Raw genomic sequence first — 122,175 nt, forward strand, 5'->3', positions numbered from 1 at the left:
ACTTTATCTTCTCAGCTGACCTTCTCTGACAATGTGCTGACCTAAGCTGGCCCTAACTGACTCTTAGCTGACCACTACCTAACTGTAATCTGATTCAGCTAACTGCTATTGACCTAAGCTAGCCCTAACTGACTCTTAGCTGACCACTACCGAACTGTAATCTGATTCAGCTAACTGCTATTGACCTCTATCTGATTCTTTTCCTCCAATACATCAGATTTTCCTCTAGAACCAGCAATCCTTAATCCTCAAATCTCTAGTTCTAGAACCCTACTGAACATGTCAGTCGTCCTCTATTGTCTCTTATTTGACTCAGGTCTGAATAAACTGATTCTATTGACTCAGCTGATTCAGATCTCCTTACCTCTATGTCCTTTGAAACTCATAGACCTTCAAACAATTCAGATCCTACAAAGATTGAACACTACAGTCTCTTACCTCACTTTCGCTGACCTTCAGCTGCTGCGTGAGTCCTATCTGGTTCAACTGATTGATCTAACTCAGATCTTTCCACTTATGTATCTTCTCTAAGGCTTAAAATCCTTTCAAAACCTTAAATCTCACAAAGATTCAGCCTTATAACTCCTAAACTGACTTTGTTAGATAGCCTTTAGCCCACAAATTGTTTGATTGACTTTGCCTTAGCACACACATGATACTCTGCTTAGGACTTATGTCATCATATGTGTGTTTCACACACACCCAACATATATATATAATATGCACACACACACACACACACACACACACACATATACATATACATATACATATACATATACATATACATATGTATCTGTATATGTACAAATGTATATACCATTATTATATGAGTGGGTGAATTCTAGGTAGCCTTCGCCGTCGTAAGGGAGAGAATCCTAAGAACATTGGTGTGTGGAAGCAACCTAAGGATTGTTACTTGATATGTGCGGGGAGTATTCGAGGTTAGGTTGTGTACTTCTCTCCTCTTTGAGCTATGAGGGAGACGGTATGTGGATTGTATGAGCTCATGGTCTACGGAATATTGTGTATGCTGGTATCTTATCTGTTTCTCTCTACATGGTGTTAGAATGGTGTGGTGCTAGTGTGTGTGAGGCTAATGGTGAGAGGTTATACAACACAAGCTAGTCAAATGCCATGGTAGATAGTGTCAAGTAGAGGTCTTGAAGGTCTAGCTAGTGAGAACGACTAGTCCTAGGTATATATCCCAAAGAGAACCATAATTCCTTCCTCTCCTTTCCTTTCTCCGCATGGATGGCCCAAGATAAAGAGGTGATGAGGAGGACCAAAGAGTTGTTTATAGATATAATACAAAAATTTGGTGATCACAATGGGACGCTCATATAGGCCAAGTATAGTTTTCTTCTTAAATTTTGTGAGTGGGTGTAGTGTATCCCCAAGGCTAGAGCTTTTGGCGCCACCTCACCTCTATTGTCTCCTCTCAGAAGAATGAGTTATAGGCATGCACATCCAAGGGTCTTCCCCCCCATCTACTTGTCCTACCCTTTTGCCAGCTCCTTGGCTACTATCCTCAGGCGTGTGCACGTGTGAAACTTTCAACCTTCAAAGGTGCTATTATAAAAGATGCTCAAGACCATGTGCATCAGTTTCTCATTATGTGCAACTCCCATAAAATGAGATGATGTATGACTGGTCTTGTTCCTGACTACTTTGGAAGAGAGTAGTGGTTTAGCTAGTTCCACTTTCCAGATTGGCTAAGGTAGCATTTATTGGCTACCATTTGGCGAAGGCAGCAATTATTGGCTACTTAGATACCTTCTGGCCAAGGAACTACTATGATGTCATCGTCTAAGCATTAGAAGAATTCGGAGCTCATTTTGGGGCCCTATAAGAAATTCACTATTTTCTTATTTATCTTGCTCTTAAACTACGTAAAATAGTCACAGCAGTCTAAAACCGTCAGTTTGAGGTAATAAATATACTGTTGCTCACAAACAACGAGGTCTTATCATTAAAAGCTTTGAGAAGATACCTTTTTCATAGGTTTGGCTCACACGTATGAACGATTCTTCTGTCAATATTACATAACTAATCTCTCTCATTTCAAATTTAAAAATGTGTAGCGCCTTCTTCAACTCTCAAACAAAATAATATATAGTAAGAAAGAATACATCGCATTGTTGCGAAACATGGCAGAAGGAGAAACCAGTAGGAAACGACTTCATCATTTCCATGTCGACTTGGAACAACAGTATGCACCGATATTGAATCGCCAAAAGAGTTTGCATCTATGCACTGAGCAAAGAGACATGCTGCAGAAAGGAGGTTTGCAGCATATAGACTTGTGGTGTGACGGAGGCATCTATTCAACATGCATCATTAGAAATTCAACACCTCCATTCTCTAATTCAACAACTCTATTGAAGTTTGTAGGCAATGGAGTAAATGGATTGTATGGATACGTCTCAGCTCAATGTGCTAATGCAAATATGTACAAGAATTTATATCTACGAGAGGAGGCAAACAGAAGGCAAGATAAGATAGACTATGTGGCATTGAAGCAACTTCTAGAAAATGAGAAGGAAGAACATAAAAAGACAAAGGCAATGCTACTGAAAGCAAGGAGAAAAGGCATTGTATTAGGAGAGAGACTACGTAATAGAAAAATACGGAACATTGCAGAGTTGAAGGCTGGCTCTGGAGGATGTAAGCGCAGATTTCAAAAAGCAAGGTGTGACGATATCTCATTGTTAACTTCCATTAATGAGCATCCAAATTGTTTAAACGAATGAAGAAGTTCCAAAAAATTTCAATGTAAATCAATGAACTTTTAAAGGTGAGTTATAATTGTCTCATTGTATAATTGTAGATGTGTTTCTTTCTTGTTGTAGGGAAATTTTAAGGCTTGGTGAAGTAAATGAAAATTCCAATCTTGTTCCAGTGAAGCAAATAAAAGGTTTAGTCTCTAAAGTTGTCGTGCAGAGCTTGATAGATGAAAAAAAGTTCAAAAGGGTGAAACGTGATGCTGTTGAAAAGTTTATATCAGAAAGTAGAGTTGATGTCAAAAAAATTCAAGAAGCCCTAGATATAAGTGGGGTGAGTAGAAAAGGATATGCTTCAATCTTTAACATCGTTTCTTCTACTCTCAAAGATCATCGGATAAAACGTGTATTGTTACCCACCCCAGCAGCAGTGTGGTGCCAAAGAGGTCTTCTAAATCAGGAAATAGATGACTTCATTGGACAATATTTACATATCAAAAATGTATATGAAGGGGCCAAAGGAAGGACTGTATATGATCCTTTGAATAATATTTTTGTGGAGTTGCAACAATTACAGAGAAGAATGGTGGAGTTTTATTACATCACATTTGAGGAATGTAAAGGAGTTTTAAAGTTTGTTATTAAGCTTGATGAATGTGAAATTGTAAAGGAAAAGAAGATAGAAAGATTGACTATTACCTTGATGAATCGGGCACTTGATCAATCAATCACAAAGACCAGTTCAAAGTACTTTAGCATTCAATCAAAAAAACATGTATGGTGGTTGGGATCATTTGGGGTATGGATTTTCTTATTTTGGTGTTAGTACATGCTCCAGATAAGCCAGAAGAAGAGAATCAATCAGGGAGCAAATGTTCTCAGGGAGATCAGGAAGGCACAAAAGGTTGTAGGCTTCGCAATGCCCATGGCTCCTTTCCAGAGACTTGTGAGGCAAGTATGTGACTATTGGGGTGTTGGATTCGCGTGGTGTAGGATAGGCCTTCTCACCCTACAGGAGGCGGCAAAGGATTTTCTCATAGAGTTCTTCAAGGATACCATGCTAGTTGCTGCCCATGCACATAGGGTGACAATAATGAAAAAGGATATTAACACGTTAGTGAGAGTAAGGTACATATATGATAAAATTCTGAATGCAGAAGACTGGGATGATATTAAGATGAGAGACATCTTATTAATACCACCAAGCAGGAAGCAATCTAAGGATGAGGTGAAGATAAAAGAGGTCACACACAACTATGAGACTAGAGGGAAGTCAGTGTATGAGGATTTAATGAAACAACAAGTGAAGGATTCATCTTCAGAAACACTTGTTAAGGAGTTGAAGATACAGGAGAGGCTTCTGGAATTGGGCCCCAAAATTAAAATAAAATTAGAGACCACTGATTTTGATATGGCTGATTTGGAGTTCAGGCTCACTAGATAAAAGCTCTTTCCCAGAGGAAGTCGTACCTGGTAGATACTCTCATCCTGGCTACTCTCTAGTATGTGTTTTCCAAGATTAATTTTTCTACAAAAGTATCAAACCTTTTCAATCTCAAACTGAGTCTTTGAGTCTTTCCTTGTGCAGCATGTTCAAGAGCAAATTGCATCCTGGGGTTATGCATAGGATCTTCATCACTGATCCAGGAATCTCTTTCAAGCTCAGAGATCACATAGAGAGCAGTGCAGACATTGCAAAATGGTTCAATTATTGCAATTTTGAAGTAGTTGATGTCATCCTCCTACCATACCACTCCAAGTAAGTACACATAGATTTTAGATTTCACAGTACTTTGCTTTTTTGGTTCCTTTATCTTTCTGGTCCTTATATTATTCTTCTTTTTGTAGCTCTCATTGGAGTTTTGTTTCCATTGACCTTGAACAAAAGAGATGTTATACATTTAACTCTCTTTAGGGTACCCACCAGGAGCTAGGCCTGTAAGTCTTATCCTTAATGTATTCTCATGAAACTTTGGAGTATGGAGGATGCTAATATCAAAGAAATTTGATAGTTCTCACATTTCCTTTGGTATTGTAGTGGCTTGAAAAGACTTTTTGATGCCCTAGACTTATGTCCTCCAAATACAAATTTACTTAACCTGATTGAACCAGTTGCACTGCAGGTTTGTGGAAGAACACCAATCTTATTTTATCTTATGTATAGAGAACTGTTTATCTTTATTGATATTCTCATAATTTATTTACAGACACCACAACAAAAAGACCCATATTCTTGTGGATGGAGATTACTTATAGCAGCTAAATACATGTTGGACTCCTACTTTGGAGAGAAGCAACCTGAGTTTGTAAGTCAAAAGATTTACAATCATCAATTTTTTTAACATAAATGCAGTCAGCTTCTGAAAATAATATTTTCTTTATTGCAGATGCAAGAAGATAGTTTTGGCTCTGACTATGTCTATAGTTTTAGAGCCAATACAATTTTGAGGTTGCTAGGACTTGCTTCTCCTATTCCTGCATCTCCTCCAATTCTAAACCAGCCAATATCCCCTTCTAATATTGATGTAGAAGTGATTACTGAGCAGAAAGATGATTTGAAATCTTTCAATCTAAATGATAACATTCTTGATGGGTTCCAGAAAGTTCAGGAGCAGCCTTCCAAAGTGCCTGAGGAGATGAAAATGGAAGATGAGCCTCTTCCACGAAATATGAAGTCTTCGGATGTAACTGAGGAGCAAAAGGAGAAGCCGAGGGAGAGCCATATCGACAAGGAGCCTTTATCTGAGTCTTTGGACCAAAGCCAGGCTCAGCCTGAGCTAGAAACCCAAATATAGGATTATTTATACATCTGTAGATATACCCTCCTCTGTACATGTGAGAACAACAACAGTAAATGCAAAGATAAATGCAATTACTTTTTCTCAATGGATCACTTCTTGGTTTGAAAATGTTAAGAATTCTATAATGCTTTTACTGTCTGCTAAAAGTATATATGAATTGTCTATTGTACCTGAGTTCAAGATGATTGAACTATCTGAATTGTTCTGCTTGCAATATCTTTGCATTGTATCTTGCTTTCTCTTCTTTGCAGTATCTGAAACAAAATCACAGTTTGAAAATGAGATGTCTACATTTTTTGAATTAAAATTTTGATAAAACAAATTTGCCAATCTTGAATGAGTACTTTAGGAAACTCAGTTTAGACACTCCCTTCAGTCTTGTTTATAATGTCATTCCGTAATCGAGAGAGTATGCAGTATCTTCCAAGTGTGATGGATTCTATTAAAATGCCATTCTCGACAACATCTATATCAATAATATCATTTTCTAGATATGAAGAGCTCTCATCTTGTTCCATTGGTACTAGTTGTGTACCTATCATCCTGCTTCATTTATAGTAAAATGAGAAAATAAAATTCTGGGAGGCAAACATGTACTTGAGATTGATTGTGTCATGGACAACCTCACAATACATAGTGTTGGCCATAATTTTATCCCAACCATCATCCAAAAAATTTTGGAATGTCATCACAGCCTTTTGCTTTAAAAGAAAACATAGTCTTACAAACTCTGATTGAATATTCTTGAAAAATATCTATGAAAACATTGACATGCATAAAAACTATGATTTTGACTATTCTTGTTGCAATATTGGGTTTCAATGAATGCTGCACTTTTGCATATAGTTTGGCTCTATATGCCTCTATTATACTTCCATCGGGAACAGGCCAGTCTATTATATTCCATTCCAAAAAATCTTGCCTTTGCAATATGCCATAAGAATGAGCATGGTCCAATAGTTGGTAGAAGTGATCATAGAAAAAAATACCCGCTTTAGCCAAGTCTCTTACAGATCTACCTTTGTACTGTAGCTCTCCTATCGCGCCATGTACGACATTGAAGAATCCTAAAATGCATTCCACTGGTTGCCACTCCTTGTATGATGAAGGATATAGATCTGAAACATTCAGAAAAATCATCTTAGTTATAAAGAGAGAAACAATTGTGCCTTGAAAATAATTTAAGTTATATTATGTGTTTACAATTTGGTCTATGATGTGGAAGATAAGCTGGATACTCTCGCAATTGAAGTTCTCGATGCATATAAACATGCTGCACCAGAATCTCTTTTACACATCTTCTGCCTTCTTTCACTCTAAAACCTTTTACTCTGCCTTTCCAGGATGTCAGGAAAGTACTCGTTGATTGTTGCTTTTTGCTTTTCTTCCTGATCCTCTTGGGTTGCATTAGTACCCAAGCTCCTTTTCTCACTTCAAACATTTTCCAACTAGCATTTGCTGTTACAATATTGGAAACCTCTATGCTTGAAATCTGTGTGATAGGCCTTCGTGGCAAAGATATGTTTCGTACATCAATAGAGTCTTCACCATCTAAACCCACCGAATGTTTTCTAATGCTGCGTCCATTGTTTCTGGGTGCCATCTCAGGCTACGAATCTAACACACCCCTAATAGAAACCAACACAAAAGAAAGATAGTATGATGTTAGATTTCAATTAATCTAACATTCTAAGTAATGCAGATCGACTTAAAAGAAAGAACAAAAAGATATCCACAACAGGTGAAATGTTGAAGAAAGCAAATTACAACAAGGCTATGGCAAGGAGAGATGCTTGTCGAAGATGGAAGAGTCCCTCGAAAGTCTGAGAAGAAAGGAAATTGGATTGTCGCGAGCGGGAAGTTTCAAACAGACTCTTACGCTCAAAGATGGACTAAAATCTCGTGATAGAGACATGCTGGAGAAGAGAATCAAAAACAAATCTCCCTATTCATCTCGCACGCTTTTGCCACCATAAAGTACTGTTCGATTTTCTATTTTTCACTCTTTTTTTTTGTGGATTTTCTACGTTACGTTGGCCTTCTCCTGATTGGTTGCGAGACATTTTCTCCAAACCCTAAAAGGCCCCAAAATGAGCTCCAAATTCTTCTAATGTGTAAATTGATGGTACAACCAACTCTCTGCTAACCACTTCTCGAATTGGCTAAATCCCCTGCCTTTCAGCTAGGGAACTCAGTGATCCCAAGAGCATAATCATCATTCATGAAGGTGAGTGAATAAGTGGCTCAAAGCTTATCACATGAGTAAAGGTGCTTATAGCTTGGCTACCTTGAGACCCCACCAACTACCTGCTTCAGTAAACAACACAACATGTTATTTACAAGGTTTTTTCCAGTTAAGTCGCTTGTGTTGGAGAGACAAACATAATTGTCAAGTCAAATCACCTATGCGGAAAGTGATGGGCATAATGGTTAAGTCCAAGTTAGAGTTGATGGAGTGAAGAAGGAAGTCCCACTCATGCACTGATCACATACTACAACTAAGTAAAATCATGACTCCAAGAGCCTCATAGATACATTCTTGGATTGGAATGAACTAGCATGCGGATGAAAGGGAAGCCTTTCTCTGCTTGGCCTAGTGTATGACCCATTGCTTGAGAATTCTGTGATAAACTCCTTTCTTCCACTATGATGAAATCTCCAAGGTAAAAACATCATCGTCTCGAAAAGCCCATAGAATCCCTCTGACTCTTTTTGCACTCATTCAATTGCATCCTAGGTGTGCCTATAATACATAGACACATGCATAAGGCACCTTTGATTTTGTTGAGACTGTTGCACTAACACATAACCAAAGCTGAAGAAAGCCCAAAGCAAGAAAAGTAAACTGCCAAATTTCGGGTCGCTGTTCCAAATCGATCCATAGTGCTCAATCCTGATTTTTGGATCGCCGCCAGAAGACTCTTCGATCCCAATTCCCTGATCCCATCGATCTTAAATTTAGCCAATCCTAACTTCATATTGTACCTTTTTCAGATAGCAATCCAGATGGATCGTCAATCCCAAAATTTTCCATTCAAATCGCTAATCCCAAAATCTCAGGTCGCCTTAACTTTTGATCCCCAATCCTAATTTTTGGATTGTCCCACGACGACGAATGGTCACTTTCAGATCGTCAAGACTTTTAGATCAGACTACTGTTGCATTTTTTTCAAATTGCCTCAATTTAGGATTACTCAATTTCAAATCATCTGACATCTAGATCATTTATAAAGTGGGATCGTCCAAGTTTGGATCGCTAACTTAACCAGATTTTTAAAAAAAACTAAGAAATCTATATAAAACATGATCTCATTTTGTTAACGATCTCGATTCAATTGCTATAGAGACTTTGTCAAATTATCTCCAATAATCTAGATCGCTCACATAGATCAATGTTGCAATCTCTAGCATTAGTAAAAAATTACAATCAATAGTTTGCAACAATTCAAGTTGTCGATTTGCATCACCAGGGGACGTAATGGTTCTAATTAAAAAGGTTGTTCTTTTCATTGCGACATTAAAATGATGCAAGGCCCCATAGAGAGAACTCTATTAAAATAAGGGCAAAAGGGCTACAGGCTAAGCGTTACCTTTTTTGTAGAGATTACAAGGATTAAAGACCCGATAGCTGGGTGGTTTACAAGGTAAGTGGCACCACTCTTAACAGTTGGGCACGCTAAAGGTAGCTTGAAAACAAGCATCTCCACAAATTAAAGGTCATATCTCTCATGGTTACGTTTGGAATTTTGTGGCATGGTATTTGGGGCACATAATACATATAGTGAATATTGAAATGGCACCCCCTAATCGGAAATCCAACTTTTTTTAGCGCATATTTCATTGCACAGAAGTTTTGATGTTTACACTGTTCAACTTGCTTTACTATAGTATATGTCATACATAAAATGCTTACTACTTTTTCCATCCAAAGTTCAATGATTATCCCAATTTGTACATGAAATGAACACATTGCATAGAGATTAACTTGATTTATTGGGAATTACTTTAGGTGTTTATCCTAACAGTGAGAAGTTGGACAAATATGTTTAGAATGTGGCCATATGGTCAATTTACAATTTTAAGGTTAATTTTTTTTGATCTTTTGTAGAAAATTCACTTAGCCAACAGTGTGATTTTCGATTCCACATCTTGGCAAATGTGAAGCTCATCATTAAAGATCCAATAGTGAGAAGTTGGACAAATATGTTTAGAATGTGGCCATATGGTCAATTTACAATTTTAATGGTTAAATTTCTTTTGATATCTTGTAGAAAATTCACTTAGCCTATTAGAGGGCTTGCAGAAGTATAGTAATTTAATTATATAAACTTAATATACGACTCTCACTGTACTCCAATCTCTTGTGGTGGATCAAAGAAATTATCGTGATGAATTTAAGGAAAAAAAAATTGAGTGAATTTAAGTAAGGGAAGCCCATTTTCCAGTTATCTTAATCGAAATTTTCCTCTCTGTCTGGCCAAAGTCAAAGTCTAAAACAAAGACTGTCTATTAGGCTTGGTGTGAAATGTGAAGAGTATGCCATTTGTCAAGCAATTCAGCTATGGCAACATAGTCTTAGTCCTACATGTACATGCCACACCATATAGAGGAGAGGCCACATAAGCATCTTGCCATCTCGTCATGCTTTGTTATCATGCCACCTCAACAAGGGCAATAAGGTTAACTCCCTAAAACCTACATGGCATGCCACATCACATGCATACATGTCATTGCCAGGTAATGAAGAATGTCCATGTCATCTGGCCATCTCAGCTCAGTCAACTTAGTTACCTACGCTACATCATATACATGTATGGCATTGCCACCTCACCTTTGAGCATGAGGAATGCCCATATGGAGGTTCCATGATGTCAGCAAATATTTACCATGTGGCACAACCTCACCTCATTTTCTTAGTTTTTTTATTTCTAAAAAATAAATATTCATCATTAATGTTTTTTAAATAAAAGACTTAAAATAAATGTATCTAAAATGTATTTATTAAATAAATATTATTTACTAAATAAATAAATATTATAAAAAATAAAATAATTATTAATTAATTTTTTACTTTTTAATTATTAAATAAAAAAATTTTATTTTTTTAAATTTTACTATTATTTATTAAATAAATAAGTATTATTTCTTTAAAATAATTAAATTATTAATTAGTTATAAAAATTATCATTATCATTTAATATATTTTAAGTATTTTATTTAAAAAATTATAATTATCTTTAAAAAGATTAGATAAATTAGCAAAAACCCAGATTTTATCCATAATCTAATTCCAACGAATGAAATATATACAAGCTTAGTATATATAGCCTATATTTTTGAGTCATCCCCATTCTTGTAGCTTCATCAATTTTGGACTTGGCTCCATTATTCCAAGCATATGTTAATCTTGTTCTAGTATTACTTTAATCTTAATTATCTTCAAATTTAAGCTTAATCTCTTTATGCATACCTCTTAGCATGGGTTCACAAAGTCATAGGAGTAGAAAAAGTAATGGGTAACGGGATAACCCGATCCACCTTATTCATCATGAGAGGCGCAAGCAAGGGTTCACATGGAGGATCGAAGGAGAAGAGATTATGAGCGCAAAGATGCTACCTCTCTCTCAAACTTTTTGTAAAGCTTGCTAAAATCTTTAATTAGCCCAACCTTTTATAATAAGATCTATATTAAAATAGAGCCTTAGAGAGGGTTCACATGGGCGTCCTTCTTCACAACTATCAAAGTGGCTACATGTCTAGATTTTCAGATGAGAGCAAGTGATGGACGCCCATTTGTTTCATGTAAGCGCATGTATTTCGTCTGCCTACATGTACTTGGGCTCGATGCAACAATAACATATTCGTACACCAGCAACATCTGAAGAAGGAAGACTTTGCTAGGATTTTGAGTGCCAACAAAAGGTCAATGCCAATGTAAGCATATGGTGCCGAGGGATCATTTCTTTCTCTCTCCTTGAAAATGGCTTGATCACATGCCTTTGGATAGTTTTTTTGTAATCCTATTTATGAATAGTGTCAAAATTTCTTCATTTCATGAAATCCATATCTTGCAGCATCTTTTTCAAGAAGGAAAATAGAAGTTTTTTATGATGTTAATGAAGATTATGATTGGTGATTGTGTTTATTTCAAACAACTTGTGAACTATTTAGAGTGATAGTTAACTTCAATTATCCAATAGAATGGAATTCAATTTTACTTCGTCAAATAACAAGTGAACAGAGTGGCAATAAAGAACTTCTAATAAAAAAATTTTAGAAGTGAATTCCCTTACTCTTTTTCGAACAACAAGTGAAAAGTGTGGCAGTAATGACCATGCTATTATTGAAAAGGAAAATCACTTTCTCTTTTGCGATAATAATGAGAGACATTTTATGCGCACCCAAGAAAGGAGTGGTGTTCATTTTTGCATGCACCTAAAAGATGAGAGGTAATCCTTGCATGGCCAAACCATTTAAAGGAATGGTGCTCTTTTCTGCATGCACCCAATCAATGAGAGGTAATCCTTGCATGGCCAAACAAAAAAAAGGAGTAGTAAAACTATATGAAGGTCCCCCCTCTCTCTCATTAGATGTACCATGCACCCAATCAATGATGAGAGGTAATCCTTGCATGGCCAAACAGAAAAAAGGAGTAGTAAAACTATATGAAGGTCCCCCCTCTCTCTCATTAGATGTACCATAATTCCTCTAGTTAAATACATAGTGCCTTGAGAAGCTCTTCCTCATTCCTTCTTTGTCTCTCTCAACCCTAAACCTTGAAACCTCTTTCTCTCACCCTCTCATCACTCCAACATGTCTAGCAACATTGTGACGAACATGAAATAATCCTTCACCAAGCTCTTGTCTAAGCTATCAGTGCAAGTCAAAGAGAGAGAAGAGCCTGAACATGAAATATTTAAGCGTATGCAACAGGGTCTAGAAGCGCAAAAGCTATAGAACAGACTTAATGAAGATGGTCCATTTGAAGATAGAGATGTATATCAAAGGAATATGAAATTGAGTAATGCAATAGGGATTTTGTGGGCATTTGGATACATTATTAACAACAAAGAAACCATTCTTCGAGAGAGGAGTTTAGGAAGTTAGTGAAAGAGAAGGACACCTAGTTTAGTAGTGGTGCAAGCATACCATGTAGTGTTGCCCATTAATTGAATAAGGAGAATAATCAAGGCAACTAGAATATCTATATGTGTGGATTTTCTCTTTTGGTTAATCAGATAACTCTCGTTCGTATGGACTTTTTCTTATGAATGGAATGTATTTTCCTTAGTGAACTTCATTGTGTACATGAATTTCTTTCAGCAAGTATGCTATCGTTGTTTTTTCCTTCAATTTTCAGTTCTCTCCTTAAAATTATAAATTTTCTCTTTTTGGTTAGAGAACTCTCATTTCATTGTGTACATGAATTTTTTTGAGAAAGTATAGTATCATTCATCTTTTTCCTTCAATATCTCTCCTCTCCTTATAGTTGTGAATTTGAATATGCATATAGAGAGGGAGATAGATAAATAGAGAAGCTTGGGGAAGGCAGTCAAAGAGAAGGACACCTAGTTCAGTAGTGCTGGAGAAGTAGACCATGTATTATTGCTCGTTAAATTAAATAAAGGAGAGTAATCATGGTAAATAGAATATGTAAATGTGTGGATTTGCTCTTTTTGGTTAGTTAAAGATTGTTTGTATGGAGATTTTCTTAACTAAGGAATGTATTTTCCTTGGAAAACATTATTCATTGTGTACATGAATTTATTTGAGCAAGTATGGTATCTTTTGTTTTTGTTCCTTCAATATCTCTCCTCTCCTTAGTAATAAATTAGGGAATTTACATATAGAGAGGTCAAAAAAGATAGAACGAGATGTAGAGAGAAATCAAGAGATCGAAAGAATAACCATAAGAGAGAGAGAGAGAGAGAGAGAGAGAGAGAGAGATAGATAGAGAGAGAGGGGGGGGATAAGAAAGAGGGGGAGAGTGGGGCTAGCTATACAAGGAAGCGGGAGAGAGATTGGCGGGATAGATCCTTTTTCTGCCAAGCTTCTTCCACCTCTTGCCCGCCAGCTCCTGGTGCACATACCCCTCTGCCCGCTACACCCCCCCTCTTTGCTGCACCTCCTACCCTCTCTGCCGGCCAGCCCCTGCGCCCCCCCTCCTCCTGCCGGCCAGCCCCTTGCCTCCTCTCCTCTCTCTCTCCCGCTTGTCCTCTCAGCCCCCGCCTCTCTCCCTCTTCTCTACCTTTCGCCTGTCCTGTGAGCCCCCACCTCCCCCCTCTGCCTGTTACACCCCCCTCTCCTCGCTACCCCTCTGCCTGTTACACCCCCCCTTTTTGCTGCACCTCCTGCCCCCACCTGCACACTTGACACCACCTGTGCATTCTCTTGCCCCCGCGTGCACACGCAGCCCCACCATTACCCTACTGATGAATCTTTTCTCTACATGGCTTGACCCCCCTCCTGCTATGCTGCTATTTTGCGCTGTGCGTAGGTGTCATGGATTAAATTCCAATCCATTGGCTATGGGAAGTACTGCAAAAAGTCATGGCCAAGACCGGAGTTAAAGAGGAGCTCGTGAAGGTGGAGGACAAGCTCAGCACAATTATCAAAGAAAACAAGAAGATGGTCGACTCTTCTGTTACCGCAATCATAAACCACCTCTCCAAACTCGAGAAGAGATTTGACAAAATCCAAGAGCTCGAAGAGAGAACATCCAGGCAAGAGGCTGAGATTTCAGCCCTAAAGGAGGAACTAGTGGAGGCCAAATTGCATGCTAAAAGTCAAGCGGCTGAAATCTCAGCCCTTAAAACGGAGTTTGAAGCCACTTCACAAGGCAAGCTTGAGGATGGAAAATTTCAGCCCTCCTTGATTGAAGAGCTGAATACCATCAAGGAACAAATGAGGATCATTCGAGAGAGGAGGAGGAGCAACATAAAGAGAAGACATCTTCATGGGTGGAGGTGATCACACAGAGACACAAAAGAAGATGGACAAGTAGGAGAAATGGATTGAGGTCGCCACAAGAAAGGAAAAGGTAAAGAATCGCCACCCATCCCCACTCCCACCATGATCAACAACATGACCCTTGAAGAGGAGCAAAGGAGGAAGACCCGAGCCTTACATGTACGAGTGTCCGGTCTAAAAGACTGTGAGGATGATGCGGAAGGGGAAACCAAGGAGCTCTTCTCTATGATGGGCATTGAAGCCACACACACAAAGGCATGGAGAGTGGGAAAGAAGAGAGAAGGTAGTGGTGAATCTTCTAAGGAGAGAGCACTTATCATTCGTTTCCCCTCCATGGAAGCAAAGAAGGACTTCTTGAAGAGACGTCCTACACTCAAGAAGATGGGAATATTTCTTGGAGATGACCTCACACTCTCACAGCTTGCCCACCACATGAAAGAAGTTATGCCCGAGATAAGGGCAGCCCGAGAGAAAGGGAAAGTGGCCTTCTATAGAGATAGTAGAGTGGTGATTATGGAGAGGTGCTCTTCATGATGGCGTGAGACCTATGGGACTACACTCAAAGTTGCTACTTGGAATTGTAATGGATCTCTACACCTTGATGTAGGGGCTTTTGAGGATAGTTTCATTGGGAGGGACATCATCTTCTACTCTGAGATGCATCAAGCTCCTAGACAGTCCATGCCACATGTTAGTGGATACCAATGGGAGACAGCTTGTAGACAGGAGACTCGTTCAAAGCATAGAGGACGGGGCTTAGGAGGAGTGGCAATATTGTTTAGAGAGGAGCTGCAGCCACTGATACATATAGTCCGCACAGCAGAGATGAGCATGCTAGGTACATGTGGGTTAGATTGAGGGGGGCAGAGACGCGCAGATATCTCTACATTGCTATATGCTATTTTCTCCTAGTACATCAGTGTATGCATCACCTAGAGGGCAGTCTCCCTTTTCTATTTTGGATGATGACATTTGGGAGTTCTCCAGGGATGGTGACATCATTCTCTTGGGGGACTTCAATGCTAGGACCGCCCATAACCAGATAGTATTTTATGATACCTCAGAGGAGATGTTGAGGGCGCTTGATGTTAGGGATATGGGCCTATCTAGACTCTCACAAGATGAGGAACACACTGAGTATGGGTGGTATTTGATAGACATGGGGACTGCACATGGATTGGCCATCTTGAATGGCCTATAGAGATTCCTGATAGGCAGCGGGCGGTTTCACTAGCTTTCCACATCGGCATGGTGCTAGTACAGTGGACTATGTTATGGCTCAGCCCAGTCTCATTCCCTCTTTTTAGGATTTTATGGTAGGCACTAGGCCAGTTGGAGTAGCAAATGGATCATGCTATCTTGTCCTTCACTCTCACATTTCAGTTCAGCACAGCTCCATTTTGGGACAGGTCTCCACACACACTTGTTATACCTTTACGAGGGAGACTGACCTCCCCTCAAGTGAATAACTCTAGCACACCTGGACCCTATACCAAGTTTCCCTCTTACTTGGTAGCCCGCAACCAGTGCCTTAAGTCCTTGACTCATGGTCCTTGACACTCTCTCTCTCTATGTGTCCAAGGCTATTACAAGTGCCCGTGACCTTGACTAAAGTGCTCACACATACATCTACCACATGGCCTACATCATCGGTGGCTCAAAGATAGTTTTACTCTATTGGGGCAGGTTACATTGGGTTGTGGGGTTTCTCTCTCTTTCTCTCTCAGAAAATATGTCCTGACTCCTCTACCTTAGGAGTCTCCATGAAGTTTGCTGATGTTGATTATTCTTCATTTGGTTTGCTATAGGTAGCAGTCTCTAGCCATGTGTCATGGCTTCCCACAGTTGTGGCAAGTGAAGGTTCTTCCTCCTCCCCTGCCTCTTCCTCATCCTCGTCCTCGTTCTCGTGAGAGTCCTCCTCGGGTGTAGAATACTCTCTCCTCTCCAGTTTTTGGATCCAACCCTTTCTTCTCTTTGGACTTGTTCTCTTGCTCTAGTAGAGCTCCTTCTATCTCATGCAGCTTTAATTCTGGTACATTATTTAAGGTTGCCACAATGTTCTCATGCTCTCCCTTGTCCTCACTCTTCAGAAGCATTCCTAGTGCATCGTCATCTTCTACCTTCTTCCCAATGGCTGCCAGTTGTTGCTTAATGCTTTTGTATTTGTTCAAGTGTGTGGTTAGAGGTTCACTTTCCTTCATGTCAAGTTTGTAGAATTGCATTAGCAGATTTATCTTTGAATTCTTTGCTTGAGTGCCAAATAATTTATTAAGTTCATCCCATGCATCTTTAGCTCGTTGTATTTTTGCAATGTGGTGAATGATTTCATCATTTAAGCTAAGTGCAATGAGCCCTAATGCTTTCTCATTTCTTCTCTTCCACTCATCCTTCCCATGCTCCTCTTTGGATATTCATCTCTTCCCTCAACTAGCCCCCCATAGATTCTTCCTCACCATGAGCAAATACATGGTCTTTGTTTGCCATTAAATTTAGCTATTTCTTGTGTACTGCTCATGATGATGTGAAAGGGGTCTTACCTCTTGTTTGCCATGTATAGAACTACTCCCATTAAATTTAGCTATTTCTTGTGCATTGCTCATGTCCCCTTTTGGGTTTATGTCCTCTACAAGCTCCTTTTTCCTATCTTTTAACTCGACCTTGGTTTCAATAGTTTTTTATAGTCCCTTGTTTTTCTTGGGTTTAAAAGTTTTTGTTTTCTCTTTTAGGTTCTGTTTTAAAGCATGTTCTTCTATCCATGTTGAGCTATTGTCTTTTACGTTCTTTTTAACTGTTTGTCATGCCTTGGCTTGTAAGCGTGTATTCAAGGGTACCGTGGTGGACAATTGCCCGTTTTGTACACTTAAGATGTTAAGAGTTGTATTTTGTGAGACAAGTTGCATTGAAGCAACTCGTCTTGGGCAATCTTGGAACATGTGATCAATGCCACATCGTTCACACATGGGTTGCAAGGTGTCAGTGACTATGGGCATGGAAGTATTCCAAACTGTGCAGTCTCCACCTTGTGAATTCACGACAATAGAAACACTGAAGTGTTCAATTAACTGCTTCCTGAGCAGTTTCTACCCTTTGGACTGTTTCTGTTTAGTGCACGGGAGATGGAGGTTTTGAGTCCATTATGGATGAAGCTGGACACTTTTTAGTATCATGGTCAAAGGTTTTACAATATATGTAGTGTATAAGGACATGTGTCTTGTATGCACAATGAAGATTGGGATGGTCGTAGTGATTGCATTCAACACAAGGCATTTTACTTGTCACTTTTATAGGCATTAAGGATGTTTGGTTTTGAAGGTTTACATCCTCTCTTACAGATGTTGGCTATAAGGTTTTAAACAAGGCTACATAAAATTATGGGAATGTCAATTCCGAGATCGATCTTTCTTTTGCCATTGCTTCACTTGGTTTAGATGAGGAACACCTCGTAGCATGAACATTGTCTGGCATGTTGTCATCTAAACGTATTGCTTCTTTAAAATATTGATCGAATGTTTTCGGATTGGATACAATGATCAAGTTATGTAAGCTATTGTTTTGTAAGCCCATCATGAAACATCTCCTCAATTGAACATCGTTTAATTTTTCCCATGACTCACAACATGAGTCCAAGAGTTTTATCCGAAGGATAAAATCTCTAATGGATTCATTGGGTTGACGCTCAATTGAATAGAGTTCTGTTACTGCACTCCATCGATCACCTTGTTTGGAAAAGCCATGTATAAAGGCTAATTACAAGGTTTTGAAGTTGGTCTTAATCGCCGGCATCAATGTGATAAACCATCAACTAGCTTTTCCCTCTAGGCATAAGTTCATCGCATGTACCTTAGTGGGGCAATTGGGATTTCCAAAGGCTTCACATCTCTGTTCAAACATTTGAATGAATTGAACAGGGTCTGTGGTTTTGTCATATTTGGCCATAATTTTGAAAATCTGTATGGTCGTATTTCTGCATGAATCATTGAGGCTGTATGTGAGTGCTCTTGTTGGAAGAGACTCAGTGAGTCCTTGGGCCACTCCCCTTCCTAGAAAGACTAGTCAGTATATCCAAGGTGTGGGCATCTAGGAAAGAGTTAGTACCGGTAGGATTTGTGGGAATGTTAGGTAAGGGACTAAAGCCCGGTGAAATCAAAGTGATAGGGGGTGTAAAACCCGATGACACACTTGTTATAGGCATGGCCAAAGGTGAATTTACGACATAGATCGCAATGGCTCGAAGATGTCAGCCATTGGGTTGAGTCCTTGTGTGATCCCTGGCAATCTATCATCGTGGCCATGTCAGAGTGCCTAAATATTCCTTAATGAGCAATCACAATGTTTTTTTTTAACTTTTTATACTTTCCCATAGCCCGTTACAGCCTCAAGAGGCTTGGTGTACTCTTCGTTGTTGGATCAAACGGGTGTTTGTTTGCCCTAATTAGCTTAGGTGCTATATGCATGTGAACGACCTCGAGATATTTTTTCGAAAAAAGCATATGCTAGGAACTTCCCGGATGGAAGAGAAGGTTCTAAAATCTATTTTCCATCACTGCTCAAGACGAAAATTTTTTTTGAGGAATTTTGAGGGGCCGCTTGAGTTCTCCTTGCTTGAGTTAATCCTCCTTGTGCATTGGCTACCTCAAAGCTTTGTGGCTATTCTCCTCTAGTTATCTACGCCCATTATGAGGAATTGGTGAACTTTTATATCCTTCCCCTTGAGGTTGTTTTGGCTACCTCAAAGCTTTGTCCGCTATTCTGTTGTAGTTATCTATGTACATTTTGAGGAATTGGTGAACAAAATGTCCTCGAGGCACACCGAAGCGGGACATCAAAGTGGGCTTATTCTAGGATAACAGTGGTCCCATTCAGACACTATAGGATTATTGACTATTTTTAGAAGTTCTTGCTGCTCAAATTAGTAAAAACTCTCAACATCATAGATTGTAGCATTCGAAGTGTGCATTATACTCTGAGCATACCACCTATAAAATTTGGTACGGTTTAGCTAAGTTTCAAACACGTTAGAGATCTTTTTCAACTTCTTTTAGAGAAAAAGGCTAAAAAAAATCTGTGTTTGAAATTGGATTCTGTGGAAAAAGAGCATTTTTGGCATAGCCACCATAGCTTATAAACCAGGAACCTTGATATAATTTGACATGGTGATAGTCTATACATTGGACTTCAAGCATGTTAACTTACTTCGGTGTGTTAAGAGGCTTCAAGCTTATTAACTTCAATGAGACTGTTATGCTCTATGAGTTTGTGAGGACCTAGCAAAGTAGATGAAGAGTGGAGTTAGTTAATTTAATTTGGTTCTTGGATACTCCTCAGGAATTAGTTTTGAGAATTGAACTTAGGGCTCTACTCATGACCATAGAAGAGTATACACTCACCACGTTTGAGAGTTGCGAGAGGGAAAAACAACACTTCCTCTACTTGTTACTGTAGTTTTTGCTACGCAAGATGCATCATCAACAAGAAGAGAAACAACTTCTTTTTCAACTATTGATTCTTGTCAACAATCCTCAATAATTGACAATTATGATTCTCACCAAAGAAAAGGCAAAGAAAAACTCAAAACCAAAAAGCAACCACTCTTAAATGGGTTCCTAAAGAGCAAATTATGAAGGATTATTTAAATAAAAGAATCCACCAATGATCCGGTACCTCGACGCATCTTTATTCAAGAAGGCGTGTGAGAAATTTGGATAACAAAGAGCTTGCTCAAAGTGCAAGGATACTATCAAGGGAAAGGTTAAATTTGGGTGTCAAAGCACTTGCTAGTCCCAATTTATCCTAAAAGTAATTAAAGGAATAACTTCCCTAATGGGTATGGAAAGTAAAAGGTAAGGGAGAAATTTCAACAACCCAATAGGAAGACAAGGACTCAACACAAGAATATCCTTCAAAAGTAGAGCTTTTTTCCATTTACCATTTTTTTTTGGAATCACTATTAAAGAATTGCCTCTCTCTTATAATTCATCTTGGGAAACTCCCTTGGTACTACTCATGAAGTGAGATATAAACTTAAATGGCAACATTATAAGTGTAAAATATTTTACACTCCCAAAACCCAACTAAATTAGAGGACACACTAGCATAAAAGATGAACAAGAGACAAATGATACACTAATATTATTTAGTCAATGATGATGGACACTACTAAAAACATCACTGTAAAGGATGTAAACCTAATTTTATTTTGTGTTTCATCTTGATTAACCCAATAATACCTAGAACTAGCATAGTAGTGTCATGAAAGTACATTCTATATATAAAGTATATGTTAGGAACTCAAATATATAGCTATAATTAGGGGAGAGATTTCTATTTTATTATTTTTTAGGAGAGAGTAGAAGAAGAAAGAAAATGGAAAAAAAGAGAGTCGAAGAAAGCAAATTGGAGATGGAGGAAAAAATGTCAAAGAAAGAGGAGTGAGGGAGTGATTATTTTACAAAGTAAATTCTTGGGTACATCTTTTTTATTTGTCGTACCCTACATAAAAACCTAAGCTTAATCTACTTCATGTTGAATCATGAGTATCATTAGCAAGATGGCCGCCCATTCTAACACCATTCAAATGCGTCTTGCACAATAAAGTGACCTTATGGAACTGAAGAAACTTTCATGGAACTCTCTCCTCTTGGATACAAACTTCTTCATCAAGTTTAAGGGCAAGTTACTCTAGAGAGAGAAAATAGCTTTATGTGAGAATTCTAAACATTTTCTAATTAATCTAGGGTATTCTTCTTTACATAAAGTTATTTTCTCTCTCTAGAACATTAATATCATATTCTCTCTCTAAGCCTAGAGCTATCCCTAAAATAAACCTTACTCTACAACAAATAAAAATTGTTCAAGAAATAAATGAAGTTCAAGGATATAAAATTAAAGATGGATGCTTCTATTTCAACGATCATTTATGTGTTCCAAGAGAAGGGAATTTCAAGAATAGAATCTTATTTGAGGCTCTCATGATAGCCTAATCACATAATTTTCTCATTATGTGAAGACCTTTACATCAGTTAAGAAAAACTTCTTTTGGGTTGGAATGAAAAAGAATGTATTGAATCATTTCTTGTCAATGCCTTATCTATCAAAATATCAAAGCTGAACGAGTCAAGTTGCTCGGAGAACTGCATGCCTTGGATATTTCGACGACGAAATGGGAGTGCATTAGTATGGATTTCATCACCATATTACCTACTAGTTATGAATATGATTCTATATTTGTGGTGGTTGTTGATAGACTTACAAAAGTTATACATCTTATATCAATAAACAAGGCCTTCACTGCCTCAGGCATTGCCAGAATATTCTTACAAGAGATCTTTCGTTTACATGGATTGCCCCATATAATTATGAGCGACAACAAAGATGCAAAATTTACTTCTCGATTCTAGATGTCATTTTTTGAAGCAGGTGGGACTTCTCTTGATCTTAGCATAGCTTATCATCCTAAGTCTGACGGTCAAGCTGAAAGGGTTAATCAAGCTATCAAAGATACCCTTAGAGCTTTTTGTGGATGTGAGTCAAAAAGATAGTTGAACTACCTACATTTGGTCGAGGTCGCTTATAATGCCTCTTGCCATCAAAGTATTAGTATGAGTCCTTTCAAAGCTTTGTATGGTCAAGATTTCCTTAAAGCTTTGACTTGGTCTGACCCTTTAATCAAGGTAGAGGACGCCGATGTGCTAGAGTTCATTCGATAAACTCAAAACTACTTTAGTGAAATCACTAGAGTTTGATAAGCCTTTTGAAGTGATTACTGATGCAAGTGGCATTGCAATTGGTGGAATCCTTCTGCAAAGAGGAAGGCCAATAGCCTATGAGTCAAGAAAGCTCAGCCCATGGGCAAAATTATGTGGTCTATGATTATAACTTTTAGTAGTAGTCATTCATGCATTGAAAATGTGGAGACATTATCTTCTCAAACAAAGACTTACATTGGTAATAGATCACAAGAGTTTAAAATGGTTATTTACATAGAGTGATTTGCGTCATAGAAGATGGATGTAGATATTGTAAGAGTTTGATTTTGAAATCAAGTAAAAATCTGGGAAAGAAAATGCAACCGCAAATACCTTAAGTTGAAAAGTATCTTTGCTTGCCATAACAATTATATCAAATTTCCTTTGACCGAAATTAAAGAAAAGTTTGGGACAGATATATTATTTGCTCCAATTATCACCTTACTAAGGCAACAAATAAAAATTGTTCAAGAAATAAATGAAGTTCAAGGATATAAAATTAAAGATGGATGCTTCTATTTCAATGATCATTTATGTGTTCCAAGAGAAGGGAATTTCAAGAATAGAATCTTATTTGAGGCAGCCCAATCACATAATTTTCTCATTATGTGAAGACCTTTACATCAGTTAAGAAAAGCTTCTTTTTGGTTTGGAATGAAAAAGAATGTATTGAATCATTTCTCGTCAATGCCTTATCTATCAAAATATCAAAGCTGAATGAGTCAAGTTGCTTGGAGAACTGCATGCCTTGGATATTTCGACGATGAAATGGGAGTGCATTAGTATGGATTTCATCACCATATTACCTACTAGTTATGAATATGATTCTATATTTGTAGTGGTTTTTGATAGACTTACAAAAGTTATACATCTTATATCAATAAACAAGGCCTTCACTGCCTCAGGCATTGCCAGAATATTCTTACAAGAGATCTTTCGTTTACATGGATTGCCCCATATAATTGTGAGCAACAACAAAGACGCGAAATTTACTTCTCGATTCTAGATGTCATTTTTTGAAGCAGGTGGGACTTCTCTTGATCTTAGCATAGCTTATCATCCTGAGTCCGATGGTCAAGCTGAAAGGGTTAATCAAGTTATCAAAGATACCCTTAGAGCTTTTTGTGGATGTGAGTCAAAAAGATAGTTGAACTACCTACATTTGGTCGAGGTCGCTTATAATGCCTCTTGCCATCGAAGTATTAGTATGAGTCCTTTCAAAGCTTTGTATGGTCAAGATTTCCTTAAAGCTTTGACTTGGTCTAACCCTTTAATCAAGGTAGAGGACGCTGATGTGCTAGAGTGCATTCGATAAACTCAAAACTACTTTAGTGAAATTACTAGAGTTTGATAAGCATTTTGAAGTGGTTACTGATGCAAGTGGCATTGCAATTGGTGGAATCCTTGTGCAAGGAGGAAGGCCAGTAGCCTATGAGTCAAGAAAGCTCAGCCCATGAGCAAAATTATGTGGTCTATGATTTATAACTTTTAGTAGTAGTCATTCATGCATTGAAAATGTGGAGACATTATCTTCTCAAAATTATGTGGTCTATGATTTATAACTTTTAGTAGTAGTCATTCATGCATTGAAAATGTGGAGACATTATCTTCTCAAACAAAGACTTACATTGGTAATAGATCACAAGAGTTTAAAATGGTTATTTACATAGAGTGATCTACGTCATAGAAGATGGATGCAGATATTGTAAGAGTTTGATTTTGAAATCAAGTAAAAATCTGGGAAAAAAAATCCCTCTTGCCCTTGTAAAAGAAAATTATTAGGAAATGATAGGTAAAAGTGTGTATTTCCTAGGAGAGAGAAAATGTGAAAATACATAAGATGTATCTATGGAAAAAAAAATTACCCTTAGTTGAATAAGAGTCTTAGAAAAAATTACGTTGAACCAAGAATATTAATTTTGGCCCTAGGCTTACATATACACACACACACACACACACATGTAATATATATATATATATATGTAATATATATATATATATCATATATATATATATATGTGTAATATATACACACACATATATATATACATGTATATATATATTACATATATATATATATACACACACACACACACACACACACACACACACACACACACATGTATATATATATACATGTATATGTATATATATATATATACATGTATATGTATATATATACATGTATATGTATATATATACATGTATATGTATATATATACATGTATATGTATATATATACATGTATATATATATATATATATAAGGCATAAAGGAGCGCATGTGCCCATGTGTGTGTGTACGTAAAATATATATATATATATATATATATATATAAGGCATAAAGGAGCGCATGTGCCCATGTGTGTGTACGTAAAATAATATAAAATGTGTAAATTAGAACGAGATGGTTTAAAAAATTTATGAGAAAGATAATTAATTTAAGAGCCATTTATTACTAAAATTAATTGGGTTAATGTTATGGCTCACCCTAAACCCCTTTGAAACACATCCAACAAGAGATTACCCGGGTGAACTGCAATTGTCGTCGTGAGGATCTTTCCAATGGCCGAGCTCGTAACCCTTGAGGTCTCCAAGCTCTACAACTATTTGAGAAGCAATTGTCGTCGTGAGGATCTTTCCAATGGCCGAGCTCGTAACCCTTGAGGTCTCCAAGCTCTACAACTCTTTGAGATTACCTGGGTGAACCGCAATTGTCGTCGTGAGAGGATCTTTCCAATGGCCGAGCTCGTAACCCTTGAGGTCTCCAAGCTCTACAACTCTTTGAGAAGCAATTTCACTGCACCTCCCGTGAGCGTTGTCACACCGCCATGCTACACTATGGGTACTCGTCCCTCCTCTCACCTCACTTCACTCACACACACTCACTAGCATGCGTTAGAGAGAGAGATTAGCAAGAGCAAGACTCAATTGCACAATGGGAGAGTATGTTGTATTATGAGAGAAATTCACTTATATACATGGCCATAAGTGTTCACACTCACTTAAACTGTGGCCGACAAGGGCACTTTAGGCTCATAAGAGGCCTAATGCTATTACAATGACTACTCTCATAATATATCCATGAAGTACATCACTTGGGACTTCATCCTACATGCTACCTCATGCTCTTGAAGCGGGAATTGCCATAAATACTCCGTCACACCATTACGGGCGCCTATCCAAGTTGTAGCTTCGGACACCATTGCTTCATATCTTGAATGTATGACCCTTTGGTGTATCTACCTTGACTCCTTGATGTACGATAATGGTGGTAGCTCTTGTCAACCCTAGGAATGGGTTAACGGTTAATTTGTCTAAGGTTCCCTTGGAAAGAAAATTGAATTTAGGTTTAAAAAAATATGCTTGCATGTGCACATGTGTGATGAGCACCTTGACCCTAAGGAAATTTGTACAATTTAAGTCCATATTTAAAGACATAAATATAGGAATTACTCTAAGGTTATGTATGTTATTTTAAGCTATTAAAAGTATTATTCCACCCTTTAAGATAATTCAGGGACACTCGGATTATCTTTGCATCATGCCAAATTATGTTGATATCATGGGTGAAGTCATTTTAAATATTAATACGTTTGGTATACATTGACGTATGTTTGGGGCCCCCAATGTTTGTTACTGTTGTTGGTTGGTTTGTATGGCAGTGATTCTTGGGTTACTTACGCATAGCAAATATGTGTGTGGTGATAGTTTGATAGGAGAAATCGTTTTTCTTCACATATTTAATTTCTTTAATTAAAACTTAAATCCCAAGAATCAAAGCAAAGAGCCTGAGTCAATTTGTTTTTTTTTTCTCCTTTCCTTTAACGAATTAGTGGCGATGAAAAGAGCGCCGGTGGGGGATTTTTTTTCATTTCTTCTTCTCTTCTTGTCGTCCATGTCTTGCAGCTTGGCAAGTGGAAAAGAAGATTTATAAAGCTTAAGTTAAGCTTTATAAGCTTAAAATCGTAAATCAATTATAAGCTTAAAAGGCTTATATCCTTTATAAGCTTAAAAACTTATACCCTTATAAGCTTTAAAAAAAAATCTCTCATAAGCTTTTCAATTTCTAGCCTGCATGAATATATACATTAAAATTCTAGGGAGATTTAAATTAACCCTTTAAAGAATTTACAAAGCCCCTTTTGCAAACAATCTTTGGACAGTATACAGGGGGGTTAAAACAAAATTTTTGAGATGCTCTTCGCAAGTTCCTCATTAAATCAAGCTTTTGGTAGGATTCTTTGACACTCTATAGATTCGAAATAAACTTAAGACTCTTGACCATGCTCGGAATTCATTTGGAATTGGAGTAAAGGACGATGCTAAGATCAACTTTTTGACAAATTTCAAACCTGAATTCAAAACGGTTCAAGGCATTTCAAGAGGTAAGTTTTCCATCTTTATTTATTTATCCGCATTATAAATTTATATTTTCTTTATTTATTAATTTATGATGGCCAATTTACCCGCACAACCCACTATGCAAGTAAAAATTCTCGCACTTCAAGAGTAAATTGCAAGTGAGCATGAACACTGACTACGTGAGTTAGAATAACATATGAAGCATTCTAAGTGCAAGGGTGACTCTTCCAACTTTGACGAGGAGGAAAGTGATCATGTTAGAGCACTGTACTTTGTGTGCCTAGACTTCTTAGAAAGACTCATGGATTAGCTGAAAAGGTGTTTACTTTCTAGAACTATGATGGGAAGAAAGACGCTTGAATGCTTATTACATGGCTCAGTCACCTGGATTATTATTTTTCAAGTGAAAAATTCTCAGAGAAAGACAAGATTAAATGTGCTTGCAATCATTTGATTGAAAGTGCTCTGGAATGTGATTAAGCAGGGCAAGCATCAACCTAGTACATGGAAGGAATTCCATACACTTTTAAAGAACCATTTTCTTCCTTCGTAATACAAGACTAAAGCTCGTTATTGATGGGATACTTTATGCCAAGTCAAGAAAGAGAATGTCCAAGCTTACATCAATAAATTTTGGGATATTCTACTATAGGTTCAAGTGCTTGAGAAGGTCAAAGAAAGAGAGCAAAGAAGAAAAATTATTACTAGTTTCAAGCCTACTATTAGGGCAGATGTTAATATGTTTCATCCTCGTAATCTTAATTCTACTATGGATTTTGCTCTCAATTCTGAACACAAAACTTCTATTTCTAGGGATTCTAGAATGCAAGAAAAGTCTTATGCAAAGTCTTCTAAACCATCTTTTCCTTCGAGTAATTTTGATGATTCCAGGATACGTAAGAGTAAAGATGTAACCAAAGGAGATGTTGGTGGTCTGGGTGTGATTGTAAGCTGTGCCATGAGTATTCAATTCTTGAAAGTGTGTACACTATACATTCTCGTGGGGCTGAGTTGTTGAGGTTGGTTAACGAGGATGAACAAGTTTTTAGTACAGTTTCTAACTGTGCCGATTTTGGCGCGCTAGAGTTTCACCAAGTTTTAGGTTTTACTATATTTTTTAAATTGTACAGATTTTGGCACATTTAGAGTTTCACCAACTTTTTTAATTAACGCGTGCTGCCCTCTAGGTTTTGCTATTCAGTTGAAGAAACAGACTATGCCAACACACATACACGATCACACAAAGGCTCGCAAGGTACCATCCCTGCAATCTGTTTTAACTGCCACTAACAATCTGTTTTAACCGTCACTAACTCCTCTCGTCGAAAAAAAGAGACGGATATCAACCGCCACCAACTCCTTTCGTCGATACATCCTGTTTAAAAAACCTTATAATCTTAACGTAATGTGGTGGAACATTAGAATACATAAAGGTTCAATAATATTGCTAGTCTTCGTTAATTAATTGGTTTTCTTTTTTAGCTCATTGTAGGCCCCTATGTGTGCCGATATTTTTAGAGTTCGAATGCCAAGGTTTCTTGGGCTAGCATCTTAACCTCAGGACACAGGCCAGGTTTTGCGCTCTCTTTTTCAAATTCAAATAGTCCAACAATTAAAAGACCGGCTAAACCAAAACGGTCTCCCGGCGGGGAAGAGGTATTCAATGCACCCGGTGGAACCTGTTCGGCAGGCGGAAGGTCTCTGGGGCTTGACCGACAAGTGGGCGTAGCCATCCACATGCGCTCTCTCTCTCTCTCTCTATCCTGCACTACCGTTTTCATCGCAGAGAGCCTCCAGGCACAGTAAAGTCGCAGACAATACCTTTCGCTGGCCGCTGCTGTCCCCCTCCTCGCGAGTCGCCACACACTCGCCCCCCTCCATCCTTCCTCTTCGACATCTTCGTCTTCACCACAGACCTCGATTCTGCCCGAGCATGGCTTCCCAACAAGCCTTCTGGCTCCTATCCTCCACATCCGAGCACCGCAAGAGCTTCTCCTCCAACCAAATGGCAATCCTCTGACGTAGCGTTACCTTCCAGAGCAAGCCATAGTTTCCTCAGACGTAAGGTTCCATGTCTGCTGCTGCAGCTTCCAAATCGCGCGCAAGGAGCTCTCAGCTAGCAGAGGGCAGCCCGGTCCTGAGGCCAACGAGCAACACAGCGAGTAGCTTGCCGCGGAAAGGCTCAACGAAGCTGGTGGCCGTGGCCGTGGCCGGCAAGGTACTACAAGCCAAGAAGCCACTAGAGGCTGCTACAGAGCAAGAATCCCTAACCCTAACCGCAACCTTACAGTTAAACGGGGACGACGCAGAATTGCCTTGCGGGGATGAGAAAAAGGAAAAGGCTGATCATGTAGATAAAACTGCAGACGGAGACGGCAAGGCGGCTCCTTGCTATTCGTCGGAATGCCGCCGGCAGGAAGCTCGTGGCACGAGTTCGGTCAATAACTCTCTGGCTGCAAAGCAGCAGCCGAAGGTCAGGATGAATCAAAGCACCGAGCAAAGGCAGCAGATAATAGCCAGATCCAGGCAGAAACAAGGCATCGGCAGTCCAAAGGTAGGCAGAATAGTGCCGGAGGGTTTACCCGTCCCCTCTTCTCTGCAGAACCAGAAGAAACGTTGTGGCTGGATCACATCCAAGAGCGGTAAGTACTCTCTTCCTGCTCACCATAGCTTTCCTCATAATACCTTTTAAGTGGAGAAATCTCTTACAGTTTGTGGTGAACTGTCTCGTCTGAATCCCGTTGATTAAGTCCTTTGGTTACTTATGCTCCTTTTCACCAGTGGAATTGACATGCCAGAGATAAAAAACAATATTTCATGAACTTCCACCTCATGCTTCATCACAGAATGCTCTAAATTGGCATACTATGAGGAGTATCACTCGAGAAAGAAATACCTTCCTACCCTTGCTATGGAGTGTTCAGCTAAGGTCTTTCCAAGTCCAGGAATGTAATGGAAACCTACGCTCTTTACTCTCGGTATCCGAAGTGCATTGTGAACTTTGCTGAGCATCTTTCTCTGGAGTTGTACCGAACAGCAAGAAGATAAAATATTGCTACACTTGGGGGGCTAATATGACATTCCCTTGGCCTTTTCAGTGTGCAACACGTCTTGAACTCTGTTGTCATGATTTATCAGAGGGAAAGGAATTGTTCTTTCGTGGGAATGGATGAGTGGAAAAGGGGAAGGAGAAGTTTGAGTTATTCTCCTCAATATGTCAGGTGTCTCGTTTAAAACGCCTTGAGAAAGTCAAGATGTAGGGAAGGCAATTTATTCCTTTGCAAGGCTACAATATACAATTTCTTTTTTTTAAAAAAATAAAGAGGGGGCGGAGATTTGATATGGATTTGCTTCTAAATATAAATACATCTGCAATGCTAACCTCTGGTGAAACTGGCACCTTTATTAGTAGGCTGTTTCTTCATTGAGCAGCATATGTGAGCCCCTTACATTGCCTAGTAAATGCCATATTCTACAGTCTTTCAATTTTTGAGTCATATCTTGCAGGCAATAATGCATATTGCTGTTCTCATTCAGTATGACGTTAGTAGGAGGCACTTCACAACCTTCGTGGACAGTTGAAGTGCCAAGGTAACGAGTACATGGTAAACAGAGGAAGCCATAAGGAGGCGTTTCCTCTTTTACAAAGGGCGGGAAAACAGACGTTATAAAGTGTAAATCTACAATGACATACAACAAAGTTGTGTGGGTTAACATCTGTGCCTCGATTGGCTGAGGTAAAAGGTTCAAATCCAGTAGAGGCCCTTGGTCACTCACCATTGGGTTCAAATCCGGTAGGGGCCCTTGGTGACTCAGAAACAGTGGCGAACCTGTAAACTTACCTGTCTGTGTACCTTGTGCATACAGGTGGGTGTTGTCTTTGGGCAGATGCTTGTAAATCCCCCCTAATTACCATTTGAGGATCTTGTCCTAGGTTTAAAAATTTGCCATGTTAGGTACAACTTTTAGTTTCATGACGGAATAAGTATAAATGCGACAGGAAACTGAAAAGTAAGCACCTTACATTGCTTAGTGGAAGTGAAAGATAATGCACACAACTAGCCTTTTTCAAGCTGGAAAATCACCAACTTTTTGGGATGTATGCCTGAATCTGTTTATCTTATTGAAGCCAAGACTGTATGCCTGAACAAGCCTTTGTTGTATATATGATGTTTGCAAGCCTCAAGATACTTCTTTTACATTCTGCCTAGAGGTGTTTGCAACTGGATGACTGGTGTTTGCAACTGGATGACTAAACATTGTCTGTGATCAATTCTGAAGGTGTGCTTACCCAGCCCTTTTTCTCCCTTGAGTAGATCCTTCTATAGTTGCAATTTGGTATGCACCCAGTGGCGGCTTGGTCTTTCCACTCGAAGGCATTACAACTTGTGGCAGCAGGGCGGCCGCAATAGCAATGGGGGCCTGTAGGAATTTGAGCTCGGGATTCCCCTACCCGAGTCACAAGCCCTCACCTCTGTGCTACGTGCCTGTTGGCCATCCAGCCCTTCATTTAGGCTGTTAAGTATCATTAGAGTCCCATCGTTTCATTAAAAACTTTTTGTACCTGCTCAATCAGCTTAACGTGTAAGGTTGTGGTATCTACACCTGCATGCCTTAATTTTTAAGGAAGTATAGTTTATGAAGCTTTAAATATCCCTGGGTAGAAGCATAATTTGATCTTGAAGTTTTTAGGAAGAATAGTCTGTGAAGCTTTAAATATCCCTGGGTAGAAGCATCATTTGATCTTTAATTTTTTTCTCTCTGACCTTTTCTCAAGCTGTTACGCAAGGATCTCTTCATTGTCGGATTTTTAAAACTCTGATTATCTCTTAAGCTAGAAGAGGCCATACTGTGCAGGACCAGCGCATGTGGTGTATCATGATGAGGAATGGGGTGTTCCTGTCCATGATGACAGGTAATTTATTTTGTCCATGCTATTGTAATAAAAAATTTCCCATTGTTGAATGATATATTGTGAGTTCATTTTTTAAAATCATGCAAACAGAAAGCTTTTTGAAACGCTGGTGCTGGTTGCGGTGCAAGCAGAAGTTTCTTGGCCCACGGTTCTTGAGAAACGAGATCAATACAGGTGTGCTTTCACTTATCTACCATGTTTGCAATCCAATCATTGATGATTATTCCTCCATTTGAACTAGGACAATAACCAGTATCTTGTTGTTGATAGGGTTTGAACTTTGACGAGCTGCCAGTTTTATTCAATGCACATCGCTGAGCTCTGTCGTTGACTGTTTCACCTTTGCAATCTGCAGAAACCTATTTGCTGGTTTTGACCCGGCAGTCATTGCCAAGTTCGATGAAAAAAAACTTCAATCTTTGAAGGCCAATGGAAGCTTTATGCAACATGAAGGAAAACTTCGAGGAGTTGTTGAAAATGCAGTTCAGGTCTTGAAGGTATGATTCTGCACTTATGCGTCTTCGTTTTGTTGTTGAAACAAGTCACACAAATCTTCCATACTATCCCATATATACAAACCTTTTGTGATCTTCTTGCCCTGATATCTCCACGGAACTTGAATTTTTGCATCAACTGACACTTTGTTGATGGGTTTAGATTACAGACGAGTTTGGTTCCTTTGACAAATATATATGGGGCTTTGTGAATAACAAGACAATTGTCAGCAAGTATCGGCTACCAATGCAAGTGCCTGTAAAAACACCAAAATCAGAGCTGATCAGTAAAGACCTGATAAAACGGGGCTTCCGTTTTGTTGGCCCAACTATCACGTACTCCTTCATGCAGTCTGTTGGTATGGTGAATGACCACCTTGTAACGTGCTTTAGGTATGAAGAGTGCAACAACTCACAGCAGTCGCTGAAACGTGCTAGTCATCAAACACCAGAAGATCTCAGTGAGGGTGTGAACTGCAGTATTCCTCATTTTCATGGCAACTGAATGTGGTTCTCTCAAGGCCACGGCATAGGGCAAAACATTTTGTACCGTATGTTTGAGTTCCTGTGTGAAGCTTGGTTTCTTGAAAGTTTTACACAGCATGCTTTGAACACGACAAATGTTCTCGACCAATGCGTCTCATGGAGGCAGTGCATTTGATTAGTGTCTTACTGCAGGAACACGTGTCTCTGGAACGGTGACTTCCTGCTACAGTAAGTAATTGTGGTTGTAAGATCAACGAGTATTTTTAAAAAGAAGATTCAATGATATTATATACTATACAAGGTGCCAGGGGTACTGCACATCTGCAAGCCGTGGGTGTTACCACTTGGGCTGAAGCCCACATCCAACACTGATCGAAATTTAACATTGCCAGACAATTGTTATGCAACCCATTTTAATGATTTATGACCAATAATTATGTATATATTAGTGCAAAATCCACTTTACATCAAAATCTTTTTACAGCAAAACAAACCCTCTCTGACTACGTATCTTCCAATCACTACCCTTTACTTGCCAACATTCTGGAACTGCCCATTTTAATGATTTAATGATATAGCTCTCAAAGTTTCAAATCCCAAGGGAGGGAGGGAGGGAGGGAGGGGTGGGCGCCGGGCGGGCGGGGATGGTTTTAATAAAGAAAATGTTTCTTACATTGCATAGCTAGGTCCACCGCATAGTTTCACTCATAGGATAAAAGATTCATTTAACAAAGAGGAACTCATTAGAACAACCCAAAGTTTAGCTTCAATGGCTGACTCTTATACATGGCATTATAGAGTGTTTGTTCTCCATTGTTGTAGGATCATTGTCCTCTTAGCTCATTGAAGCCATATAGCATATAACTTTTATTGATATTGTATAGTTTTAAAACTTGCATCACTAAAATCAAATAGATATAAGCCTTAAAACAATATGTAGAAGGATACATATCCAAACTTCTATGATATAATGCATGTGAATAGAGGTAATGTGCAAATGAACATGAAAATTCTACATGTTAATAGTATGTCAACATGTAGATACATAGCATGCATTGAAAGACCAAACAAAGGAAGTTACAAAGAATAGTATTTGTTCATAGTAGTGTAAGAAGACGCGTCAAACTAAGCAAGATTCTTTAAAGGGACAATCAACTAAGATATGGTACATATAGAAAGATCAATCCAAGTTTGGAGAGAACTAGCATACATGGTGTACATGCACAATATACATGTAGGTGAAAGAATATGCAAAGGTGCATACTATGTATGTCAACATATCATATATGATAGTAAATAAGAAACCGTGTAGATTAGGCAAAGTGTCATACTTGTTGAGATCCAAAAACCATAGAGATTGGCCTAAGTTTATCTCATAGCCATTGAGAAGGTCTTTAACCTTTCTCAAGTGATGCTTTCAATTTCTTTGCTTCAATTGTTGAACATAGAAGATATCTCTCTAAAAATGACCAATATTAGTCATTGATGAAGTAAATCATTTTGACTATGGCCAAAATGCTTCTTCTATACATGTGTATGTGAGTGGGGAAAAAAAAAGACTATACAGAAGGTATGGCGGGGAGGTAACACAAGTCTTTCCTTGAAGTTATAATTATAAAGGAATGTGCCATTCTCCCGTTTAGGATGAGCACTTTTAGTGTTGAAGCTGGAGGATAGTAGTGTAGTGTTGGCATGTGGCAATGCTAGCATGTTCAAGGTAAAGGATAGTAGCGTAGTTTAGTGATTTTTATTATATATGTGAGAAACTTCTAAGTTTTCTAGTGAATTAGGATTTGGGTCACCATAACAATGATTGTAAAATACACCCAGGGCCTTCAATTGTGGCTAGTCCTTGTCACAAAGGTTTGTATCACCACACAACACTTTACCACATGAGCACCATGAGCTCAATGACTTCTCCTTGAAACCATTTTTATATCACTTAAAGTTATTGAGCGTAAGTTCTATCACTTTACCATGAGCACCATGAGCTCATTGATGGCTTCTCCTTGAAACCATTTTTTATATTTGCATAAAGCATGCTTTGATAGGGTGTATAGAATATTGATACGAACCCGAAATATTATTGGCAGGATGAGGAGCATAAGCATGAGTCCCATCATAAAAGCAAAGGAGTTAGAGAACCAACCCCATTAGGTCCAAGAGCATGAATAGACATGTTAGAAGAGAGGCCGAAGGCATTGGGACCTTTGTGTTCAAGGCCTATGGTCCTCTAATATATCAAGCTAGATCTATAATTTACCTAGTACATTTGTCTATGAGAAATATGTGACTCAATATAATCGTCATGCATAGCCAAAACATAGAAAAGTTAAGTTTTGTTTGATAAAGTTACCATGTTATTAAAAGAATAAAATATATTTGACCCGTTGGGAAGTTTACTCTCTCTCTCTCTCTCTCTCTCTCTCTCTCTCTCTCTCTCGCCATCGACCCCCAAGAATAAATGTGTTGTTGCTTTTCAAAACCAAAATATTTGAGCAAGACACACACATGCAACTCATGGGGACAATATAAATGTAATAGAGATAGAGAAGATAATGATATTTCCAAACTCAGTAGGCCAAGATGTGGTAATATTGGTAACTTCGATTTTGGAGAAGTTGCCTTTCATGCCATGCTAACCCCAATAACGCATTCATTCATGTAGAAGGGTTGTTTCATTCGAATTGTCTTTAAGGGATTAGCTTGTACACGGATAAATCTTGACCTGGCTTTTGTGTAAAGGCTTTTAGTATTTGTGTAACACCAGAGACCTCCTCCATTTTCTATTAAAACACACAACCTTGTCTTCTTCTAAACGATACACAACAATACTCAAAAAATAATGGCTAAAAGATACTTACATAAGGGAACAGAGGCTCTAAGGATTGCCTCCCTCACCAACACCACTAGAAACGTTATGGCCCATTTTAAATCTCTCTAGAACTCTCAGAATCATCAGTGATTACTGATTGAACGTTAAAGGACTTTGCATATGCCCTTGTCTCTATTGGAGCTCTTGTTGATGGATGACTTGGTATCGGTCACATTGAATGGGTTTGGCAAAGAGTATGATCAATTTTGGAGCTCTTGTTGATGGGGATGACTTGGTGTCAATCACATTGAATGGGGCCTGGCAAAGAGTATGATCATTTAAAATCTTATCGCTCTTCTTATTACTAAGGAGATGAACGTTTAGACTAAATCATGTTCATCTTTTGAAAATATGAGCGTTATGAGAAAATATGTAGAAGTAGGCCGCCTACACAAGCACATGTAAAGGCAATGGAAGATCTTCATTTAGACGTCGTGGCACAGGCCATTTTGGAACCATAAATCATGGGCAACAAAAATCAAGAAATTCGAATCTAATATAAAAATAGGAGGAAGACACCACTCTAGAGTGAAAATAACATGGAGTGCTACTATTGTGGCAAACCATGTCATATAGAAAATGAGTGCTATAGAAGTCAGAATGACATTAAAAGTGGGAAGTTGTAGCAAACAAGGGAAATATGCATCTTCAAGAAGGCAAGTAAGTCAAAGATAGAAGTGAGCAGCTTTTTGTGATGTGGCATATGTTTAGTTCCATGACTGTAGATGCATGAAACCCTAGAGATGTATGGTATGTTGATTCAAGTGCTTCTAACCACATGACTAGTTATGGAGAGCAGTTTAGCAATATGTAAAAAATGAAAAAAAAAACTAGGGTATGTGAAAATAGATGATGATAATGTGCATCATATTGCACATGTTGATAAGGTGTCGCTATCTATGCAAGATGAAGTACCTAGTTGATGTACTTCATATTCCAAAGATTACAAATAACCGCATGTTGTTGATGGTTGAGCATAGTTTGCAAGTGAGATTTAACCCTCATAGTGTACCTGTTTTATAGATGGTTTTAATAACCAATGTTGCATGGTTATTAAGGGCACCATAATTGGCATAATGTATACATTGGATATAAACATGCTTGAAGTGAAGGAGGCTGCAACATTTCCACATGGTACAGATGAGATTGCAAACATGGTACAGATGAGATTACAAACATTGACATTTGGCATAAGCATATTGATCATGTTAATATTCAACAAAAAATATGTAATCTGAAAGCATTGTTACAAGTTTGTCAAATTTTAAAGTGAATGGAATGCACAAAGTATGTGAAAGCATGCCAATTGGGAAAATAGTCTAAGCATGCATTTCCACATGATAGGAATGTGAGTGAAAGATCTCTAGATGTAGTGCATTTTGATATTTGGGGAGACCAACAAAAATGACATCAATCAAAGGATGCCACTATACATATCGTTCACACTCTGGGAAGGTGTGTGTTTACCGTTCACATGAAAGAGAAAGTGAAGTGTTTATGGACTTTTAGAGCTTCAAGGCAATGGTTAAGAAAGACAAAGGCATGTATATAAAATACCTAAGATAAAATGGTGGGGGATAATATTTATCCAATAAATTTAGTGATTATTCAAGAGAACATGGGATAAAGAGGCAATTCACATATAGGTACACCCCCAACAAAATGGGCTTGTAGAAAACAAGAACATGCATATTGTAAAAGTTTCTTGTGCACGTTGATAAATGAGAGAAATTTTAAGATGAAGCAGTAGCAACTACAGTTTGAACGGAGCCCCCCACTACTGTAGAAGTTTATGGCATGACACCTAAATAGAAGTTTACTAGTAGAAAATGAAATTTGGCACACTTGAAGTGTTTGGTTGCATTAACTATGTACATGTGCCAAATGAAGTGAGAAGAAAATTTTATTCCAAGGTAGAAAAATGTATCTTTATTGGATATTCCCTTGAGTAGAAAGGTTATAGATGTTATAACCCCACTACTCATGAGATGTGAGTGAGCATGGATATTTTTTTCGATGAGATGAGTAGCTCGTATACACCAGTGAGGGATTTCATACATGAGATGAGTAGTTGTTATACACTAGTCAAGGATTTCATAGATGAAATGAGTAGTTTACACTAGTCAAGGATTCCATAGATCCTCATATAAACAACAATGTAGCTATAGCAAATGGAGAGTAGTAATCAGGTGTTCTTAGTAGACTAGGTGAGTAGTTGGTATACACACCAGTCAAGGATTTCATAGATGAGATGAGTAGTTGGTACACATCAATCAAGAATTCCATCGATGCTCATGTAAACAACAATGTAGCTAGCAAATGGAGAGCAGTAACCACATGTTCTTAGTAGACTAGGTGAGTAGTTGGTATACACTAGTGAAGGATTTCATTGATGAAATGAGTAGTTGGTATACACCACTCAAGGATTACATAGATACGCATGTAAAAAATAATGTAGCTATAGCAAATGGAGAGCAGTTAGTCACATATGCTTAGTAGACTAGGTGAATCCTCTTACAGTGGGTCTATTATTAGACCTTGGTATAAGGAAGGTTGAGGTAGAATGCTAGTAAATTTGACACATCATTTTGGAGGTACTATAGGTGCTGAAAATTCAACAAATTCACATGTATCATGTAAGGGAAAAGAGAAGGTAGACTAGCCTTTCATAATGCTTAATGTTTACATGGGATATTGACTCATAACATAGTCAATATCCCATGAGGAGCCTTTCATAATGCTTGATCCCGCTATTGTTACACCAGGTATACAAAGAGCTAAAATAATTTTGAGAATACTTAGCAGTGATCCAAGGGTATGCAGGTCTACGAGGGTCTGATATCTAGTGGATACGTTGAGGAATGATGGATATAGAATCCATTATTATGAATAGTATTATATTGCCAAAGAAATACAAGAGATAGAGCCCAAATGTTTGAGAAAGAACTTGGACATAAACATTGGGAAGATGCCATGGATGAAGAGATGGCTGCATTGGATGCAAATGAGACACATAATTTGGGACACAAAAGAGTTAGTGCCTTTGCCTAAGGAAAAAAAGGCAATTGGATGCAAGTGGGTCTAAAAAGTAAAGCAAAATTATAATTTAGGAAATTATGTGCTTGGATGTATTGCATATGTTTATGTGGGATATAGGACTTTGGTTTATGGGCACTGCATGTGTGAATAGTCCTAGGAGTAAGTGACTATATAAATCATTTATGAGACAACCTTTATACTTTTTTTTGACACTTTTTTAATATCTTTTGATATAGAACCTTCACTTGAAGCTTATAGCTCAAGGATCCATGGTGGTAGTCCAACCTTGTATTATGCATTCCACATAATGAGTGCTACGATGTGTATACTCCATCCCAGTTGAGTGCAATCCCTTTCTTGCATTGGTATCAGAGCTCTTGGCTTTGATCTTAGCAAAATTGAGCAACATTTCTATGAAGTGCAAAGATTCTTGATTTTCTTGAAATTTCTCACATTTTCTTGAGAATCTTGATTCATGTATAAAATATTTTAAGCTAATCATACTTAGATTAGTGGAGATGAAGATCATGGTACTTAGCCTTGATTTTGATTTTGATTTTGATCATGGGAATTTTGGATTTGTAATATAGCAAGAAACCAAGAAAATGGACATTTACATGTGATTTTGGTACTTTCTTGATTTCTTGTATACTTTGTTTCCTACATTTTCTTGGATCTCCTTGATGCTGATATGGGAGAGATGGTGGGATTGTAAATTTTTACTTTATTTTGATCAATTTTCTGAGGTTTTGGAGAAAGATATGAGCATGGGCACCCCGGACATGGTGAAATGGAGTGGAGTCATTTTTTTTTGACGAATGTGAAAGCAAGCTCACATGTGCAAATTTAGGGTTTTGAAGCCCCTTGGAGAGCCTTGTAAGGGTGATAAGGGGAGCCTTGCTAAGCAACACTGACTGGATGAGGAAGTGTAAATGGCTAGAGTGAAGTTGAAGCATGTCTGCATGAATCTTCGATCATCCCATCGTGGTAGCTTCAGATTTTGAAGGGCTATGAGGCAAGCAAAGAAGGCATAATGGCTGTCTATGTTTTTTGCTTCTCCAAAAGGCATTCTTCATTAACTACATTAAACTTCAAGCATTGGTGCTTCCTTTTACCATTGATGAGTGAATCCCTTCATTACTTGCTTGATTTAGGTTTTATTTATGGTTATAATCAAGAATGGTATGATTCCATGAAACCCTAAGATTCATGAAGCATTGATCAGTCCCTCTTTCCATACAAGTTCCTCATGGCCATTGGTTGCATTAATGAGAGATTAATGCATGCTTAAGGGCTTGTTTGTGGCATTGGGGCATGCATTGACCTATTGCTACATCATTGTGATGGATCTCATGGCTTGTGGGCTTCATTACATGCGAGTTTGAGCATTGGACACCATTATATGCTTATGGAATGAAGATTAATGTCATTAATCATGTATTCTTGGGAGAATTTACCAAGACCATGTATTAAGGCTTTTCTTGAAGCATTCAATTGAATCTAATCAAGATCCACACATTGAGGGGTTCATTGAAGCTTCCTTAAAAGATTGTGCCCCATGCTATGACATGCCTATGTAAGGGGCATACTTGTATTATGGTTGATGTGATTTGGGATGCCTCTAGGGCTAAGTGGTGATAGATAAGATCATGAGTCCATGCTGAGTAGCATTTTTGATATTTCCTTTAGGGCTAAGTGGTGATAGAAAAGATTATGAGTCCATGCTAAGTGACATTTCATACAACATTTTTCTATTGGTATGAGTTCATGTAATCAATCTTATAAGTGAAGTTATCCAATACTTTCAAGCATTCTACATGAATTCCACACACATTGTATTCACATTTCATCTTATATACATCTAAAATGTGTGTGAGGGTACCCTTAGCATTGGCGAAGAGGCCCAGGGGGAGCATGGCTTGAACCTTTCGTGTCGTGAGTACTTTGGTAAAGCAGTAGAAAAGGGGATTAGGTACCCGAAGTGAAGAATTGGGCCTAACTCTTGCCTCGTGTGAGAGAGTGGGAGGCTTGGCTGGGAGATCATCAAAGCTCTTCACTAACACATGTTCTTATTTGATATATCATTCTTGGTATTTGACAAATACAATTGAGAAACAATTGGTGCAAGTGTTGACACTTGTTTTTGGATACATTGGACACACTTGTGATGTGAGATTAGGTTGCAAATACAAAGGAGGTTATGCCAATTTTTTTGTAAAGTAAATGAATGAGGCCTATGGATTGAGTTTGGGATGCTCAAATACATGACTAATATTGTCGTATAATACTTTTGATGTATAATATTGTCGTATAATACTTTTGATGTATCAGAACATTGGCCACTTTGACTATGCTCTACAAAACTACAAAAGTCTAATTCAATCAGAAAGGGTTGGGTTGTTTTATGGGTGTTTATATAGCCTTATAGTACTCTCTAAGGGCCACATCTAAAGTCATCAAGCTTCCAATTCTGATATCATTTGCAGGTTTAACCGCGATAAAAGTTCACCATAACAAGAAGGTGGACCCAATAAAAAATAGCTTGGTATTTTTGAGAATTCGGCATATGGATGGAGAGTACATGTCACTAGATTCCCAACAAACCAGAGATAACTGTGATAGTTACTAGTCAAACTTGGTCAAAGGGTATGCGTGGATGCATAGTGCTTGTTAAAAGCATTCCATCAATCTATAATTAGTCAAATTTAGACACCGATTGGTTAAGTTATGGCAAGTTTAGCTTATGGTTGACTTTTTCCAAAAAGTCAAAACAATGAATACTTCCACTTTGACCTAGTCGAAAGTGAACACATGGATAGTACATTCCAATATCATTTCAAAAAGCCATAGAACACTTTATTTGGAGTTCGAGATTGTCTTCAAAGTGTAAAAGTACTAAATCATGGCAAACTAGGTGCATCAATTGAACACACAATCGGCATTCAAGGTCCAACAGGAGCCTACATGTGATCATAGGCATGTCGGTGATCAAGAGCAATCGCATGAAGGCATTCCTTTGGCAAATAACCATGCACATGAGGAGAATCGGCCACATCCATCATCGTTGCCTATCATGGTCAACAACTTTCTTCTTCACAAAGTCGATATGGAGGAAAGCAATTTGTATCTTCCAATGATGGAAAGCTTGTTGCCTCTTTGATGCATAAGGTTCTCATTAAGGTGGATAAGGATGTGGGCGTCTCAATGCCTACATCCATCATTGTTGACTATTAATAGTTCAAATGGTCAAAAACTTTCTTCTTCATGTAGTGGGTATGGACGAAAGCAATTAGTATCTTCCAATGATGGAAATCTTGTTACCTCTGTAGAGTTTATCAATCTCTTCGTTGACCTTTTTTGCATACTCAGGGTTCATCTCGTATCTTTGCGATTTGATTTGAACATCATCTTTCTTAAGATTATATAATGTTGATAAAACTGAGGATCTATCCCCTTCATATCTTTGTAACCCCAGGCAAACACATCCATATATGAATTTAAGCCACCAGAGCCTTGATTTCTTCTAGCATTCCAACTTCATCCAAGAGGTCAGCTTGGAGTATTGGTGATGTATGTAGATTGCTAGTTGGGGTATACTGAGACATAATCCGGTCCACATCCACCTCAAACAATGAGACCACATCTAGATTCTCAGTGAGAATATCTTCCTTCTCATCAATATCTACCCCCTCTAACCAACTCAAGACTTCTCAGCACATATTTGCCAAATTGACTTGCTACTGTAGTATATCTATGGATGCCACTTGTACTCAAACCTTCTTCTTTTAGCTATTAATTATAATCTGATCAATTATCTAGTTATGCTTTATTTTTTGCTTGTTGCTGCATTTCCAAACAACATTGGGTAAGATTCAGAGATCCATGCTTTTGGTTACTTTAATACTATTGACTTTCCTTTTGGATGAACACCATCCAACTGGGTTTCCTTCACATATTCGGTCTGTTCTCGCACTATGTGGCCTTCCATGATCTTACTACTTTCTCGAATTTCAAATTCTTCCAGTACTATTCGAAACTATTATGCATTCTTCTATCCTTTCGCCTGCTCCAAGTTGGCAGTGATAGAATTACTTCTGGGACTCTTTTCCTGTATCTGTATAGTCGAACCATCCTTCGGACCATTCACAGCCTCCTTGGCATGGGAAGGAACCTACTAATTATTCTCAACTGGCCCTTGTGCTTCTTGCACTAACTTGGCAACTTAGTCTTGGACATGTCACCAAATCCACGGGCTTCCCCTTCATCTTTGGCACTTCCCGAATCCCTTCTTTCATGGGTTCTTGTTGAGACCATGTGACCACCACCAATATAGCCTATCGTGGACTGTCTTCCATTGATATATGGCTCAATCTAGACCATATTAATTGTTGGGGCCTTTGAGGAAGACCCCTCTACTCGATTTTGTTGTAGAGCTCTAGTTGATGGCACTGTTGAACATGGCATTCCGACTGCTACCCTGGAAGCTTATAGTAATAATCGTGTATGGACTATATCTGGTGGGTTAGATTAATCGGAGTCACTTACCGCACTAGAATCGCTAGTTGTGCCAAACGATGAACTTAGCTATTGTACCAATAAACCTCAATAACATGAGTAGTGGTCTGGCATATTGCACAATATGGGATTAACTTACACTCTTTCTTGGTATGGCCTTGATTGGAGAACTTGGTACACGTACTTCAGATCCAAGTCCTCCTGTGAACTTTACCAATACTCCCAATAATCGATCTTTGAATTTCTTATCCAGCTTCTAGCTTTTCTTCTTCAAATTCTGGTGCTTTAAATTTAAATCCAAATCTGCATCCGAGTCTTTGTCCAAAGTTTCCTCCACTTCCTGGTCCCAATCTGCATCCCAATTATACTTTTTCTTCTTAGGAGTCTTTTATGTCAACTACATTCAAGATGCCTGGTGTGGCATGAATGTAGTATGTATCTTGATTGTACTTTTCCTTCTTAGGAGTTTTTTCTGTCACGAACTACATTCAGAATGCCTGGCATGGCCTCCAATAATGCATCAAAACCACCCACTGTGAGGTCCACCGACAAGGAGGCGACACTAGTTTCAACTTTTTAATATAATCCATGTACAAAACCACTCCCCCATTAAGGCTTTAGCTGCTCAATTTGCATGATCTAGCCTACTTCGGAGAGTGCAAAACTTAGCTACAGAATCTTCTACTAGTGAAAACTCTTGTGATGATGCAACTTAGCTACAGAATCTTCTACTAGTGAAAACTCTTGTGATGATGCAACTTATCCATATCACATGGCACGAAGACGTCTTATCTTTTCAAAAACAATGAAGGAAGGCATCTCGTAGATCCTCGAAAGTGAAAAATGATTAGCATGCCAATTGGTCGATTGGCCATCAAAGGTTCCATTAAAGGCATTCTTGTATTAGAGACAGTGGGTGGCATGCCATTCACGTGCCAAATATTCTCAAAGTTAGCAACATGGGTATCCAGATTCTTGCTGATGAACTTTGGATACCTAGGTGACACCTGAAGTGCCATAAGAGCAGGCTATTGGGGTAATCCTACAATTTTGAGGCCAAGATTAACCCAAGGTCTGATTTTCATACTAAGACTGGCAAAAAGAAGGTAAAAAATCAATAGATTTTTGGCCCGGACAACCTTATATAAGGTCCCTAATTGATTGTTGGAATCCTCCTTAGTGAAGGTCTCCTCCCACATGTCCTTTGCATCCCCATTTGAGTGATCCTTGGCCTTGATCCTTGGCCTTCCCTTGGATAGCCTTCATCAGCCAGCTGACTGCCTTCATCAACCAACTAAGTGAGTCGAGCATGCTCTAGATGAACTTTGTAACGTCACCTACCTGTCAATCTCCACCCCCTTTAATGGTCATAATCGTGCTTATCCCAAAAGGTTTCCATATTTTCAAGCTCCTGATTGGTACGTGGATCAAAAATTTATAGGCATTCCACTCAACACTCAAAGAAACGAACATAAATCCTCAAACCACATGGGACGAAGAATGGTACCGATAATGAAATTGTTGATAATAACATAACCCATTAGAAAAATGCATAGTATTAAATTCCATAAGGTCAACAATACCCCGATGACTAGCTAAGTCAGCTAGAATGTATATATGACTAGAGGGGTATCTGTAGGGACCAAATTGTGGTGGTGAATTAATTCAACATTTCTGGTCTCCAAAAGACCTTTGACGATTGCTCGCTTAGCTGGGAGAGGTAATCCCTCAACCAACAAACGACAAGTCCATGATAATGGAAACACATACGATTTAACATGTTAATACATTACAATAAAGTTATAACATAAATAGATATAAATACATGCGAGACATTACGATCACAATGAAATCAAAATCTAGCAAGATCAAAAGTCATCGAGTTATCCTTCCCGTAGTGAAAGAATTATTGACCAAGTAAATAAGTAATCCACAAAAAACATGAATTTTCTCACCAAAAGATAATGGTGGTACATCTTTAGAGCATAGAACCATTGAGTCCTTCTCTCTCTCTATTGTAGTGTACTTCTATTCGGCATCATTTAATTCGGCATCGTTCAATTGGCAGGTTGATGAAGCTAATAGGGAAAGCCATGTTTTATGCTTTCCTAGTTTGGCCAGTATGCAGCCAACTGCATATTGGCCGAAGCATCAATGTGCACATGGATTTATACATGAAGGATAGTGTCCCAATTGGGAGATCTTAGGATTGGTGCACTTGCTAAGGCTTTCTTGAGAGTATCATAGGCATTTTGACACTCATCTATCTATTCAAAGATGACAAGTAGTCTGTATAAGGGTCTTGCTATATTGGTATATATAAGATTATGAATCTTCTATAGTAACCAACATGTCCCATGAATTGTTGGACACCTTTGAAGTTGGTAGGTGGTGGGAGCTCAAGAATTACCTTCATCTTGCTATCATCTATTGATATGCCATGAATTGTTGGACTCCTTTAAATCTGGAAGTTGGTGGAAGCTCAAGAATTAGCTTCATCTTACTATCTTCTATTGATATGCCATGCTCGAAAATGATGTGGCCTAGTATTACCCCACGGCTCACCCAAAACTAGCATTTAAGTGGGTGAAGGGATATCCTATACAATCTGCATTTTTGAGTACCTTCTTTAAGAATTAGAGATGTGCTTTTCCATTTGGGATTAACATAAAGGTTATTCATACATATAGCAAGAAACTCCTGAAGGTATTCCTTGTGTATGCCATGCACATGAGCCTTTAGAAAGTGCATGAGGCATTGGTGGATAAGCCAAATGGCATAATTTTGGCATAACTCTATAATGCATAAGTGCCCTATTCTGTGGCAAATGCAACCTCATGTTGGTCATTAAGGTCAATCTCTACTTGGTTATATAACCTAAATCTCTACTTGGTTATAACCTAAAAACCCATAAAAGAAGCTATAGGCCTCCTCACCCGCTGCCTCGCTATGCATTCAAGGACATGCTCAATGAATGGTAATGGGTAGTCACCTTTATTAGCTGCGTTAATCTTTTTTAGGTTAACACAAACTCATATCTTCCCATTTTTGCCATTCGATATGCTGTAACTCATAAATGAATCTAGATTTGATGAGTTTGTCAATTTTGTCCTTGACCATTCTAGAATATTTTGGATTCATCTCAACTTATCTGATATGCCCTATGCCTTAATGGCTTTGAATAGTGTGTTTAACCACCTCTAGAGTACTTTGGATTTATCTGATAAGCCTTGTGCCTTGATGGCTATACTCCTTCAACAATGGGAATAGTGTCGTTGACCACCTCCAAAGATACACCCTTCATGTCAATGTATTTCCAAGCGAAGCAGTCTTGGAAGTCTGTGAGTAGATTAGTTAGGTACCTTTCTTGTTCTAGAGAAAATGTATACCAGTTTCAGATCTTCATCAGGTCCTACTGGGTTGAGCTCCTTAACTTCAACCACTCTAGACATTCAAAGCTTCCCTTCAAAGGTCCTCTTTACCTTGTCAAACAGTATAAAGCATTCACCTACATTATATGCTTTGAAGTGCTCAAGAACTTGCCTAAGATCCTCCATGCTAGAGCTCTCTTCTAAAATGTAAGTTAGCTTCTTTTTCAGCCTATGCTAAGCCTTAGCTCCTTTTTCAGCCTCTACTAAGGTTTTTTTTCTTGCTCTTCTTACGGATCAAGAGAAAGTTTTTTATATTCTTCTAAACTTGAAGGTTCATCTCTCTCTATGGCCATTAACTTGATGTGGACTTTGGAAATATTGATCTTCTTTTGCTATTAATGGCAAAAGTCTACATGGGAGTCTATAGCCTCAACGTAGTATCAAAGCAAATGATCTTTATTTCTTCCCTTGAAGAGATATAAATCCTCTCTTTTTTATCATTTTGGGCCCCAAGCTGCCACCTCCTAGTCATGGATATTGCCTTCAAATTCTAGTGTACATTGTGTTGGTGTAATGCTGAACATATTTATTAAAACAATTTCCTTGCCATCCACTGTGGCATATCTCATCTATGTTTTAGTTGGGAGAGTATATGTGGTTGCAAGTATGTGCATCCAATTTGGGAGAGTATATGTGGTTGCAAGTATGTGCATCCAATTTTGAGAGTCTTCTTGATCTTAGAGTGAGGCAAACTCTGAGCTCTCACATTCCTTGTCCAATGACGTTTTATGGCATCTGAGGCACATGTTTAGTTCAGTGGTGTTATTTGGTTAGAGTCTTCGACAAAAGGTCCACCACTCATGGGATGATTTTTCCATGTTTGTAGATTTACCTTGAGGACTTCATTATATGGTATGTTTCCTAGTCATGAACCATTATGATTTCTCTCCTCAAGGGTCTGCCTCTAGGATGCAGTCATAAAGAATTGTGATGTTGAGAAAAGTTCATTACCACCAAAAGCTTGGGCTAAAGGTTTTGATTCTTAGATTTTGTAAAAGCCCTATGGGTTTCGTTTTGTGACCCCATTAGTAAGCTTGACTATTAGATTGGTAGTGTCAAGTGGATGTTGCCCCCACTTCTCTTAGCACTCCTTAGTAATGATGCTGACTCTAGTCCCTTCATCTAGGATGGTTGTGACTTGAATGTCCTTGTTTTTTATAGGAAGGATGGCATTTATAGCTCTTGAAGAAGTGGCCTAATTTATTTATCAGTACTTTTGAAGTAGTGGCCTAATTTATTTATCAGTACTTTTGAAGTAGTGGACTAATTTACCCAAATGGTGTACTTGCCCTAATCGTTTTGGTGTGAGGAAAGCATGTGGATCACATTATTCTCTTTGGTAACTAATGCGTGTAATGCAAAATGTGAGCATAATGATCCTAACTCTATTCAATCTTTTGCAAAGAAGTTTGGTATCCTTCCCTCCCCTCTTCTTCTACTCTCTGTCTCTCTCTCTCTCTCTCTCTCTCTCTCTCTCTCTCTCTCACACACACACACACACACACACACACACACACACACACACACACAGACACACACACACACACACACACACAATATTCTCTTTGGTTGCTAATGTGTGTAATGATGAATGTGAGCATAATGACCCTAGCTCTATTCAATCTTTTGCAAGAAGCTTAGCATCCTTCCCTCACCTCTTCTTCTACTCTCTCTCTCTCTCTTTCTCTCTCTCTCTCTCTCTCTCTCTCTCACACACACACACACACAATCACACATAAAATTAAACTTTAGGCAATTTCTTTTTTCATATTCTTTTAATTTTTTTTGTGTGCCTAAGGGTTAACAACCGCATGTGAATAAAACAATCTACACAAGGGATTTTAGATATGGTTTGAGCATGTCATGAGTCACAATGAAAGTACGAAAATGTTTTGATGTCATGCATTTTAAAATTCTAAAAAAAATGTCAATGTTTCTAGGTGAGTATAGTATTAGACAAATCCATACATTATCTATTTTATGCTTGTAAGGAAATGAACTTACTCCAAATGACTAATGAGAACTTTCTCTTATTGCTCCATGTGTACAACTATCCCTTTCTCTTATTATCTCAACAACTCCTCCCTATTCCATGTGGAGAATGGTCTTCTCTCTCTCTCTCTCTCTCTCTCTCTCTCTCTCTCTCTCTCTCTCACACACACACACACACACACACACACACACACACACGCACACACACACACACACACACACACACACACATGCATCCATACACATAAGCGCATGTGCACATAAATGCACACACACACACACACACACACACACACACACACACATGCACACAGAGGTGGAGGGTGTTGACACAATATGGAAATTTGAAGGTAATAGATAAGAAAGATAGATATCTATTCTTGTGTGTGTGTGGGTGTGTGTATGTCGGTGGAGGGGAGCAGTCATCTAGGTCATATGGCACACTCACCTACTACCAACAAATTTGTATATATAAGGAAGAAGTCTTCATCGTAATTTTCCTCATTTAAATATTTAAAGGGTTTGTTTACTAAGCATAACATATTTGAAAATCTAAAATATTTATTGATTCTATCAAAATAAAAATAATCTCATCATGTCCTATCTTTTAGCTAGCATTTCTTCTTCTTACTGTGTAGACAATTTCCCAAGATATGACTTAATTGAAAGGTCATCATGAAATTTTGATGTGATTTTTCGTACAAAAGGGTTTTACAGATATTGAATATCTTTCTTGAATTAGAGATATTCTTTTATCTTATAAAAAAGCATGTTTCCCAAAGATTCCATGTTATTCTTTTACCTAGCACTCAATCATGTGGTGACATGGAGATTTATTCATTACTAACTCTGCATCTCTAAAGTTATCCATTTAGGATGTGATGTTGATGCCCACGTATTCGATAGCTTTTGAGATATCAAAATGATTTTTGAAAAATTCTTCAACATGGTTCGAACTAATCCATGTCTTTGTTTCTCATTTTTTATACAAGCATGTTGCATGAAACTTGATTTAGCTTTAGAAAAATAGAGCAAATTGAATGAGGCCAATTTTTAATTTTGATTCTTAATAAGAAGACATAGGGCACAAGGGTAATGCATTAAAATGTTATGCTTGTGGTGCTTTTATGGTGTTATTTTTCCATATTTATTAATAAACCCATAAGAGGATATTAACATAATACAAGAAAAGCAGATAAAAAAGGTTATCTTTAGATTTGGATGAATCAATATTGCAAGTGGCATGTGGGCAGCATTTTAACAATATGTTATTTTTGCATTTATGAGACCTATGTGACTATGTTAGGTCTTTTAAGGAGAAAAGTAGTTTTTTAAACATTTCGAGTTTGAAAACATATATAATATTAAGCTATAGGTTTTAAATATTGTTTCTCCAAATTATTATGACCTAATTATTTCCTAAGAATCTTGTGGCCTATGTTTTATTTTGAATTAATGTTGTTATTCCATTGTATTGTTGTTGATTACAACCTTATGAGCTTTTATAACACCACTAATGTCATCTTTACTGTGCGTGTGTGCACTTACGTGTTTCTTTGGTTGTATGCGTACACGTTTGCTCTGTTTATATTCTTGTATGTGTGAATGGGTATAGGTGCTAATCAGCTTAAAAAGATCTTTCCATTTAACAAACTTATAGGTGAATGGGTATAGGTGCTAATCAGCTTAAAAAGATCTTTCCATTTAACAAACTTATGAGAAGTAATCTGTACATAGATTTTTGATACACCCAAAGAAAAATAAAAATTGAGAAGAAAAAACTATAAATCAAAACTTAATCTCCATATCACGTTATCAACATAATTGATTCATAATAAAAGATAATCCCCTATTAACTTGAATTATTTAAAACATGCAATATCAAAGCGATAACAAAGGGGTACACTTAGATACCATGTTTAATGGCTTATTAATAATTTCTTAGCTACATAAGGCCATGCATCTCGAAGTCTTACAAGTAGATGAAATCCAAGCACTCTTCTTGAGAGGGCGGGCATCACCACTAAAAACATGTGTAATATGAAATCCAAGTATTCTTTTTGAGGGGGGCAGTCACCCCACTAAAAACCTGTATAATAATATATGACCACAGATAGTCTTCACATTTACAAAAGGTGTATTTAAGAGAGTTTTTTTATTTAGGACCACATATAGTCTTCACATTTACAAAAGGTGTAGTGTTTACCAGACATTGATGTAATTGAATATACTAATGGTGTTAAATATTCATCTTAAAAACATGCATAATCATAAGAGATAATATATCTTTTCACCAAGACAAGTATGCTTTTTGTTACCCTATCCACATAGATAAAAGGGGGTTTCCTTAAATGTACTTATATAATCACCTTTGAATAAGATTATATAGATCATGAGTTTAGTACTAATAAAACTTTTCATGATGCAAGCACTACATCAATTCTATCATTAAAAGGGTTTTTCTAACTTCCCAAAATTATGGGGAAGGGTGGCATGTAACAAACCTTTCTTATAACTACATTATATTTTTATTTTCCATTATTTGAATATGCATTTATAACTATATTATGTGGTTGCCCATGCATAAGTGAGTATGTATATTTATAAAAGTGAAAAAATTGAATCAAGTATAAATACTAGACTATAAGCATTTGATCAAATAAAGGAAATAATGTGAATGTGTGTGTGTGTGTGAGAGAGAGAGAGAGAGAGAGAGAGAGAGAGAGAGAGAGAGAGAGAGAGAGAGAGAGAGAGAGAGAGAGATTTTTACATCTATGGGAGGCCAAATATGGCCTATGGGATCCATTCAGGCACATACATTCATTACAATCCAATAACATGAATCCATTGGGTAAGAAGATGAACAAACATGAGAAAAGAAAAGAAAATCTACTAGTTAACTAGTATATCCTTTCTCTTGAAGGTTGAGATTTACATCACCTAGATATTGAGAGTGTTGGTTTGGTTGTACAAAATTCTTGGATGATAGCCCCCTTTCAAAACACTACCCATTTTCCTACCTTCCTTTATGTTTTAATTATGTGGGTGTGAGTTCTTTGACTATCTAGAGTTTGGCAAATTTAAGAACTTGGTACCTTTAAGAACTTGGATTGTTCTTTAACTATATCCAAAGCTTGGTACCTTTAAGAGCTTGGATTGTTCTTTAACTATATCCAAAGCTTGGTAACTTTAAGAACTTAGATTGTTTTAGTATTTTGAGCCTCGCTTCCCTTAAGGTGAAGGCCAAGATAGCATGTGGCTTGGAATCATTGCTCTCCAAAGAGATACAATTCCATCATTTGGAATATCCTAAATCATTTAGTAGGCCCCCACAAGAGGGCTAAGGCTTCTATGTGTTTTTATTCTTTAAGCTAGGCCATGACTACCTTGACTTGGGTCTTATCTTCTACCTTGAGGATTTCGATCGTTTCTTTATTAATGATGCCCTCAACCTCTTTTCCTTTGATAAAAATGGATTGACAATAGATGGATTTTTACTTTTGATAGGGACCATCATGTTCTTACAAAATATCAAGTTTCATAAAAAAACTTAAGACATTACAAAGCTATGATATTTTATTGGTCAAGTGACCTAAGATGAGTGTCAACTTTTCAATGTGAATGAAAGATTTTTTTCCAAAGAAAAATGCCTATATAATAAATAGAATTGTTAATATAGGTGCATATAAGAAAGTTGAATGCTAAAACTATTATAAGAAAAAGTTTGTGATTACTTAAATACATATTAATATAATGGTACACATTGTAATGATGATTCTGCTTACAAAATGGAGAGAATATTTTAATTGATAAAATAACTTTATATTTTCTAGGATGCACTAAAAAATACATCCTTTCAAGGTGAAGGAGTCTCATGATAAATTATGTGATGTATGATAAAGTCTAATGAAGGACAGCCATTAGAATAAGTTGGTTGATTGACATTTAGGGCATTGTAATCATTTCAATGGTGATTTATAATATAGCTTGTTTTACTTTTAGAATTGACTTCAATTTTCTCTATAGTCCATGATACCCATGTTCTTTCATCTTATATTTATAGTCCATGATACCCATGTTCTTTCATCTTATATTTAAGTTCACATTGCCTTCCCCTCCTCTCATCTTCCCCTTTACAAGCTTTGCTTACTTTCATCTTTTTATTTTCCCTTGCCCCTTACATTTTCATCCATGAATACTATTTTTTGGGGTGAGAGAAACATGAGTATCCTTGAAAAATTTAAAATTCCTTAAAATATGAGTATCCTTAAAAAACTTAAAAATTAATTTCCTAAGCAAATGAGCATCAAATACTTCTTTGAGAGTCTATAAGTGGGTATATCAATATTGTGGATCAACAAAGAAGCACATTATTTTCCCCTTTCCCCTTACATTTTCATCCATGAATATTGTGGATCAATAGAGGAGCAAATTATTTTTTGGGTGAGAGAAAAATGAGTATCCTTGAAACAATTAAAAATCCCTTTAAACAACTAAAAAATCATTTCCTGACCCACTAGGCAACACCTGCCTAGTCCTCATTTTCTTTGTCCACACCTAAGCCCCCTTCTCCTCTTTTAGCATAGGCCCTTTGATGTACTTCAATACAAGCAAGAAATATCCAAGAATTTAGAAAAAATATTTAGAGAGAGAGAGAGAGAGAGAGAGAGAGAGAGAGAGAGAGAGAGAGAGAGAGAGAGAGAGAGAGAGAGATGTGTGAAAAAAGCATGGTGGCTTGTAATGGTCAAATCAAATAATCAACATCTTGATTGGATAATCAAGATGTTTAAATCTTGATTGGATAATCAAGATGTTTAAATCTTAATTATTAAAAAGGGTATAGCAAGATAGAAAACTTAACACAAATCCTATCAACCTATTCAAAAAATTCACTCTCTTGAAATGAGAGCACAAGAGCATCCTTAAAAAGTTCAATGAGCATCAAGACACACACACTCCATGTGCCTAGCACAACTCATATAACTAAAACTTTACTGATGACTAGCACACAATGTGTGAACCCTTTACATCATACATGACCTCATCAATCTTTACACCATTGCACATTTGCTCACCAACCCATTATCTAAATGACCTTAGGAATTTTAGACTTTTTCATACATGCAACAAACTCACAAGGACTATGCCCTCTCAAACACATTATGCTTATCACCACATTTTGTGTGTGTGTGTGTGTGTGTGTGTGTGTGTGTCTGTGAGAGAGAGAGAGAGAGAGAGAGAGAGAGAGAGAGAGAGAGAGAGAGAGAGAGAGAGATTATTGTCAACAAAAGGCCAAGATGGAGTATGAGAACAAAAAAATAAGAATGTATGCAATACGAGAGAGAGAGAGAGAGAGAGAGAGAGAGAGAGAGAGAGAGAGAGAGAGAGAGAGAGAGAGATTATTGTCAACAAAAGGCCAAGATGGAGTGTGAGAACAAAAAAATTAAAATGTATACAATATGAGAGAGAGAGAGAGAGAGAGAGAGAGAGAGAGAGAGAGAGAGAGAGAGAGAGAGAGAGATCTTTCTCTCAAGCATCCACTAAGAACATATATTTAGGTAGTATATTTAGGCACTAAGAACATGCACTAAAAGATACCAAATTGTGTGGTGTACCTTAATCCTTTTCCATAATGTTTACGCACTAATGTAATAAAGATACCAAATCAAGTGGTAGTTTTCCAAATGTTATCTTATTAAAGACATTGAAAATCTTACATAATGATGATGCTATTCTTGAGATTAAAGGTAGTGGGATGTGTGTGTGTGTGTGTGAGAGAGAGAGAGAGAGAAATAGAGAACCCTACTACCCACTTCACAAATTGTAAGAATAAACAAACTTACAACTAACCAAATAAATTAATACATGAAAGAGGAATTGATGGAAAAGGACCATTTCATGGTGATCCACTAGTTTACAAATATGCCAAATGTGTAGGCATGACTACATGATGCTTACACTTCCTCTACCCTCCACAACAATATGCTCCCTCTACCCTCATGTTGTTCCTTTTCTCTCATGTGAATTGTCCTCCACTATCATAAAATATATATTATTGGATTTTTGTTATGAGCCGACACTAAGGGGAGAGAGAGAGAGAGACAGAGAGAGAGAGAGAGAGAGAGAGAGAGAGAGCATGTAGAAGAGGGGAGAAAAGTGGGAAATTTTGTGGTGTCACAATTCTTGTAGAACATTAGAGGGTTGGGGAATAGATGCAAGCATTTAATGCATTACAGAGGTTAGTTGGGGGGAGCTAGGGGGAGATAAATATGAGAGACCCACTCACTTTCCTTAGCAAAGCTTCCCCCAACCTAAGTTGGGGGAGCTGGGGGAAAACAGTTTGAGAGACCCACTCACTTGCCTTACTAAATGTGTGTAACTTGCAAGGTAGGCCGATGTCAGAACGCTACCACATGGATGCCAAATGGCAAAAGTGCAAAATATCACTTGCCTTTCTCCCATTCCCTTGTTGGTAGCAGTAGTATTACTTTAAACAAATGGGCTTACTCTTACCATTGTTAGTGCCTAATCCTAGATTAAGAGAGTTACTTTACTCAATTTTCTCATCTTAGATTAAGAGATTTACTTTGTTCAATTTGCCTTGTCACTAAACTCGTGTATAGGCTTGTTCTTATTTAAACTGTTTATTTGTACAAAGAAGTATAGTTAATCAAGTAAATCAAATACCAAATCACATGCAAAAGGATTTTTTATTTCACATACAACTCTAACATAGAAAAAGGGATGTTTTACAACCTCTAAAATTACAAAAGGGTTGAAATTTGAATGCCAAATTTCACAAATAAGGAATTTTTAAATCACTTCTTGAAAACATATGATAAATACAATTTTTTTGTAATGATTCTCCCAATAGTGAAACCTTTTATGAATTTTTTTAGTGATTATGATGTATGAGCAACATTTTACATGACCTAAATAGTGATTAGAAAATGCATGTTAAGAAAACAATACTTATTTTCTTTTGTCACTATATACATCTCCCAACAATGAAACCTTCTATGAAATTTTTAGTGATTACGATGTATAAGCAACCTTTTACACGACCTAAATTGTGCCTAGAAAATGCATGTTAAGAAAAAAATAGTTATTTTCTTTTGTAACTATGTACATCTTTGCACTTTTCTTTTTTATTCAGTTGCACATGATTATAAACATATAGAGAAAACTCAGAGATATGTACCAACAACTGGTGTGCTCAAGTTGAAAATTGTCTAACTACTACTTCTTGTGGGTCTTAGCATGCGCAAGATTTTCCTTCAAGATCATTAAAAAAAACCATGAAACATGTATTAATACCACCTACTTCTTTGATGTGACATGGTTTGTGCCCTACAACACTTTTGAGTTATAGTCACACTTTTCATTTTTATTTAGGTTAATCAGGACTCGGATTCATGATTATAGAATTGAATTACAAAGGGCTATTAAGGAAGAAAAATGTTGACTAATGTGAGTTTTTGAAGCATGTGATAAGCAACCAATCCTCATCACAACTCCAATGCATATATGTAACTTATATGCTACTAATCTGAGCTGTAGAGAAAAGCATAACCTCTTGTTATTTTGTAGCTTTGCTTAAATATAAAGGGGGCTCGTACGACCATACCTTAATGTCGAGATCAAGAATGGTGGGTAGAATAGTTCAATGAGTAAGGTGGGACACAACTTAGTTAATGGATATATAGGGCCCTTATATGAGACCCATCAAATGAAAAGGCTTGTGTCATCATTTTGATGTGTCACACGTTGTAGCATCCAAGATGCATTGTACCATAGGCATCTTGTGAAACTAGAGAATGCAATACAATGACTATTATCCCACCACTCTAATTCTTAGGCTTCAAAGTCTCCTTGAGCCTTAAGCATTGTGAAAACAAAGGATTTTAATACCTCTTTACAAAAGGTTCTTTACACAACCTGTAAATGCTACACAAAGTGTTCATGTCCAATACTACTTGGCCTTCAGCATTATTTTTACTAAAGGTTCTTTACACAACCTGTAAATGCTACACAAAGTGTTCATGTCCAATACTACTTGGCCTTAAGCATTAGTTTTACTAAAGGTTCTTTACACAACCTATAAATGCTACACAAAGTGTTCATGTTCAATACTACTTGGCCTCTTTACTGAAGGTTCTTTACACAACCCCAATAAATGCTACACAAAGTGTTCATGTCCAATACTACTTGGCCTTAAGCAATATGAAAACAAAGTGTTCATGTCCAATACTACTTGGCCTTAAGTAGTATGAAAACAAAGGATTTTAATACCTCTTTACTAAAGGTTCTTTACACAAAAATGCTACAAAGTGTTCATGTCCAATACTACTTGTCATGTTATCAAAAATTTTGAATGGCTTAAAACTAGTTTGTTTGTTATCTTACGTGTGCTAGTACAACTGCCCTTTTTCTTTCATATCAAAGGAATCTAAGAGTGCTTCATTAGAGTGCTCTTAGATTCACCTCCACATTAGAGGAATCTAAGATTGCTCCATTAGAGTCACCTCCACATTAGAGACTGATTTCATGTTGGGCTCTTTGTCATTATCATTTTTATATGTGATGGAGTTTCTTTATGTTTTCATATTAGAGGAGTTAGAGAATGCTTCATTAGAACTTACCTCCACATTACAACCCCATCTCATGCTAGGCTCTTTATCATTCATCTCATGCTAGGCTCTTTATCATTATCATTTTAATTTGAATACAATATTAGTGAAATGCAATGTTATGCAAACAAGAATGTCTATATCGACTAAAAATTGTGGAGGATATTCTTTTTAGCATAAGCAAAACTGTAGTATCTTCAGTTTTGTGGATAACTAGGTACTACTTTTTGCAAGTTGCAGTGCAACTAAACAAAACCACATTATCTTCAACTTAAGTACTACTTGCAAGTACTTGTAGTTTACTTAGATACTCTTCAAGTAAACGTGAAGATTACCCTCATCTCCATAGTAGTGCCCTCATTGCAAATGTTAACAAGTCCCTACTAGCCTTATTGCCTCTATGTGGAAGAATAGGTGTAGAGTGGCCATGACAGGCACTCTTGTTGTAATGTCTACATCTCACTTGCTAGTAAAAACATAGTTTTGGCTTAGCCTAGAGCAATTTTCATTTTGGCCAAAATCCTTCTCAATAGGCTACAACAAAGAAATTGCAAATGTAGGTAGATTCATAGCTACTCAAGGGAAGCTTTGGTTTTTATAGAATCAACTTAACAAGAAGAGAAAAATCCAAGAAACATTCATACGATTACTTACAGAGGAGGAAGAGGAGGAGGAGGAGGATGAGGATACAAAGAAGAAGACGAAAATGAGCAAGAGATAAATCTCTGGTTGCTAGAGAGAGAGAGAGAGAGAGAGAGAGAGAGAGAGGTACCCTCAATGCACCATGGTGCTATGATGAAGGTCCCATCGATGCACCATGATGCTGTGTGTTTTTTTTTTCTTTTTCTTTTTTGGGAGGGGGGATATAGGCATGGCTACAAAAATAGGGGTTTGTTAGCAAGGAGGGGGAGTAGAATGATAAGAGGGTGCCTATCTATCTTAAGTAGAAAGGAATGTAGCAAGGAGGGCGAGCAGAATGATAAGAGGGTGCCTCTCTGTTTTTTTCCCTATAGAAGAAAAAATGGAGAAGGCGAGGAGGAAGGAGATGTATGATGGTGGTGGTGGTGGAGGAGGAGGAGGAGGCTAGGAGCATGGTGGAGGAGGAGGAGGCTAGGAGCATGGTGGTGGAGGAGGAGGCTAGGAGCATGGTGGTGGAGGGATTTGCAAGAATCGAGTTCTGACGCGACTCTCTCTCTCTCTCTTTTTTTTTTCAATAAAGGCATTTTTATTATTGAAGAAAATCGAGACAAGTTACAAAAGTCGGGCTGACATCAAATAGCGGTCAAGGCCATTTTCAGGCCGAGACTTCTCTCACTATCCTAGGCAATCAGCAAAGAGCAATGACCCTCTGGGTCTCTATCCTAGGCTCTAGAGGTATTGGAGCTTCAGCACATAGCTTAGATCCACGTTTACAAGATATTCTCTCTTCTAGCTGAAGAACCTTGACCTTATCTGTGACATTCTTTGGAGTGCTTCCAATAGGGCCTACCAGTTTTGAAATTCTGGCCTCAATGTCAGTGATCTTCCTCAAGTAGAACCTCTCCCCTGCAATGATAAGGAGACTTTTGAGGGAGCAGGTATTCCGGGTATCACCGTTGTGTAGGGCCGCTAGAGGATTTCTGTTCTTAGCCTATGGGTTCCCCAATGAGCAGATGCTTCCAGGATAAGCAAGTTCCTGCAGCCTATTCCTCCCAGGTGGAATACCCCTCTAAATCAAAGATGGAATATCCTCAAAGATAGGAGTGGTATTTCCTCTTCAAATCACTTTGGGGCATACATGTGGAACCTAAGAAAGCTTGTCTTGCTTGGCTTATCATGTACAGGGCCATTTGGACACAGAAAAAAGCTCTAGTCTTTGGCAAGGGAAATGGATCATGTGCCAGATGCCTCAAGGAAGAAGATGACGCGACTCTCTCGTGGATCTGACTTGAGTGGGTCTTAAAGACCCTATTGTGTGGAGGTTGGCCGGGAGGTGACCAAGGAGGTAGCACACCTCACTCTAGTCGTCACGGGAGTGTCACGTTCGTATTTCCAATTGTCAAAACCACAGGGACTCAGGGAGGCCGCACTGACTTTTCACCTTCCTACTCAAAGTCTCCACTTTCTCTAATCTGCATTTTTGACATCCTGTTGCATCTCGTTTCTCTGGAAGGTGGAATTATTTTTTAACCCCATTTTTGATCCACTACCTACAAGAAAGCGGGGCGCTCTCTCTCTCTCTCTCGCCCCCCCTTCTGCTTCCTCTGCTGCGATCCTCCTCTTTCTTTCACAGGCGAGCTAGCTCATCGGCAATCAAAGCAATCTCTCCTTTGGTAAGCAGAAAATCTCTTGATTACTATAACTCTTCTTCTTCTTCTTCTGTGTGAGTATATGAAGCTTTTCTTTGAAGCCCAGCTTTTGATGATTGAAACTGCATGGGGTGGAAAACGCACCCACCTACAGAACACGAAAACACACACACACACACACACACACACACAAACATCCCTGTGAAGCCCATCTTATGATGATTTAAATTGCATGGGGTAAATGATCTCTCTCTCTCTTTCCCCTAAACACAGAGAGTAAAATATCTTCCCCCCCTCAAAAATTAAATCATCAACAGCAACAGTAAAATCTCAAGCATGGGATTTATTGGGTGATTTTCGAATTGTTTTACGTAGTGGGTCTTTTTTGTGGATAGTGGGGTCTTTTCCCAACAAATTTTTCTGCTCTCCACCATGTCTTTTACCATTGTGGGTCTTTCATCAACAGCTTTTGCTACCCTTCCATCATAATTTCTGTGAAGCTCTTCCCTCATCCTCTTAGTAACCGAGATTCATTTGTGCCTTGATTGTGCATACACCTCCCACCAACTTGGGCCATGTCCAACTTCTGCCTCCGTGACAGCATACCTGATTTTGCTCTGCCATCATCAAAAGGTGGGACCATCTGAGATTAAACCTTAAACAAGCGGAGGTTATCTGAAAGGCCTTGGGCTTAATGAGACCCCCAACAAAACCATAGAGGTAGGTTTGTGATTGGATGATGCATGTGAAGCGGCACTCTGTGTAATCTGGGTCGAAGAACAGCGTTTTTCTTGCCATTCTAACTGGACAGTGGTGGCTCCTGTGGTGCTGGCCAAAACCTCCTCATACTGACAAGCATTTGAATTTTTGAGATGATAAATATGCTTGAGTATATCTAATAATGAACAACATGTTTATCCTTTTGTATGTTAGAAACCCAATGAGATGATGAACTCATTCCCTCCTTTTTTTCCTTAGCACTGGCTTGGGTGCAGTCACAGAGAATGACCCCAACTCCAAAATCAGCTCCTCTCCCTTGTGAGAGCTCAAAGAAGCGAGAGAATACATTACAGAAGTTTTCTGAAGGGGGATGTCTTTCTGTGATCGTTTTTGGTGCCTCCGGTGACCTTGCAAAGAAGAAGACTTTTCCTGCATTGTTCAATTTGTATTGCCAGGTAGCAATCCTTACCTCCCACTGCTTGCCTCTGTTTTCCTCCTCCGTGTTGAATTTGCTTCATGTAACTGCTAGCTTAACTTGGTCTGCAGGGTTTTTTACCACCTGATCAAGTGCAAATATTTGGTTATGCAAGATCAGCCCTCACAGATGAAGGTCTTCAAGATCGACTGCGTGGGTAGGATTATTTCTTTTTGTTTCGCATGCTTTTCATGACTGCTGGAATTAGATTCTTGGACTACTTGTCTGCAAACCTTTCTAAATGATCAGCCCTTCAATGTTATACTAATCCTTGGGATTTGGGGAGCCCTGAGATTAGGGGAAGCAGGTTGATACAAGTAGTTAGGGTTCATTATTAAAAATCCATGGATATTGGCTATTTATGACTGGATGGTTATTTATAGTAGCAGTAGTCACTATATAAGTGACTTATGAGTTATTATCATTATGGCTTGACAGTTGGTCATTGCCTGGACCAAGAGTTGTCATACTCCTGCTGAGGACATGGTGAATCATAGGTAGTCTTGCCAAGGGCCTGTACAGGCAGGCACTGTGGTATGGGACACCAGAGCTGACTCCATACCACCAGGGCTGACTCGCAAAGATCTGTGGGAGTGAGCCACCGTGATGAGCTTGCTGCACCCTTCTGCGTTTGTACTAACCTTGTGTTGAGCTTGTGTTTTAGGGTTGATCCTCGAGGGATCTTACAGCTAGTATCAGAGCTAACCCAATGACGGAGGCAAGAAAGCAAGGTTTGTGTGTCTTGTGTGTTTCCAATTGTGTTCCCCCCAAACTCAGGTATTTCTTTGAGTCACCTTATCTGTGTTTTGATCTTGCAAAGAAGTGTTTCTTTGAGTTTTTTGTCAAGATAGGAAGCTTGTGGATTCTGAGGGAGGGAGGGAAGAGGGACAAGAATGCGTAAATGTGCAAGAGGGAAAACCCCTGTGTTGAAACCATAAAATACTTTCCTTTTGGTTTTGCCAAAAGCCAGGCTAGATGTCGTTGTTGCTTATGCTGGACTGTAGGAGAGCTGTGCATGTATGCTATGCACCTGTTGGGGGTGGCCTAGGTGGGAGCATAGGCCGGCCAGGCTGTACAGCAGTGGGCCATACAGTAGGCAGCATGACCTCATTGTGCTCCTCCTAGATTTTGAGAAAGCTTATGATCGAGTTAACGGGAGCTTCCTGGAGGGCACGATGTACCGGATGGGGTTCCGAGTGGAGTGGATCCGTGGTGTTTTAGGCCTCTACTTAACCTCTCACAGTTAGGTTCTCATTCAAGGAGCCCGAGGTGATAGATTTCCCCTTTCTCGCTCTATCCGGCAGGGCTGTCCACTGGCACCATACCTCTTCCTATTGGTTGCTGAGGCCATGAGCAGTTTTCTCTCAGTTCAAGAGATGGGGCTTCATGGATTGCGTCTCCCCATCTGTACCCTAGAGGAGCTGCTAGACTCAGAGTTTGCAAATGACACAACATACTTATCCCGAGATGTGGGGAATCTCCAAAGATTCACAGAGGCGATTGGGATCTTTTGTCGCGCATCAGGAGCATAGATCAGCTGGCTCAAGTCATGTGGTTTTTGGGTAGGTTCTACACCCGCCCCAACTTGGCGTCCAATTGAGGCTTTCTAGTGGATCCCGAGTCCGCTATTTGGGATGCCAGGTGGGCATCGATATCTCCCCGGAGTAGCAGCTCGCCCCTCTGCTTCTGAGCATTCAGAAGAAGCTTTTGTACTGGAGTTCTGCGAGGCTCTCCTTAGCCGGCCGAGTGGTGGTGGAAAACCAAGTCCTTCTAGCCACCATGTGGTACAGTACTTCTTGTTGGGCCTTCTCCTAAGCATGCATTGGTCAGGTAGAGCGGTTGATCCGGAACTTCTTGTGGGCCGGCAGTGATGGGAGGCCTACTCGGGCCAAGGTGACCTAGAGAGTGATCATTCAACTGCGACGCAGAGGTGGCGTAGGCATCATTGACCCTGCCATTTAGAGCCGCACCTTGCTGGGCAAGTTGATTGTAGGCTTGGCCCGGATTTCAGCCCATACTTCGAGCCCCTGTGAAACCGATCCCGTCAAGTGGGAAAGACTCCGTTGGACACCCACACGCTTAATAGCACAACTTTAAAACCACAAATTTGAAATGGACAACTTAAAACAACTTGAAATTTAAATGAATAGAAATGGAAAGATGGACACCAGCACTGGGGCCGGAACGGGCCGACCCCCCCCTCAATATATGATATATTTATTGGGAGTATTTAATGAATACAATGCTCCATGGGTTCTGAGAACCAGATAATGTCCATGTACATATGAAAACAGTACCAAACAAGTAGGCTCGAATTTCGATGTAGAAGCTCGAAGCAGAACGACCACTAGTGTGATCAATCGCTACGGTCCTGTGCTTTCACTGGACTCCGCGGAGAGTGCCTCTCATTCGTGTTCCGAGACCACGCACAAACAGGCGCTCTCGTACTAACGCCGGGCTCTCCCGATCTCAGCACCTTTGGACCGAGGTTCGCCAATATAGCTTGGACAACCCGGCACCGAACGGGTGTGGCCGTAGAGGGAATGAATCCCTTAGCAGATTTAATACAAAGTACTTTATTTAAATCTGAAAATTCACTTACTTGTTGTGGATGACAGAAGGAAGTTCAATACCCATGTGCGCTCTTACTTGAGAAATACTCCGAGGCACAGCACGTCGAGAGAGGTAGCTTGCAGCCACCGGCCTGTAGCACACAGTTGAAGAGGATTCACAGCACACAGCCCACTGTAGACAGAGGGAGCAGCGCGCGCCTGTAGAGGATGCAGCCTGCACAGCTGCTTGTTTGTGTGGTGGGCAGCCCACTAGATAACCAGCATAGCCCTTAGCAATAGGGATTCCAGTCGCCAGCAGAAGGTACTGAAGTGCAGCCAAATAGAAGCAGTCGGCTGTGTAAGATGTGAAGCAACCGCCTGCAGAGGAAAAAGGCAGCCGCCCACTGGAAGGAGAAAACAATTGTAGATTAGGAAGGACAGGTGCCTGCTGTGAATAAAGCGCAGCCTGTTCTGAAGCTTCAACGCAGCTGTCTGAAGGGAGAGCACAGAAGGTTTCTGCTGGCTGGAAACAGGCGCACAGCCACCTAGAGAAAAGTGGCCTGGCTGCTGTACACAGACGCAGCCCACCTGTAAGAGGATAGAAGCAGCCGTGTGCAGCCTGTATGGAGGAAGCAGCAGCGAAGAGATGAACGCCTGTTTCTCTACACAAGAAAGTTGATCGCCGGGTGATAAACGATGAGTGTCCACGCTTGAAGGATGGAAACGATTGATGCTTTACGCTTCATGGATGAAGCCTTTTTTAATAAAATTAATGTGGAGTTAACCTTGGTCATACCCACGTTTGCATGTGGGGGACTAGTGGGGGTAGGTGACCATGCCCACCCCCACACTCACTTAAAAGTGGGGCTCCCCACCTTGGCCCCTAAGTGGGTGCCCAAAGGGGGTGCCCATTTTTTAATAAAATGTGAACACCTAACCTTATAAAATAAAAGGTTAGATTATAAAACATTAAAACAACATGTACCATATACTTACCACCTATTCACATGCATTGAAACTCGTCAGAATACAGGGCAGACTTCACAACTCACTGGCAGGCGTCCCCGCTCAGTAAGTAACACGTCAGGCAGGCAAACACACAAATACATGTCATGCGAAAACAGTTTCAAACATGCAAAATATGTGTGCATGTGCAAATAGTAACATGGACATATCTCCCGTTCATGGAACAAGTACAAAATATCTGTCGGCACAAAACTGGCACGACATAAAACATAAAAACCTGGTCTTCCTATGGAGTGACAGTCCCATAGGTAAGACACAGTTCCAGGCACGAGTCTCCCTATGGTGTGACAGTCCCATAGGCAAACGACGGCACGAATACTGGCTCTTCCATGGCGTGACAGTCCCATGGATCGAACACAGTCCAGGTCATACACGGGTGGCACTGATCTGGCTCCCGTCCATACGACACCATCCTGCTAACACACGGGTGGCACCAGTCTGGCTCCCGTCCATGTCAGCAAAATACTGGCCTCTTCACACGAGACACTGGCCTGGCCTCAAGTGAACGAGACGCAAAAACTGGAGATGGACCAAATGGTCGGCCAATTGGTGACATCCCCCCGGGCTTCTAAAGTGTTGACCTCAACTTAAAAGCCTCAAGATATGCCTGCAACAATTGCGGATAATCTGCAAAGTAATCTTCATTTACCCATTTGGCATCAATAGGCAAATAATTCTTAAACTTCACAAGGTATCTCCTGGAAAGCTTTCCTGCAGGTAGCTTTCTCTCCTTGTGAAAAACAATCTGTTCTGGCTGGAGGATCTCCTCAAGCTCTTCAATTTCTGGCGGATCTTCTGTGATAGGCTCATCAGGATCTGGCCCCACATATTTCCGAAATAGACTCACATGAAAAGCATTGTGAATCTTCCAATGACTAGGTAAAGCAAGCCTGTAGGACACTTCATTGATCTTGTGAATCACCTTGAAGGGTCCATAATAGCGAGGAGAAAGCTTAGGATATGATCCTTCTCGTCGTGGCCTCTTCCGAAGCCTAGCCTTCTCAAATTTCAGCAATACCCAATCACCTTCTTTGACTTCCATGTCCCTTCTATGCTTGTCAGCAGCCATTTTATGCTTATCCTGAGATCTTGCAATGGCTGTCCGCACCTGACCAAAGGCAACATCCAAGTCACGAACATATTCATCAGCTGCAAAAATCTCATCCTTTGTACGAAGGATGGGTGGCAAGACTACTCTGCCATAAATAATCTCAAACGGAGCCTTTCCTGTGGAAGCATGGATTGTATTGTTGTAGGCAAACTCAACAAGTGGAAGATACTTCTCCCATGCACTCTTTTGATCTGCCACATAACATTTCAATAAATCCAACACGGTTGAATTTGCAGCTTCACTTTGGCCATCCGTTTGGGGATGATAAGCTGATGAAAACTCAAGCTTAGTACCCATATTATCAAACAAAGCCCTCCAAAATAGGCTTGTAGTCCTGGTATCTCTATCCCCAACAATGGATTTAGGCATACCATGATGCTTGAAAATATTAGCAAGAAAAAGCTTTACCATATGATCAGCTTTAATGGTTTTCTTGACGGGTAAGAAGTGAGCGTGCTTGCTAAACCTGTCCACAAGAGTCCAAATAGCATCATTCCCATGCTGGGATCTAGGCAAATCCATAATAAAATCCATCGTGATACTTTCCCAAGGTTGCGAGGGAATAGGCAATGGCTGAAGCAAACCTGGAGGCTTTTGCCTGTCAAATTTCACCTTTTGGCAAGTAATACATGCACGCACATAAGCCTCAATGTCTTTACGCATGCTTGGCCAAAAGAAATACCTCTGAATCATGCGAGTAGTAGGCACAATACCTCTATGACCAGCATAAGGTGGAGCGTGACATTCGTCCATAACCTTTGGACGCAAATCCTTCACCACATATAGGCAATTATCCTTCATGAGATAACCCTCATTGAGAACATAAGAGGCATGTGAATGACCAGCCATCAAATCAGTCCATATATGGCAAAAATCAGCATCCAAATGATACAAATCTCTCATAGCAGATAGATCTCCATGAGAGGCCACTGAAACTGCAGCAACATAAGGCCTCCTAGATAGTGCATCGGCCACTACATTTTTCTTTCTTGGAGTATGCACAATCTGAAAATGAAACATGGAAAGAAAATTTGCCATTCTCATCTGCTTCTCTGAAAGCTTGGTTTGAGAGAGAAAGTATCTCAAGCTTTGATGATCTGTCTTGACTACAAATTCAGCCCCAAGAAGGTAGTGTTTCCAAATCTTTAAGGCGTGAATTACAGCCAAGAGCTCTTTCTCATAGATATCCATATGAAGCTCAGCATCATGCAAACGACGGCTCTCGTATGCAACTGCATGCCCTTCTTGATTTAGGACAGCTCCTATGCAATCACCACAAGCATCACATTCAACCACGAATGACTTGTGCAAGTCAGGAACAATCAATACTGGACCACATATGATCGCATGCTTGAGCTGCAAGAAAGCATGTTGTTCCTTTGAAGTCCATTTGAAAGCAGTTTTCTTCTTCGTGAGATCATGTAGAGGAGTGGCAATCATAGCAAAATGCCTTATGAAACGCCTGTAGTACGAACGTAATCCCAGAAAACTACGTACTTGATGTACGTTTTGTAATTCGGGCCAATTCCGAATGGTCTCTATCTTTGCAGGATCCATTGTAACTCCATCCTTGGATTCAATATGTCCTAGATAATGAATCTCTGAAAGGAAAAACTCACTTTTCTTGGCATTAACGAAAAGTTTATGCTTCCGCAACTCTTCGAACACTGTGACCAAATGAGTTCTATGTTCCTGCTCATTCTTGGAGAAAACCAAGATATCATCAAAGAAGACTCCTGTAAACTTGCGATGGGGTCGGAATATCCTATCCATCATACGATTAAAGGTAGCAGGAGCATTGGTGAGACCAAAAGGCATTACCAAGAATTCATATAATCCGAAGGCTGTCCTGAATGCAGTCTTATGGACATCTTGTGGCACCACTCGGATCTGGTGATAACCACTCTTCAAATCAAGTCTGCTAAAGCAAGCCGAACCATCAAGCTTATCCAAGATATCATCAATACGTGGAATAGGGAATCTGTTCTTGATGGTAAGCTTATTCAAAGCTCTATAGTCTACACACATACGGAATGATCCGTCCTTCTTTTGAACAAGAAGCACAGGAGAGCAGTAAGGTGAGGAACTGGGCTGAACCAAACCTTTCTCTAAAAGCTCGTTTACCTGTTTTATAATTTCTTCTTATTGTGCAGCACTCACTCGGTATGCGGGTTTGTTAGGTGAAGAACTACCTGGCACAAGATCTATACGGTGATCTTCGGGCCTTTGGGGTGGTAATTCACCTGGCAATGAGTCAGCAAAACAATCGTTGAATGCATTAAGAAAATTCAGCCTATCATTAGACATAGCATCCACATTTTGATGATTTGGCACAAGACTATCACGCACAAAAACCAAGTACGCTGAAAGACTCTTTTTCATTGCTTTATTAATTTGGATGTGTGATACAACTGGGATGGAATCCCCTTCTTTGCCAGCATCAATAAAATGCATGCGGCCTTTATGCATAAAAGAAATCATATTAGACTTGTAGTCTTTGCGGGGCTCAAGCCTATGGTGCCACGGCTTGCCCAACAATACATCACATCCATTCAATGGAGCAACTAAGAAATGCTCATTATCAAGATAGCCCTGTATATGGATGCGCAACTTCCCTATCAAAGGGGTAACCTGCACCTCTTTGCCAATAAATGCAGCTTCAGCTTCAATCTGAGGTCCCATGTTTTCAACCTCAATACCCAATGCAGCTGCCATTTGCATAGAGATGAAATTGTCAGTTGCACAGTCATCAAACATGAAGAGTGCGGGCTGATCCTTGATTTGCCTCCAAGCCTTGCAAACCATACGCTCTTTTGCATCATGACCTGTATTACCTTGCACATCAGGAACTGCATGAACATTTGCTTTGGTGTGCTTGTCCTCGTGCTTTGGTTTACGATCTGGGCATTGTCGGAACATGTGGTCTTTGCTACCACAAGAAAAGCATTTTCCATCCTTAGCATATTGCTCTCTTTGCTCCGGGGTTAAGCCGAATTTGTTCTTTCTTGGGCCCTGTTCTTTAGATGTGTTATTTTCAGCTTTACCACCCTTGTAAGGCTCCCGGAAGTTCTTTTTAGATGGCTGTCCGCCCTTTTGCTGATTTGGGGCAGCCTTGTCCTTCCCCTTGGAACCTCCTTGATCCTGCTTGATCTTGAGCACCAATTGCTCCGTAGCAAGAGCAGAAGCTGTGAGTTGTTGCAACGTATGTTTTGGGTGCAATTCAATACCCGATCTATAAGCAGGTTGCAATCCAGAACGAAACTTCCTCTTTCTTTCATCCTCAGTGATTAGCATGAAGGGAGTCACTTCCAGCAACACTTTCCAGAATTTGTTAACATACTGTTGCACACTCTCATTATCTTTTTGTTCCAGCCTATCCCACTTTTGAGTGAGAGTTTGCTCTGCATTGGGTGGCAAGAACTGAGCATAAAATCTATCTTTGAATTCCTTCCAAGTAGAGATGGGATCCTTGGTGATCTTTTCAGTGATCCACCAATGGGCAGCAGTCCCTTTCAAAAACATGCTAGCATGACGCACCTTTGACTTTTCTGTAAAGTCCTCATCGCTAAAAGCAATGTCGAACTGTGCCACAAATGCTAACACCTTAGAAGCATCATGTTCACCATGAAAGACATCAAATTTGACAGATTTATCACCTGCTTTGAATTCCTTGAGCTTTCTGGCATGAGGCTCATGGTCTTCTCTTTTTCGTTTCCCCTTATCCAACGGGGTAGCCCTGTCTGCATGGGCTCCATGGGCCGTCATAGAAGCTTCATGGGGCACGGTGGCATGTGCTCCACGAACTCGAAGCTCAGATGCATGTGACTTACCTGCATGTGGCATGGTCTCTCCATGAGACAACTCAGAAGGCAAAATTTTTCTGGAAGTAGACCTGTCACCATGAGATACATATCTTGCATGCATGTGACTTTCATGCCCTCCATGAGCACTGGCATACATATATCTATCGGGTTTAGTGCCTTGGGGAGAAGATGCATGTCGAGAGGTGACAGTCACCTCTTCCTTTTGCATAAAAGATTTCAGCCTTTGAGATGCGGGATCTCCATGCTTCAAACAAAGTGGATTTCTGAATTTTAGCTCTCCGTGATCCCCCTCTTTGATATCACCTTTGCGAAGGAGATAGGCAAGTGCCAACTCCCTTGGTTTCTTGCCCACTTCACGAGCCATTGATTCAAAGGTTAAATCAACCATAGCATCAGCCTTCCTGGCTTCAATAGCACTTTGCAGATGTGGATCTTCATGCAAGAACTTCAACTCTTGCTCTTGAGCCTGCAAAAGTTTTCTCATATGTTCCATTTCAGCCCTCATAGCTTCAGGCTCTTGTTCAAGCATAACTGTCTTCCCTGGAGACAGTTGACCCTTGGATTCACTATCCATAACCCTTTCAAGGGGCTTGTGTCTACCACGCAGGGCATCAGACCCACGAGAAGCACTAGAGGGACCCCTCGAATTAGGTACTTCCAAAGGGTTGCCTTGGCTGTCCATTGTGTTCAAAGTTTGCTAAAAGCGGGATGTCCAGTACACAGGTTCGTTTCCCCACTAGGAAGAGGGAAACAACCGTGCTCTGATACCAATGAAACCGATCCCGTCAAGTGGGAAAGACTCCGTTGTACACCCACACGCTTAATAGCACAACTTTAAAACCACAAATTTGAAATGGACAACTTAAAACAACTTGAAATTTAAATGAACAGAAATGGAAAGATGGACACCAGCACTGGGGCCGGAACGGGCCGACCCCCCCCTCAATATATGATATATTTATTGGGAGTATTTAATGAATACAATGCTCCATGGGTTCTGAGAACCAGATAATGTCCATGTACATATGAAAACAGTACCAAACAAGCTCGAATTTCGATGTAGAAGCTCGAAGCAGAACGACCACTAGTGTGATCAATCGCTACGGTCCTGTGCTTTTACCGGACTCCGCGGAGAGCGCCTCACTGGTGTTCCGAGACCATGCACAAACAGGCGCTCTCGTACTAACGCCTGGCTCTCCCGATCTCAGCACCTTTGGACCGAGGTTCGCCAGACCGAGGTTCGCCAATATAGCTTGGACAACCCGGCACCGAACGGGTGTGGCCGTAGAGGGAATGAATCCCTTAGCAGATTTAATACAAAGTACTTTATTTAAATCTGAAAATTCACTTACTTGTTGTGGATGACAGAAGGAAGTTCAATACCCATGGGCGTTCTTATTTGAGAAATACTCCGAGGCACAGCACATCGAGAGAGGTAGCTTGCAGCCACCGGCCTGTAGCACACAGTTGAAGAGGATTCACAGCACACAGCCCACAGTAGACAGAGGGAGCAGCGCCTGTAGAGGATGCAGCCTGCACAGCTGCTTGTTTGTGTGGTGGGCAGCCCACTAGATAACCAGCATAGCCCTTAGCAATAGGGATTCCAGTCGCCAGCAGAAGGTACTGAAGTGCAGCCAAATAGAAGCAGTCGGCTGTGTATGATGTGAAGCAACCGCCTGCAGAGGAAAAAGGCAGCCGCCCACTGGAAGGAGAAAACAATTGTAGATTAGGAAGGACAGGTGCCTGCTGTGAATAAAGCGCACCCTTTTCTGAAGCTTCAACACAGCTGTCTGAAGGGAGAGCACAGAAGGTTTCTGCTGGTTGGAAACAGGCGCACAGCCACCTAGAGAAAAGTGGCCTGGCTGCTGTACACAAGCGCAGCCCACCTGTAAGAGGATAGAAGCAGCCGTGTGCAGCCTGTATGGAGGAAGCAGCAGCGAAGAGATGAACGCCTGTTTCTCTACACAAGAAAGTTGATCGCCGGGTGATAAACGATGAGTGTCCACGCTTGAAGGATGGAAACGATTGATGCTTTACGCTTCATGGATGAAGCCTTTTTTAATAAAATTAATGTGGAGTTAACCTTGGTCATACCCACGTTTGCATGTGGGGGACTAGTGGGGGTAGGTGACCATGCCCACCCCCACACTCACTTAAAAGTGGGGCTCCCCACCTTGGCCCCTAAGGGGGTGCCCATTTTTTAATAAAATGTGAACATCTAACCTTATAAAATAAAAGGTTAGATTATAAAACGTTAAAACAACATGTACCATATACTTACCACCTGTTCACATGCACTGAAACTCGTCAGAATACAGGGCAGACTTCACGACTCACTGGCAGGCGTCCCCGCTCAGTAAGTAACACGTTAGGCAGGCAAACACACAAATACATGTCATGCGAAAACAGTTTCAAACATGCAAAATATGTGTGCATGTGCAAATAGTAACATGGACATATCTCCCGTTCATGGAACAAGTACAAAATATCTGTCGGCACAAAACTGGCACGACATAAAACATAAAAACCTGGTCTTCCTATGGAGTGACAGTCCCATAGGTAAGACACAGTTCCAGGCACGAGTCTCCCTATGGTGTGACAGTCCCATAGGCAAAACACGGCACGAATACTGGCTCTTCCATGGCGTGACAGTCCCATGGATCGAACACAGTCCAGGTCATACACGGGTGGCACTGATCTGGCTCCCGTCCATACGACACCATCCTGCTAACACACGGGTGGCACCAGTCTGGCTCCCGTCCATGTCAGCAAAATACTGGCCTCTTCACACGAGACACTCGCCTGGCCTCAAGTGAACGAGACGCAAAAACTGGAGATGGACCAAATGGTCGGCCAATTGGTGACACCCTGCCCGCCCCGCAGAGCACCAGATGGATCTTCACAGAGATGCGGGCCCACGGCTTTAGCCTAGCTTTGAGGACAGATGTGTGCAGCTAGCCTACTCCAAGCTTGGGATCACCTCAGGCCGGCCCTCCAACAGTCGACTCCGGTAGCCTCGGAGGAGTGTGAGGGCAAAAGAGACCAAAGGATCAAATATATGAGAGATCAGAGCAAATCACACAGCATGCAATGGGGATGTATATATAAATGATAAAATCCAGTATAGGAGCTCTATGTGAGACTCCGACGGAGCAGAGAGGGCTGCTATCCCAAAAACGCAGATAACAGTGCCGTAGTAAGCCTGATGTAAGCGCCGATATAAACCTGATGTAAGGCTGATGTAAACGCTGAAGTACTCCTTATGAAGAAACGCTGAAGTCAGCCTGGTGGTGTGCTGAAGACAAACGAAGAACACTGCCCTGATGTAGGCGATGGAGAAACGCTGTAGACAGCCCTGATGTAGGCGATGAGTCCAGCAGAAGATATAGGCAGGTTGCACCAGTCGTAGGCGACCTGCACCAGGCAGGTTGCACCAGTCGTAGGCGACCTGCACCAGCAGTAGAGAAGGCAGCTTGCACCTGTCGTAGGCAGCCTGCACCAACAACAGAGAAGGCAGGTTGCGCGCTGATGGTGACCCAGATGTTGGCGACCAGCAGAGGAGGTGCTCTCACGTGTTGCCTGAATAAAGATGCGCTTCATATATATACAGGAAAGGAGGGTGTTGGTCAGCCAGCAGATAAAGGTAAAGTGAAATGACTAAATAACCCTTTTTGGGCTAGGTAAAATACCCTTTTGGGTATATTTTCACACACCCCCTCTCAGACATCATGAGAGAAGATGAGGGGAAAAAAAACTTTGGTTGTCGAAGATGAGGGGAAAAAAAACTTTGGTTGCCGAAGATGAGGACCATGTGATTTGAGACCGGAGTAGAAACTTCTGAGTTTGGGAGGTACTGGAATAATGCTACAATGCAAGAGGTTTTCACATGCATGAACGCCCATTTTTGGGTTTTCATTCACACATGTGCCCCAAACACAAAAACAAAATGCTATACATAGGGAATGCAAGATGGAAAAAAATGCAATGTAGTGGGTTTTCACATGAGCCGTGCCCTCATGGGGTTTTCACCGACTCATGTGCCCGATACAATGATGATAAAAATGTGAAAGGAGAGGAAGATCCCCCTCTCAATGTGCGGAGGATGATGGTGGTGGACCGATGCCAATCTGATCGCGAAGACGCTCGAGGATGGGGCGGTTGACGGACTTTGTAAGGATGTCTGCATGGTTGTCCACCGTAGGAATGTATTGGAGTCGGATGGTACCAAGCTCAACCCTTGTTCCCTAGTAAAATGAAAATGGACACCCACATGCTTGGTATGGTTAGAAAAAATAGGATTGCGAGCAAGGGCAATCGCACTCTGACTGTCGACGAAGATGATAGAAGCAGTGTCAATGGGGACGTGCATCTCCGTAAGAAGCTGACGAAGATACATAGCCTCAGTGGTGGCGTCATATAGGGCCCGGTATTCGGCTTCAGCGGAAGAACCTATAACAGTATCCTGCTTTTTGCTAGACCAAGAGAAAGGGGTAGATCCGAGGGAGTACAAATAACCACCATGAGAACGTCGGGAATAGAAATCACCAGCCCAGCGTCTAACCACACAGGGTGATCCCATGACTGTAGTGAAGTCCATACAAATAGGTACCTGCAAGGTAGCGAACAACCCTCATTGCTGAACTCCAATGTAGCCCCTTAAGAGCATTAAAATACTGACTTAAAATGGATGTGCAGTAGGAGATATCAGGACGAGAATTTGTGAGCCAGATAAGTTTCCCAACCACTTGGCGGTAGGCTCGCTTTTCATGTGGAGGTGAGTCCACTTCCTTTGATAGTTTGATGGTGGGATCCAATGGAGTAGCCACAGGGATAGCACCATCAAGAAAGTAGGAAGTAATGAGTTGGAGACAGTACTTCTGTTGAGACACAAAAATGCCATCAGGATGTTGGACCACCTCCATGCCAAGGAAATATGAGAGAAGACTGAGATCAGTCATCTCAAAAGTTCGTCTGAGCTGAGCTGTGCCATGATATTAGCCATTTTGGCTTGATGTGAACCAGAAATAATGAGGTCATCGACATATAGCACTAGGTAGCAAACCATCCCTTGATCAGTGTGAATATAGATATTGGGGTCACAGTGAGATGGTTGAAAACCTTGGCTGTGAAAAAATTTGTTGATGCGATGATACCACGCTCGAGGGGCTTGCTTAAGCCCATAAAGAGCTTTATGCAAGCGAAAGACTTTGTCCTCAAACTCGGGGAGCAGGAAGCCCGGAGGTTGGTCAACGTAGACCTCCTCTTCAAGAATGCCATTTAAAAAGGCACTCTTAATATCCATCTGATAGACTGGCCATTTGTGGTGAGCAGCCAGATTGAGTAAAAGACAGATTGTCGTCATTCGAGCAATGGTTGCAAAGGTCTCGTCAAAATCAATGGCTTCTTTCTGGTGAAAGCCTTGCACAACAAGCTGGGCTTTGTATTTGTCCAAGGTACCATCGGCTTTAAATTTGGTGCGGAAGATCCATTTGGTTCCAATGACCTTCTTATGACGAGGGCGATCCACAAGGGACCACATGCCATTACGGTCAATGCTTTGGAGTTCTAGTTCCATAGCCTGTTTCCAAGATGGAAGTTTGATAGCATCTTTCCACGATGTTGGCTCATCATGTGCCACATAGTTTGCGGAAAAGACACAAGCAAATGAGGCACAAGGAGAGAGTTTGGTAGACCGATGAGGACCATCCAAAGGGGTATCATGAGGAAGCATGCCAGAATCACACATGGTTTGTTGATACCAGCGAGGTAAAGGGTCCCTGGGTGGCTGTCGGGAGGAGGAAGCCTCCTCAAGAGGCGAAGTTGAAGGTGACTGATTGGGTTCATTTGCACAGTCTGAGATTCTTGTTCAGTTGGTATGGGTAGCGAAAGGCGAAGTAAATCTCACTCATCAAAGACAACGTCTCGACGAACAAAGACTTTGTTTGATCTTCAATCAAAAACTTTGTAACCCTTTGATTCAGAAGAGTAGTCCACAAAAATGAGCAACTCACTTCTTAGCTCAAGCTTGCCCCTTGTGTCATTCGGAGTGTGAGTGTATGCACGACACCCAAAGACACAGAAATGGGAAACAGTTGGCTTTTCACCAAAAAATGCCTCAAAACGGAGTCCTGTGGAGAATAGTGACCGTGGGCAATGGTTCAGAAGGTACACCGTAGTGTTGACCAATTTTGACCAAAGGTGTTCAGGCAGCTCAGCTGCAAAAAGCATGGAGCGTGCCATATCTATCACAGTTCGGTTCTTGCGCTCGACCACTCCATTTTGTGAGGGACAGTTGGTGGAGGTGAGTTGGCGTTGAATGCCCTGGTCTTGTAAGAACTTAGTAAATTGATGGGACATAAATTCACCACCATTGTTTCTACGAGCAATCCCAATTGAGACGCCCATTTGATTAGTGACTAACCAAACCCATGTGGAAAAGTATTGGAAAGCGTCGGATTTATGCTTTAGGAAATATATCCACATGTACCTTGAATAATCATCAACAATCAGAATGTAGTAGAGAGATCCATTCAAGGAAGGGGTTGGGGATTGTCCACTCAAGTCAAAATGAATCAACTTGAGGATTCCCGGAGCACGATGAGTAGCATGTTGTGGGAATGGGGAGTGATGCTGCTTACCCATTTGATACGGTTGGCAAACATCCTTTGTCAGTTTGAGGCTGGGTATGCCTTCAACTAACTGGTCTCGAGATAACTCTAGAGTGTCTCATAGGGTAGATGACCATAGCGAAAGTGCAATGTCTGATGGAGCTCGGGTCACGTAGGCACGAATCCGATGAAACTCTGAACCATCAAAAGATGGCTCGGTTAAAAAAGTAGACATCCAGTACAAACCATCCTTCTGAGCTTGACCTCTGGCAACAACAAGACCGGTAGTCTCATCAATTACCTCAACAACTCGTTGGTTGAAGTAAACTCCACGATCGAGTTGGGTCGCTGGGATACAGAAAGTAAGTTGAGACCTAAATTAGGGACAAGATAGAAATTGTCTAAGGTAGCCTGGTTGGGGCTAGTGTTAGTGTCAAATAAGACGGTGCCAAAACAGATTTGATGGGCATCATTGTGTCATTGCCACATCAAACTTCTCCCTTAGTGAGATGCTAAGAGATGAAAATGTTAGCATTGCGTGCCATATGGTGAGTAGCTCCACTGTCTGAAACCGATCCCGTCAAGTGGGAAGACTCCGTTGGACACCCACACGCGTAATAGCAAAACTTTAAAACCACAATTTGAAATGGACAACTTAAAACAACTTGAAATTGAAATGAAATGAAATGGAAAGATGGACACCAGCACTGGGGCCGGAACGGGCCGACCCCCCCCCCCCCCTCAATATATGATATATTTATTGGGAGTATTTAACAAATACAATGCTCCATGGGTTCCAAGAACCAGATGATAGGCTCGAAGTCAATGTTCGAAGTAGATGCTCGAAGCAGAACGACCACTAGCGTGGTCCAGTCTCTACGGTTCTATGCTTTCATTGGACTCCGCGGAGAGCGCCTCACTGCTGTTCCGAGACCACGCGCAATCAGGTGCTCTCATCCTAACGCCTAGCTCTCCCGATCTTAGCACCTTTGGACCGAGGTTCTCCAATAGAGCTTGGACTACCCGGCACTGAATGGGTGTTACCGAGGGGAATGAATCCCTTATCAGATTTAACACAAAGTACTTTATTTAAATCTGAAAATTCACTTACTTGTGGATGGCAGAAGGAAATCCAATACCCATGTGTGCAGTTACTTGAGAGAAACACCAGTTGTAGCCACTTGAAGACAGAAGACGCCGCCTATGGAAAGGAAGTGCAACTGTGGATAGCCGCCTGCTGGAGCACAACCTGCTGGTGGTGGACAACGATCTGGATGCAAAGCACCACTTGTTGGTGATGTACATGCAGCCTGCTGGTGTTGGGCACACAGGCGGCTGCTTTGGTAGGCCGTTTAGGAGGATGGAGAAGACACTGGCGCTTGCAGGAGATGGACAGCAGCGACCGCCTGGCTGCTTCAGGTGGGGGGAGCCGCCTGTAGATAGTGGCAGCCGCCAGCAGCGAGTACAGAAGTGCAACTGGTACAGCAGCCGCCTGTAGATGTACAGCCGCCTGAGTGAACATGCGCAGCCTGCAGGGGATTCAACGTGGCTTGCTGGTCAGAGAAGAGTAGCTGACTGCAGCACAGCCTGTATGGACAGGAAGCGTCTGGCTGCAGCTTGTACAGCCTGTAGCGCAGGGAGAGTAGCCGCCTGAGAGAGAACTAATGCAGTAGCCTTGAGCCCGTACAGTCGCCTGCAGAACTGGTGGAGCTGGCGCCGTTAGAAATCCCAGGAGATGATCGCCCGCCTGTCCTTCATGGAAGTTGTGGCTTCTTTTTCTTATAGAAAAATAAAGTGGAGTTGTACTATTGATGCTGGTTGGCTCCCCACGCTTGCATGTGGGCGGCCAGCTCTTTGGGAGTGTGGGTAGGTGACCATGCACCCACCCCCACACACTCACTTAAGTGGGGCTCCCCACCTTGGCCCCTAAGTGGGTGCCCACTTTTAAGTGAGTGTGAACAAATGACCTTATAAAACAAAGGTTAAAATATGAAATATTAAAATAACATGTGCAATATACTTACCACTGTTCACATGCACCAAAACTCATCAGAAGACAGAGCAGACTTCATGACTCACTGGTGGCAGGCGTCCCCGCTCAGTAAGTGACATGTCAAGCAGGCAAACACAAAAATACAAGTCATGCGAAAACAGTTTTCAAACATGCAGCCTCAAGATATTCCTACAACAACTGTGGGCAATCAACAAAATAATCCTCATTTACCCACTTGGCATCAATAGGCAAATAATTCTTAAACTTCACAAGGTATCTCCTGGAAAGCTTTCTTGCAGGTAGCTTTCGCTCCTTGTGAAAAACAATTTGTTCTGGCTGGAGGATCTCCTCAAGCTCTTCAATCTTTGGTGGATCGTCTGTGTGACAGGCTCATCAGGATCTGGCCCCACATATTTCCGAAATAGACTCACATGAAAAGCATTGTGAATCTTCCAGTGACTAGGTAAAGCAAGCCTGTATGACACTTCATTGATCTTCTGAATCACCTTGAAGGGTCCATAATAGCGAGGAGAAAGCTTAGGATATGATCCTTCTTGTCCTGGCCTCTTCCGAAGCCTAGCCTTCTCAAATTTCAGCAAAACCCAATCACCTTCTTTGACTTCCATGTCCCTTCTATGCTTGTCAGCAGCCATTTTATGCTTATCCTGAGATCTTGCAATGGCTGTCCGCACTTGACCAAAGGCTACATCCAAGTCACGAACATATTCATCAGCTGCAAAAATCTCATCCTTTGTGCGAAGAATGGGTGGCAATACCACTTTGCCATAGATGATCTCAAATGGAGCCTTTCCCGAAGCATGGATCGTATTGTTGTAGGCAAACTCAACAAGTGGAAGATACTTCTCCCATGCTGTCTTTTGATCTGCCACATAATATTTCAATAAATCCAACACGGCTGAATTTGCAGCTTCACTTTGGCCATCCGTTTGGGGATGATAAGCTGATGAAAACTCAAGTTTAGGATCCATATTATCAAATAAAGCCCTCCAAAAGAGGCTTGTAGTCCTGGGATCTCTATCCCCAACAATGGATTTAGGCATACCATGATGCTTAAAAATATTAGCAAGAAAAAGTTTTACCATATGATAAGCTTTAATGGTTTTCTTGACGGGCAAGAAATGAGCTTGCTTGCTAAACCTGTCCACAATGGTCCAAATAGCATCATTCCCATGCTGGGATCTAGGCAAATCCATAATAAAATCCATAGTGATACTTTCCCAAGGTTGCAAGGGAATAGGCAATGGTTGAAGCAAACCTGGAGGTTTTTGCCTGTCAAATTTCACCTTTTGGCAAGTAATACATGCACGCACATAAGCCTCAATGTCTTTACGCATGTTTGGCCAAAAGAAATATCTCTGAATCATGCGGGTAGTGGGAATAATACCTCTATGACCAGCATAAGGTGGAGCGTGACATTCCTCCATAACCTTTGGACGCAAATCCTTCACCACACATAGGCAATTATCCTTCATAAGATAACCCTTGTTGATAACATAAGAGGCATGTGAATGACCAGCCATCAAATCAGTCCATATATGGCAAAAATCAGCATCCAAACGATACAATTCTCACATAGGAGATAAGTCTCCATGAGAGGCCACTGAGACTGCAGCTACATAAGGCCTCCTAGAGAGTGTATCGGCCACCACATTTTTCTTTCCTGGAGTATGCACCATCTGAAAATGAAACATGGAAAGAAAGTTTGCCATTCTCATCTGCTTCTCTGAAAGCTTTGTTTGAGATAAAAAGTATCTCAAGCTTTGATGATCTGTCTTGACTACAAATTCAGCCCCAAGAAGATAATGTTTCCATATCTTTAAGGCGTGAATTACAGCCAAGAGCTCTTTCTCATAGATATCCATATGAAGCTCGGCATCATGCAAACGACGGCTTTCGTATGCAACTGCATGCCCTTCTTGATTTAGAACAGCTCCTATGCAATCACCACAAGCATCACATTCAACTACGAATGACTTGTGCAAGTCAAGAACAATCAAAACTAGACCACATATAATAGCATGCTTGAGCTGCAAGAAAGCATCGTGTTCCTTTGAAGTCCATTTGAAAGCAGTTTTCTTCTTTGTGAGATCATGTAGAGGAGTGGCAATCATAGCAAAATGCCTTATGAAACGCGTGTAATACGAACATAATCCCAGAAAACTACGTACTTGATGTACGTTTTGCAATTCGGGCCAATTCCGAATGGTCTCTATCTTTGCAGGATCCATTGTAACTCCATCCTTGGATACAATGTGTCCCAGACGAAAGAGTTCTGTGTTCTTGCTCATTCTTGGAGAAAACCAAGATATCATCAAAGAATACTCTTGTGAATTTGCGATGGGGTCGGAATATCCTATCCATCATACGATTAAACGTAACAGGAGCATTGGTGAGACCAAAAGGCATTACTAGAAATTCATATAATCCAAAGACTGTCCTGAATGCAGTTTTATGGACATCTTGTGGCACCACTCGTATCTGGTGATAACCACTCTTCAAATCAAGTCTGCTAAAACAAGCTGAGCCATCAAGCTTATCCAAAATATCATCAATTTGTGGAATTGGGAATCTGTTCTTGATGGTAAGCTTGTTCAAAGCTCTATAGTCCACGCACATACGGAATGATCCGTCCTTCTTTTGAACAAGAAGCACAGGAGAGCAGTAAGGTGAGGAACTGGGTTGAACCAAACCTTTGTCTAAAAGCTCGTTTACCTGCTTCATGATCTCTTCTTGTTGTGCAGCACTCACTCGGTATGCGGGTTTGTTAGGTGGAGAACTACCTGGCACAAGATCTATACGATGATCTTCGGGCCTTTGGGGAGGTAATTCACCTGGCAATGAATCAGCAAAACAATCGTTGAATGCATGAAGAAAATTCAGCCTATCATTGGCACAAGGTTATCACGAACAAAAACCAAGTACGCAGAAAGACTCTTTTTCATTGCTTTATTAATTTGGATGTGTAATACAAGTGGGATGGAATCCCCTTCTTTGCCAGCATCAATAAAATGCATGCGGCCTTTATGCATAAAAGAAATCATATTGGACTTGTAGTCTTCGCGGGGCTCAAGCCTATGGTGCCATGGCTTGCCCAACAATACATCACATCCATTTAGTGGAGCAACTAGGAAATGTTCATTATCAAGGTAGTCATGTATATGGATGCGCAACTTCTCTATCAATGGGGTAACCTGCACCTCTTTACCAATAAATATAGCTTCGGCTTCAATCTGAGGTCCCATGTTCTCAACCTCAATACCCAATGCAACTGCTGTTTGCATAGAGATGAAGTTATCGGTTGCACAGTCATCAAACATGAATAGTGCGGGCTGATCCTTGATTTGTCCCCAAGCCTTGCATACCATACGCTCTTTTGCATCATGACTTGTATTTCCTTGCACATCAGGAACTGCATGTACATTAGCCTTGGTCTGCTTGTCCTCGTGCTTAGGTTTGCGGTCAGGGCATTGTCAAAACATGTGGTCTTTGCTACCACAAGAAAAGCATTTTCCATCCTTGGCATATTGCTCTCTTTGCTCCGGAGTTAAGCCGAATTTGTTCTTCCTTGGGCCCTAATCTTTAGATGAGTTATTTTCAGCTTTACCACCCTTGTAGGTCTCTCGGAAGTTCTTTTTAGGTGGCTGTCCACCCTTTTGCAGATTTGGGACAGCCTTGTCTTTCCCCTTTAAACCTCCTTGATCTTGTTTAATCTTGAGCACCAATTGCTCCGTAGCAAGAGAAAAAGCTGTGAGTTGTTGCAAAGTATGTTTCGGGTGCAATTCAATGCCCGAACGATATGCTGGTTGTAGTCCAGAGCGAAACTTCCTCTTTCTTTCATCCTCAGTGATTTGCATAAAGGGAGTTACTCCCAGCAATACTTTCCAGAACTTGTTAACATACTGTTGCACGCTTTCATTATCTCTTTGCTCCAGCCTGTCCCACTTTTGAGTGAGAGTTTGCTCCGCATTCGGTGGCAAAAACTGAGCATAGAATCTATCCTTAAATTCCTTCCAGGTGCAGATGGGATCCTTGGTAATCTTTTTAGTGATCCACCAATGAGCAGCGGTCCCTTTCAAAAACATGCTAGCATGGCGTACTTTTGACTTTTCAGGGAAGTCCTCATCGCTAAAAGCAATGTCGAACTTTGCAACAAATGCTAACACTTTAGAAGCATCATGTTCTCCATGAAAGACATCAAATTCACGAGAGGCACTAGATGGACCCCTCGAATCTGGCACTTCCAAAGGGTTGCCTTGGCTGTCCATTGTGTTTAAGTGTGCTAAAAGCGGGGTGTCCAGTACACAGGTTCGTTTCCCCACTAGGAAGAGGGAAACAACGGTGCTTTGATACCAATGAAACTGATCCCGTCAAGTGGGAAGACTCCGTTGGACACCCACACGCGTAATAGCACAACTTTAAAACCACAATTTGAAATGGACAACTTAAAACAACTTGAAATTGAAACGAAATGAAATGGAAAGATGGACACCAGCACTGGGGCCGGAACGGGCCGGCCCCCCCCCCTCAATATATGATATATTTATTGGGAGTATTTAACAAATACAATGCTCCATGGGTTCCAAGAACCAGATGATGTCCATGTACAGATGAATACAGTACCAAACAAATAGGCTCGAAGTCGACGTTCGAAGTAGATGCTCGAAGCAGAACGACCACTAGCGTGGTCCAGTCTCTACGGTCTTGTGCTTTCACTGGACTCCGCGGAGAGCGCCTCACTGGTGTTCCAAGACCATGCGCAAACAGGCGCTCTCGTACGAACGCCTAGCTCTCCCGATCTCAGCACCTTTGGACCGAGGTTCTCCAATAGAGCTTGGACTACCCGGCACCGAACGGGTGTTACCGAGGGGAATGAATCCCTTATCAGATTTAACACAAAGTACTTTATTTAAATCTGAAAATTCACTTACTTGTGGATGGCATAAGGAAATCCAATACCCATGTGTGCAGTTACTTGAGAGAAACACCAGTTGTAGGCGCTTGAAGACGGAAGACGCCGCCTATGGAAAGGAAGTGCAACTGTGGATAGGCTGCCTGCTGGAGCATAACCTGCTGGTGGTTGACAACGATCTGGATGCAAAGCACCACTTGTTGGTGATGTACACGCAGCCTGTTGGTGTTGGGCACACAGCCGGCTGCTTTGGTAGGCCGTGTAGGAGGATGGAGAAGACATTGGTGCGTGCTGCAGGAGATGGACAACAGTGACCGCCTGGCTGCTTCAGGTGGGGGGAGCCACCTGAAGATAGTGGGCAGCCGCCGGCAGCGAGTACAGAAGTGCAACTGGTACAGCAGCCGCCTATAGATGTACAGCCGCCTGAGTGAACATGCGCAGCCTGCAGGGGATTCAACGTGGCTTGCTGGTCAGAGAAGAGTAGCCGACTGCAGCACAGCCTGTATGGACAAGAAGCGTCTGGCTGCAGCTTGTACAGCCTGTATGGACAAGAAGCGTCTGGCTGCAGCTTGTACAGCCTGTAGCGCAGGGAGAGCAGCCGCCTGAGAGAGAACTAACGCAGCAGCCTTGAGCCCGTACAGTCGCCTGCAGACCTGGTGGAGCTGGCGCCGTTAGAAATCCCAGGAGATGATCGCCCGCCTGTCCTTCATGGAAGTCGTGGCTTCTTTTTCTTATAGAAAAATAAAGTGGAGTTGTACTATTGATGCTGGTTGGCTCCCCACGCTTGCATGTGGGCGGCCAGCTCTTTGGGAGTGTGGGTAGGTGACCATGCACCCACCCCCACACACTCACTTAAGTGGGGCTCCCCACCTTGGCCCCTAAGTGGGTGCCCAAAGGGGGTGCCCACTTTTAAGTGAGTGTGAACAAATGACCTTATAAAACAAAGGTTAAAATATGAAATATTAAAATAACATGTGCAATATACTTACCACCTGTTCACATGCACCAAAACTCGTCAGAAGCATAGTCACAGGGGACGGAGGGGACGGCAGCTTGGAACGCCGGGACGGACTAGGGACGGGGACGGATGGACGTCCCCCACGTCACGTTTCTCACAGGGGACGGCGACGGGGACGGCGTAGGGACAGGGACGGCGGTCGGGGACGGCACTGTGCGGGGACGGCAGAGAGCCGTTGCTTGCCGTTTTTTGCCGTTGCGCCTGCCGTTTTTGGCCGTTGCGCCTGCCCGTTTCTAGCCGTTTATGGCTGTTGGCTCGTTGAGGCTTGGCCCTCTCTCTCTCTCTTGCCTATCTATATAAGAACAAGCCTCTACAAGGCTACAAGCACACACAAGTTCACAACTCTCAAGGCTCAAGCTTCTTCTCTCTTCCAACTTCCAAGTTCCAAGCTCTAGGCTCTCACACAAGGCCCGTGGGCCACCGCCCTACTATCTAGATTCTAGAATCTAGACTCTCTCTCTCTCACCTCTCCCTCAAGCCTCTTGAGTCTTGACTCTTCTACTTCAAGGTCATGGTTAAGAAGATTGGGGAGTATGGCTCAACCTATACGCCCCCCTCATCCGAGAGCTTGCGCACTACATTGCTCGAGAAGGAGAAGCGCATTGTAGAGCAAGCGGCCGACAACACAAAGCGGCTATGGGAGAGGAACGGAGTCTCCCTCATTGTGGATGGATGGAGTGACACCCACAAGAGGAGTATTCACGGCATGGTTGCATATTCCCGCAGAGAGATGTACTTCATCTCATCTCATGATGCATCCGGCAGCACTGGGAAGAGCGCGGATGTGCTTGCGGCGGAGTGGGCTACCACCATGGAAATCGTTGGCCCCGAGCATGTAGTGGGCTTTGTTGCGGATGGGGAGCCTTCCAATAGGGCGGCGGGAGCTATTCTCCAAGGTATGTATGGACATGTCACGGTGTCCTTTTGTATGGCTCATTGCCTAAACGACCTCCTCAAGGACATCGGGGCATTACCATGGATCAGCCCGCTCATTGAGGAGGCCAACACCATGGTCTCCTTTGTCCTCAACCACCAAAGACTTCGGCTTGAGTTCAACAAGAGGTCCTGTCTCTCTCTCCTCAAATATTCCGACACCCGGTTTGCCTACAACTTTCTCATGTTGGGTTGGTTGAAGGATTGTAGTGGTGCTTTGAGGGGGCTTTTCCTTAGCGACGAGTTTGTCGCCATGCAAGAGTCCCATACAAACACTGGCCAAGAGTGTAGGCTACGGGTGGATGACGCCTCTTGGTGGGAGCGTGTGAAGACCACAGATGCTATGGTGAGGCACATAGTCCACCTATTGAGGATTGTAGACGCTATGCAACCATGCATAGGCAAGGTCTACGAGGCCATGGATCGCATGATAGAGAAGTTGAAAGACTTCGTGCCTGACGAAGACAGATACGAGGAGATCCATGCCTTGTGTCTAGGAAGGTGGAATTCCTACTACTCTCCATTGCATGCAGCAGCTTATGTGGTGGACCCAGAATTCCGAGGCAACAAGCAGGAGAGCGACCGGGAGGTGAGCGCTGGATGGAGGATCATCTTGAATCGACTTGTGCTTGATGCATCGGTTAGGCGTAAGATCAGGGACCAGCTTTCGATGTACAGGTCATTTCATGGCTCCTATGGCTGTCATGATGCACAGGTTGACCGCTCCAAAGTTGGTGCTGCTCTATGGTGGGAGGACTTTGGTTCAGATGGACCGGAGCTGCAGCAGCTTGCCATCCGCATACTTAGCCAGGCCGTCAGCTCCTCTTGCTTGGAGCAACTTTGGAGTACCTACAGCCACATTGCCTCTAGGAAGAGGCACCGACTTGGGGTAGAGCGTGCCAATGACCTTGTCTTCGTCAGCGCGAACTTGCGAATGCTTTGCAAGAGCGTGACCAAGAAGGCAGATTCCTTCACCGAGTGGGAGATGAGTCAACAAGAAGAGCAACAAGAGAATGAGGTGCAGGAGCAGCATGCCAGTGAGGATGAGACTGAGGATGAGCTTGATGCTTCTTTGGCACAAGCTACCCATGACCATGAGGCGAGCACTTCACATGGATGATCATTCATGGATCATGATTCATGGGCCTTACTACTTAGCTCTAGCCTCTAGCCTCTAGTCTTCAGCACTTTTTTGTCATTGACTCATTTGAGTCCGTCCATGTATTCTGCCTCCTTAAGGCTTAGTCCTGACTCCTGAGTCATGACTCATTTTGTATCTACTTAATTATTAATATGACTCAAAAGCTTACCATTTTAGTGTAAATTTGTTCTCATTTTGATGTACTTCCAAAGTAGAATAAGTGTAGAGTAGAAAAATTAAAAAAAAAAGTATTTTTTGAGTGCCGTTCCCTCCCCCGTCCCCGTCCCCGTCCCCGTCCCCCGTCACCGTCCCCCATCCCTTGTGACTATGGTCAGAAGACAGAGCAGACTTCACGACTCACTGGCAGGCGTCCCCACTCAGTAAGTGACACGTCAAGCAGGCAAACACAAAAATACAAGTCATGCGAAAACAGTTTTCAAACATGCAGAACATGAGTGCATGTGCAAATAGTATCATGGACATTTCTCTCGTTCATGGAACAAGTACAAAATATCTGTCGGCACAAAAATGGCACGACATAAAATATAAAAACCTGGTCTTCCTATGGAGTGACAGTCCCATAGGTGAGACACAGTTCTAGGCACGAGCCTCCCTATGGAGTGACAGTCCCATAGGTAAGACACGGCACGAATACTGGCTCTTCCATGGCGTGACAATCCCATGGATAGAACACAGTCCAGGTCAGAGACGGGTGGCACCAGTCTGGCTCCCGTCCATACGACACCATCCTGCTAACACACGGGTGGCACCAGTCTAGCTCCCGTCCATGTCAGCAAAATACTGGCCTCTTCACATGAGACATCGGCCTGGCCTCAAGTGAACGAGACACAAAAACCGGAGATGGACCAAATGGTCAGCCAATTGGTGACACTGTCAACTACCCAAGCGACCGGATGACCACAGGGAAGAGTTGGATGGGCCTCAATGATGGGCAAAGAAGGATTGTCAGGTAACTGACAGATCTGAATGAAGGCAGAGGCTTTCCCCCGCGGATGGCCTCGTCTAGGCCTTTGTTTCTTCTTCTTTCTGGAGAAGTGGCCAGAGTCAACCTTAAATGTGACCTGAGCGATATTGGCCGAGGGGCTGGGATGATGTGTAAGGGAAGACTAGTCAGACATCTCTTCTGAGGTGGTGAAAGAAACTGACTGGGAGGGTGGGGCTTGAGCAACCTGACGAGTGGATCGCCACTGAGAGGATCGCGGCCAAGTCGAACCATTGCCTTGTTGCTGGGTCCTTGGCGGGGGAGCCCTACAAAGTAGGTGCTGGATTATTACCCCCTCTTGATCTCCAATTTGGGGCATTGCTACCACCTTGGTTGTTTTGTCCGGTGGAGGTAGTGGTGTTGCCTCTATTTTCCTTGGCTTTAAAAACACACTCATCATCAAAATGTCCAGGCATTTGGCAATAAGTGCAAAATCTATTCTTTTTGGGAATATTTTGCTAGTGGGGAATGTGTCATGTGCACAGTGTGTATCTACCGTGTGCTACACACACACGAGACTAGCTTTGAGGTTGGGGGAAGCTTGGAGCTAGGTAGGCTGATTGATGAGCTGAGTTAGGGATAGACTAACGGGCGGGCGCCCAAGTATGGACGGGCGGGCACCCAAGTGTGGACGCCCGATGACCGGCCAAGAGGCTATAAAAGGGTAGCCAAGGTTAGTCATTAGTGATATAGAGTCTCGCATGTCTTTGTGAGAGCTCTATGGTCAGGAGCCTGGGGATCTAGTGCAGATGTGCACCTGCTTTATGCAGCCGAGGCCGGCAGCAGTCTTGAGGCACGCGAGGGTAGCTTCGTGGCGGTATGGGACGTCACGAGGTAGAGATTGGTCGGTACATTCATCTAGTTAGCTCAGCTCGTGGCTCGGTGGGGACAGCCAAGACTTGTGGGCTTGCCCACGGCTGTCAAGGTTGGGAGGTGAGTCAAGCTTGCACCCTCGTATTGTTTGTTTGGTTTGTTTGCAGGTTTCGAGTCTTGTACCAGGAGTGTTCTACGAGGAGATCCTATGGGGATTTGACAGTGGTATCAGAGCAAGCCTCGTGAACAAGCAAGTCGGTAGGTAGAGAAGATAAGGTCAAAGAAAAGGTATGAGTTCGAGAAGCTTGCTGTTTTTTTTGTGCATACTGCTGTTTTTTCAATTTCAGTATGTTTCTTTGCATTGTTGGAACCCATGTTAGGGATTATGGTCTTGTATGGGTTGTTTGCTTTGCAAGACGAAGGGCTGGATGTGTACTTCAACTGTATGAACAGTTTGAAGAGAGAGAAGAAGAAAAAGCCAGTCGTCGGCTGTTGTTTGTAAGAGAGAGAGAGAGAGAGAAAGAGAGAGAAAGAGAGAGAGAGAGAGAGAAGTGACGCTTGGGTGGTGGTAGCGCAGCCCATACATGCCAAGAAGCTTGTATGCGCAGCCAAGGCAGGTGGATAACTGCAGTCTCGCTGGCGGCTGTTATACACAGGCAGGCAGGCAGGCAAGCGGGCGGGCCAGTGCTCCTAGGCGGGCAGACTGTATGCAAGCAGTTGGGCTGCTTTGCGCAGCCAGGCGTAGGCGGCCGATCTTCGCAGGTAGGCGGACTGGTACATACTGTCCGACGATACACATAGGCAGGCAGGTGGCGCACACAGACAGGCAGGTTTGCACACATCAGCACTCCAGGCACTCCAGTCGGCGCAAGTGCAGTCGACGGGTGGCGCTAAGATTCCTGCAGAGAAAAGCAGTCACCGGGTAAAAAAAAGCTTTCGATATTTTTAGCTTTCGTTAATTAAAAAAAAAAACCCACACCACGTTACCCTGCGTTCGTTTTTGCTGAACCTTAGTGGAAGGATTTAAAAACCCAAGTATTACTTTATAAGTGTTTTTTTCTCTTTTTTAAAAGAAAACAGAATATATATATATATATATATATATATATATATATATATATATATATAATTTAAATTAAAAAAACACAAAAGCAAAAGCTAAGTAAGCTTTTGGGAAAGCCTATAAATTCCCCTTAAGCGGGCTTCTTGCCACACATCTCTCAAGCTCTCAAGTTTTCGAGCACTCTTATTTGTGCAAGATCAACTTTTTCTCTCACCTTGCCCTCTTCAAGATGTCGACCCAAGAATCCGAGTTGGAGTCCTTTCTCGAACATGAAGACCTGCCGACTACCTACAGAAGCCACCGATGCCGATCTTTTCGACGATTATGTTTCAAAATCAGATTTCCAAGAGTTTAAAGTTGTTCTCGAAGCTTCTTCCTCGGAACGTCAAGCACAAATCGCCACGCAGATGCAGGCTTTACAGAACTCCATCTCTTTGTTGACCACTACCCTATCTACTCTTTCGGGTATGGATACCTTGGCATGTGCTTTAGGTCCCAATATCACTTTGGAACTATTTGGGGCCGAGCAAAAGCAGCATACCAAGGAGATAGTGGACACTTGGCTACATAAGTGGCAAGGTTTCATCCATATGACGATGGCAAAAAGATTCAATTAGTTTCCTCTCAGGCAAAGCTTTGCTTTGGTGGAAGGAACTCAACCCTAAACCAACAACTTGGGCATAGTTCGAAGACGTCTTCAAGAAAGAATTCCTCAAGGAGGATGACTATGATGTTGCTGTCCAGTTTACTACTTTGACCATGACCTCGCAGAACCTCACTTATGAGGTCTATCTCCAAAAATTTAGGGACTTGCGGATGAAAGCTACGAAGATAGATTCCACAACTCTTTTGGGTTTCTTCGTAGCCGGTTTACCCGACTTATACCGTTTACAAGTTAAAAACAACAAATGCAAAACTTTGGACGAAGCCATTCATTCCGCTCGTATCTATGATGATACAATGGTCTCTTCCAAGTCTAAACCCGTTACCGAGCAGGGGAACAAGCACAAAAGAAGTTCTCCGCACCAATGGCTAGCACGACAAAAGGAAAGTCTTTGGACCAACCTTCGAAGAATTCGACTTCGACCCCAGCGAAGAAAAAACGTCTCCTTAAGGCTTTGAAGCTCAAGAAGGAGGGACGTTGCTTCATCTGCGAAGAAAAAGACAATATGTGTAACGAGTGCCCGAAGCAAAAGGGTGCAAAGACCAACGCAAGACCCAAGTCAAAGGCAACTAATCAGTTGTCTTTGACAGGCACGTCAGTTACTGTACTTTCTTGCCCTAGTACATGTTCTGATTGTCTGTTCAACTCTAAAGTTTTTGACTTGCATGATCTTCTCCGAGTTTATGAAGAAGTGAATGGCCATAGAATCTACATTCTTCTAGACCCTGGCAGCTCACACAACTTTGTTAATTACAAACTTGTGCAGAAATTGGGTCTTGACACAACACCCTGCGATCATGCCTATGAGGTACGTCTACCTGTGGGTCGGCAAGTATGGGATCGAAAGATGGAGACGCTACCGATCCGGATTCAAGACTACAAAGATACTCTGGAATGCTATATTATGCACCTAGAACATGTAGACTTGTTATTAGGGATTGAGTGGTTTAAGACTCTTCAAGTCCAGATAGATTGGTCTAGTCATTTTTTTTCTTTTGAACATAGGAACACTCAGTATAGTATCTTAGGTGATTGTATACATCCCTCTTAGGGACCTCTTGTAAATACAGTTGATTATAATGGATTCTTCTTTGTATACTGCTTTCCATTGTGTATTGATTCCACTTGAAACCAAAATCCCAGAACACTCGGGCAATAGACAGGCAGCACAATATTGAAACAAACTTTAGGATGCAACAAAAGAACCATAAACAATCACCAAAAGAACACAGCATTGAGCCGGAACGGCCGCCCCCTGTAGGAACTTCTTTATTCAAAGAATAATCTGTTACAACAGACCAAGGTGTGGGTGCAATCATGCACCGGATTTTCCACAAAGCTCAGCAAACACTTGATCAAAGATCGGGTACCAATCAGCACCATAAAGCAGTACAAATTAGGCTCGAAACAACAGCCTGGTATGGTGCCAAATACAGCCCCGAACTCCTTGCCAAAACAGCCCCAAATCAGAGCCTCAAATCAGCCCCAGTAGAGCTCTCAAAACTGTCTCATATTCCTCCGAAACAGCCCCAAAAATGTGGCCAGCACCGGAAGAAGAGAGAGAAAGTTCTGCCTTCACCCCCAGCCAGTGGAGGAGCTCTAGCACCTTGCATACTCAATCATTGGCCAAACCCTTCTAGCCCAAGGTAGCTAACCCAAAGGAGCTCCAGCCTATGCAAGAAACGCAGCAAACCGCCAGCGCATCTAGGAGAATTTACGATTTTAGTCAGCGCTGTTTTTTCTGAGTAAAGGGAGAGAAAGCACACCAGATGGTTGCTGCTGTACTGTACGGCCAGTGCTCAGGAGAGGAGAGAGGACCCAAAACAGGTCAGGTTGCTGCTGCTGTTGTACAGACAGCGCTGAGAGAGAGAGGAAACGTTTTTCAATTGCTGCCCGCCACATGTCCTTCATGCGCATCCTTCCTCCTGCTTTTAAAGGAGTCGACCAGCCCAAAAATATCAACTCATGTGCCCAAAATATCAACTTATGTGCTTTTCGAGCTTGTTGGCCAAGTTTATGCTAGGCGCCTCCCTCTGTCCAGGAATCCAAGCCCAAAATATTAATAAGTCCAGCCACACTTTAATGATGTGTGAACCCGTTGCCTTAAAAATCAAATCAACAAATAAAATCCCTCATAGCTCATACTCTATTGCCATCTTTTAGGCTAAAATATGCTAGTGAATGCTTTAGCTTTCTTCTGTGGAAAAATCCCCGTTCGCACCTTGGCTCCCATCAATGTGTGAAACACTCATCAAGACTAGTGAAGGGACCAAATTGGTGACATCCCCTCCGTCTTATAAGACAGTTGTCCACAACTGTATAAACGTGGTACGAGTGGAAAAAGACCCTTCAAGAATTGCAGATGCACTGCCATAATCTGATTATTAAAACCATAATTCCAAATCCACTATAATGTAAACCGGCCTTCAGAGAAGCAAAGGGTGGTGGAACAAACACTCGCACATAAAACACTTCAACACCATTGAGGACCTAGAAAAGGAAAACAAACAGGGGGAGCTAGAGTGCTCCTGCAAACAGTACACGGACACCGATTGGCCCCAAATCGCAGTGGCGTCCCTTGCGGTATTTCTTTAATTGATTATAAGAGCTTTGATTACAATATAAGGCTGGGAACTCAGCCGTCCCAATAGAACTCCTGAAGCCTGCAAAGAACCTGCATCTGGCTTCTTGTCCACACGGCATCCACAAACAAGTCCAGCCATTGTTCATATCAAAAGACTCTCTCACACTGAGTCCGCATACAGAAGCTTTCTCCCATGATCAAGGCTGCCACAACCATCCATAGCCTCTCACACTATGAACAGCATCACACCCTGACACATCCAGTGCTTCTGCATCACAACACAGACTCCCAAACTGTCTCTCAAAAGAGAACTCGCATCACAGCACAGCATACCATACAGTTGACACACCTGTACAAACCCTCTCTACCATCCAAGGGTACTATCCATCTCTGTCATGGATTCCCTGTCCCTTGTCTAATCAGTAGCAAGGCTGTACCAAACATGTGTCCACTCCTGTACCTTCTGCCTGCATGTGACCTATCTCCTGGAGAAACCCAAAAACATGTTTCCTCGCCAACAACGGCATACATCTAGTTACCTATTCCCTCATGAAACATCTGGCAACATAGAGATGCCCATAGCTGTAGGTCCCACTGTTCCTTTCTAGCAGGAAGAACACAATCTGCTCCATGAGCACGCAGCCATGCGAGCTTGCATCACTCCCATGCCAAGAAACATAACCACATGACCTGTACTTGCAGCCAAAAACCCAAGCACATGGCTGAATTTGCGACCAAACAAAAACAGCCCATAAACTGTCCCAAAACAGTCCTGAATCAAAGCATTGAAAGGCTGAAAGTTCCATCTGATGAACGCCATCGACATGATGTCTATGTTCATGAAAAACCAGCCCCTCCTTTCTGTAGAAACACGGCGTCCTCCAAAAAGCACACACATGGCCTAGCTTTCTATGCGCCGCCTGTATCCTGGTGATGCGCCGCCTGCCAACAGTACTCAACCTGTAGCCACCTGTACGAAAAAGTGTGCAGCTGCCACCTGAATTCAGCTGTCGTACAGCCTCCGTACTGGACTGTACCTGCTGTCCGTACAGGCCTGCAGTTTCTGTTCCAGCCGCCAGCCCAAGACCTGCACAGTAGGCGCCAGAATCTGCACAACCAAAATCTGCAACATGGACTGTACCTGCACAGCAGCCGTACACTGTACCTGCAGTCCAGCCCTTCCATGCGCAGCCAGCATGCGTCTTCAGACGACCAGCCCTCCTCAGCGAAAAAGCACATGCGCCTGCTGTAGGGATAGGCGCCTCTTTTGCCTGCTAGCCCTCCTTTTACCCAAAAAGCACACGTGGCCCCCAAAATAGCATAAGGGCCACGTTTCTTTAATAAAGGGTTTAATAAATGATTTTAAAGGTTTTTAAACCTTCAAAGCTAAAATTCCTTTGCCCCCTTTCACACATGGGGTTATCCACACATGGGCTTCCATCTTCACTCCCACCTGATGCCATTTCACACTGTCCACCATGTCCCCGTGCACATCTGCATCTTGTCCAGAGAAAAACACAGGGTCATGACATACCCCCCTCTTGAAAAATGGCAAGCGTCCTCGATTGCACTCAATGGCACAGTAAAGCATCTTATGAGCAAAGACACCCCGTATGGCAAAAACAATGGCCTTCCAATGCATCTGGGTGATAAAACAATCATCCTGCACAATAAGCCACACTGTCCTCTTGCTTGTTCCTTCAGAACCTACAGCAAAAGTCTAAAACCAAATGGAAACACGTTAACTGTGTTAGCCAAAAACAAAACCATGCATCATTCTACATATGACACACATATGCATGACACACATATGCATTCGCAAACAATATGCTCCTTAAAATGCTCTACCTACTCCAAAGTAAGAGTCTAAGGGCTGCTCGCAAGCCTTACGCCCATGGGCATCCCGCAGGACCCATGACTGATGGTACAACATAAGCATATGAAAGCACTCAATGCATCCAAACACTACATCCACTAAGTACTTTCCCACATATGTCTCATGGCCATCCCGCAGGAGTTACACCCAGTGGTGCATCCATGAACATAATAAAGCACTTGATGTATCATACCAATATACATGCAGCACTCAACACAATGCAGAGTATTTCCCAATGTATTCTCAATGGTACCAGGATCCAATGGCACCAGAACACAAAAATACCTCTACCTCAAAAAGTGTATGCATACATGCACAAACACAGTTCGATCCATATTTCCATGAACCAAACCAACTCTAGGACTGCTCGCAAGACTTATGTCCTCCATAGAGTTATCCATAGTTGCAGTTAGAGTTCAAGGTGCGCACGACTGCCAACTTTACCATTTCATGTGACTAGTACAGAATATCATAGAAGTCCCATAAGCAGATGTACTGGATGTGTCAGGGTGTGATGCTGTTCATAGTGTGAGAGGCTATGGATGGTTGTGGCAGCCTTGATCATGGGAGAAAGCTTCTGTATGCGGACTCAGTGTGAGAGAGTCTTTTGATATGAACAATGGCTGGACTTGTTTGTGGATGCCGTGTGGACAAGAAGCCAGATGCAGGTTCTTTGCAGGCTTCAGGAGTTCTATTGGGACGGCTGAGTTCCCAGCCTTATATTGTAATCAAAGCTCTTATAATCAATTAAAGAAATACCGCAAGGGGTGCCACTGCGATTTGGGGCCAATCGGTGTCCGTGTACTGTTTGCAGGAGCACTCTAGCTCCCCCTGTTTGTTTTCCTTTTCTAGGTCCTCAATGGTGTTGCAACGGGACCTTGTAAACCGGCCTTCAGAGAAGCAAAGGGCGGTGGAACAAACACTCGCACATAAAACACTTCAACACCATTGAGGACCTAGAAAAGGAAAACAAATAGGGGGAGCTAGAGTGCTCCTGCAAACAGTACACGGACACCGATTGGCCCCAAATCGTAGTGGCGCCCCTTGCGGTATTTCTTTAATTGATTATAAGAGCTTTGATTACAATATAAGGCTGGGAACTCAGCCGTCCCAATAGAACTCCTGAAGCCTGCAAAGAACCTGCATCTGGCTTCTTGTCCACACGGCATCCACAAACAAGTCTAGCCATTGTTCATATCAAAAGACTCTCTCACACTGAGTCCGCATACAGAAGCTTTCTCCCATGATCAAGGCTGCCACAACCATCCATAGCCTCTCACACTATGAACAGCATCACACCCTGACACATCCAGTGCTTCTGCATCACAACACAGACTCCCAAACTGTCTCTCAAAAGAGAACTCGCATCACAGCACAGCATACCATACAGTTGACACACTTGTACAAACCCTCTCTACCATCCAAGGGTACTATCCATCTCTGTCATGGATTCCCTGTCCCTTGTCTAATCAGTAGCAAGGCTGTACCAAACATGTGTCCACTCCTGTACCTTCTGCCTGCATGTGACCTATCTCCTGGAGAAACCCAAAAACATGTTTCCTCGCCAACAACGGCATACATCTAGTTACCTGTTCCCTCATGAAACATCTGGCAACATAGAGATGCCCATAGCTGTAGGTCCCACTGTTCCTTTCTAGCAGGAAGAACACAATCTGCTCCATGAGCACGCAGCCATGCGAGCTTGCATCACTCCCATGCCAAGAAACATAACCACATGACCTGTACTTGCAGCCAAAAACCCAAGCACATGGCTGAATTTGCGACCAAACAAAAACAGCCCATAAACTGTCCCAAAACAGTCCTGAATCAAAGCATTGAAAGGCTGAAAGTTCCATCTGATGAACGCCATCGATATGATGTCTATGTTCATGAAAAACCAGCCCCTCCTTTCTGTAGAAACACGGCGTCCTCCAAAAAGCACACACATGGCCTAGCTTTCTATGCGCCGCCTGTATCCTGGTGATGCGCCGCCTGCAACAGTACTCAACCTGCAGCCACCTGTACGAAAAAGTGTGCAGCTGCCACCTGAATTCAGCTGTCGTACAGCCTCCGTACTGGACTGTACCTGCTGTCCGTACAGGCCTGCAGTTTCTGTTCCAGCCGCCAGCCCAAGACCTGCACAGTAGGCGCCAGAATCTGCACAACCAAAATCTGCAACATGGACTGTACCTGCACAGCAGCCGTACACTGTACCTGCAGTCCAGCCCTTCCATGCGCAGCCAGCATGCGTCTTCAGACGACCAGCCCTCCTCAGCGAAAAAGCACATGCGCCTGCTGTAGGGATAGGCGCCTCTTTTGCCTGCTAGCCCTCCTTTTACCCAAAAAGCACACGTGGCCCCCAAAATAGCATAAGGGCCACGTTTCTTTAATAAAGGGTTTAATAAATGATTTTAAAGGTTTTTAAACCTTCAAAGCTAAAATTCCTTTGCCCCCTTTCACACATGGGGTTATCCACACATGGGCTTCCATCTTCACTCCCACCTGATGCCATTTCACACTGTCCACCATGTCCCCGTGCACATCTGCATCTTGTCCAGAGAAAAACACAGGGTCATGACATACCCCCCTCTTGAAAAATGGCAAGCGTCCTCGATTGCACTCAATGGCACAATAAAGCATCTTATGAGCAAAGACACCCCGTATGGCAAAAACAATGGCCTTCCAATGCATCTGGGTGATAAAACAATCATCCTGCACAATAAGCCACACTGTCCTCTTGCTTGTTCCTTCAGAACCTACAGCAAAAGTCTAAAACCAAATGGAAACACGTTAACTGTGTTAGCCAAAAACAAAACCATGCATCATTCTACATATGACACACATATGCATGACACACATATGCATTCGCAAACAATATGCTCCTTAAAATGCTCTACCTACTCCAAAGTAAGAGTCTAAGGGCTGCTCGCAAGCCTTACGCCCATGGGCATCCCGCAGGACCCATGACTGATGGTACAACATAAGCATATGAAAGCACTCAATGCATCCAAACACTACATCCACTAAGTACTTTCCCACATATGTCTCATGGCCATCCCGCAGGAGTTACACCCAGTGGTGCATCCATGAACATAATAAAGCACTTGATGTATCATACCAATATACATGCAGCACTCAACACAATGCAGAGTATTTCCCAATGTATTCTCAATGGTACCAGGATCCAATGGCACCAGAACACAAAAATACCTCTACCTCAAAAAGTGTATGCATACATGCACAAACACAGTTCGATCCATATTTCCATGAACCAAACCAACTCTAGGACTGCTCGCAAGACTTATGTCCTCCATAGAGTTATCCATAGTTGCAGTTAGAGTTCAAGGTGCGCACGACTGCCAACTTTACCATTTCATGTGACTAGTACACAATATCATAGAAGTCCCATAAGCAGATGTACTGGATGTGTCAGGGTGTGATGCTGTTCATAGTGTGAGAGGCTATGGATGGTTGTGGCAGCCTTGATCATGGGAGAAAGCTTCTGTATGCGGACTCAGTGTGAGAGAGTCTTTTGATATGAACAATGGCTGGACTTGTTTGTGGATGCCGTGTGGACAAGAAGCCAGATGCAGGTTCTTTGCAGGCTTCAGGAGTTCTATTGGGACGGCTGAGTTCCCAGCCTTATATTGTAATCAAAGCTCTTATAATCAATTAAAGAAATACCGCAAGGGGTGCCACTGCGATTTGGGGCCAATCGGTGTCCGTGTACTGTTTGCAGGAGCACTCTAGCTCCCCCTGTTTGTTTTCCTTTTCTAGGTCCTCAATGGTGTTGCAACGGGACCTTGTAAACCGGCCTTCAGAGAAGAAAAGGGCGGTGGAACAAACACTCGCACATAAAACACTTCAACACCATTGAGGACCTAGAAAAGGAAAACAAACAGGGGGAGCTAGAATGCTCCTGCAAACAGTACACGGACACCGATTGGCCCCAAATCGCAGTGGCGCCCCTTGCGGTATTTCTTTAATTGATTATAAGAGCTTTGATTACAATATAAGGCTGGGAACTCAGCCGTCCCAATAGAACTCCTGAAGCCTGCAAAGAACCTGCATCTGGCTTCTTGTCCACACGGCATCCACAAACAAGTCCAGCCATTGTTCATATCAAAAGACTCTCTCACACTGAGTCCGCATACAGAAGCTTTCTCCCATGATCAAGGCTGCCACAACCATCCATAGCCTCTCACACTATGAACAGCATCACACCCTGACACATCCAGTGCTTCTGCATCACAACACAAACTCCCAAACTGTCTCTCAAAAGAGAACTCGCATCACAGCACAGCATACCATACAGTTGACACACCTGTACAAACCCTCTCTACCATCCAAGGGTACTATCCATCTCTGTCATGGATTCCCTGTCCCTTGTCTAATCAGTAGCAAGGCTGTACCAAACATGTGTCCACTCCTGTACCTTCTGCCTGCATGTGACCTATCTCCTGGAGAAACCCAAAAACATGTTTCCTCGCCAACAACGGCATACATCTAGTTACCTGTTCCCTCATGAAACATCTGGCAACATAGAGATGCCCATAGCTGTAGGTCCCACTGTTCCTTTCTAGCAGGAATAACACAATCTGCTCCATGAGCACGCAGCCATGCGAGCTTGCATCACTCCCATGCCAAGAAACATAACCACATGACCTGTACTTGCAGCCAAAAACCCAAGCACATGGCTGAATTTGCGACCAAACAAAAACAGCCCATAAACTGTCCCAAAACAGTCCTGAATCAAAGCATTGAGAGGCTGAAAGTTCCATCTGATGAACGCCATCGACATGATGTCTATGTTCATGAAAAACCAGCCCCTCCTTTCTGTAGAAACACGGCGTCCTCCAAAAAGCACACACATGGCCTAGCTTTCTATGCGCCGCCTGTATCCTGGTGATGCGCCGCCTGCAACAGTACTCAACCTGCAGCCACCTGTACGAAAAAGTGTGCAGCTGCCACCTGAATTCAGCTGTCGTACAGCCTCCGTACTGGACTGTACCTGCTGTCCGTACAGGCCTGCAGTTTCTGTTCCAGCCGCCAGCCCAAGACCTGCATAGTAGGCGCCAGAATCTGCACAACCAAAATCTGCAACATGGACTGTACCTGCACAGCAGCCGTACACTGTACCTGCAGTCCAGCCCTTCCATGCGCAGCCAGCATGCGTCTTCAGACGACCAGCCCTCCTCAGCGAAAAAGCACATGCGCCTGCTGTAGGGATAGGCGCCTCTTTTGCCTGCTAGCCCTCCTTTTACCCAAAAAGCACACGTGGCCCCCAAAATAGCATAAGGGCCACGTTTCTTTAATAAAGGGTTTAATAAATGATTTTAAAGGTTTTTAAACCTTCAAAGCTAAAATTCCTTTGCCCCCTTTCACACATGGGGTTATCCACACATGGGCTTCCATCTTCACTCCCACCTGATGCCATTTCACACTGTCCACCATGTCCCCGTGCACATCTGCATCTTGTCCAGAGAAAAACACAGGGTCATGACAATAACCATAGAATACTCGGTAGAGTTGCCGCTTTTCTGAATGTTCAGGGATCTTGAATCCTTCCGAAAACTTCCCAAAACTTAAGTACAAAGTGAGCAACAGGGTTGCTAGTCCTGAGAAAAAAAAATCACACCATGTCAGGTTGCATCTTCCATACATGTATAGGAAGAAAAACACACCATGTCAGGCATACATGTACTATCATGTCAGGCGGCATATGCCACACATGCACAGAAAGAAAAACACACCATGTTAGGTTGTATCTGCCATACATATACTGTCAGGTCAGGCGGCATATGCCACACACGCACAATAAGAAAAACACACCATGTCAGGCTGCATACATGTATTGTCATGTCAAGCTCCATAAGCCACACATGTTCTGTCATGTCAGGCTTTAGAAGCCACACATGTTCTATCATGTCAGGCTTCACAAGCCACACATGTTTTGTCATGTAAAGCTTCATCAGCCACACATGTTCTTCATGTCAAGCTTCACAAGCCACACATGTTCTGTCATGTCAAGCTTCATAAGCCACACATGTTCTGTCATCTCTATGGGCTCACACCAAAGTCCTTCGTGGGGATCCATTCACATACCTGCAAAAGACAAACTCCTGTTGACATGTCAGTGGGCTCACACCGGCGTCCTTCCTAGGGATCCATCCACATACATGCAAAAGAGATGTGCCAAGGCATGACACTTTCACAATTGTAGATGGTGTTCTTGAGCCTATCTTGATTCGTGAGGATAGAAGCATTTCCGACATTCCATTCATCTCCCATATCGAGGCCCAACAAGTCATCAGAAAAGGAGCCCGATGTGCTTTGATTTATGTCCGTAGCTAGCTGTCTGCTGCACAACCAGCAACCCCTTTGAAGCAAAGGATGGACAATCTCCTTGTACAGTTTCAAGATATTATGCTAAAGGATGATCTTCCACCTCAGCTTTCACCTAGTCGTTCTGAGGATCATCGCATTGAGTTGGTCCCTAGGATAGAACCGCCCAGTAAGTTTCCCTATAAGGCATTGGAGGGCAGACTAGAGCAGCAGCTTTCCGAGTTACTCTGAGTTGGATTTATACAGCCCATAGTTAAAAATAGGTTCCCAATGCCCAAGATTGAGTATATTGGTGAGCGACTCAATGGTACGAAGTTCTTGTCGAAGATAGATCTCAAATGTGGCTATCATCAAGTTCAGATCTTTACGATTGACATTCCAAAAAACAGTCTTTAGGACTGAACGCGGTGACTACAAATTTGTGGTGATACCATTCGGACTCACCAATGCACCGATGACGTTTAACAAGAAGTCTAGTTTTTTTTGTGGAGTTCATACTATCATAGGAAAGTGCATGTTCTCTTTTTAGATCATATACTCATCTTTTCTCCTACTGCAGCGCAATATGAGCGGGATGTTGAAAAGATCTTGCAACTATTGTGTGACAATTGAGCTCTATAACAATGCAAAAAAGAGCGAATTTGGAGTAGAGGTTCCACTCTCTGGGATATGTCATCAATGCAGATGGGATTAGCCTTGACCCTGAAAAGGTAAGGGCAATTCTCAAATGGGATGTTCCTAAGAATGCTTAGGAGATCCGCTCTTTTATAGGCCTTTGTTAAGCATATAGTTCCCACATGGACAAATTTTCCGACCTTCCAGCACCTCTTACAGATTTTCTCAAGGGCGCGAAGGCGCGTTGACAGAAAGTGTCCATTATGGGCAAAAGCCCTCAAGGCATTCCATGCAATAAAGAAAGTTGCCTCTGAGTCTCTGGTTCTCAAGTTGGCTTCATGGGATGATTCTTTCGAGGTGATTACCGATGCCAGCAATTTAGCCATAGGAGTTGTCCTCCAACAGGAAGGGCGCTTAGTGGCTTATTATAGCCGGACGTTCAATGACGCAAAGAATAATTATTCAGTATATGACAAAGAGTTATTGGGGGTGATCACAGCTCTTAAGCATTGGAAGCCTTTTCTTTACGGGAGGGAATTCGTAGTTAAGACAGATCATCATGCACTTAAATGGCTACAACCATGTCTAGTGCCCAATGGAGTGACATACAAGCCAAATGGAGTCAGATCTTCCATCGGTTTGGAGCTATGACTGAATTCATCCCTGGCAAGAATAACCCAATTGTCGATGCTCTAAGTCACAAAGGTACCATTCAGACTTTGCAGGAGTCCATTGTGCTCGAAATACAGTATGAAGATTTAGACGCTATGAAGACACAGTATGAGGATTCTTTGGAATTTGAGGATTCTTTGGAATTTGGGACTCAGAATAGATTATCCCTTTAGTTAGAACCGGGTCACTATACCATCCAAGATGGTTGGTTGTTTTACAAGAACCGGCTATGCATACTAAGGGAAAAGCAATAGGCACTCCTTCACGATGCCCATGACTCTCTTGTTGAAGGTCATCGTGGTATGAACAGTACACTGGAGAGTAGAGTATTCAATTTATTGGCCAAACATGAGAAGGGATGTCTATCAACATGTCCAATCATGTTAGATTTGCCAAAAGGTGAAGGCTCCTCGTACGAAGCAAGCAGGGTTGCTATAGCCTTTGCTAGTTCCAAAAGGACCTTTCCAAGACATTAGCATGGATTTTGTAGGACCCCTTCCAATGACGATTGTTGACCGATTCAGTAAGTTTTGCATGCTCATTCCGTGCAGGCAAACGGGCCACAAGAGAAGATATTGCTCGCTTGTTTCTTTGCATCTAGTACCCCATATGTGGTTTGCCAAGGACAACTACATCTAACAGGGATCCAAAGTTTACTTCACATTTCTGGAGAACATTATTCGACAACTTTGGAACCAACTTACAGTTGACTAGTGAATTCCATCCTCAGACAGATGGCCTAACAGAAATATATAATCAGCTGGCATTTGATGTTCTCTAGTCCTATTGCCATGATCAACAGTCGAAGTGGGAGCATTATCCTCCTTTGGTACAGGCAATCTTGAACGATGCTCACTCATCTAGTATTGGTCGGACTCCTTGTGAGGCAACATTTGGCCGCCGTTCCTCATCACTTCTTACGAGGATGGTGTCGCCTTCCTTGAAGGCCAACAAAACCACAAAAACATTTTCAGAAATCATTGAGTCAATAAAGGAGCGCCTCGCCAAAACTCAAGAAGCATACACTAGGCAAGCCAACAAATCTAGAAGAGATGTCAACTACAAATAAGGGGATTGGGTGTATCTCTGGATCATGAAGCAAAGATTGAAGCAAGTAGGGAAGTGTTGTCTCAAGCTCTCATTTTGAAGGTTTGGCCCTTTCTCGATCATCCAAAAGATCAATGATGTCTCCATGAAGCTAAAGCTACAATTGGACTATGCATAACGTCTTCCATGTTTCTTGGTTGAAGCTCTATGTTGGACTAGCATTGTAAGTGGTCTCAAATGAGCAACTTCTTCATATGGTTGACGAAGCCGAAGTCATCAAGCCCAAGCAGATTCTCCTCCACAGATGGAAGCATGGTTACCGTCTCACAGGGAATGACAATTCTACACGAAGTTCAAGGACCGTGGCACTCATGAAGCCGTATGGCTGGATGAAGAATTCTTCCAGGAGTACCCGTAGATATTGTCAGACTACTTGGAAGCCATGAACCTGCCGACAAGCTAAGCAAGAGGGAATGTCACATGAACCCTGCACTGTGGTGCTATGTGACACATCGGCCCAACATTTTATATAACATCATTTAGCATTAATACCCTTTTTAAGATTATTTGTTGTATGCCGTGGTCCCATTGTGAGCCCTTGTCTGGGACATGTCAGGCACGAGCTATGTAGATCATTGTCCTAGCCTTAGGTGTCCGGGTCTGTCCCTTAACCCACTTGGAGAACATAAGCATTTAAGTCCCTTGAGGATAGTGCATATAGGGGTCAATCTTGTAATTGTAGATGCATGAAAGAGCATGTAGAAGCATTATATAAAGGCATGTGCACATGGGCCAGCCTATAAGGCAGCCCATTACATGGGCTTTGCCTTGGCATGATGCTAAGCATCATAGACCGACTAATCATCCAGCTGGTCAGCATTCGAAGACTGCAAACAGTCTGTTCTAGCATGTAATGTAGTCGGCCTGTCACCATTTGGCCACCCGATTGGTCCACCCGTGCTTTCTCATTAGTATGTACATTGGACTGGCGTCCATGGCAGTTGCATATGCCGGGGATTGATGCCACTCATGTGATACTGTGGACTTGGCTTTCCGCTAGGACTTGTGCATGTGTGTACATGCCCGGAAATGCCGGGAGGATTGGTGTTTCATTGGGTGTTGTACCTCATGTACTTGCCTGGAGCACGGCTATTTTGGTATAGTCTCATGAACGGGAATTGTCCATACCAATGTTGCATTGCATAGCATCTTTATGTGCTTGCTTGCAATTGAAATTGCATGTTGTTTTCATACTTGCCTGACCAATGTGTAGTTTCGGGTAAGGGGACTCTTGCCGGTGAACCGTGCATGTGAAATTGTCTGCCGACATAGTTATGTGGCATGTGACAAGTGATAAGTATTGGTCAAAAATCTACCCTTAGGAATTAGCATTAATTTATAAGTGAGTGTGTAAACATTTCATTAAGTTTTGGGTGACCAAAACTCACTTATAAATTATGACCAGCCTTGTGTTTGCACACAACACTGATGTCCCAAGGTGGACAAAACCCAATGCCCAGACCTTATCCCCTTTGTACAAAGGGAGCAACTAGCCATGTTTCCATTCCAGCTTGCACCACAAGGCACTTGTCCTCTCTACCTAACGCCTAGGGTGGACGTCTCACCATCTCTCTTCTTCTCTCTCTCTCTAGAAGTAGGCGCCTCTCTTTATGAGACCTTTTGGCTGTATTTTCTGCACTTTCTCCTTCCCAAGTCCATATCCAAGCTTGCTAGTGTATTTTCCAAGCTTCCAAGAGTGTTTCCAGGTGGTGTTCACTCTCCTACACTCTCCCAATGACTGAAATTCAGCAAAACAGCTCTTATATTTGCTGTAATTTCTGGTCTTTTTGTTGAAAACCCTAATTTCAGCCTTCCTTTCTCAAGTTGAACCATAGGGGAAGCTTTCCCAGGGTTACCTTCATCCTCTTGAAGACTTTTGTCGTAAAGGATCGCAAAAGATTGAAGATTTCAACACTCCAAATATTTCCATCGCGAAGACTTCCACTGTCATCGACTCTACTTGCAATTGGTAAGCTTTGATGCTTAAATATGGACGCAAGTAGTAGGAGGGAGGAGTAGGACTCCATGTTCACATGCCCTGTGTAGTGTTCTGTTGTCCTCCGTGCTCTCTTGCAGATTGTTGCTATCGTGTGTTGGTGGAACAATAGAGCGCAGATGATAGGGAACATGGGTACTTGAGAGGATAGTGTGAGTTGCAAGTCTATACCGACAACTACATTGTTTGCAATATTGTATTCATATGCATTGGTATGGAAATCTGGTCGGAAATGCCCATGACACTATGTGCTTGATTCTCCCAAGATCAATATACTTTATTTGAGGGAGGGGCCGGCCGTTCCGGCTCATTGTACGTCTCTTGTCAATTCAACAAATTACTTCTTGTATTGAGCATTTTTTCCATTAAATCTTGGAGTATTTAAGTGTATTGATTAGCATTGTGCTCAACCAAGTTACACAGCCAGCATTTAATGTTGGGCTAGCATTTAATGCCAACATTAAATGCTTATTTTCAGCAGTCATCCCCTAGTCCCTTGAATTTCAAAAGAATTCAGCAAAGCAGATAAAGAGAACATGTGTGCTTGAGATCCCCGAGGGTTCTTGGAGCATACAATCAACCTCAAGAACTCCGTGCTTCAGTCCAAGGCAACATAGAAGATCCTCTCATCTTCAGCCAGCATATGTGCATATCCTCAACAGTTTTGGATTTGCATAAGTCCTGCTTGTTGTAGGGGGGCCTTCAGTCGGTAATTGGGACCCAATTTGGTGTCGACTCTCATCTTCTCTCTCTCTCTCTCTCTCTACTCTTCTCTTAAAATAAAATGGATTGCATAAGCTCACAGCTTTAAAGAAGGCTTTCTTGTGCGTTACGACGGTCAACCTATTGCACGCTACATTAGACCCCCACATCATCAATCTGCCAATACAACATTCCATTCCCTGAGACCTCCATTCCTAGGACTACTTTAAGTGCTTAACACTAAAAATGACAAACTCCGTCAATACCCCAACTTGCCTGTAGCTACTCACTGGCACCGAGCACAGCCATAAATGGCTAGCCAGTCTCTGAGTATTGCTACCACAACTAAGTCCTACATAGGAATCTCTGAAGAGCACTAGATGGCGGGGCGAAGAAGAGGGTGGGCTACGCATGGCTAGGGGAGCTCCAGCTTGTAGTGGTTGAATTTACTTAATCTGAAGAGATGGGAGAGAGAGATTACTAGTGTGACTTGCACACATGCTCTCACAATGTTTTTTGTCACATGTGAAAATAGATACCTCAAGGCAGGAAAGACAGACCCAAGCAAAGATCCGTCAACCATAGTGAGAACATTTCTGGACTTGGTATGTGTTAATAACTTTTGGTTCAAGAAAAACCATTTATTGAACCTACTCGACAACTTTTCAGAAGTATTTTACTTGTGTATTTTTTTGAAGGCATGCCTAACCCCTCTTTCAAATGTTATTGTGTGATAGGTCACCTACATCTCAGGCCCCTATGACACTGAAGAGGGATATATTAAGCTAGAAGAAGCCATTACCCAGCATGAGGAGCTTAGAGTTGGCAAGAATGGCCAAACACGGAGGCTATTTTACCTTGCTTTACCGCCGTCTGTGTATCCGGTAGTGAGTGCAATGATCAAAAAATGCTGCATGAATAGGCGTAAGTACCCTTAAGGCAGACTTCCCACTCTTTGATTTAGAAAAACCAAGTGTTGTGGAGTGTTATATCAACTGTATCAAGTAGAAAATTTACGGGTAGTAATGTGAAAATTTAAGATGCAGGTGGGTGGACTCGGGTAGTGGTTGAGAAGCCTTTTGGAAAAGATTTGGCTTCATCAGATGAGTTGAGTGATCAGCTAGGTCAACTCTTTACAGAGGAGGAAATATACCGGATAGATCATTACTTGGGCAAGGAAATTGTTCAGAATCTGGTACATCTTAACCTTTCACAAAGTGCTGAAATCTCTATTCGTGTATTCATGTGTGGATTCTAAACATGATTTTTCGTTTTTCTTGTCTGATTCTGTTGAGTGGGGCAGCTCGTAATGAGATTTGCTAATCGCTTTTTCCTACCACTTTGGAATCGCGACAACATCGACAACATTCAGGTATTTCTGAAAAGCTGCTGTAGAAAAGCCACCATTTTTTTTTGGGGAAATCTGGGTACAGAACAGTCACGACCATCAGAAGGGCCACATCCTGGCTGCCTGCCTTTGAGGATGGAAAGATTGCCTGTCCAACTGCCATTTCGGATGGGGACTGTTCTGTTAAATTGCATTTGCAAGACAAGGGGTTTTGGGGCGTTAAGTTGCTAACTACAACAATTAGAATGCAGATAGTCTTCAAAGAGGATTTTGGAACAGAAGGACGGGGAGGCTATTTTGATGAATATGGGTAAATGCTCTGACTTTTTTAGGATGTCCAATCGCTCATAATTGTTTTCTTCTAATCCAGTCTGAAATAAGAGCTTGGGGAATGTGATTGGAATAAAGAAATCTAGTGACATATAGTGAATGAATGTATTTGTTTTGCTGCAGCATTGTTCGCGACATTATTCAGAATCATTTATTGCAGGTATTTGGAAAAGGCAAGTTCCATGATTTTGTGCTAATGGCCTGTTTAATGTAGTCATTCTAACAAGAAACTCGTTTTTGGAGCAGGCTCTTTGTTTGGTGGCCATGGAGAAACCAGTCTCTCTAAATCCAGAGGATATCAGAGATGAAAAAGTCAAGGTGTGATGAACATAGCAAACCCAATGATGTGGCATCCTTTTGTTGTCATTTTCACCATTTTGGAGGTGTTTTGGGGGGTTGATGTTGTCATTTTGTTGGGAACTACTGCTTCAGGTCATTCAACAGACTTGAATATTTTCTTGTCAGGTATTAAAAGCTGTTCAACGTATCAAAGATGACGAGGTGGTCCTGGGACAATATGATGGCTACCTGAACGACCCGACGGTTCCCAAGGGTTCCAACACCCCAACTTTCGCCACCATTATCTTGCGCATCCATAATGAACGCTGGGATGGTGTGTTCTTTTAAAACTAATCAATGCTGCAGTCTGCTTGCTTGTATGTCGTGTGTGTCCACGCGCATGCATGCATCAGTGTGAAATATGATAGGTTGTTTTTCATTATGTGAAACGTTACAAATGCCCTTGGTTTTGAATGCTTGGCTTCAAGGAGTCCCTTTCATCTTGAAAGCCGGGAAAGCTTTGGACAGCAGAAAAGCAGAAATCCGTGTTCAGTTCAAGGATGTGCCCGGAGATATTTACAAATGTAATGTTCGTTGCAATTTTTGAAACAAGCTACAGCTGTTTTTTTTAATGAAAAAAAGATTGTAAACTTCCAATTAAAATCAGCACTTTGGTGTCGTCCTTATGGTCTTTGTTTGGAAGCTGTGAAATATTTTCAGGCCAGAAGCAAGGAAGAAACGAGTTTGTTATGAGATTACAACCATCTGAGGCTATGTATATGAAACTCACGGTATTCTTCCAAAGCTATGGAAAGTTGTGTCTGGGCGTGTTCATCAATGTATACTTGATGATAAGATCACCATGAAAATACTTGACCTTGCATTTATTGAATGCCTGCATTACTATTGAACCCTATATCAAGCCATTCATAATTGTGAGAACACACATTCTCTAAGAGCATCTAAGGCTGTATCACATATTTATGGAGCTTTTGCCTATAATTCCAGGTTAAGAAGCCGGGATTAGAGATGTCCGCAACTCAAAGCGAACTGGATTTATCGTATCGCCAGCGGTACCAAGATATCGTTATACCAGAGGCTTATGAACGGCTTCTACTTGACACGTATGTTTCCCAACTACTCCATGTGACCTAGCACTGTCTTTGCATGGCACATAAAGTTGGGCATGGCTCATAAACTCCGGATTTTTTCCGAATTATGTCTCTGGGATTGCACAACTGTGTAACATGTATGTAGTATAGAGCAATTCTCTTTTTATCAATGCTGCTCATTGATAGTTAGTTGTAAGAGCAGGATACGTGGAGATCAGCAGCATTTTGTTCGTAGGGATGAACTGCGGGTAAGCTCTAAACACCTCAAGCTAGTAGTGAGTGGCTTCACTTGTGACCACTTGAACAGTTCTGTTATGTGAAAATTCTTAACAGGCGGCGTGGGAGATTTTTACACCTCTGTTGCACCGGATCGACGAGGGGGAATTTAAGTCACTAGTGTATCAACAGGGTGGCAGAGGACCACCAGAAGCAGACCAACTCACTGAGCGGGTGGGCTATGTTCGAACTCACGGTTACATCTGGATTCCTCCTTCCTTGAAATCTGGAATTTGAATGGTGCTTCTGTCATCCTCTGTAGTTATGTAACACATGTAATTATATCCCCAAAATGATGTGCATCTACATTACCCTAACAAACAAGAAAATGTATATTTTTGAGAATTCAAAATTCTGTATCATAACCATGGGCGGCAAGAGAGAATTGTGCATTTCTTTGAAAGACTTCTACAATGCTGAAGCTCTTACCTAGTAGCCTCTTTATAAGGCAAGCCTTCTTTCTTTTTGAGCTGTAGCAAAACTTTGTATTGTAATTTTGAGATGGGTATTGGTTGATGAACTTCATGATCTGAATCCATGATATATATATTTATGTACCCATTTGTATAGCTATGTACCACACCGCACACAAGTGTGCACACATATGTACACATTGTTTGGGCAATGCAATCAGGTGTGCATACATACATTAAGTGTATGGCTTCCCAACGGCTTCGCTAGCAAAATCCCCTTTGAAGGCCTTCATGGTTTGCATGATGTTGGCAAGGGGCGCCACTTGAAGAGCAATCATCAGTGGACAATGGACATGGCTAGGGCCACAATGACTTGACCCCCTTCATGGTGTTTTAATGTGATCATTTAACGACGATGGCACAATTTAGTTACACTTCACTAAGACATAATGAGAGGGAGGCTTGTCATAAAAACGCACACCAAGTTGTAGAGAGGTTTATATGGCTAAATTAAGAAATCAGTGTTAAGACCCTAACAAGAACATGTTGGCAAAGCATGGGACCGAATGACAACATAAGATTGCACATCACCGCTTATGTGGTTAAGGGTGAATGAGCAACTTTTGTGGGTGCATGTGCAGGGGTACTAGTAAGGACAAGGGGGGTGCTTGAGTATGGTGTGTGGCCGGGTCAGTGGTATATATAATGGTTGGGTGGTTGCCATGCTAGGGTTTTCATTTATCTTTGGAGCTCCCTTCATCTTCATTGTCTCCTTCAGGTTTTTGTGAAATTATTTTTATTATAAATTTTTGACTAAAGCATAGAAATCAAAATCATTTTTGCTCTAGGAAGTCTCTTGAATTAAAGCTCCCTTTTTGACTTTGAAATCTCTCTAAATTCAATATGTTCTTTAACCCTTCCTTTGGACTATATATAGAATTGACATTGCATATTTTTCACAAAATGTAATAAGAATGGTAGTGAGCCTAAAATTTACACTTAAGGTGCAAGCTACAACAATTACAAGAATGCGCCAAAAGTTCTGTGGTAAGTATGACCAACGTTGCCTTGGGCTCTTTCTCCTCGAGCTTCGTAGAAATCGAGACCACATCCTGCACTCTAGATGGGGGGACATGTTCGAGACAAGCCAACGCACCCTTACCAAAAACTTCAAAATAGCAGGGACCTTGTGCACCGTTGAACACGAGTCGATTGGGCCCACGTAGCCACCTCGAGGAGTAACCTTGGAAAAAGCCGGAGAGCTATGTAGAACATGGCATCCACGACCCGTTGGGCTGCAGCCCCAATCGTCGATACATTATTCATTTTCTACTCGAGACATTTAGTTTCCTTGAGTTTTGGATATATTGGTACTTTTGTCTCATAGGCCACTTTGGCCTCTTGTAGACGTTAATAATCTCTCTCTCTCTCTCTCGGCTTAGCATAATCACCTCTTTGTTGCACATTGTGCACATGGTGCCCCCTTCTCTCTAGCTTGCGCTTCACACACAATTTGTGCCCCCCCTCTTGCTTGCACTTTTTCCTTACCTCTCCTTGCACATCACACACAAGGGGTGACTCCACACTTTGTGTTGACTTGAAGGAGTTCTAGCCTCACTTTCATGTTTTAGAAGTCATGATCTAGGGACATAGTTAATTCTTACTATAGAAAACATTCATTCATGATGTGCCCTAGCCTCCTTTATCAATGCCTAGTTGGTAATAATGGTGTTTATGGTTCAAAAGGAGGGAAATCCTTTACATGGAGTTTTATTGAAGATCTTTAGGGGACAGGATGTTAGATCCATGAAGTTTAAGAGGAGGGAAAGCCTTTAAACAGAGATTTATTGAAGATCTTTGCCAAGGATAGGAGGTAGGATGGTGGATCCATGTTCCATGTGTGAACTGCTTTTCGTGCAGAGGTCCTCGTGATTCTTGGCTCTACTTGTGCAACTTTAATAGGGCTTTGGTGAATTTAATTGTGGTAAATAGATTGGTGGAGGTGGAACAAACAGGGGGAGGCAAATAACTTTTGGGTTGGTTAGAAGTGATGTGAAGATGGATACACAAGTTTCCCATATGAAAGGATTTGTGACAGAGATGAGTGTTGTTTTCGTCCAAGATGCGCCATGCATCCTTAGAAAGAGTTAGTACAATAGAGAAATGCATTTTCTCAATGTACATGGCGTGAAAAACCATGGGTTTTTCATGGTGTGAATTTTCAGAGATGCACACGTGAACTTTATACAAGAAGTGAGTGTGGAGAATGAAAATGGTGTCAAGAGGGTATATCTGTAAGGAATAATAAAAATGGTGTCAAGAGGGTATATCTGTTAAGGAATAATGAGCTCTATTTACAAAAACAAATACGTTTTTTGGGCATGAAAAACTAGTACAGGTTTTTCATACATGTGTCTTCTCGTTTTTTATGGATTAAAAGAAATTGATTTTTTAGTTTTTTGAAGGTTGGGGGTTAGTATGAGTTAAGAGGAGGTAGAAATGCTAGTGATTTCAAGCAATACCATGGCGTGAATATGTAGATCAGTGTTCACGGTTTTAGGGTTTTGCGATAGATTGTATGAACAAATATCGGCAACATGGGGTCACATGAAATTACACAAAACAAGGCTTCTTGACATTTTGAGTTAGCATGAAAAACTAGTTGTGGGATTTGGTTTTTCATGGAATTTTAGCTAGATATGATTTTTAGGCAATTAGGCTAAATTGTTAGCCCATTTTGGGACAGTTAGTCTAAACTGTTAACCCATTTTGAGATAATTGGGCTAAACTGTTAACCCATTTTGAGATAATTGTTAACAGTTAGTCTAAACTGTCAACCCATTTTGAGATAATTGGGCTAAACTGTTAACCCATTTTGGGGCTAACTCACTCTCTACCACATACGAGAGTGAGCAATAAGTGTCATGAAAAGGCACTATAAAAGTGTATCGCTATAAGAAAAGTTTTCCATGCCCAAGATTAATTAGGCTAAACTGTTAACCCATTTTGGGGCTAACAAAATTGCTTCAACCACATATGAGAGTTAGTAATAAGTCTCATGAAAAGGCACTATAAAAGTTGTAATCAGTATAAGAAAAGCTGCCCATGCCCAAGCTTAATTAGTTAGTTTCATAAGTTTGGGCACCCAAGTGTGAATAAGAGCCATTTTCTTATAATACAAAGACACAATCCCCCTTTGTGCTAATTTATCTCTTGCCTTCTACTTACTCTTTGCTCTTGTGTGTGTGTGTGTGTGTGTGTGTGAGAGAGAGAGAGAGAGAGAGAGAGAGAAGAGAGAGAGAGTTGAGAGTTGAGAGGAGATGCTTTTTCTTAGCACATGTGCCTCTTTATGCTTTGTGTGAGAGTGTAGAGAGTGAGAGAGGTGTGTCCCAAGGAGGTGCAGCAAACCTCTTGACAGCAGCAAGAGGGAGGTGTGTCCCAAGGAGGTGCAGCAAACCTCTTGTTGACAAAGGGAGGTGTGTCCCAAGGAGGTGCAGCAAAGCTCTTGTTGACAGCAAGAGGGAGGCTTGAAAGATTGAAGCTAGCTACCATTGGTGTGTTAAATTTGCAGCAATGTGATGAGCTATGGTGGATCAAATGATAGAATCAACATTATTAGAAAAGAGATTAGACGATAATTAAGATGTGATTAATTAACTGATAGCTTAATGTAGGCATGGATAATCAAAAACCAACAAATTCTCATTAGGCCAATGCCTCAATTCATAGGGTTTACATCCAAGCATCTAATCCCACTGATTTCTCCTTGATTCACTCCACCTCTTTTGCTTGATTCTCTCCACACCTCCTATATCTTCTCATGCTATCCTTTATTCTCTCCCAGTAGATACTTCTCACCTTTTCACAGCTTCTCTCACATTTACAAATTCTCTTTTACAGCCTCTTGCTAAGGGCTTGTTCCCACACACCCTATTCACTTGTACATTTCAACACCTCCCCTCAAGTGAATACTCCTAGCACACCTAGACCCTATACCAAGTTTCCCTCTTACTTGATAGTCCGAGACCAGTGCCTCAAGTCCCTAAACTCATAGTCCTTGACACTCTCTCTCTCTATGTGTCCAAGGCTACTACAAGTGCCCGTGACCTTGACTAAAGTGCTCACACATATATTTACCACATGGCCTACATCATCGGTGGCTCAGAGGTGGTTTTACTCTGTTGTTGGGGCAGGTTACATTGGGTTGTGGGGTTTCTCTCTCTCTCTCTCTCTCTCTCTCTCTCTCTCTCTCTCTCTCTCTCTCTCTCTCTCTCTCTCTCTCTCTCTCTCTCAGAAAAGATGATCTGACTCCACTTCCTCCTTAGGAGCCTCTATGAAGTTTGCCGATGTCGTTCCTTCTCCACTGGGTTTGCTGTTAAGTCTCTTGCCATGTGTCCTTGCTTTTTCCACAGTTGTGGCAAGTGAAGGTTCTTCCTCCTACTCTGCCTCTTCCTCGTCCTCATCCTCGAGAGAATCCTCCTTGGGTGAAGAATGCTTTTTCTTCTCCAGCTGTTGAGTCCAGCCATTTCTTCTCTTTGACTCTAGTCTCTTGCTGTAGTAAAGCTCCTTCTATCTCGTGCAGCTTCAATTCAGGTACATTCTTTAATGTTGCTACAATGTTTTCATATTCACCTTTGTCCCCACACTCTTCAGAAGCACTGTTAGTGCCTCATCATCTTCTACCTTTTTGCCAATAGCTGACAGTTGTTGCTTAATGCTTTTATATTTGTTCAAGTGTGTGATTAAAGGTTCACTTTCCTTCATATCCAGTATGTAGAATTGCATTAACAGATTTATCTTTGAATTTTTTGCTTGAGTGTCAAATAATTTATCGAGTTCATCCCATGCATCTTTTGCCCATTGTATCCTTGTGATGTGATGAATGATTTTATCATTTAAACTAACTGCGATAAGTCCTAATGCTTTCTCATTCCTGCTCTTCCACTCATTTTTCCCTCTCACCTCTGGGCATCCATCTCTTCCCTCAACTAGCCCCCACAGATTTTTCCTCATGAGCAGATACATGGTTTTTGTCTACCATGTGTAAAACTACTCCCCGTTAAATTTGGCTCTCTTGTGCCGTACTCATGATGATGTGACGGGGTTCTTACGTCTTGATCCAATTTCAAGATTCAAGGGCAGTGTCTACCCTTTTACAACTTAATCTAGTGTTTAGGTGATGATTAATAGATTTATCAGCATAAATTCACCAGAAATTACATTAAACCAAGGATAACAAATCTACACGGAATGGTTGGAGTATCAAACCATCTCCGAATTGTAATCTGACGTTATAGGGATCTGTATCAGATACCCAATGGTTAATTTGAACCCTCGATTGCACCAAAATATAGTGATTAGTATTGATTAATCATTGATTAGCAAATTAATCCTCTATTTTGTGTGCAAAAAATAGAGTATGCAGGGAGTCCAGATCTGGGGCCTTAGAGTTCAAATGAGCTCAAATCCTTTCAAGGCCATCAATAGCAATTAGTCTAGTAGAGGATTAAGCCAAGAAACACAAGATTTGACCAAGCATTGAATGCTTAAATCTCTGTTTTACCAAAGTCACCTGTTGTGCAGATTTGATGAAGAGCTTGGATCTCATTGTAGACTTGATCAAATCAAAAACTGTCTTCACCAGCTTGTAGAGCACCCTTAAAAACCCCTAGGGCCAAGAGGAATTAGAGCCATTTCATCTGGTGTAGATAAGATCTCCATTTCCCTTCAAAAAAAAGGCGCCAATGCAAAAATCTGCACTTGTAGAAGGCGGTTTGGCGATTCATTTGGATGGACTGAAGCACAAGGCTTGTGGCTATGTGTGGCTTAAGTGGTTTGGGCCAATTTTATGTATGAAGGGAGAGAGAACTCCTCCACCAGCAGCTGGGGGTACAGAGGCTAATTGAAAAAGAGGTTTTAAAAAAAACTTAATTATCTACTAATATTGATTAGCTAGGTGATTAGCAAGATAATGGGCTCATAAATTTGATGGATTCTAGGCTAGGCTCTGATACCATGTTAAATTTATAGCAATGTGATGAGCTATGGTGGATCAAATGCTAGAATCAACATTAATTAAAAAGAGATTAGATGATAATTAAGATATGATTAGTGAGCAATTAACTGATAGCTTAATGTAGGCATGGATAATCAAAAACTAGCAAATTCTCATTAGGCCAATGCCTCAATTTATAGGGTTTACATCCAAGCATCTAATCCCACTGATTTCTCCTTGATTCACTCCACCTCTTTTGCTTGATTCTCTCCACCTCTTCCCAGAATATCTCCACACTTCCTAAATCTTCTCATGCTACCCTTTATTCTTTCCCTGTAGATACTTCTCACCTTTTCACAGCTTCTCTCACATTTACAGATTCTCTTTTACAGCCTCTTGCTAAGGGCTTGTTCCCGCACACACACCTTATTCACTTGTATATTTCAACATGGTGAAGCTTGGAAGCCATGGAGATCCTGATCTTGGAAGCAAGGTAAGTATCCCCACGATGATTGTTGCTCGTTTCCTTTTCTTAGTGAATGAGAGAGAGTCCTTGAGGGCACAGAAACGGGATAATATTTTTGGCTCCACTGTATGTTAGTCTAGGAAATAACCCTTAGTGGTTATATTTTAGCTTATACTTTAATTACCTTAGTCGTAGCATTTTTAACTTATCTTTAGATAACAACAATTAAACTAAATAGGTACTACCTTTTTATCTTTAGATAACAACAATTAAACTAAATAGGTACTACCTTTTAATATCCTAACTGATGTGCCTATGTAGATGCAAAGCTCAATGTGTTATACAAAAGAAGACTCATTCAAAGACAATATAATTTAATGCGTTCAATCTCTGTCTTCTTTGCATGATTGTTTGTTAATAGTTGTTCAATATGTTGATTTCACCGTGTTGGCAATACTTTTGGCAATCTTGTTGTGGGCACTTTTCTATTGTTCTTTGGTTTTACCGTTTTTAGTACGTCATGATCTTACAATGGAATTGTCATTGGTTAAAGGATTGCCTCTATCAACCAAATGGGCAATCGTCCGAGGCCTTAAAGCCATGGAGGATATCAAATTATTCCAACATAATGTGGCGCATGAGCATGCCTTCCCCATGTACATTTGGGTCTTGATTGTTGAAGCTTATTCTTTATCCTACATTTTTTATTATCCTGACAATTTACTTTTATTATATAGTTAGCTAGTCACTAGGACATAGTTGATTGTATTAAATTTAAAACCATTCCTCACAATTTACTTTTACTATATAGCTAGCCAATCACTAGTCTTGTTCGGCAAGAATGAGTAGGGTACTGTACATTAAATTTTGGATAAGGCAACCTTTAATAAGAAAATTTACCTTTTTGCTTCATGCTTATGCAACCTTCTCATCCTCCTTTCACAACCTTACTAGTAGCTCCTTGTCAAAGTCCCTATAACACACTAGAGAAGTAGGAAATGGCCTAATACAATGAAGTTTCACATAATTACACTAACTAACCTTACCACAATGGAGGTTGTATCACTTAAACAACATCCCTTTCAATGCCAACATTACCCTTGTAAAGAAGTATAGCCACACCATGGTTGTGTTCTACATTGTCACCACAGGCTTTATTATGATCCTCATGTTTGAAGTGCTAGGGGCTTTAATATGATCTTGATGTTGCCTTTGGTTGTGATCTCCTAAATAGCTGAACTTTGCTTTTTGGAGGTAAGTTTTTTTTTTAATGGAAACTGATACTCTCTTTACCTTCAATGTGGAATTAGAGGTTGAGGATATTATGCTTTATTTGAATCAAAGGTTTAGGATGTTATGCTTTATTTGGATCTCTCTCTCTCTCTCTCTCTCTCTCTCTCATGCCAATGATCAGCTCCTTGCGAAGTTGATGATAGAAACATGCAACAAGGAGGTTTAGCGATTTTTTAATCCTAACACGCAGCAGCGACTTAGCCGCGCCCTCGTTTGGCAGCAGTAGCACAGCGACTCTATCCCGCAGAAGGAATGCGATTGCTGGCAAAGGCTCACGCAATCCCTGTCGCTAGCACAGCCGAAGCTGGACAAATTGCAGTCATCCTCATCACCTGCAACTCCCATCAGAAAAGACGTTAATTACTTGATTTTATCAGGGTGTACAGTAGGGTTAAGCTCGTGATCAGTGTTTTACCATTAGCTTAAAAGCCGGCCATCGAATCTCCTTTTTTGCTGTGTTGTCTTTACTGTTTACCCCTTGATGACTTCTAATTTTCTTCATTGTCACACGCAAAGTAGCTCCAACCAATTTGCATTGTAGACTTAGTAATGGTTGGAGCTACTTTGCATTTTAGACTAAGTCTACTTAGGTAGCAAATAATGACTCTATTTGCATTGTAGACTTGGCAACAAGTAATGGCTCTATTTGCTACCTAAACTCCTAATAAGGGAAGGTCTCTATTCCAGTAGGTCTGAATTCAAGTTTGAATGGGAAAAGGAAAGTTTTTGTTTTTTAATCCTATGGTTTTAAATACGTTACACACGAGGATGATGTCGGATATCATGGTCATGTCGAGCAATCAAGATTTATAGAGAAATCTCCTCTATATTTGTTGATGCCTCTTTGGAAATATTCTCCCTTTTTTTTTACTGTACTGGTTTTTTTTAATACACTTATTTGAGTCTCCTCCAATATTACTCCTTATGTGTTAATGGATTGATTCATTATACCACCCTTGATCATCTTTACCAGCACATTTGTTCAAGTGATAAGAATAGTGATCTAGATATTCTCTCATTCTCTCAACATAGCTCCATATCTTGCACCTACCATGGCCACCCCATCCCCGAGATAGGGTGGGTGTTGATGAGGCTAGTTACAGGTGCATGTGTTTGTGCATGTCATGAGATGCGAGAAGTGAAAAAAAAATGATGCCCGCAATGAAATATGAAGGTTGCATGCATGGGCAAAGGGCAAAAGGTGGGTTTGCGCGTATGTACACTTATAGAGCACAAAGACTTCTCCAACTCAACTTCTTTCTTCGACTCTCTTACTGCTTTCTTCAATATTTAGACATCCCTTTTCTAGGGGAGTCAAGATTAGTACTTTGTTTAATGCATAGCACCTTATTGTATGCAAGGTTGTGCCCACACAGGTGCACTAAGGGAGTGAAGATTAGTAGTTCGTTTAATGCATAGCAGTTGATTGTGCATAAGGCTATGCCCACAATTGAACTGAGGGAATGCAGCCTCAGGGTTTCGAGGGATTTGATGGTGTAGAGCACTTGGGATAGGGCTAACAAGAGCTGGAAGACCATAGCTACTTCAGATTTTGAAGCCAAACGCAAGCGACGATGGAAAGACGAGCAGGAAAGGCAACCAATACCTACAGCAAAACTGTGGTCCACAGTCAGAGAGCCAGTCATTCAACCAGAGCAGGCTCGACGTCCGTCATCACGCAGGAATACCAAATAGTGGGATAATTCTAGTGTAGTTTTTGCTACTATTGGAGGGTCTACACCCTCATCATGTTTCTACCTCTCTCCCCTAGCTCTTCCCAAAGGCAAAAAGGAGCTCCCTCCCCCCTCTTCCCAAGGCAGAAAAAGGAAGGGGGGGAGACATATGGGATGGGCTCTCTCTCTCTCTCTCTCTCTCTCTCTCTCTCTCTCTCTCTCTCTCTCTCTCTCTCTCTCTCTCTCTCTCTCCCCCCCACACTAGGTGGTTAGTGCTACTTTGAAAAATGTACCTTTAATCATGTAATGCTCTTATTAAAGTCATTGTGATAATATACTTATCACGTGTGAACTGTTGGATGAATAATTGTTGTTTACAAGCAATTGGTATTATATTGAATCATACAAACCTTTATGACATTTGGACTTGTTGACAACTTTTATTTATTTGATGTGAGGTTCGTACTAGAAACTATTGATGCTTGACTTGGATAAGAGAAAGCGTTGTAGGTCCTTAACGACAAAGGGGTTTTTAAAAATGGAAAATGCCTTGCCACATGGAAAATTTGAGGTTGTTCACACTAAATGAAGAAGATCACCAACTTACGCTTTTTGTGGAGTCCTACATTTGCACATCTGGTGCCAAAAGTTTATAGTTATAGTTACTGTGGTGCTATTATAGAGGTAAGGACATGCTTGCCTAGATCTAATCCACCTCAAATTTACTAGAAAATGAAGTGGATTCTCTTGTTTTGCAGATCCACACTAGGACTATTGCACAAATGTAGACTACTCCTCTATCCAATGCACTATGAAGAAGAAATCTCTCTTATTCTAATGGTCTACCATGAAGATAACCCCTCTATAAAACAATAAAGGAACTTAATCAAGAATCTTAAAATTAATGTTGAAATAATAATTTTTTAAATTACCTCTTAATGACCTCCTAATGATGAGCAAAAGCCTCAGCTAGTGGTAATCTCTTAAACAACTAAACATACCCTTCTCACTTATTTTGCTAAAGAAATAGCCTTAGGGGTTTTGAAACTAACTTGAATTTTTACGCATCTAGGGTGGTGTGAACACCATGATTAAAAAACTAGATTAGTCAAAAAAGAATTTAAAAAAAATCAACCAATGTCAACACTAGCATAATAGAAATGATTAAAACAATACTTAATAAGTGCCACACTAATTAACCATAAGTCTAGCTCTAAAAAAATGGCACAATAGTTAAAGCAAGATAAATCAAAAGGATTAAAATAATGCTTAACCAATGGCTCACTAATTAAAGCAAGATAAATCAAAAGGATAAAAATAATACTTAGCCAAGGGCACACTAATGAAAGCATATTTCTACATCTAAAAATGAGCATGGGATTATCTCAATTTGTAGCTCACAACAATGAGAATTTGGATCCACAATCAACTCCATCACAATCTAGATCCATAATCAACTCCATCACAATCTAGATCCATAATTAACTCCATTAGAATCTCCATCAAATCACCTAGAATATTTTTGTTGTTGCTACTATCCGGTGCTTAATATGCTCCTTCTTTTCCCCTTGATGTCACTTCAAAACACATCATTTCTTACGTCATAGAATCGAACTTTTTTACATTCACCAAACCCACCAAATAATAACCTTTTGAATTATGAACCTTTAATCATGTGCACACTCGCACATGATTAAACCTTTAATCATGTGCACACTCGCACACACACAAGGCTTATAGTCCCTCTTTGTTCATGCAATATTACAAGATCACTTTTGTATCCTTGCTACCATCGAAGCCTACTTCCCTTGTTAACCTTTGACTTCTTTGAATCCTGCACAATGCATTGGCTGGGCTAACACACATGTAAATGAGCTAGAACTAGGAAATGGGAACCCTCAAGTACTCCCTGGTGTGGCAGGGACTAGTTAGAAATAAATTATGGAGTATATAAAAACTTCCTCATACTACATCTTCTCATTTATGTAATAGATTGAGTGCATTGTCTTTACTCTCTCTCCCTTTTGCAACTCTATACTGGTATGTGTGGATATGTTGATACATAGGATTTGGGAAGGTAATGCCACCCATTAGATGTGCATTCCGCTTCTTCTCCTAAGTTGCATTAGACGTTATAAATGAGATTCGTTTTATATGCGAATAATATTTGTTTACTTTATGGTAGGCTTTGTTGGAGCAAAAAGAGAAGATGTTTGAAAACTCGAGACTTCATTACAACTTTTGTTTGAAAATGAAGGCTAGAGCAGAAGAGTGTATCATCCTTTCATGGTTTAGCCTACCCCACCAAATAGGTTACTACACTAAATGTTTGGCTTGTGGATTCCCCTTTGTTGCAAAGGTTGTGGAAGCCTTTTCTTTGCGATGCCAACACATGTATCATTTTTTGTGCTTTGCCCATATGTGCACAGAAAATAGTATATGTTTAGAAAGTGGATGCACACAAAGGGTCCTTGAGAGGACCAAGGCCATGCTTGTCCTCAACACCCGAAGAAGAAATATATGTAGAGACACTTGTGAGTTTTGAAGCTTATTATGCAATAGATATGTATGATCTTAGTGGCTCATCAATCCCACGCATTCAATGTTTTTATCACATGGACAAAAAACACGGAGTTCATATCAACACAGTTTACTGGTATGTAATCTATAACTATAAACCCTTTCCATATGGTATTTTTATTTATTCTACTAGTACTTATCTTGCTCATATGGATGCAGAGTATAGTCTATCTTAATCTCAACTATAAACCCTTCCCTTATGGTGTTTTGATTTATTCTACTAGTGCAGAGTATAGTCTATTTAATCTCAACTATAAACCATTCCCTTATGGCGTTTTGATTTATTCTACTACTGCTTATCTTGCTCATATGGATGTATATTCTATCTTAATCTCAAAATAAATCTCAATGTGAGATACTCGACGTTCATCCTTTTCCTCTTATTGCATCTTAGGTGAAGATAAGTCCTTGCAACATCACCCATGAAACCATGAAAATTCACCCTTAATGAAGCATATTAAACCCATTAAAAAACCATGTGCATATGAACAAAATACACAGCAAGGGGTTGGGCCTCTTTGTGTCGCCTTCCACACAAGCGTCTACAGTGATGAGGTAGAGCTCGCTTTTGTATGTTTCCTCGCGGCAGCTCCAACGTCGCCCTTTCTCTACTTATGCAAACAATCACACTCACTTGTCGCCCCCCTTCACCCAAATTGTTTCTTGATGCACAAGCGAGCTCTCTCCCACAAGCTTCTTCACATTCTTCTCTCCCCTCCCCCCCTTCTTCTTGCGTGCTTTTGAAGAAGAGGAAGATGAAGAAGTAGAGTGCATGCCTTCTTCTTCACATGCTTCTTCTCAAGAAGAGGAGGAGGCCGTGGAATAAGCATTTCTCCTTCTTCTTCACAAGAAGATGTAAAAGAAGAAGAAAGAAGGAATGCTCCTAAAAAGAGAAGCACCGCAGCTTCTTATTCTTCAATGTCTTCTTCTTCTTTTTTTTCATATACATGGAAAAAAGGAGGAGGAGGCATCCTTCTTCTTCTTCTTGGACTTCCCATGAATTCTTAAGAAGGAGGAGAAAAAGAAACATGGCTTCTTCACATTTTTCCCACACCACAATTGAATCATAAAATAATGGAAGGATATAGGGCTAAGTGGAATTATCTTGATGAGATGTGGAGGAGAAAAAGCTAAATGATAATTGAAGGATAGAGGGCTAAGTGGAATTATCTTGATGAGTTGTGGAGGAGAATAATTTTAAAATGTTTTCAAGTACACATGGACATGAAAAATGCACAAAGATATTAAAAAGATAAGCATTTTTCTTCTCTTTCTTCACATCCATGGTGGAAAGAAGATGATGATGATGATGATGAACGCATGCTTGTTCTTCTTAAGACTTCTCTTGTGTTAGAAGAAGAAGAAGAAGT

General features: G+C 41.3%; 2 protein-coding genes across 8 annotated transcripts; both read left to right on the top strand.

The window, feature by feature from the left end:
- Positions 1–28,263: 28,263 nt before the first annotated feature.
- On the top strand, positions 28,264–32,972 carry LOC147636799 (uncharacterized). Of its 2 annotated transcripts, none has more exons than XM_086800348.1 (5): positions 28,264–29,246; positions 31,462–31,519; positions 31,610–31,693; positions 31,875–32,016; positions 32,177–32,972. In XM_086800348.1, the coding sequence occupies exons 1-5, from the start codon at positions 28,676–28,678 to the stop codon at positions 32,516–32,518; spliced, it is 1,197 nt and encodes a 398-aa protein (XP_086656474.1). In that variant the 5' UTR covers positions 28,264–28,675; the 3' UTR covers positions 32,519–32,972. The 2 variants fall into 2 exon arrangements, with proteins under 2 accessions (XP_086656474.1, XP_086656475.1); XM_086800349.1 differs by having other exon boundaries at positions 32,184–32,367.
- Positions 32,973–59,048: 26,076 nt separating this feature from the next.
- Positions 59,049–108,725, top strand: LOC147636800 (glucose-6-phosphate 1-dehydrogenase 6, cytoplasmic-like). Of its 6 annotated transcripts, none has more exons than XM_086800357.1 (16): positions 59,049–59,293; positions 60,248–60,444; positions 60,536–60,621; positions 105,576–105,645; positions 105,778–105,964; positions 106,087–106,235; positions 106,344–106,412; positions 106,640–106,698; positions 106,842–106,878; positions 106,965–107,036; positions 107,184–107,331; positions 107,486–107,581; positions 107,718–107,788; positions 108,006–108,121; positions 108,312–108,357; positions 108,443–108,725. In XM_086800357.1, exons 2-16 carry the CDS (start codon positions 60,274–60,276, stop codon positions 108,620–108,622), a joined length of 1,557 nt encoding a protein of 518 aa, XP_086656483.1. In that variant the 5' UTR covers positions 59,049–59,293; positions 60,248–60,273; the 3' UTR covers positions 108,623–108,725. The 6 variants fall into 6 exon arrangements, with proteins under 6 accessions (XP_086656483.1, XP_086656480.1, XP_086656481.1 ...); XM_086800354.1 differs by having other exon boundaries at positions 59,106–59,293; positions 106,081–106,235; XM_086800355.1 differs by lacking the exon at positions 59,049–59,293 and adding an exon at positions 59,641–59,989 and having other exon boundaries at positions 106,081–106,235.
- The last annotated feature ends 13,450 nt before the right edge of the window (positions 108,726–122,175 follow it).

This window comes from Cibotium barometz, chromosome 7 (genome assembly GCF_041138505.1).
Source record: "Cibotium barometz isolate CiBa-2024 chromosome 7, ASM4113850v1, whole genome shotgun sequence".
In the NCBI taxonomy this organism is placed as follows: domain Eukaryota; kingdom Viridiplantae; phylum Streptophyta; class Polypodiopsida; order Cyatheales; family Cibotiaceae; genus Cibotium; species Cibotium barometz.

What these genes read in the sequence shown, in the direction of transcription:
- LOC147636799 (XM_086800348.1), top strand. Translation starts at nt 28,676, where the DNA reads ATGTCTGCTGCTGCAGCTTCCAAATCGCGCGCAAGGAGCTCTCAGCTA. An exon ending in GTTCCTGTCCATGATGACAG is followed by an intron (nt 31,520 to 31,609) that starts GTAATTTATTTT and finishes TCATGCAAACAG; the next exon opens with AAAGCTTTTTGAAACGCTGG. An exon ending in ATGCAGTTCAGGTCTTGAAG is followed by an intron (nt 32,017 to 32,176) that starts GTATGATTCTGC and finishes TGATGGGTTTAG; the next exon opens with ATTACAGACGAGTTTGGTTC.
- LOC147636800 (XM_086800354.1), top strand. Translation starts at nt 60,274, where the DNA reads ATGACCCCAACTCCAAAATCAGCTCCTCTCCCTTGTGAGAGCTCAAAG. An exon ending in CTTCAAGATCGACTGCGTGG is followed by an intron (nt 60,622 to 105,575) that starts GTAGGATTATTT and finishes ATGTGAAAATAG; the next exon opens with ATACCTCAAGGCAGGAAAGA. An exon ending in AAAATGCTGCATGAATAGGC is followed by an intron (nt 105,965 to 106,080) that starts GTAAGTACCCTT and finishes TGAAAATTTAAG; the next exon opens with ATGCAGGTGGGTGGACTCGG.